The sequence below is a fragment of the Athene noctua genome, chromosome 7, assembly GCF_965140245.1.
Source record: "Athene noctua chromosome 7, bAthNoc1.hap1.1, whole genome shotgun sequence".
NCBI classification, from domain to species: Eukaryota; Metazoa; Chordata; class Aves; order Strigiformes; family Strigidae; genus Athene; species Athene noctua.
Window position 1 is genome coordinate 34,980,311 of NC_134043.1, and position 144,179 is coordinate 35,124,489.

Here is a 144,179-nt window from a genome sequence, read left to right on the forward strand (position 1 = left end):
TTATGCTCTTAAAGACAATCTGTAGAAACCTAGATTTAAAGTACTAGAAGATATTTTGCAGGAGGTTTTAGGATTGGGGAGATGAAGAGATGGTTTCTGTGTTTCTGCCTACCTGTTTACTGAGATGAGGCAAGATGTAGTTCACCCTACACTGAGGGATGGCTGTTCCAGGATTAATGAAGTCCACTAGAACAAAATCCCGGTGGTCTTGTCTTCCTACTTGCTCTTCAGCCCACAGTAGCTTCAGAATGTCTTCTAGAAGCACTGACTGTAATCCACACTGCTGCTTGTGATATCTCTTTCTGAGAAGCCTATAGGTCATCATCTTTTCCTTTTTTTGCCATAAATTGTACCTGGCAAAGCTATACTTACCCAAAATTTCTCTTCCAGAGGAGGTTCATGAGAAACTACATGATCTCCTTTCAGTACACCATTAGCCATGGACATTTCTGAATTAAAGGTCAAAACTTAAGTTTTGTTGCTGAATCCACATCCACTGAGAACGCAGACGTTAAAAGATCACTCTCGGAGGCACTTGAGATGTTACAATTTCAGTGGTGTTTTGTGAATGTTCCTATCATAACTCACATTTCAGTTTCGCTATCTTTGTTATAGTAACTCCAAAGTACCTGAAAAAGTCCACTCATTCCTCCTTTCAGTTTGGTAGCATCTGCAAAACAGAGCTTGAGATTTCTGTCAGGAAATGACTGAGTTTATATAGCAGCAGGAAATGCTTTTGACTTACTCTGATTTTTTTTTTTTATTTTTTTTTTAATTTTTTTTTTTTTTGGTAGAATCACACAACACATTCTTTGGAGGGCAGATGCTCTTAAATTACACAATTGCTCCTACAGTTGTCACAATCTTCTGTCAATGTTGTGTTTCTTTGTCACAGGGAAGACTGCTCCCTACCAAATATGTAAAAATATTTCACTGAAGTTTCTAGAATTGCAATAATATTATTTTGTTATGATTGGTTGGGTTTGTATCAGTTTTCACTCAGTTGACTAAGGCCAAAATGCTGTTCTGTGATGCTTTGTCAGATGTGGACTTGCATGGGTGTTTTTCTGCACAAACACTCCTAATTAAGGCTGTAGTCTTGCCTGGAGGATGGATAGTAATACCTCAATCGAGGAACTAATTTTGCAATAGAAACATCTGATAATGCACCTTTCTCTGATATTGAGAACACAACAGATCATAATGATTATGAAATATTATTTAGAAAAAACTTGACAGAGCTTATAGAAAGATGGCTTCTTACTCTAACGGCAGGGAAATAAAAATGTGCAATAAATTAATGTGGGGCATGGGGGAGAGAATTGGCTCTTCCAGCACCCTGCTCAAACTAGAGTGTGGCCTTATACTTTTAATACTTTTCCAGCCCTTCTCCCAGCAAATGATAGAACATACAAAGCTGATAGTACAATAGATACAGTAGCAATCAAGCTCTCTGAATTTTCTCTTATGTTGTGTAAATCTATAAACCATTTCACCTTTAGTCTGCCCTGTTTCTGATCTCTGCATTATGTCCTTTCTCCTTTGGCTTGTGGAAGAAGCAGATTTCTGTTACTATTCCTAAAGATATTGTCCAATAATCACATCACAGGAATGAGAAGCATCTTTGAAAGAAAGCTGGTCTTTTGTACCTGGTTTTCCCTTTGTGACCACACGTATGCTCTCTTGGGGAGGACAGGGTTTAATGCAGGTTGGTCTCAATTGTAATTCATCATATTCTTCATAATGGTTCCCACAATCAGTAGATACAGTAATGAGCATTACCTCTGACTTTAACGTGAACAAAATTTCCAAAGAGCATGACAGCAAGTAACATAGTTTGGCTAAAAACATTCTGCCTTTTAAGAAACTTTATCTCTCTAGTACCCATCTATCAATATTGCTGAAGAAGGCTCCTTTATGCAGCAGAATGAACTCTGTAGAACATGCCTGAAATCACATACTTCTACAAAATCTTTAAACACCTAGCAAGCAAACTGATCCATTTTACACAATAATGCAAAATCAAAATTATGTATTTTTTTCTGGCATAAACACAGTTTGACCAACTGCGTCTATGGGTCCACAGTTTCTTAGGCATTTTATTTCAGCTACTGAACTGATTTTGTCATCTTTACCTTGTTTTCTCTATGGTTTTTGCCTACTCGCAGATAATATTTTTTCTTCCATTAGCATTTCTACATTTCCATTTAGTTCTGCTTTTTTTGTTCTACTCTGCCTTCCTAGAATCCTATTCTTTTTATAAATATAGTATCAGCAAGATCAACTGCCTAGAAGGTATTAAACCTTCATTATAGTCTTCAATTCTTGAAAAAATAATTTTAAAAAATCCATAGATTATGAGATTACCAGTCCAATAACTATTTGCTCAGTCTCAGGCAGCTACAGGAGACAAAAGAAACTTAGGGGCTCTTACCCTACAGTAATAAGAAAAATAATGCTTTTTTGTTCTTAACCCACTTCTAGACTCTACTTGCCTCCATAGAGAAAATCTTCCTAACTCCTCTCTCTTTGCTTGCTATGCTTTGTAGACTTTTGTTATTTCTAGCTATAATACTGTGACATTTTTTCTTACATTTCTATGTTTCTTGATGCATTCTTTTACTGCATGTAGCACTCCTGGTACTCTACAGAATCTTTTTAGTATTACAAACTTAGAGCTAAGTATTTGTTAGCTACAAGGAAGCTAACAGATAAGAAAGGAGTTTGGAAGGGAGAGGACTCGAGATTTGAACTTATGCTTTCATTCACCCTGAGACAACAGGATAACCACTGAGCTAGAGGGGAGTACCAAATCAGAAGAGAAAGGAAAAGGTCTGTTAGGAAACACGGTGGATGAAGATGCATTTTAAGCTGCTCCACCAGCCTTTTAAAAGAGCAAACATTCAGCCAAAATGTGAACTCTTCTCCATAGTCACTCTAAAACTGAGGTGCATAAATCCAAGACTGATTTGAAAAAAACCCTCTTGTTCAGGGAGGACTTAAAACATCAATTCCTCGTTTGTGTTACATTTTAAGCACTCAGAACTTCTCACTATAAAGAGCTCTCTACAAGAAGGTTCTGATGCAGTTAGGGGGGGCTATGAGCACATTTGATATATGAATTCAGAGCTGGGCTCCTCTAGGAAATACAGAAGGATCAAGAACTCTTTTCTTTTTACTACATTAATATTACTTAATTATACAGTATATAAAGCAATATTAATACTGCCCAGTTGAACTACTGGCCATGTTAGCTGATGTATCCAATAAACTGTAGCACTCTGATCGGTTCTGTCCTTGGTGTCTCTTTCTGCTCAAAATAAGTTAAGTGAAAACGTCAAGCAGGAATAAGGAAAAAAAGCCTCAAGAAGGCATTATTGAACTCCTTACAAAATACAATAGGTATTTAAAATAAAGGTGAAAGATCACTAAAACTAGTCAACAGCAAAATAAGAATATGCTCAGCAACACTTGAATTTCAGTTCTTTGTTCACTGTGCTTGCAGATAAACAAACCTTTTCATTTCTGGGAACATTTATCATAACTTCCAAGGCCCACTGAGCATATATTTTCCTCCCTCAGCAACTTGAAAGAAATCTACAAGTAAAATACGCTGTAAAAATTGGTCATTGTTAGGAGACACTGCTTGAAAAGAAATCCAAAATGGATTCTACTGTGCCGCTGTATAAAATCTAAGCTGTGAAGGTGAAAATGGGGTGTTAAAAAAACTTCATAGCCCTATAGACCAAAGCTGCTGTTCTTCATACTTGGCTGCTTCTTGGTAAGGTATTAGAAAGGATAGGCTCCCATTCCACTCATAGTGCCCCTCGCACGAGGTAAGGTTTGCTTGCTCCCAAGTCTGTAATCAGCTGTGTAATTATATACAAAGACTGGTATTTTATATCTAGAGTTCAGTGGCACAGGGATGAAAGCATGACAGTGACGATACAAGCACCTTTAGAACAAACATTGCAAATCCAGATGAATTGGTTAAAATCAAATTATAAAAGAATCCACATCTTTCACTAAATGTTCAAGATAAACAGCTGCATTAACTCCACCACTGATGTAAACATAAATACCAAATCATGAGCAGTAACAGAATTTCACCTTCTATATGAGATTTTACTGAATAGTTGCCACATGACTCTTCTTTAACAACCTCAAAACATTTATACTAATCATGGATTATAATACCCTGCTGATGAAAATCAGAGAATACAAATAACATTTGGAGTATAGATGTATGTTTGAAAGTTATTTATTAAGTGCATCTGAATAAATGTCCTATAGAGGTAAGAGCACAGCCACTGGATATCTACCTTTGCATGAACACGTTGGAGCGAGCCATTACACCTCAGATTATTCAGTGAAATTTATGTTATCCGATCCTTGAGAAATTTTAGATGTGATAACTCCCAAATCAGGTATTTATAGAAATTATTTCTTACTAGTAAAAAAGAAATCATAGAGTTCCTGCTTGAGTCATAAAAGCAAACAGATAACATCAGTGTGACCTTGCCTGTTCCCAGTTCCTACCTACCCTCTATGGACATGCATATGGACAACCTGGAAAATTGCAAAGCTCCTACCCTTTTAGGAGGAGGAAAAGAACAGTCTTGCCTGCATTGCTACAATGCAACTTTATAGCTTGTCTGGAAACTTTCTAGCAGTGATATCCTACACTGACCTTGGAATTGGCTAAGTCACATTTTATTCAGTCTTGAATAAAAATTCTCTTCCTCTGGAGTCTCAAACAATACTAGTTAGGTAGCTTTAACAGGACTGATGGTGATTACTTCATACAAATTGACACTTGTCTTGTAAAAACTGGCACAGAGAGCTTTTTCAGAATACCTTTATATTCCTATGTATAAATACGTCAGGAAAATGCATTGCAAACGAGTTATTCAAATAGCAACAAAACAAAAATTAAATACTTCTATTTTTAATTTCCTGAAAATGAACTGATATGGAACACACTGGAAGGAGGCATTCTACAAAAAGGAAACCACTTACATAGCGAGAAGCATGTATTTAATTAAATGCTTTGCAGAGTTACATGAATAAAGCTATGTGCATGACTTTCTTTAGGGATGGCCCCAGCTGTTTATTTTTTTTTTTTAAAGGAACAAACAAAAAACGTGGAGAGCAGAGATGCAATAAAGAAACAAAAAAACTAAGTAAGTTTGTACCCACATACTTTACAAAATAAAGCATGTTAGTCGTACAAAACATTTTATATACTGTATGACCAACAAATAAATGCACTGTAACATTGTTCTCAAACACCATAAGCCTAACAGCTAAGCTCTGAAATGACACTGACAGTAGGCATCTTTATTTCATCAGCCTTCTAAAGAGTCATTTAGCACCATCACTTTTTTGTTGCTTTTGCCCCACCTATCTCCTTTCTCGAAATAACAACAGAAGCATAGCACCTTTTAATATCTAAAATGAAAACAGGAATATTAAATGCATCCCAGCTTCCAGAGATGAGGTAGCTCATGCTAAGAAATGATGGAACTTTCTTGCCTTGATATCTCAAGGCCAGTATGTCAAATTACTGGTGATGCATGTCTGGATGTCGGCTAAAACCAATGAATTTCTAAACTTTTTATTAGCAATTGGTCTGGTATACATGTGAATGATTTGCAACATACATAAATTGGCACCATATATAAGACATCTGTATAATTTGATATGTAATGGCTTCTTAGATGGGCAAGTATTGGAAAATCAACAAGTATTGGGTTTAAGACATATTTTGAAGATTAAGGACAATTTAATGGAATTTCACAGATACGTTCTGAGGAGTCAAGTCTGGCCTTAAAATTTAAGATATGGGAATCCCCTACTGAAAACTCATCTTTACCCCAGTAGTACTTTTAATTCATAAATTAATCATGGCTATGGAATACTTCTCTGAGCAGACTGTTACATAGGAAAGTGCAGAAAAGACAATGCCAAATTAAGATGATCTTGTCTAAAGAGATTTTTCTTCTACAAAAGACACAGATTTCTGTGAATGGCTATCATACTGGCAACCACAGGAAAACAAACTGGGGTAGAGGGAGTAGGTATGATTGAAATACAGCCAACGGTTCACAAAAGTGCTCTGCTTTTCTGATATTCAGTATGCATCCAAGCAAAAGAAATAATCCTTAGAGCTTTACATAGTCCCACATTAAAACTATTTTGAATACCTGTAAATTTCAAAATAATTTGAAACAAAAGCAAGGCAAAAGATTCATATTATTTTTAAAAGGTGGTCATCGATCCTCTTAAAATTGTACTATTGTACTAAAAAGTTGGTTTCAATCAAACAGAAGGTTTTTAAGTAAAATAAATATTCAAAAGGAGGCCGGGCATTTAAAAAGAACCGTATATACAATGCTGATCCAATATCAGCCATTACTTCAAGAGTCTCAGGATTAACTTCAATCAGTCTAAGTTCATGTGTTTAATTGCTGCTGTTGCTGGGTAGTGTGTTAATTTCCCCCCTTCCTCTTACACAAAGCAAACTGGCCCAATTTCAATTCCAAATTCCTGGTCAGTACTGCCAATGTCCACTGGCGCAATATCTATGATAGGTAAACGTGCCACATTCTGTGTTCTGTACTCAAAAACAGTCTTGCCCACGTTTCCATTACGTTTCTGGAGGAAAAAAAAAGAAAAAAGAAAAATAAAAACTTAGGCCAGAGATCATGTCAGAAACAGCCTGAATTCCATCTGGCACGTCAATTGTCTGATAGTTCAGAAGGATCTCACTAGATCTTTGCTGAGCAACACCCCCCACCTGTACTGCACCTTGGTTATTTTAAAATATATTTATCTTGCTTTTACAGTGATGAACAGATTGACACAGCAGGATTTCCCCATCAAGCTGAGTTGATTTTTCTTTGTTATGAAATGCTTCTCTATGACTTAATACATGCCTGAACACATAATCTTGGGCTACGTTACTTTAAAGTACAGACAGTACTCCAATTTATTCAAAGTGCAAAACTAATTTTAATATCTTGGGCTTGGATAAGAATGCTGTTGAACATGAGGATATTTACTACTTACTGGGTTTTATACCCACTAAGAATTTGGGCCAGGGGGGTGAGGGGGGGATGACACCATTTCCAACTCAGTCATAGTACCAACCAGCTGCCTCCTGTGTATTGCTGCAATAATCTTACCCATTTGGCAGACAAATGCTTGAGGTTATCTAACCAACTTGTGTAACTGAACACAGAGGTAAACAAATATTGGGAAATGCAAAATGGCAAGATACATATCTCACTATGCTCACCAACAAGTAGTAATTTGTAAATACCCTCTCAATAGTGCAGTCTTCTATTATGTGTAGCTAAAATAGCAAAATACCTATTTGATCAGTTACTTCTACAGTTCATCATAAAATTCTGCAGCATTTTAATGATTTCATTCTATGCATTTTTTCTTTACATTAAGGAAGAACTAAAAAAGGACAAAAGACCTTTTTCTCCACAACAAATGACAAAACCCCCAAACTTACAGAACAACTGTCATGAAGAACAGTGTATCTGAATCGGCTGTTTCCCTCTGCTTTGATCTCCAGGTCATTGGCCCCTTTCAGAATTACAGCTTTTTTCAGGTTCTTCGTCTGGTCATCCATGTAACCAACACTGTTTTTACAAAGGTAAGTGATATTCTGGGAAGCTTCCTTTGATAGGAGGCGCAGGAATGTCATCTGAGTGACAGCTGTATCTCCATATACAAACTGTGAAGATAGAGAAATAGATCATCATACACTACATGAAAAGTCATTAGGAGTTAGAAACATCTGTCATTATCATAATCCTTTCCAGACATGACTAGCAGGAGCACTATTACATAAAACCTAAGAATGGTTTCTTTTGTAATTTGCTGCCAGTTGAGGACAAATAAATGTAGGCATCCTGTAACAGGGATCATTTTGGAGAATTTTGACCACATAACTCTGCAGCTGAACAACTGAAAGGCAGTTGGGCCTCCACAGACATGCCAAGTTTTGGAATGAATTCTGCCTTGTTTCAAAAAGGGATTCAGTAGAGCTAAACCTTACATATGATATAGTGCATTAGAGCAACCTCAAAGTAAATAAAAAACATCAAGCACAGAAATCCTTTTGTAATGTACCTGCTATATTGCAACTTTAGTAACTTGTATTCTGTAGGCTTTGTACTGTATTTAGAAGCATCACAAACAGCCAAAGTTTGACTATATAAAAATAGCTATACATTTGCATATGGGCCTTAGCAACTAATTTAACTTGCACAGAAGTTTGACAAATGTTTTACAAAGTGATGTTGTTTTTATAAAAAACAAGCAATTTTTCTACCAATGACAAAAATTCTAAAATTCCTGAGATTTTTTTTCTCCTATCTCTGCAGGTTTCATTTTATTTAAGCTTTATGAAGCATTGCAACATAAAATCAGTCAAGAATGACTAAAAATATATACACTTCACTGAAACTGGTGAAGAAAGGAGAAAATCTTATCCATTGACACTTTTTCAAAATGCGTTATCTCTGTTTAGTAATCTCAGACATATTTATTTAGAATCCATAAGGAGTGCATATGACTATTGCAAAGATCGTACTATTAGTTAGCAAATCTGAGAATGTTTTCAAAAATGAAATATTCTTTTATTGTATTCCTCAAGAAAATTTCTTCCTCCAAAGAGCTTCTGACTTACAAAACCCCTATGTGTAGCTCTACAGACAGCTAAAAGTAACTGTGACATCTTGGGTCATGGCACGTTCTCCTGAATTTAATAATAAGAGAGAGCATCTCAAAAAAGCAATCAATATCACATCTGTTCTAAAATTGCTGACGTTCTGAACTGTTATCAGGAATCCAGATGATAACAGCATTATTTTTTACATACCAAACACTTATTTTAAAGATTTTTAATTACTCCCTGTGAAGTAACAATTGAAAATATTTTCTCTGCTTTCGATTTGATGTACTAGAAATAAAAATGGCAAAAGCTGATTAATTAATTATATACTTTGCATAGCATAAACTTCTGTTATTTGGCCGGATAATTAAGCTTACTTTCAGAAGTCACCACAGAGGGAAAACCCCACAAAAAGCTGAGTGGAATTTTTATCTGCCCGAAGACTGATGCATTCAGCATGGAGCATTCTGACACATAACAATCATACTTTCTTTAGAAATTAATTTATAATGTCTTGTATTTTTTACCAGTAAAAGGTTTTCTGAAATAAATAGTAGAATTCAACTAAAAAAGCAGTGATTTAAATCATATATTAGGGTAAAAGTACACTTTTTTAAGAACAAGGATAGTAAGTTACTGAAGGAGATTGCTAGAGAAAGCTGACATTTCTGGGGTCAAGAGAAATAAATCTCTTCCAGCAGAGGTCTACTTACAGCCAGTCTTGCCTCAGGTGCACTTGTATTCTTTCTCCCAGCTCCTTCTTATATTTACTGTATGATAATAACAACCAATTGACTGTAAGCCAGTCAATCAACAGTTATAATATTCTGGCTGTAGCAGAATCTGCTCAGAATAGCAGATGAAGTTCTAAATCAGAAGGGAAGGAAACAAGTTTCATAGATGTCAATTCCTGACATTAAATATTTTTAGTTACCTGTGATCCCCTGTTCATATCAAGGCCATACCAAATGGGCTTTAAGTCAGACAACCTGCTGGCCCACCATGTTTTACGTGGTATAGCAGATGGGTTTGCAGAAATACAGGTCTCTCCAGTTTCCATGTTGCAGTATACTTTTATAGCATCTTCAACACATCCTTGGTTAGGATCAATCCAATATTCACCTACAAAGAACATAAAATGTGATTCCATTATATTATAAAGATTCTTGAAATGACTGGGAAGATATAAACAGAAATATGTTGCAACAGTACAAAACACAAGGCAAAACAGGCATGTGTGTCATTGTTTTGCTGATCAGGGATACCAATCAACTCAGACACCAGAGTGAAAAGAGTGGGCATATTTACTCAAAATAACTAAATAATGTAACAGAATAATACAGAAAACATACAGTAAGAAAAGACAGAACTGCATGTTTAAACAAACAGAAAATACAGGGTAATGCATCAAATCATTACTACACGAGAGAGAGAATGGAGATTAAGAAAGATCCATCACCACCTGCATACTTTACCATCACCCAGCCCCGAAGTGGCTGGGCAGCCCCAGTTACAGCGAGGGTTTGCAGAGCCTGTCCCGGCAGGTGGGAAATCCTACGCGGTGCGTCCACCCATAGGTGAGGCTGCCAAAGTCGCTGTGAGAGGGTCCAGCCTTACATACCCAAAAATCAGCAAGCCAGAATAGCTGGCACCTTTGCTTTAAGCGGAAATACCTGGTTTCAATCTCACTTTAGGTTCCCCCTAGAGCCTGGTCAGGGCTCAAGGGAGAAACTAAGGGAGTTTCCCTGTTTATCTGATGGGATTATGTGCAAGGTCTCACATCAGGTCTCGGGGACAGACACCTGCTTCCACGACTGTGTTGTTCTATTCACATACAAAGGAAAGGAAAGATTCATTCAAGATAGCTCCATCCTCCATGCATATTTCATTAAGGATTACATTCCGAGTTAACAGTTTCGGTTCAGGGCCTGTTTCTCGGGCTTCAACACTTCCACCTTTCACATCAGGATAGGTGGTCTATTATAACTTAATATAATACCTGTTAGCACAATGGTTGTCAGCTATAAAATATACAGGATTCATCTATAGGTCAACTCTGGCTTGGGCCTATTGTCCAAGCCTTAGCGCTTCAGTCACGTATCAATCTGATGTGTGTTTGATGGGTGCTTCACGTATACAAGATACAAGCTGATCAGTATTTCAAATATTTCAGAATTGGGAAATTCAGACTTGAAAGCTGTTTGAGGTTAAAGCTGTTTGTTTATATCCATTGCAGAGCTCCTGAACACTCCAAATGCATAAAGAACAGAGTGGCTAGAAGACAGTTTTCTCTGCATATGAGAAAACAATGGCAGTACCTCCTAATATTGATGTTGGAAGCAAACTTTCAGGAAACACAGCAAAAGCTGGTAAGTCCTGCCACAAGCTATCTCTGCTTTCCAGTTTGTACTGATTTATCTGTTGATAATCCATATAAATTAGGGAAATTCCTAAATGGCATGTTAACACATTGCCACCTATGAACTGCCAGTATGGAGCAGCAGTACAGAATTCTGGATGGAAAGCACTCGCAGGTCATCAGCCCACAGGTAACATTTTGAGCTAATAACAATTAAGCAAATATTCACAAATGGCATATCAATCTAACTCTGTTGTCATGTAAGTGGTACTCAATGGTGATAACACTTTTAGAAGTAACATTTCATGAAAGTCTAAAATATTTCAGATTTTAAAATACATCTGAATAGATACTGAATGAATAAGTATGGGATACATCAGAATATATAATTTATTGGTAAGAAGAAACAAGTTTTTTGTGAGAAGTCTTCAAGATCCTAGTGTGAATGTCTATTTAGGCCATCAAAATCTGTATTACACGTTTTTTCCAGTGACCAAGTGTAAACGGGAAACAAGACAGCATCATATGGCACATGTGAGACAGTGTGTTTATACGCACCACTCTTCTTGGATGGGTGGCATAGCTTCAGATCATCACAAGTCCGTGCTGGGTGTTTTTTCGAACCATCTGGGCTGCGCATAGTCTCAATCTGGCTGCTCAGTGACTTCAGTGTGGCATGGACTCCTGGGTCTGTTTTATTATGGTCATCCCTGGCTGCTTCATCTTCAGTAAACTCTGGTAGTGGATCTGCCATAGCATCATCATAGTGTCCCATAATGTCACCAATGGCAGCAGTGAGATGGCCAGGAGGTCCTGGAGGGCCAGGAGGGCCAGGATCACCTGGTGGACCCTAAAGTTTAAATACAAAAAGGCAACAGAGGGACAGTGGAGTAAATACTATGCAAAATAATAGCAAAGACAGCCACTAAAAAAGCAAAATTTCAGGGTCAGTCACCCTAATGCACAGGGAATAGTCAGATTTTAAATATAAATAATTTACATTTCCAGGAACAGGGGTAAGATCAGAACTGCATGTCAGGTATTCTCTCTGCTTCATACCCTCTCTGCCTGTATTAATACCTTGCTCAACATTTTCTTACTCCTGATTTCAGATTTAACAGCTGGAAAAAGTCACCAAGAATGGCCACCTCATTCAATTTTTTTTAAGCCATCTGTCCCTCTCTTGTTCAAATCCCTCCCTAATAACTTTATTTCTTAAAATTCCCAAGAGCTGTAACTGATTTTTAAAGTAATATAAAATTCCCACTTTACCCTGAGTTGCCTCAAGCACATTTTCAATTAGTAAAGCCTAGATGGCAAATCTGGCACTAGAAACATCTTTATGTTTATCCTGCACAGTGCTGAGCTTCCTGCCCATAGGTATGAGAGACAGAATCTACATCATCCTCACTTGGCAGACCAAGTACCTTTTCCTCAATGACAGGTTGTGAGGTCCTTGTAAACCTGAATTGTGATACCTGGGGAGGTAACTGAGTCTTGAGACAGAATGTGTCTGTTAATAAATATATCTCCACCTGCAGGGTCTGCCAGCTATTCTTTGGCAGCAGAAAGTCTGTACATACCTTCACTGTAAGCTTGATGCTCTGGTACATCAGATGGTAAATCAGAACGTGGCATCTCCTTTGAGAATAATTACTTCAGAATTCACAACTAGTGCTCCAAATGTTTACTACAGAGCACACATCCAAACTAATACATGCTCCATCTGACAAATGAAATCTTAACTTTTATTTCTTGCTCTGTGGTTCCGATTTACAGTTGCAGCAAGTCACCATGGAAAGCAAAACTAAAGTTACTGGTATGCAATATTTCTTTTACTGTCTTATTACACAGATGAACTATCTGGATACACATTATATTCTTATGCTCTCTATTCATTCAAGTCTTGGTGCCTCAGCAGAAGTGGAGATATTGATAATTGGCAGAAATTCAAATGAAATAGGGTGAATATTAGTCCACAGTAAACATCATGTCTTACAAGACAAAAAAAAAAAAGCAGAAACTGCCTTGTCTGTCTTTCTTATTACTTTATTCCACCTTTCCCCCTTCTTCCCCAAAACAAGCAATCCCAGTCTTTTAATACTTCACATGATTATCCAGATCACCCTTTTCTCAAATCCCTCTAATTTTCTAACGTCTCTTCCTGGGGATAGCATAACTTCCGTTTTATGACTTAGGGTATCGTGAGCTTGTACACCTGGAATATGCCTGGGGGGGTTTAGCAAAGTTTAGGACTTTTTCCAAAATGGTCAAACTGTTTTTCATTAGTTGTGAATCAGCTCATGGTTGATGTCTATAAACCTCAGATCAGGATGAAGGTCAGCTGAGATGAGTGTTAGAGTTTCAGCTGTTCATTTGGATTTCCTTAACGCAAGGCATGATAGAGTATGCTGCTGGCAATCAGTAACATAGCTATGTTAATTCAGTACCACCTTTGTGGGACTACTGACTTTGAGCTACTGCTGGTTCTGAGGTTTTAGGATCCAACTTGCCAAACAGCCATGTTGAAATGCATATCTAACAGGATCCAGTGAACTAACTACAGAAGTAGCCCCAGGTTGGCCTGAGCAGAGCATAGGTAGATGAGATTGGGATCGTCAGAGGTCCAGAAGATGAAAATGAGTAAGAAATTAGCCCTTTTATTACACAGTTACCCTGGCTATTTGTTGGAAAAACTGTATCAAATGTTACTATTTTTCTTGAGCTCATGGATGTTGGAGAAGTGATGCAATGCACTGTAAGAAAATCTCATCATTTGAAGATAACCTTTTGCTTCCATATTCCCATCAACTTACCTCAGGTCCGGCTTCTCCTACACTCCCCCTAACACCAGGAGGCCCAATTGGCCCAAGTGGACCAGGACTTCCATCTTTGCCAGAAGGACCAACTGGACCTGGAGGACCCTAGAAAATATAAGAGAAAGAAGAAAAATGTTTTAGCGTTTCTAAGTTATACCAAACAGCCCCTCACAAACAGTATATTTTTAGTAAGCAATCTAATTATTTGTGTCTATTACCAAACTTTTAAGAATCACCCTTTCTCTTCTATTCTAAAAGTAAGAAGGAAACTTCAGTGCTGTTCTTCTGAAGTCAGTCACCTCAGCCAGCAGACTTTGGATCAGTTGTATATCTTTTACTAAACCATTTAAGTGGGTTTAGTTCCAGGTGCTACACAGACTGCAGTAGCTGCTGTACACCTACATGAACACAGACTCGGAGATACACCGTCACTTGGGAACATCCAAGGGAGTCATATTTACTTTTGGGGCAATGACATAGGGGTATGAAAGGCAGAGTAGCAATTAGCAAAGCTGCCACATATATGGCTTTGCATAAGCTGCAACAAAACTGTAAAAAAGAGACTGTAGCCCTGTAGTCATTATACTCTGAACCGACCTTTTTATCTAGCTATAAACTACACTTCTGTCAAAACTTCACTATATTGAACAAAGCAATGACTCTCAGCAAAAGACAGCAGGATAATCACTACATGATACTGAAGTCAATGAAAGACAGTGAAATAAAAGTGAAGCAGAAATAAAAATCTGATTGTGGAAAAAAACAAGCAAGAAAAACCTTAAACCTGAAACAATTATACTCACCCGAGGACCAAATGGGCCTGGAATGCCAGGACTGCCCTGTTCACCAATAGGACCCTAAACAGAAGAAATAATCGTATCATTCTGACATTTAAATTATAGTAATTTAGTTTTAAAGAATTACTGTGTGATATACACAATTCTATATGAGTAGGATTATAATATACATGAACAACAGGTACTACCTTTCCATCTTACAATTGGTTTTTGTTGTATTGCTCTTTTGTCACAAAGAGTAAAAACTGTAATCACAATTTGGATTAACAGAATTTACTGGTGCTTGTCTGTATATAAAGTAGTTTCTGCAGAAAAGCCTTGCTTTCATTACAATTAGAATCAGATTGGCTTACAGAAGTAAGTGCTGACAGTGCTATTATGAAGCGGCAAAATGCTTTGGGTGTGGAGGGTTTTTTATTGACTCTTTTCCTGCATGTGGAAACTTCCAGCTCTTGCATAGGATCAGTGAACAAATGTAGAAAAAGTAAGTTTTCCACAGCATTTCCATTCAATTGTCACCGAAATCATGAAGTTCTTGCAAATATTAGCAAGAGATACTATCACAATCCTCATGGGATTTTGCTTCCTCGATTGTAAAGAGTTCAATCACTGGCAAAAAGCATTTCACACTCTAACGTGTTTATGTTAACTTTTGTTATCATCTTATGCTGACAGGTCATATAGACTGTCAGTGATCAGTCACTGCAGGACCGGCACAAATGGAACAAGAGTAAAACACATTATCTTGCAAAGCATAGGTTTACCTCTTCATGCAACAGTACTGTTAAATTCCTTTAAAAATATTAGGAAGTATACACAGGCCACTCATAAACACCTTGTGGGAAAAAAAAAAAACTGCGCTTTTTTTCCATTTTTAATAACTACATTCCCAATACACTATTTAAATGTCAAGGAAATAAAATCATAGTAAAACCAGAACAACTTACAGGAGGACCAGGAAGACCTTGAAGTCCAGTGAAACCCCTGTGTCCTTTCTGGCCCCTATCGCCTCGATCTCCATTGTCACCTTTGTCACCACGAGGTCCTTGGGGACCCTGTAAATATCAGTGATGAAATGTATAATTCTGAACTGAAAAAAAAATAATCTCAAAATCCCTTCATTTGCTTTTAGATACTGCATTCAGACCTCCTTCACTTGTAAAGCTACAAAGAAAGTGATCATGAGGCAGCTCCAAAAGTCTCAACTTTTTACCAAAGAATAAGTAAGTAATTACAGAAAACTATGTTGTTCTTAATTACAGTTGTGGTAAATTTAGTCTATTTAGCTTTCTAATACAGTCAAAAAACCCCTGTAATAATGATATTAAATAATTTACATGATAAATTTTTTCAGATTGAGAAATTTCTTTGCCTTACTGGATATGGCAAATTATTTTCATAGATGAGATTGAAATATTGTGGATATCAATAGATAGATTCATAATGATAAAACATAGTTTCAATTTGAAATCCTGCATGTTGCATCTTTACTTCTCACAGATTCTTTCACCTTCACTATGACTCAAGTACAACTGAAGTTACATTCCCTAACTACAGACAACAACGTCAGGCTCCCCAGTAACAAACAGTTTGGTTCTATCACCATCATAATTTCATTCTTGGAATTTTTAATAGTTTCAAACTTTTCATTCTATCTCAAGAATCATTGGAAAATATGGCTTCTGCTTTCAATTCTGTATTTCTCAGCCCAAACTGCATGCTAAATTTCTCAATGCTAGCTTCCAAATAGTTTATCAATGGCATCATTATCACTAACTACTCAATAAACTTCCTGTCTCTTACATGACATCTGCTTAGGGACAGGACAACATTCTTTTGAATTTCCCAAGTTTGCAATTAATTTGTTTCAAGCTTGGATTGTAAAAGAGTTATGTAACACAAAAAGATGGCTTTTGTTTGTTTTTCTATTTGGACTGAAGTCAGAATCAGAATTCAGAAGAGTTGAATTAGGGCAGTTCAGGTGATTTTGTTATATTTCTCGCATTTTTATCTAAAAATCTGCCTTTTTGTTCAGCGTTCATTTATTTACCCCTTAGCTGAATTGTCAAACACAGACTCCAGCCATTTGCTAACTTATGTCCTACCATCATCTGGACAGCAACACACTTCAAATAAAGAGGCTTCCAAAGCATTTGTTTTTTCTCTGCAAAGTATTTTTAAAGAAAGTGTAGAAGTACTAGTGTATTCAAACAGACTTGTACAGCTTTGTACAACTTTGCAGCTCAGAAGGCTACCTGCATCCACTTGCAGTCAGAACACTAAAAGTTGTAAGCCCTGTTCAGCACTCTAATTTGGGTTCAGCCTCTAAAAGTAGAAATTATCTGAGATACTGTCTGTAAAAATTATCTCAGATAAAACCACAGTGACCAGGGAGAGAACTTACCGCTAAACCTCTTTTTCCTGCACGACCTGGTGGACCCATTGGACCTCGAGAACCCTACAAAGATTGCATACAAAACATATGTGAAGCAATGCACAAAAGTGTGCAGAATAGTTTTTTGTATAAATGAAGCACTAATGAAAAAAAAAAAAGAAAGAAGTCTCACTTACAGTTTCACCTCTTTGACCTGCATCTCCTGGTGGGCCAACAGGACCTGGAGTTCCTGGACCCCCTGGGGAACCTGGTAAGCCTGCAGGGCCAGGTTCACCACGATCACCCTGCAAAACATAATTTCAACATTATTTATCTAAAGAGGACATGATTAGACCAAAGCAAAAGGACTCTAGTGTTGCTAATCTATTTTCTAGCAGTTACAATCTACAAAGATATTCCTTCTGTAAGAAATCAAGTCTGAGTTTGTAGAGGCAAGCGTCCTTAGCCTTTAGCCAAGTGTCCTCAACTTTGAGAGTTACTACTTATTCAAAGCTGTGATACACTTTCAGAACAAGGTCTTTATTCAAGTTAACTGAGTGAAGAGAAAAATCTATAATAAGTCAATAATAAAATGGATATTTCCAGAAGTAACTTAAGAAAACAATACATTCTTACACGTTCTCCAACAGCTCCATCTCGCCCAGGAGTACCGTCATTACCAGCAGGTCCCTAGAGTTATGGGATAAAAATAGGGCTATTGATTAGATACTATAATCTTGCATTTCTATGAGAAGAGTTAGAAAGTTGTTCTCCACCTCTACCTTCAAGTTGAGGAGAATAACCACTAGACTGTCTTTTTTTCTGGCATGTTACAAGGCACTAATACTTACTTCTGGACCAGCTTCACCTACAGGTCCAGTGGCACCGGACTGGCCAATAGGTCCTGGGGGACCTTTATCACCAGGTGGCCCTGTGGGACCTTGTTTTCCTGGAGTACCCTAAAAAAGATGAGAAATATCATATCAGAATTTTAATCGCAAAGCAAAGAAAGCACAAAAAATCTACTGCCTGCAAAACACTACTCATTAATCCAGTCTGAAATACCATCCACATCTGTAACTTCCAAAGGGATAATTAAGGGAAGTGTTCTGATAGATTTTGAATATATATTTAATATAATGTGTATTTTTAAGCAGTTTAATTGCTTTTGAATAGACTTTTATTGATGTCTATAAGCTGCACTTGAAATTAGTCAATCTAGTAGCAACTTGAAGCACACACTCCCTTGATAGATCAATGTCTGATGGTGTTATCTGCAGTAGGTAAGGTCTTTTCTGACTCTGGAAAAATATAACGCAGTTTGAAATAAGTAACATGATTTTCTTTTTTTCTTTTTTTTTGTCTGTTTCAACAACAACAACTCTTGTTAGCCTGGAATAATTTCTCGCCAACTTTAACTATAAATTGAATATATGGATCCAGAGGTAATGGGAGATCCTCCATACCATCCCTTTTATTTATTTTCTATACAATTACTTGCTCTCCTGGATCATTAGGCTTTCCAATAAATATCTATGAATCCTACATGAAAGCAAAGAGAGCACAAACGGCAATTTTGAAGACTGTAGTTCACAATTTATAAAGTAGCAGTTACGGAGTATTTACACGTATTCAAGTGACCTTTGGGTACCTAAATGAAGAGTCAGGGGTTGGTTTTTTTCAAGGATTTAGTTTTAATCAATTAGGAACATTTTAGCCAGAAGTCTTAATGTTATTACCCTCCTTCTCTTAATTCAGGTTCAGATCTTCTATTATGGCAGAAACAAATTCTTCCACCTCATGCATTCGCATGAAACTTATTTACTATTCTCTCTGTATTTTCTCCTGCAATTGGAGTTTTCCAACTTTCTCCTTGAGTTACAGGGCACTATACTCTAATCCCACAAAGATGATGAGAAAGCCCAAGGCTGGCGGTATATTGACTTAATTGTTACTTACTGCAGGACCTGGCAGCCCTGGCATGCCTCTTTCCCCTCGCTGTCCTGGCATACCAACAATACCTCTTTGACCAGTAGTTCCTGCTGGACCAGGGGGGCCATCTGGGCCCTGAAATCCACAATGGATAAAACCAACGTTACGATAATTTCAGTAGCAATAAGAATTAGTAACAATGAGACCAAGCCTAGAGCTGGTCTGGGGAGAATTAATAACATCAACCAGGACATACTGGCTGCCCGTCTTCCCCTGCGTCACCCTTGTCTCCAGGACCACCAGGAGGACCGGCTGGCCCTCGATCTCCAACACGGCCATGAGAACCAGGGTCACCACGAAGACCTGGGGGACCTTCTTTTCCTGGCTCACCAATAGGCCCAGCAGGCCCTGGAGCTCCCTAAGAAGATTAAAACACTTTGTTATATTGGACCCTTTTCTGATCAGGACAACTGAATTCTAAAGACTGTGTTTCTATTAACTATAAATATGCATACTCTAATGAAGGCCCAAAGTGAATAAGCTAAGAGCTATTATAATCTAATTTATGATCAAATAAATGAAATGAAAGAAACATCTCATCAAATTCCATCCAAGCTTCACCCCCTGTTCAAAAATTTGCAATTTCAACTCCCTTCTTTAAATAAAACTTTGTTTTGTTCCCTTTTTTTTTTTTTTTTTCTTTTTTTATCTCAGGTGTACAACTACTGCTAGAAAACTCACCCTTGTCCATTCTTTCCAGTATTGTCAAGCTGAAGTCCATATTCAAATTTCTCATTCATGTAGTACAATTTAGTGTTTCATGGACATTTGTTCATTCCTCAAATACTTTTAAAAACTTCATATTTTTATTATGTTTTACGTAAACTTCACCTTTTAGTAAACTCACAATGACTGCAATTTATTTTTCTCATCAAAACATTAAAAGGCATATGAAGAGAGTGTCACAGTTCTCTGTGTGGTGTTGAATCCTCACATGTCGATTCACAGCTAATTATTTTGTTTTCTTAATGTTTCTGAAAATGTTTAGATATGATTTTGTGGTTTGGTTTTGGCTTTTAGTTTATTTTAATTTATCTAATGAGCAACTCCACCAATGAGACAGCCCGGCAGAGGCTTCTTCCTTTTCCAAAAGGACTCTCCAAAAAACTCTCCAAACTTCAGTCACCATTGAAGAGACAAAGTAAAAAGTACAGGAAGATACAGGTTGCTGTTTTGTTCTGGTAAGCAATTAAGTCATTAGAACAGCTTAACCAGTTCAAAGCCTACTTAACTCAGTGAAAAGGCTTGAACTAATTCTCACACACTGACACTGGATCAAGCCCAAGACTAATGAGTTTTATGTAATGAAGTCGGATGTAAGCATGCAGACACAGAAGTCAGTGCTGACAAGCTGTTCTCTCGTTAACACCAGGCCATGAACGCTGCTTCATCTTCCTGTTTTATTTAGTTTTCAGGTTTTCAACGACCAGTTTATAAAACACACATATTAGGAATATGACAACTGACTTACAGTAGGTCCTGGAGGCCCAACTCTTCCAGCAGATCCTGGGAATCCAGTAGCACCCTAAAAAACATTTTCATGCCAAGTTTATTGAAAGAAATACAGTACTGGTTACCTCAAATGTTCTCACCTGAATCAGTGAGCAAATGTTATAATTACAGACTGAAAAAGAAACTGAGATGAGGAACAATACACACATTACATAAAATTTCAGTATTAGATTATCTGCAGTCAGGTCCCAAAAATAAAATTTACTTACAGGTGGACCCTGAGTTCCTCTGCCACCTTTCAGACCAGGAACACCTGAAGGGCCCTAAGAGGAAAGGAGAAAGAGAGGGGTCATAGTGAACACCAGAATTTTTAAAATAAGCAAGATCAGCCTATTCCACTGGTTCTCTGACAATGTTATTTATACTTACTGGTGGACCAGGAGACCCAGCAAGACCCTGTGGTCCTGGGGATCCAGCATCTCCTTTCTGTCCAGGTTCTCCAGGTTCACCTTTCACACCTGGCTGACCATCAGGGCCCTACAAGAAATAATATTTAGAAGAGACATCAGGTCAGAGAATACCAAACCTTTCCAACCTAACAAAGTATTTTTGTAAGGAATTTCTAGATGGCAAATAATATCAGGAGAAGAAATCAGCCCAGAAAACAGTGCATTTGCTCAATGGTTCAGTTCAAGATAACTGTAACAGTTCAGCACAGTCTTCAGAAGACCCCAGATGGGATTTTCTGAAGTCTATGAAGTCAGAATTTCCATTTAAAGTATTTTCTCATTTAACCCACATTTTTCTTTCCATTAGATTTTCTATTTTCCTCAGCAGCTATTACATGCCTAAAAGCAAAAGGGACTAAATGTCTTTTCAAGTTTGTTGGTTTGTTGGGTTTTTTTTTTCCCCACAAATGGAAGCAGGTGCCTGACTCTTTGTGAAAGGTCTGAAACACAGTATTTAGACTGTGGGAAAGTTTGGGGTATTCACTGGAAAACTCACAAACCTTCCATTTGGACCATCAATTCATCCCAGCCTTCACTACTCATTTAGCAAATCTTTGCTACCTTCAGTAGATGACACTTTGTTACTTGCCTCATTTTAATCTCACAGGAACAACACAGCATATTCATGAAAATATGAAAGCTGGTGAACAATTATATAATCTTATCAACAAAAACACTTCTCAAGTGTCTGGGGTATTTACTGGCCCTTTTCTTTACTTGATACACTGATGGGAAAAAGAAACAGCTCTTTTTGCAACAAAAATGCAACTCACATTCCAGAGCACTGCAGTATTATTCATAATGAAGGAAACTAAGTATGTCAAAGCATGACTGAAGGAAACTCATTCGTGTTACAAAACACATACCGGAGGACCAGCAAAACCAACAGCACCAGTTGGGCCATTTTCTCCTCGGGAACCCTGATGAAAAAATTTAGAATAACTGTATTTAACATGAAAGACTTTCTATATACAGTATAACTTACAGTTAAATATACAAGAAAGGATGTTAACTATTTACTGTCATAAGTGTGATTATACTTTTGATCTAGTAATCAGAATCAAATGATCTTTTAAATCACAAAATAAATGGTTAACTACGATGTTAATATCTGCTTTATGTTCAAGACTATATGTAAACTTTCAGAATTTAGAGACAGAAGGCATGTGCAAGCACTAAAACCACAGTAGGAGAAATTCTGCTCAAAACCACTTCCAGTCATAGCAGGATTAGCTATGTTTAGTGAGTTTATGCAACCCACCATTCCAGTCGGATAGATGTGGAAAAAAAAGGAATAGTTCAAGGATCTACAAGGTCAGAACGGGCTATGAGCTGCTTCAACTGAGCTTTCCACACTAAGTTTGTTTGGAAAAGAAGGAGCTGAAGGCTGCCAAGCGCCAGCACTCCCCAGAGGGGTGGAAGCTATTCCAATTTACACTGGAAATGAGGCTGTTCTGATTTATGACAGAGACATTATCAATTCCAAGCAGTATGAAGAATCTAAAAGGGCTGAGCCTCTAACTCCCTAATCAAAGTCAATCCTTAAAATCTCAAATAGAACAAAGATGACAAGACTTAGCATAATTAGATAAAAAATTAAGATATACTTCTCTGCTTTGTCCATCTAAATAGTTGTAAGTGTACAGTAGTATCTGGTATGGGCACGCTTTTAAAAAGATTTAAACAATTACAAGCGGTGAGACATACTTTCAGGAGTGACATAAATGAGGATAACTCTATGTAAAGTGCTCTAAAACAAATATAGGACAGAGGAACAAAATCTGCCAATAGTTTTGCAAGTGCACAGCATCAAGACAGAACACCAGATTTTGGCTACAAAGAAAGGGGAAGAAAAATAGGAAAATATATCTGCAAATGAGACAAAACCTACAGTTTGGATCGTTGTTAGATATTGTTAACTTCTGCCAGGCAAAAGACGGACATGTTTACTCACAGGGTTTCCACGGGAGCCAGGAGGACCAACTAGACCTCGAGGACCTGGTTCACCCTTAAAATAAAAGTAAAGGTTACTTCCCAAGTAATTTATTAGACAAGTAGTAAAAATGCCAGTAAAATACTGTAACATTAAACTTCAGAACAGAATGGCACAAAAATCTGTTTACCTTTTCACCAGTAGGACCTGCTGGACCCATTGGGCCTATTGGACCAGGGAGACCCTTTTGAACAAATTAAGATAAAATGAAGTTAAAAAAGTGATGCTTCAAAACTGGTAGTTTAAAACTTCTCAGATGTTACTATTTCCATATGCTTTTTCATTCCTTTAAATTCTTCTCCTTTATCTCTGAAATATTGTTGGGTCTTTTTTAACAAAAAATTACTTGCATTTCCTCTCCTAGTGACCAAAATCCCACATCTCAAAAGCCCTGCTTTCATTCATTCTCTCTTTCTTTACTAACTTCATAATCTACTTTATGCAGTGTTTATGAATAAGGACAATGATAAAAAAAGTTCTGGCTTTATTTTGCTGTCTTAGGAAGAAATTATGTCCTTTTTTTCCCACTTGCACAGAACCTCTCTATTTGTTTTATGATAGCATTTCATTGCTTAAATTCATTTGAATGTGTCCATCATTACTTTTGAAGATTAATTTCTATCTTGAAAACTCCTCGAAAGTGTCCTTTTTCTCTTCATAGGGCACTTAGGCAAATAGGTTCCAATCTCTCCATCCAAACCCACCAACTGCAAGTAATGATCTTGCAGCATTATTCATATTACCTTCTTTGGTAATATTTTGATTACCAAAGACATTTAGATATCCCAATTATTATTCTCTTTCACTAGAAGCAGAGTACCACAAACTTGCACCAAGTTTATCTCAAACAAAATTTCCTCTCACTCAAAAATCTGCACTGTAACTTCGTTCAAACTAAAGAGAAATAATTAAAAAAAAAAAAAAAAAGTCAGCATTAACAAAGAATACTGCATCATCATCTATATTCTAGTGATCAATAGCAGAAATATCTGCAGATACCTAGCTTTAGAGGAGGGATGTATATTGTGTTCACTATTACTTTATCTGTTCATTAATTACTGTAAGTGGTGTTGCTTTACAATGACTAAGAACTGTTCTGTATCTTTGGATACTGTCTGACTCATAAAGTAATTCCAGCTCATAGTTGCTAGCTGTGAGTTAGTGCTTCTGTATGCTAGGGTTTCTCTAAAAACCTTCTCTTCTTTATCTAGAAATTTAGTCCAGTCAGAATCCTCCTCTTTCCTATGTATCACAGATTTCCAAATGCCTAGCAGTTAGTACTACAACTGGTTTGCAATACCCAAAAACCTCAGATAGACATGATTTATGTAAAATCTAACTCCAACAGCTTCTGGGAAGAAAATACAGTCAGTGCATATACAACAAACCCAGTACATTTGGGATTATTGGACAGTTGATCTATGCAGAAGTGTGCATGCAACGCATCTTGAACATACTAAATTTACTTCATGTGAGAAGACTAGCCATGTTATTTATGCATAGGAGATTCAAAGCTCTCCACAAGGGTCAGTGACTTACTGCCTATATGGGACTCAGTACATTTAGAGTAATTTTTGTCTGTGAAACTCAGGACAGACAGTGGGCAACTGAATCCAAACAAGAGGCATCTACCTTAGTCCAAGAGTCAGAACTGGCGGGTTTTCTTTTTGGCTATTGATCTCTGCCTGTTCCTTTTTTCATATTTTTACTATAGTCAGCTTATCTGAATCCCAAATGAACACACTACTTCTGGGAATCCTTTCCATTGACATCTTAAGTCCCATTATTGATTATACAAAACACAAACTTGGAACACAGACATCCCAAAACATTGTGTACAGCAGTCTTGAAAATCTTGAAGACCAAATTTGGAGGGTAGGGGGATGAGAATGATTCTCAAGGTGAGTAATGTTTATGAGCTGAGTATCTCTAGCACAATAAACAATGTGGCGTGTGGAGAGTAAATCTAAAAAGAGTAACAGATTTACTTACTCTTGCCCCATCATTACCAGCTGTACCTTCAGCACCTTTCTCACCTATGCCGCCCTATGGAAAATGTCAAGAAAGTATTATGACACTGAATGCTGAGTAGTTCATACCCTTGAACAACTACAGCATTAAGAGACAGGTGATTCTACTCAGCAACAACAGAAATGACCAGACTTACTCTGTCGCCCTTGGGGCCAGGCGTTCCAGCAATCCCTCTTTCTCCAGGCATACCTTGAAGACCCGGCGGGCCTGGATCACCAGGTGTCCCACTAGGGCCTGGGCTTCCCTGAAACAAATAGAGAACAAGTTGTTGTCTATTTATCTGAGAAATTTCTTTGTCTCTAGGCTGTAGAGCATGATGTGCCTGTGTTGAAGTCTCTGGGGTACAGTTTTAAGTAATAATTTTCTCTTAAATTTGGACTTTATTCATGTCCAAATACTTCTCTTTTCCCATTGTGTTACTCAGGAAGTTCAGCTGTAATACCGTAGTTCTTCCAAATACATTACTATTTACTCAGTGCATACTGGGGATAAGAATAGGCAAAAAAAGAAGGCTAAGCATCTTTCTGACTTGACCCTGATGGCCACATGGGTCTATTAAACAAACTAGCTACAGGTAGAAGTTGCCAGGGGCAGAGATGCCTTATTTATGCTTTGCCTCTCACAGCTCACGTCCATTACAGGTCCTGCATTACTAGAGGCATTCTGTACCTGTGGTGACCTTCCTAGGCCCAATTATATCAATTGCAGGTGAAAGAAACACATGCAGTTTTCAGTACTTTCTTTTAAACATTCAACCCTGGCAGGTGTCTTTGTGTAAACCGATGTGGTTCTTAAAGCACAGCGATTGCCAGAGGGTTTTCTGCAGTTCAGAAATGGCTTTGCCCTGTTCTACTGAGAAACACAAAAAACATTTTACACTTCAGACCTATATAAATTAATACAAAATGTGATTTCTCAACATCTTGCAAGTTATTAATATTGTTATACTGGAATAACTTTGTATGTACTCCTAGAAACCTTGTATAAACAAGATACCTTTTATGAAAATCTATCCCTTTTATTATAAAAATTATATCTCTTATGTTCATGTAAATGAGCAGAATTATACATTACATCACTGCAGCAACACAAATCTCCATGCAGCTTACCTTTGGACCATCAGGACCATGACCTCCAGCCATACCCTTTTCACCCTGGAGTCCTGATGATCCTGGTTCTCCCCTTTCCCCTGGATTGCCACGTTCTCCCTACAAAACAGAAGATTACTACTTATTTAGCAGTCAGGGTACAGTTCTGGTAGACAAAATCCTAAATACACCACTAATGCAGCGCTGCTATTTGAACAAAGAGCCTGTGAACAAATTCTAGGAGAACTGATCAAATAAAAAACAGCATTATGCTTTTATTGTTAAAGGTAGGCGAAATAGCATGTTGCCCAGCAAACTAAAACCTGTCATTTCACAGTAAACCAAATCACTTAGAAGCTAGTACTCAACGCTACTTCATGAGCTATGAAACCATTAAAGGTGGTAGGTTTTACAGAATCCATTTTAAAATGTATCCATGTTTACAACCACTTTACTGACAGGAAAAAAAGTCAAATATTCATGTTAGCTGTTAAAGTCCATATTATGTATCAACTTTCAACCTTGGAGAACTGTTATGAATATTTAAACTCTGAAAGAAAATACATACCCTAGGGCCCAATGGACCAACAGCTCCAGGATCTCCAGGAACACCCTAAGTAGAACAGAACTCACCATTAGGACGAAATCATTATTCACAGCCTAATAGTTATATAAATTAAGAGATAAACTTTTTCATTTCCAAAGTACTGTGAATGTAGATGGCTAGTTCTGAATGTTATCTGTCCATAACAAGAGGAGATAGTCCAACTCAGTCCAAGAAGATATTCAGATTCTAGTAATTATTTTATCCAAAAGCAGTTCTCAGACAGCTTGCAGACCGCATCAGTACAATTAAATTACAAAGAGAAAAAAAGGCAAAACCACTTTATAAAGTAAATTCTTGTTAAATCAGAAATTACCTGATCGCCTGGCTTTCCTCCCTCACCTGGTGGACCTGGTGGCCCAGGCAAGCCCTGTAAAAATGTAATTAAATGGTCACTAACATGATAGAAAGTTATGTAAATCCAGATTTAATTAAGATACCAAGAATACAAACGTAGTAGCATACTTAGTACAAGAGTATGCCCTCAGAGATCTGTAAGCAAAATAGTTTCATGAATATTTCACCAAGTGTTTTTCCCCCTCTAAATGAGACAGCGGGCCTTCTTTAACATTTGCAGGACACGTGTATCAGCCCTAAAAATAAAGTTCTCTATAAACAAGAGATTGAGTTGACCTAATTAATACTTCATTATCAAAACAATTCTTTTGCTCCGTATTTGGGACGTCTCTGGAAAATCTCCAAATTAAAACTGAAAACCAGCAAAGGTTTTCTCAAGGGATACAGAGCTGCTATGTAAGCCTTTGCCAGTTCAGTTTACTGCACAGCTGATGTGAAAGCCAAGTATAGCTAATTATTCTGAGCATCGTTGTCTTAGTTCTGAAGCTGCTTTTTGTTAATTTGGTTGAATTTCTCCAATTTAAGTTGATAAAGACAGGGCTATTTATTTTTTTCTTTAAAAAAATGAATGCACATACCTGAAACCCTGTAGGACCTGGAGGGCCTTGTTCTCCTCTTTCTCCTGCCAGACCCTACACAAAAGAAAGTACTAAGTATACAGTAGAGAAAAATAGACAGGCTCCACAATTTTTCTTCTTCTGAATATGTGTATTTTCAATTATGTATTTGTTTATTATTTATTTTTACTTACTGCAGGCCAAGATATACCCTATCTAAAGATGTAATAAGATGTATCTTATTTCTTTAAGATCCCCCTCCCCAAAATTCTGTGCTGACAGGAAAATACTCAAAGAATCATAAAATCACTTAGGTTGGAAAAGACCTTTAAGATCATTGAGTTCACATAGTTCCACTGAAACCAAGGAAGCTAGGAAGATGGACTGTGGGAAAATTTTGCTCACTTCACTGTTTTTTGTAAAGGTCAGTAAAAGGAATTAGCTTAGTAATGTATATATTTTTCAATACAAAGCTTCCCATTTTTCTAGGAATTTTTTTCTTTAAATGTTCTTGGGATTTTTATTTTTTTTTGGAATCGACAACTGGCATGAAGACAGATAAGAACAGAAGCAGAAAGAGGAATGAATGGATGGAGCGATGGGCAGGCAGAGTGGTAAAAGTTGACTTACTGGTGGACCAACAGGACCAGAAGGACCAACTTCTCCATCTTTACCAGGGGCTCCCTAAATTAAAATGACATAGGAAGAAGTCTTATATAGTGAACATATATAGCAGAAAAGCATCATTTTCTGTAATCACTGCAAATAACAGTCACACTCACTCTCTGCCCTGGGACACCTGCATTGCCTGCTTCTCCGGGTTTTCCAGGATCGCCCTAATTCGCAGAAATAAAAATTACTATATTTAGATACTGCTTTCATCCATTTAAATACATGCAAATGTTTAAAGTTAAGTAGATCTTGGGTATCAGTTTCCATACTCACACTACTACCCTTTGGCCCAGGAAGGCCCATGCTGCCGGGCTGGCCTCTGATTCCTATTGAACCTGCTGGACCTGGACGTCCATCTTCTCCAGGAGCACCCTAAAGAGAAAAAGAATTTTCCTCATTAAACTGGAAAATGGTTGTATATATAAAAAAATAACATTAATCTGGTCTGGTGCCCACAGTTACTAGTCAAAATGTCTTTAAAGCAGATATAGCTCTATGGATTTAAATCCATACTGCTGGATTTAATCAAATACAACATAATTACCATCATTAAGCCATTATGTGAAAATACTTTATTGTTTCTTTAGAGAGACATTTAAAAAAGATATTTAAAAACATTACAGCAGCTGCTAAACAACAGACACTGCTACACAAACAAAACTAAAGGAACATTATCTGCATTAATTTGGAGTAGGGAATCTAAACTGAACACTTAGAAGATGAATCTTCACAAATCAAGAAAACTCGAGTTAATAAAAGTAATTTCAGTGAGTTGGGACCTTTGAATTACTGTTTCCTCCCTGAAAGAACTAATTTTTGTGTTGCTTACCAAGGGGCCAAGTTTTCCTTCTGGTCCTTGAACACCTGGATTTCCTGTCAAACCCTAAAAGTGGGAGTAATATTGGTGTTAAGTTGTGCATATAGTCCTAGAACAATAGAGAAATGTAAATAAATCCAAAAGGTACACTCAGTCACTACCATGGTGCAAACACTAAGACATTCTTTACACAAGAGTATCTTCCCTGTATCAAAGGTCCTCATCCTCATCTTCACTTTACATCTTCATCCCCCACTGCCTTTGATCTTCTCTTTTTCTAGTCTTTCTTTTCGTACTTTTACACCTCTTGAGCTTCTCACGGGCTCATCCTTATTTCTGCGAACATTATACAGTGACCTAAATCGCATCTTATACTTGCTATTCCCCTTCTCTCCTTTTGTAATATTGCAAATTCTCCCAAAATATTCTTCCTGACAAAAATCTCTAGATGACATGCACCACTCAACTACATAAGTTATCAATCACCAACTTAATGAAGGTCTGGCCTTCAATTCATGTTATCTGTGGCAACTGTGTGCTTTACAAGCACACTTCCTTCAGTTGCATTAGCCACTCTCAAGCAGAACTATTTCTCCTTTTTTGAAGACAAGTGGAACCTGTGCTTCCCAACACCAGCAGGAAAAATGACAGGCATTTTGGCCTTCACCCTTTAAGTAGCCCCACTGAAACAAGTCTGCCCTTGTATAATAGCTTCTTAATTCTGCAAAGTTCATTGCTGCCTTCTGAAAATAATGTCATGGTTTATAGTGTACTGCTATTAGCTCCTTACCCTTGCACCCGGGAGGCCAGGTTCACCAGGACGCCCAGGATCTCCCTGACCTCCTTTAGGACCAGAAGAACCTGCTGGACCACGCTCCCCTTGGGCACCCTAGAAAGAAACCAGTTGACTAGTAATTAACAGGTAGGAACACTAAGAAAACAGCAACAGTAAGAGAAGGTTAAATAAAACAGGTATCTTGTATTAAGGACTTAGTTTTTGCAAACAGAGTTCCAAATCTTTAATACTTTCATTATTACTACTTTGTCCCCCCAAATTATTACTTAAAAAGTGTCTCTTCCATAAATTTATATAAGGATTTTAGAATTTTCCTGTATTTTTACCAAAAAGCTAAGAATTTATAGAAACACTAGACAAATACAGATGTGAGTCACTTCCCTGGAAGTGTTATAGCACTTAGGAAAGCCGAAGGGAGAAGTCTAGAAAAACTATGCCACGCACAAAGAAAAGGCAATTCTTCAAATAGTTACCTACTATAGAGTAATACATAAAATGATATAGCAGTAGAAACAGGTCAACATCTCTTATCTATTCACCTTTGAGCATGAGGGAGCATTAAGTGACAAGCAAGGAAACCTGAACATCACAGGAACTGAAAGTGACTTTTCACCAAAAAAAATGTAGTCTCAAAACATTCAGAGCCCATTTTGGCATTTGTCAATTCCTTCTGACCCTACTTCCAATGACTCTGAGGATGTACCAAGAAGCACATCTTCTTAATGGAACATTTTCTCTCTGTATGTCTGTATGTATGTAAATTTTAAAAATTACCCACATAAAAGACAGACACTTTAATTTCATTTACCTTTGGTCCAGGCAAGCCATCAGAACCTGGAAAACCACGATTACCAGGAGCACCCTGGGAAAAGGCCATAGATACAAGATTATCATCACAATTTTTATATAATTTTTTGCAAATAAAGTATTAGATTTATGGTTTTGGGGTTCATGGGTTTTTTCCTTACAACTTTTTGCAATACTTTAAACTTGGGGGGGGGGGGGGGGGGGTGGGGGGTGTTTAACCACTTGTAGTGGTAAAAAAATCAATGTTCCGTTCACCCATGCTGAACAGCTCCTATGTGAACAGTCTCATTGAAAAGAAGATGGCCATTTGTACAGGGGTTAAGTAAAAAATCTGCAGATTAGTTCATCGTATCTCCATCATTTCTGCTACCATACTATCCTGTGCACTGAAACCACAAATGAAAATATCCAGGGTAAAAATAATGCACAATATGACAGATTTCCCCAAAAATAATAAGCAGAAGTATGATCTATTCAGGATGCAAAAAAACATCATGCCATATTTTTATATCCTGATTCTCAGGGTATCATTTTCAAAAAGAATATATGACAGAAGACAGCATCCTAAAATCACTAATCTGAAATAGAACCAAGTTATAGACACAAATTAACGAGTTAGGAAAATAATGTTTGACTAAACCCCCAACAAAGCTGTAAGAAAATTCATGGTTAAGATGTTTCTTCGTTTAGCAGTGCATCTTTCAAGACATATTCCCTCGGACTGCTTACCCTCTCTCCAACAGGACCTGGTGGACCTACTGAACCTGGATCACCTCGAGGACCTCTCTTCCCTTCTTCACCTACAGGGCCAATGGGACCCTGGGGACCTTGAGGACCCTAGTGAAAGTAAAATGTTTTCCAAAAAAACAACTGTTAAGCTCACCACTTCTCAGGTATATTGAAACAGACTGTCTTCTAATCATTAAAAACATTTTTCCAAATCAAGGACAAAAAATCTAGTTAGGTTTTGAATCAGTTACAAAATGCAGCTTTTCACCATCAGCTTTTCTCTTTTACAGTGTTTATTAGCTATTATTTCAATAAGAAATGTATTATGAATAAAGTAATTCTGCAGTTTAGCTGTACAGTGCTTCTTATTATCACCTGTTTGATCAGATACAAAAGCTGCAAAGGATTCAAAATTCAGTGAGACTCGTAGAAGTTCTCAAAGAAAGGAGAAGACAGCCAATGGTAAGGAAACCGTAACTTCATCTGCATAGTTTTGTCAGTTATTATGTAACCATTTAACTAGTGAGAAAGAAAAAAATAAAGACTGGTTGACAAGTCAAACTGATTTGAACGCTGCAGAATCACTTTTCTTTCAAAATTCACATGGTTACAGCATGGAATTAGCCATGTTCTCAAATACTCTGTCACAAACATTAGCTGTGGGCCAAAGAGCTATGTATACCATGCATGTATAAATATTTATATTAATGTATAAATAAGATACAGTTAATATATACACAACTGCGTAAATATAGAATGTATTAAATGTAAGTTCAGGATTAAAAGGACTTCTTAATTATGATTGGCACACAGACCTGTGTGCTCTTAAATGTTCAGAAGCATATGGATCTCTTTCTCATGAGCTGAAGAAATTAGAATAAACTCATTATGCATGCTACAGTAGATGCACTAATTGGTTTCTCTGTCCTTGAGTCCTGTAAGGTCTATACTGGGTAGGTGATTTATAGCATCAAAGGACCTGCTTCACCATTCATTCTTAGTACTGTCTCGCCAGGTTTACTGTGGTTTGTCTTCCACAATAATTACTCAAAACCAAAAAGTAATCCGATGCTTGTAATCAAGAAGAGTGTTGAAAATTGTAAGAATCTATTCAAAATACTCATACAAGCCTTTGTGATTCCCATTCATCTTACAAAGCATATGAAGACTTACAGGTTCACCTTTGGGTCCTGCTTCTCCCTTGAAACCTGGGACACCAGGGTCTCCCTGAAAACAAACATTAATAACACCTATAAGGTTAAAACTCAGCATAAGTAATTCGACCATTCCGGATAATCCTATGAACCAGAAAAACATTCCCTATTGTAGTAACCAGCGGTAGTTAATATAAGAGGATGCTTATAGTTGTTCGTCTTTCCCTTTAGCGTGCTTATTTATTATGACATTATCAAGACAAAAATTTAAACGAGACAATTTCAGAAAATAATTGTTACTGTTTGTCCAAGTTTATATAGACATGCTTCTTTCTTAGGCCTCTAAAAAAGCAAAACCAGTATTTTGGACACATAGATCCAAATCTCAGCATATTCACTAGTATGTGATTAATTTATTTAAAGGAACCTCACTCTAATCACTGTTTCACAGCATGATACATTTGCTAGACATCTTAATTTCCACAGAGACAAAGCCATCCTTACCGGTTGACCTCGAATACCAGGTGGGCCAGTACTGCCTTGTGGTCCTGGGGAACCGGGTGGACCTGATAAACCAAGAGGGCCTCCAGTGCCTGGAGATCCCTGTAAACAGAAATAACAGCAAGCACAGTAAGGAAAAAATAATAAGGAAATAAAATAAATCCACTTACACAATTTTTTCAATGGGTGATATGATCACTTACAGTTGGGCCCTTGGCACCTGGGGAACCATCTGTCCCTTCAGTACCCTAAAAATAACGTACCAATCATTAGGAAGGTATCGATAACAAAAGCAGATGATGATTGTTATTTTATTCACTTTACAGGACCAGAAAACAAAGGCTATTAAATAAACACAGCAACGTAAAATCTACTTTTGGAAATGCTAATATGACTAACAAAGTGTGCAAATTAACGTGACTTTTAATCTTTAAGATCCTATGTTTAAACTTAAGCTTTAAATACTTGTAGGATTGAGACTCTATCAGGCTGTATAACTTCCAGTTTTCTAAGTCCCTTTAATTAAATAATGAAAAGTTGTTTTCAGTAAAATAAGCACCGAACAAATGAATGATAACTTTCCTATTCCGGTAAAGAAGTATTTTGAGCAAAACTCAGTGCCTATCAAGTGGGGTATTAAAATCCCCTATAAAAAGGCAACATGCAGAAGCTGAGCACTGAGGAACTAAATTCAACGTACTTACAGGAAGACCTTGTGATCCAGCTGGACCCTGTGGACCTGTTTCACCTCTTTGTCCTTGAGGACCTTCAGGACCACGAGGACCTGTTGGACCTGCTTCACCCTACGATTTCACATGAGAAAACAACTGGAGATTATCTTGCTCTAAAAAGTAACACTTCAAAGTAACTAAAGAGAAATGTTGAGTTCAGGTTTCAAAATAGTTTATTATCCTCAAAATATACTTTTGCTTACCTAATTCTGCTTCTACTACTTCTATGTGAATGTAAACTTTAAAAGTACAAAAAAAATTTTACTTCATCATATACAAGGACAAGGAAACTTTCTACAGAGAAGCTGCACTATATACAGTGGCCCATAGCAGATCAGATATTTTAGATAGACATCTCTCTCTAAAATCCCAGTATGTATGTAATTTGACAACCTTTTTTTTTTTAACTTTGTTAACAGCTAAAGCTTAAGATTTAGAAATGGTAACACATCTGGTGTTTTTTTGCACAGTACAGATTAACTCACTGTTGCAGCACTACATGAAATAGAAAATCCCTGTAAGGTTGAACTGGATGCTCCAATAAAAAATTTCCTCCTGGCATCTCCTTTTAATTTTATTATTATATAATTTGCCTTTTGGAACTGATGGCTTTTAATATCATGTCTTCGTAACTGAAATCCCCATCTTCATTGTGTAGTCTGCTCAGCTTTTATGAGTTCAAAACAGCTATTCCAATTTTACATCACCTCATGATCAAACTTGAAGGTAGCTCCTCCCTTTCAAAACCTTTCATTCTTTCATCATGTGACAGCTTCTCCAAACATTTATTTAGGTATTAAGTATTGCTTAGTCATACCAAAATATTTTGACATGCACTAAAAGGTCTATCATTTAATTGTATACATTATGCTAATAGTCTTATTAAAACTTTAAAAAAAATGTTTTGTGAATGTTGCCAGTTTCATAGCAACACAAAACATTTGCTGAACTTGGCTACCCGACTGAGAGTTTCTTCTTGTATAATTTTTTCCTACCATGTTTTAGGAGTATAAAGGAACAGAGGAGCAACTGGGTGGAGGGCAAGTATAAGAAAGCTGTTTGAGTTGTCTTTTCTATCTTTGCAGACATATTCTCAAATCTAGGAAAAAAACGTAAATAAATTGAACACTTTCTTGAAAAACAAGACAGGGAAGTCCCACAAAGACAGTGCTGCAGCCAGTGAAAGTTTTTCATTTCAGCCCAATCACACAGAGCCATAAAGGGGGTAATCGCCATTTGCTCTATTGTGATGAACTGCAGTACATCTCTGTTGGGGTTCAAGCCTTTTCCCTAGCAGTCTAGGTCATCTCAAGAAGTGTTCTTGGCTGAAACTGGAAGTTTCAGCACTAGAAGGTACTGCTTCCATCCATAGTCTTAGACTAGTCCTTGCAACTTAGCTTGTAATAATGCATCTTGTTACTCTTTGAGAATACTAGACAAGATTCCTGAGGCACAGCATGACAGTCATCTTATAACCACCCCTTAGCTCAAGCAAAAGTGAAAGCAAAGAGAGTATCCTAACTGTGGTGAATTGCAATTGCTTTATTTGACTTCTGATTTCTATCTTCTGTCTCAAGGTCTTGACTGATTTCACAGTAACTCAGGGACCTGTACACATTCCAGTCTGAACTCTATGTAGTCTATTACACATTTTTTAATTCTGTGTTGTTAGACATATTTCATTTTTTACCTTTACACCAGGAGCACCTGGAAACCCTGGAGAACCAGTTATGCCAAGTGGGCCCTATAAAAGACAGACATACAAAACTGTAATTCTGCAGTTTAGATCACACAGATCAGTATCTAATCACTGGGTAAATATGGTTCTGGGATTAAGTGTATTTTTTAGTCATAAAACATTTGTTCATGACAAAATCAAAGTAACTATAAATAATGTTTTTCTAACTGATACGCATACATTCTATGGAATTGTGGTGCAGTATTTATTTTAATCACGTATTTACGGACTCCAGCAAAGCAATAGCTCTTGATTCAGCTATAAGGCGTAAATTGCAATGTACACAACTGACAATTGCTATAGTTAATTGTTTTTCAATTTTAATTTTTTTTAAAAAATATATCCTCTTTTTATATCTATGTTACTGTGGTATGGTAAGGAAAATATCAGATACTTGTTAAGCTATCACAATTTCTCCTACAGAAGGTAGCAAAGGAGAGTTTCAAATCTTTTAAGCCTAAAATAGTAATCTAGAAAAAAGATAAATACAAGCCACATTCACACTGAAACAACTGGATTGCTAGACAAGATATTTGAGGTAAGCAGCATGACAAGTGAAGTATAATTAAAGGCTCTGCAACTACATGCCCTGCTTCCTACTCTTCTGCTCCATTGAGATTCCCAGATTCACAGCCAAATTAATTTGCAAGCTTTCAAACACAGATTTTGTATCACATTTTCAAGGCTATATAGACAAAGATGTACAGGAGAGACAGTTTACTGCTTGGATTTTTGTTCAGACAGGCAGGTGTTTATGGAAAAGGAAGTGGAGGAAAGGCTGGGTTATGGCACACCATGAAACACAACGCTGTGCAGAGGTACATCTTCAGCTCCCAAAACTAGTGTAGCTCTTCCCAAATAGCATTATATCTTGAGACAGTCAATGCTATTTCTAAGAAGGGCTGACAGCTTGAGCAGACCATAATATTGATATGGCTACACTCTTTCTGGTTCTAGAGCCAAATTCTTGGTACACTGCGCTGCAGTGTGTAGGAGCGCCTCACGTAGCTGCGAGGATGTGGAATTTGGGCAAGGATGCCCAACAGCTGGGACAGCATTACATGGCTGACTGTCCAAACTCAGTAAGAAAGCAAGCTTCAAGTGTATACACTTGAATATACCTGTATGGTATGATGCAGGCCTTGTTTTGCTAAACAGAAAGACTTCCAATTAAGGGGTTTAGAGTATATTTGTAAACTGTTTCCATTTTCATAATGCCTCTTGTGCTGAACAAGACATTCAACAGAAGACCTTTCTACTGTATTATAAACTCTCTGGATGGCGGCACACAGTGGTCATAAATATTCATTACAACACTGTTTCCAGATAATTCCTCTTTATCTTTGCCTGATTTTCTTTTTTTTTTGTAAACTATGATGCATAGTGTGAAAAAATGTTCTATGTAATAAAGCTCTGCTGACAATAAGAACAATCTGTCCCACTAAGCATTAATGACAGACATTTCTGCCATGACCTTGCACTAGATTTCTACAGAACTGATGTAACAGTCTAAGTACATTTTTGAAAACCTGTGTCCCAGTTTACTGGATCACAAATATATTTCTGCCAAATCTCTCTTGTTGCAGGAAGAATTCCAGAATTACAGTATACACTGCACTGACCCAAATAACAATGTATTTCATTAACACTTCCTCCAATGAAAACCAGATGCATTAAGTACCGGTATCTCCCCTGTGACAGTACATGGGATTTTACCAAAAATATTAGTCAACCAATTATCATGTCCAGTTTAGCTGAGCTCATATATTATGCCAAATAAAAATTTCAAGCTCCATTTAGAATTTCATAGCTTAGGACCCACCTTTTTTAAGCTTCCTAATCTGTTTTCAATACTGAAAAATTTCTTGATTCAGAGTTTCTTCTAACAAGTTACACTCCTTTCATGGTGCACTAAACAAATGAGGTTTGCATCTTTTAGACATGCTCATTTTTTTGAGCTTCTATTATAGTTCATTATTTCTTCATGAACTTTGCAATAAAACAGTCTGTTCATTAAGATGACATAGGCAAATGAATGTTTCTCAAGACATATCACTATTAAACAAAGAGCATGCACATTATGAAATTTTAATTGTGGGCAGGTGTGGTTTGCGGTTTTGAAGGAGGTTTTTTGGTGTGGTAGGCCTTGGGATTTTGTTGGTTTTCTGTTGTTTTTTAAAAAAAGTTGAATATCATAAAGTGGTAAAGGCTCATGTTGGCTGCATCAACAAGCAGAAATTGTTGACCACATCACAGAATTAATGCTTTCAAAAAAAGAACGCCACATTTTTAAGGTGGAAGCTGGCCTCACACAAATAGTACAAAATCGTCATAAGCTTTCGTTTGCAAAAGAAGAATTAAGTGTATGTATGTGAATAATCCCACTGGTTTCCTAAGACATTTGCTCATGTAAATTGACTCAAAGGCATTTTGCAAATGCGCTGTGAGACTAGATTCTAGGATTGAAACCACCACCCTTCAGTACACCAACATCCAGAGTTTAAACCACCACAGTCATCTTCAGCTCTGTTGCAATCATGTGAGAAGTACTACAGTCATGCATACGAGGCTTTCTCAGTTTGGCAGACATTCATGCATAGGGTTCTGTTCAGTGTGTGACTGTCCGTAATTAAAAAGCCATCTTATACACATTTAGTAATGGACAAATTGCAGGTAGCAAGTTCTGCTATCAGTGAGCGTGCTTCTAAGAGTCTTCTTGCTAAGAATAGGTGCAAACTCGTTTGTTAACTTCATATGCAAAGGAAGATAACACGCAAGTATAAACTGGTTTATATTGCAGTGCAGATCTTATCTCCCTACGATATGGACCCCACTTCATAAAAGCAGCAAAGCATCACCCCTCCAGGGAAGTGCTATGGCCTACTCTGCAAATTAAAACCTTTAGATGAAGCAAACTGCAGAGCATGATTTCTCAGAGGACAGCATTAAAGCTATGATGAGTAGAACTAGGAATCACTTACAGATACTTCCAGGTGCACTTACTGTTAACAGCAACTGCCAACAGCTTTTTGTGCTTCTTCTGGTAGTGTCAAAAGGCAAGTGGCAAACATAAGGTGAAAAAAATAGGTGATTAAGAAACAAACGTACCATTGGTCCTGGCTTCCCAGGCATACCATGCTGGCCACGTCCACCCTAAATACAAAAATGGACAAGACAGAATATTTCTAAGAACTGTAACTAATTTTTCTTTATTACTTGTTATTAGCATTTGTGATAACAGACAGATATACTAAAGTGATCAAAGAAATGCCATATTGTCTCCAAACACTGGCATGGAAAACTTCTGGAAGAAATTATGCTCCCCCTCAAGTAAATTGATTTCTCTATTTTCAGAGAGGCCAATATTTTGACAGTGTAATTGTATGGAGCACATAACATAAATGAAGTCATGGGGAGAAATGCCAGAAAAACAACACTTGATACTAGACGTCGAGCAACTAATTTCTACTCAAATATGATCTCATGTCAAGGCTAATCCCTCTTTTTGCTGAAAAGCAAAATAATTATTAAGAAGACAGATTTATTATAAGACTTACTTTAAATTAAATGTCTAAATTTTAATTTTAAACTATTTTCCAGACAAAATCAAGACATATTATTTCTAGTTCCATAATTTTTGAAGAAAAGAGCCTCTCACAGAAACAAAGAAGAAATTTTTGCATTTACTGAAAAAAAGTGTTGTGAGGGTACCTGGCCTCATAGGAAGTTCTGGTGTGAGAAATTACCACACAGCGAGCATTCTCCATTTAAAACTGGTTTTGACTTTTGAAAAATTACAGTAAAGGTCTCACCTCACAAAATTCTGCTCAGGCCCTAACTTTCCTAAGCTACAGCAGAACTCACCACAGAACTGACTAGCTGTCACATGAATAAACACTTCAGGCTCAGGGATTTAAACTTAAGTAAAAGAAGGGAAGAATTACAAGGAGAGAGAAGGAAGATCCTACTTACAGGGGCACCCTGTGGTCCAATTCGACCTCTTTCTCCTGGCATTCCTCTAGGACCCTTGAAGAGAGAACAAAAAGTGCATTATTTAGGAGCTCATCATGGCAGAGTAATAAAAAGGGTTACAGAATTCACTTGACTTTTCCCCCCACAGTGAATAGAACATACGCTACTCCCTCTTTTTTTTCTTTTTCTCATTTTTCTTTTCTTTTTACTTTTCCTTTGCTTCAAATAAATTTTGCACTGTATTGCTCTTCAGTGATTTTCTGCTCATTCTTCTTTATTTGCTTTTAACATGAACATGACTAGGTTCACTGAGACTACAAGCATGATAAGGACAGATGATGAGAACCAGAGTTCCAGAACCAAGGGGTTTTTTTTTACCTCCTGCAGGTGTAGCTTATATCTTGTCCTGTAGCAGGAAAGAAGTAGCAGCTTACATAAATCCTTTCAGCCTCACAGGCTTGCCCAGTGGAAATTTAATAGACTGTAATTTTTCTTTTCCTGTTCCAACAGTATTTCTAATTTTAAACACATTACAATAAATTCTGTATATACTCACCAAGGTCAACAATGCAATCTCACTTACTACAACTCATTCACAAACTAGGTTCCACTTCAGGGATATTACATTCTGCATGACACAAGATAGTGCTTTGCAGAGAGATGTCATTATCTGATATCAGAAAGGTGCTTTACATCCAGAAGCACTGCTGAGAGTTGATTTTTGGCATGTTACACTGCTCACAAGTATACAGTTGTCCAAAACCTCATCTGAATGAAAACTACTCTGACAAAAAGATTCTCGTTTTCATTTCCATGCTACACATGCTTATCCTCACCATAACCTCCAAAGTCCTTTGTACAGGGTTTTCTTAGCTAGTGCATTTCTGACCTAAATTATTCCATTTCTATCTCACAGCAACCGAATCCAGTTTTTCTAATATTGAAAACGCTCCATATGAAGCATCGACATGTTAAAAGAAAAGTAAATTTGTCACCCAACACTTACATGAGTAGCTAAACAATCACAAAACCTACATTCAAGTTTCTGTTGAGCCTTCTGATTTATCGTTATTGTCTATGTCGGTGAATTGTGAAGAATAACAGCCTTAGTGGACCAAATCTACTGTTAGTGTAATAGAAAACAAAGCCTTAATTAAAAGAAAGTTCAGCTTCATATCAAGTAAAGAAATCAAAACCTTAAAATCCCTATTGGCAATAGCTTTTACAATCTTAAAGCCATTTCTGTAATACCCAATGCACATGACACTCACTAGAGGACCCGTTGCACCCATGGCACCTGTTGGTCCGGATTCTCCCTAGAAATGGGAATAACACAATTAGAGGAAATGTGTTAGAAGAAAATGGAGTTACATGTTTCATCCCTGTCCTCATGTTAAACCGAAATGGTGTGTTCATAAGATCTACTATCTTTCATTATTTTGGCATTATAAAAACATGCTTAAGCATTTATTTCTTTAGGCCATGAAAATACCTTTGCTCCAGCTGCTCCAATTTCACCTTTTGGACCATCAAGTCCTTTCAATCCCTGTAAGAGTTATAAAAATATGGAGAAATTACGTTTATATATGCACACACATAGAACATTCCTACTATTATTGTTAAAATAACTTGATACTAAAGTGTTAAGAATGGATCTGAGGTGGCAAGACCAAGAAAGGAAAAAAATAAAGAAGAAAAAAAACAGATGGAATAAAGTTTTTAAACATTTCCTAAATGGAAACCATTTGTACAAGGTACATTTCCTTGGATGTGGTTTCCTTTTTAAAACAAGAATGTTTAAAAAAAATCCTAAAACAACATGAAGAAGGCTCTGAGCCATAGGAAACCTATTTATTCCTCCCCAAAGTAAAATTCTGGCCAGAAAACTTGGTAATTTGTAATTGCTCCATGTTGCAAACATATCCACCTCTCAAGTTCCCCACCCTAATGCAAGGCTTGCCAACAAAGCAAGAGAACTGTCAGGTTTGTGCCTCCTGAAGCTTGGCAGGGCTCATGTAAGCTCCTTCCAGATTCCCAGATCATTTGAAAATAGAGTGAAGAAAGCACTGGAGAATATAATACAGAGGTCAGCTTAAAGGGGAATACCACTGACTTTCTGCAAGGCCCTCTTTTTCTCAACTGCCAATGATTCTGCTGCAATTGGCAGGACTAAAAGTTTAGTCAAATTCACCACTAATACAAAAGAAGTGGAGTATCTTTATACTGAAACTGCCTGGAAACATCAACTATAAGGAGAGGGAAAATCTTGTTTCTTACCCTGTGACCCTTGAGACCTGGGAGACCAGGAGCACCAGGAAAGCCTCGAGGCCCCTAAGTAGGTAAAAGAAAAAACAAAATCCTTATTTTTGCAGATAAACCTAGAAATAATGATGCTATCAGGGAAGAAAGTAGCAAGATTAATACTAATACTCCTAAGACTCCTCCTCCTTGGTGACATAATACTGAGGCATAGTATTTCAGCAGGTCACAGATGATACAGCACAACATGCTATGCAGCTAGACAGTCTCACCACTATGTACATTTTCACTGATATTAAAAGATTTATTGTTTACATCCATGTATGATCGAACCTCAAATAGAAGTAATGACTAGTGGTCGATCAAGTTTTGAAGCCTAATATGAAGAAACCTTAATTAAACAGAGATCAAAACTCAGAGCTATCATTTAAAATAACATAGAGACCAAACTGCAAACTGCACACGTTCTTTGAGAACACATTAGTCAGTAGCTCGATAAACAACTGCTATTAAAAAACATTTAACAATTAAATCAAAGTTGCCTTGCACTTAGTTTCCTAACAAGTTTCCCAATTTCTCTTTCAGGAAAGACTAAATAATGGAAGGGAGCTAGGTGCCTCGTGTTAGAACACTGGTCATAGGAATTTGTAATGGAAATCACATTAACACCTTCATACTCTCAGATAATAACAATTCAGCAAACTGTTTAAACATATAATCACCTCTGAACCAAAGTTCTCAAAAACACTACATATCTTTCGGCATAGCAAAAAATCATGAAGATATATTATAGAAAATGCAGCATCATGAAGCAACACTGTTACTCAGAGGAGCAAAAAAGAGCATCTGAAATCTCAGCATTAGAGAGGAGAACTTCACATACAGACAAGCTGTTTGCTTGTTAGCATCAAGGAACATAAGAAAGGTATTCCCATCATCAATTATATGGATAATGTTTGATCATAAATTGCAGTGGGAAATTACTCCAGAGTTGGTCCACTCATAAAGGAAAATTTATGAAGGTGTGTAATTTCTGAAATTAATATATTAGGTGGCTTGAAATTATTAATCTCAGTGACTTTTTCAGTGAAGGATGATCTCTGTTGTCATATGAGGTCTTGCATGTAAATTTGAAACTGTACAAATTATGCTTGTTTAGACTGAATGTAGCCCATAAAAACTATTTATTTGGCCCCTGCTCAGTGGTACATGTACATCATTTTATACAATCAGGTCAATCAAACGATGAAGCGCACACATGCAATAAGTCACATACAAGGAGACAAATCACATACAAGGTGAAACAGCCATTGGGAATCTCCATAGCAGACTATATTGATCAAAACATGGCACACTTCTGTGATAAATGATCAGGGTATTCAATGGTGCGATGAGATTTGTGTGTGTGTGTACAGTTTAGTACTTCTTACCTTCATTAGAAAGTCTTCTAAAAGATGATTTTATTGAGCAAAACAGCTTGATCTGAACAGAATGATACTCCACAGACTATATTTGCTTCAAACGGCTTACAAAACATTGTCTTTTATTCATAAAACTTAGGAGGAAAGCTTAGGAAACCATACTGCCTTGTTAAAAAATAATTTCTCTCTCCAAGAGATCATATCTCCAGTTCCTAACAAAATCGCGAGGCAAGAACTGGATCCTTAAAAAGAAAGGGAGGCAACTTAAGAGATGATGTGTATCAGGTGGCTTCAGTTCTGGGATTTATCTGTCCCGTTTTCAACCACAGTATAGCTCCCTTCCGGGCACAAAAACTTGACTAATGAAGGTAGAGCTCTTAATATGGGCCCAAATTATATAAGATGATAAAATGATGACATTTTATCATCAGATATACCTTCTTTCCTTTATTTCTAGAGTAAAATAGGACAAGTAACCTCTGTAGTACAAGTACATATTATTTGGAAATCCTTTAACCACATTTACATAGATAAACATAAATGTTATGTCTATGATACAATCCCCTCTTCCCATGCTTCCAGACTGACTGTTATAAAGGTAAACAGTGCCACCCCAACCTGACATCATTTTACAGCCTCTGAGCACTTCCTGCACATGATTGCAAATGACCATGTGAAATACTAGGAAACAGAGTACCACTTGTACATACTGTTATCTGTTTTATTCACGTTTCATCTATGAAACAGTTGAAATCCATAAAATGACTCTCAGGATTAACTCAAGGACTTTTGAATCACCTGTCTGGTTCTGAGCTATCACATTGATCTGGATCATTAGAATAGCTAACACAAATACTTCAGAAATTGAATGGTAGACCTTTGCACTCATTATTAAAAGAGATAGTAGTGACATGATTATTTTGCTCAAATATAAATACTCATGCTCTTACTGGAGATCCTGGAAATCCAGGCTCACCGGATTGTCCTGGTCTACCAGGTTCACCCTAAGGAAAGAAAAAAAAAAAGGAGCACATGAAAATAGCAAATGTGAAAATTAACTTCTCTTGTCATTCTTCCATTCAAACAAATGAGGACATACACATCAGTATTATATATCCTCTCCTCACTGTAACTATTTCAGTGATATAAATCAACTGCACACATGATTAGCGATGTGCATTAGACATATTAACTTAAAAAAGGTTTTTAACAAATAATTTCGGGAACTGAAGACTGAGTCTAAAAGCATCTCAGCGTCACAAAATGGTGCTGCAATGTAGTTTTCCAGTGAATTAATGAGACAGCCTTTTGTCATCCTCACACACAGAGACAAATTAATTTTTCATAGGAACAGCGATCTAAAACTGCATTGTAGCTTGCTAGTTCTCCTGTTCAAACGTTTTAAAATGTGTATAATTTCATTCTAGGTCGGTGACTATTTTTTGTGTGATACAGTGGGAAAGAAAATACGGTAGAAAAAATTAGCTTATTTTGAAGATTATTCGAAGTTGTCCAGAGTCACAACCAAACATTCCTCTATATGCATCCATATGTTCAAATACCTCCAATACTCTGGGCTGCAGGAACATGAAAGGCTTCAAAAAAATAGTTTCTGGACAGAGAGAGGGTAAAGTGCTTCACAAATTTAATTGAAGAAATCCATACATACACTGGAAATGGTGGAAGTTCTTAGAGCAGTATCTATCAAGATTTAGCTTCACTGTACTGAAAGCTAACCATTTCCAAAGATTCTTATAACTCTTTGTATGGGTTAATTGCAAAGCAGCCATTACACAAGCTATGGTAATTTTTATACTGAAATATCCAGCATCCACAGTTTTCAGCTCACTTCCAAGCTATAGGTTACAATTCAGATGGATTTACTGTGCTTTGCAAAACAAATGATACACGTCTATTGGTAAATTCTTATGCTTTTGTTGTACAGTACATATATACTTATGCAATGTATAACACATACATCTTACATATATGTGTACATATATAGAGTCACAAAATCAGTTATTAATAAAATTAATGATTTTGAAATTTTAAAATACTGTAATTTTATTGTCCAGATGTAGGTGCATGTTATCATTACAGTTGTTCTAACTCATCATATGATCCCAGAGAGAAGATACCTCCAATTGCCCCCTCCTAACTGTGGTATATTATTATATTTGATTTCAAGAAAGATCTCAGTTGAAGAACTGGCTGAGGCAAGAAATCATAAAGAGCCAGTGTTTAAACAAGGGTTTTGAAAAGGGTTGCTAAGATTTATAGTTATGACACTGCACTTAATGAGGAGTACAATCACAAAGAAATGTAAATAGATAAAAGTAGTTACAACAGGCACATCTGCTGGTTAGTCACTGTCTCAAAGATGCCAATATTTGTTTTATTAAAAATAAAACAAGGTATGAAGAATAACAAACTTACATCTTCACCAGGTTTGCCTGGAGGTCCCTCTGGTCCACGAGAACCAACTGGACCCTAAGAAATAAATATAGTTGTTGAGAAGTCAATTTACCCATCACTAAAATATCTATTTGCTCTATTTCAAAGTCAGGTTTTATAAAAACTGTTCTACATCCTGTAGAAACAGGATGCCTAAGCACACTTGCTTGATTTTGTAGTGCTCTTTCTAACCACCCTGTCCCTAAGAAACCTGCATTATGTTACATAAAAACATAAGATGGATTCTTCAGGGAGAAAAAAATACATTAAAAATCACAGTTGCTGTTGTTCCAAATCTCTGACTCTTGCTTTTACTTTTGAATCATTTTTCACCTCAAAAAAAAAAAAAAAAGTTCTTATCATCCTCTGGGTAAATTACACTACCAGATCTGGCTTTACCAGTGCTTAACCATCCTCAAGTATGTGCTGGAGAAGTAATGATGATAGTTGTTGCATTTAAGGTAATAAAATAATTTAGTAAGAGATGAAACCTCTTGCATTCTAGCCGGTCCTCAGAGATTAGAGGGGCTAGGGGCAGTTGGACTTATCTCTTAATAGATATGTCAATTATGGCCATAACTACAGAGCTGACACCAGATGCATGAACAGCCCATATGCTGTAGGTCTGGTTGCATTCAAGAGAAGCAGTCATGTTCACGAATAGCATGATTTATTCTTATGCAACATCTAAAGATTCTTTGAGATTACCTACGACAAATGCACAAACTGTAGGTTGGCTATATAACACTACAGACAAAAAACCTGACTGCAATCACACACACTTAACTCCTGGGTAATCACTTGGTATAGCCGAGGGCCCAAACCTTACCAAAAGGTGTCCCTTGGCGGGGGGGGATGGAGGAGCACAAACCCATCGATCTGTGTATCCAATTTGGTGTCAGATTATCATCCCTCCGAGTTAGATATAAACTCAGGGTAGTATTTATCTAAGTATGTATGTGTGAGTGAGTGGGACTGTGGTCAAGACACTGTTTCTTGAGTAATGACACAGCACGTTCCTTGGTGCAAGGTGTGCGTTGTTTTTGTGGGGAAAGAGGAAGAATGAGAGATAAGGTCCACAGTGTACTGCAAACAGTCCTTGAGAGAAGGCAAAGAGCAGGAGATAAATCTGCACAGTCATGTCAAATGTTCCTTGAGAAAAGTGGAAGAACAGGACCACGCAGCCTCCTCCTCACTTTGCATTCCTCCTTGGTGCCAGAGTAACACAAATCACTGGATGTGCATCCCGTCCTGTGTTTGTCTGGACACCACGTTTTAAGGAAATGTGTGTTTTGAAGATTTTTTGCTGTTTTGCTTTTCCCACACTTCCAACAATAGTTTTTTCTATAATCATTATTATGCATGTTCAAAACAATTAAAATTCACTGATTCAGGACAACATGCTTTGAACATCATAACTCTTGACTGAAGTTACATAATAGCTTCTGCTGAGAACACACACCAAAAAAATCTGTTCTGAAATAAGGAGGTATAATATATTGTTTGCAATTTTATTGTAGAAATGTTTGTATTTATTGGTCTTACCATAGGCCCTGGATCCCCAGGTTCACCAGGTGGGCCTGTGGGCCCAGCACCACCCTAAAATTAACCAAAGATAATACAGTTACAAATTCCATAATGTAAAAATATAACAATATAATTTAAAATCCATGACCAGGAAAATCACAGCCCATGGGACAGGCTGGATTCTAATTCAGATCCGTCACTCATTGCAAAACAAGTGAAAGTTGGATACTAAAATCCCTCAAGCTTTCGGTAAGCCCCATGCCATACACAAATCCTGCTGGAAACAACACCATGCCAATACTGAAAGCAGAACAGTCACCATTTTCATGTTGTTCCCTCATTAAAAAATGTCTGGTAGGTTAAAACCTTGTTAAAGGTCTAATAAATTGTTCTTTTTGAGTTAATTTCTGTGTATAGAGTGCATCTGGAGCAGAGCTCTTGAGAGCAGCATGTTTAGATTCACCTCTAGATGAAGATGCATTCATCCATGCATCACTGAAAATGGACGTTGCACACACCAGTTACTATGTGCTTTGCCTTTATCTCTGACCAATTCTCTTAACTGACCTGAGTTGAAGTACTTACTTGTTTTCCTTGGAGTCCTTGAGGACCTCTTGGACCCACTGGACCCTATTGAAACACAACTTGTTACACACTGGAAAAACCCCTTCCCCCAGTAACATTCATACTACAAAGACAGCAAAACGGCCTGATAGTGACCTCCAAGATAACATTGCTATGGTTGAGCCCTCTGAAAGGCTTTTATTCAGGAGTCTGATGTTCTGAAATACAAAAGTACATAGAATGGAAATCTTCAGACTCAAAAAAACACACTGGTGTAAATTCAGAGGCAGCTGAAAATACAGCTCGCTCACTTTCTGGAACCTCACACTCTCTGGAATCAGTAAGAATAACCAGGTTGCCTGAATGGCCCCACTAAAAAAAAAAAAAAAAAAAAAAAGTAGTAACAGAACAGAATTGGAGCAAATAGTCTCCCCTTGAAGGGAATCTCATTACTCAGACTAATCTCATAATGGAATCAATGACAAAATAAATTCATGCTACTATTCTCAGCTATGAAGAGTAATAACCAGGAACGGAAGGATGTATTTTCACGAATCATACAAACCACCAAAACAGCTTCTGAACGGTTGTGGTTTGTTACAGAAAACTCACGATTTCCCCTTAAAAAGTTTCATGGAATTTTTAGAAAAAAATCTTGTGCTTAATTGTAACTTGTACCATGAAGTAGACATAATCTTGTCTGAAAGTAATTCTCTTGCAATAAAAAAATATCTACAGCAGACAATAACTTCCATTTTGGCAGAGGCTCAAGATTTATGTTTTTTACACACAATTCATTAATTTTTATAAAGCAAATGTAGAAGAGTTAGTAGTAGACCATTTAAAAATTCTAATCATTAAAAACAAAGAAAAAAAGTAATGGTTCAGCTGAATGACTCTCAGTTACTCAGTTTACAAGGAAAGGAAAAAAAGGATGTCAAAGAACCAATCCAAAGACAGTGAGTGCCAACTGACTTCAGTAGACTTTGTGTAAGGCCTTAGATATTGAAAAATACCTTAAAATAGATATTAATATTAAAACCAATCCTATTTGAGAATGACAAAAAAAGAGGCAGCACAAGAGATACAAAGTCTCGAGATAAATTAAGTGAAAAATTAAGCAAAACAATGGAGGGCAACAAAATAAGCAGGACAGACTTGGGGAACAAATTGTAGGTGCACACAGCAAATTCACTGAAGAGAGACATTCATAAAAAAATAAAGTTTTTTTTTAAGAAATCACTGCAAAATTTAAAGCACAACATCAGATTTTAGAACCTTTCAAACTATTGAAATTGAGTTAGAATGTTACTAGTGAGGACTTGGAGGGAGAAGATTCAGGTAAGCAAACTCATGAACAATCACTAAAGGATGGTTTCCTTAAGAATGAATGTTAAAAATAACAGCAAAGAGGGAAACAGTATTTTCAAGATTTCACAATGGGATAAATACATGTAGCAAAGAGAGATAATATTCAAAACCAACCCCAAGAGTTCTAGCAAAATCAGCTTAGGGTGGTGGAACAGCTTTCACAGATGGTGAAAAATTCCAGTGTTACCATTAAGTCCACGGTCTACTAAAAGTAAAGGGCACTATCTAAACAGTGAGAGATGCCAATGATAAAACTGGACCCACTGGAGAAATAGAATGTGTGCCTTAAAGTAATGAAGCACATCTTCCTGTTAACAGCTGGTTTCAGAAATAATTTTCTTACATTACTACCAAAAATAAATATCTTTGATGTCGCAATGTGAAAAGGAGCCTTCAAAGTTACCTATTTGCTTATTCTGCTTTGCATTATACCTGATGCTTCTCAGGTACTCTTCAGTGACACAAAATAAGAGAAAATTGGGAGATTTTTTTTCCCTATACCTTACTGTTAGTAGCTGCTATATTTAGAATGAGGGAAAGAAGACAAGAAGGCTAGAGGTGGAAAAAAGCAGCTTTCACTTTAACAGAAGAATATTTTTTTCCATTTTTTCCATATACCATGCAAAACTGCACTAGAACATACTGTACATCCAGGTTCTAGAGGCATAGGAAGTTGAAGAGGGTTAATTCCCATTTGGGTTTTTGCACATGCACCCCACTTCCACCCCATTCTACAGTACAGGGCTAATGTGGTCTTACCACTGCACCAGGCATCAGTCCCATCTGACTACCAAGTCCAGATTTCTCATCCAGTCCTGCCATCTGAGCTGAAAACGGCTGAAAAAAATAAGATGGGTGATTTCAGCTGTCAGTCATTTTGATGGTTCATAAAGCAAAAATCCATGCAAGAGAATCTTTCCATTGGCTTTGCAGCACCATGAACTAAATTCTTGTTTTAATCATTAAAACAAAAGTTGCCTTTCCTGTACATTTGAGGTGGTTTAAGGCTTCATAGACCAGTTGGATGCATCATATTGTCTGATTATTATTCTGACTCTACTCCCACTTGAATGTTAAACAAATGAGAAAATTACTTAAAAAGAGGAAAGCTTCCTGTGAAATTAATCAGATTTTTCACCACCTTCAAATTTAAGTCACACCTTAACTTGACCTACAATACTGCTTCATGTCTTCTAAGCCTTTCTTTTGTTTTTACTTTCTGTGCTTCACGTTCAGAAATATCTTAAGGTAAATGGAAATGTAGCTGATTTTATGATTTCAAATTAGAATTTTTCAGTGTGTTGCCCTTATACAGCAAAGCTGAAGGCCACTGCTGTTCATGCCAATTCAGAAAGACAAATCAGTTAGAGGGAAAACCTTCAGTGCTCTCTTTCTTCTGCAAGCACATAGTTGAAATCAACAGGTTTATTTTGCTTCATTCAGAGCCAGATACTCACAGCAGTGAGCAACAGCACAGATGTGCATTCAACTCTTCTAAGATTTACAGTTTGTTCCTCATCAGATTGGTACCCAAACACATTTGGGGAGTTGTGCAGAACACCTTGTCTGTATCTATGGCTAGTTAGCACTGCTTTTCACAAATATCTTAGTTAATCTTCTCAGTGTTAGTCTGAACAATTCCAGCAAGAAGTATACTTAAACACACTTTAAATTGTCTCATTAGTTATTCTGTTATTTATAATTCATCTTACTTTTTCTTTTCTGTATTCCCAATTTGGTACAACCCTGTACTATTGCCCAAATCCCTTGGGTTTAAGTCAGGTGGAAGGAATGGAACCCTACTGAGGGTTTTGGATTTGGACACGCTGGCTTTTCTAGATGCTAAAACCCACTGTGAAAGGTGTGTCCTTTCCAAGGTTTCTCACATTCAAACTGTCCCAACTTTTGGCAGAACTTGCACTGCTGCTATCTGCTGTCCCTCATGACTGGAAGACAGGATTGGTGGGCACTGCGTTCCACATTCACTGAAGCAAATAGAAATTACTTGTTGTATCATGTGGATCTGGCTCAACACTCACTTTCTACTAAAGCAAGCGTAAAACTTACCCTGCTTAGTCCGTCTGGTCCTGGGTGGGTAGGATGCCCTGGAGGACCAGGGTCACCAGGCTGGCCAGGGATACCAGGTTCACCATCAATCCCTTGAGGACCACGAGGACCCTAGAAAGAAAATCAGAAATGCCAACAGTGTGCAAAGGTATTCATTAAAATAATTGTACCTGGCAAACAACTGCCTCGTTTCTGATAAATCTGTATTTCTACAGAAAGATCTTCAAACAAACAACATTCCTCAAGACCTGTTCCTACCTTCAGATCACAAGCACTGGCTAAAATTAGTCACAAATCCAACATGCAAGTAAACTGCAGTAATTTCTCTCACGGGGTTTGGGGTTTTTTTTAGAAACTCAGGCTTCCTATCATTCCATACTAGAGTATACTATTCCTGAAAAACTATTTGGCTTTGCACACAATATAGAATATCACAAAATTATTTCTAAAATACATCTAGCTCAGATTAGTATACATATCTACACATGCTTAGGAAACTCCAGTATAAGGATGGATTTTTACAGGCTCCTGACACCATGAATGGTTTAGCCAGCTCACACTATTGCTGAATTCTCAACAGAGTTACACTGCCAAAAATGCAGAGTAAGTCCTCTGGTGTCAATGTTATCTCTAGCTAGTATTTGTGGAATAGGCTAGGAGGCCGTCCCATTGCTCCCATTTTGATCACCCACTTTTGATTCCTAAACTGCATTCAGCTTATCTTCTGCCAGAACTAAAATTATATACTAACGCAGCTAATAAAACATTAGCAGAAGCAAATCAGTAGCAACAGAGCCAACAAAGATATACTTCAGCCATAAATACAGACTCTAAAGTGCTTATCATTACTGCTCCCTTCATTAGAATAAAATGCTTGACTATGCCAAGGAAAAAACTTATACTGTATAATGAGCTCTTCTATTTTAAGGATCCTTAAACACAAAACTTTGGAAACCTGGCTCAGTGAGTCATCCTTACAAACACTATTATAATCAGACAGATTGCTTGTATTGCCATGAGATGAGGACTCTGTCTCCTTGCAGTCCGTGACACATTTCAATGCAATTTATGTCTGAACTAGTATAATTTGAACTAGTATGTTTCAGATGTTAAAGAAAATGCATTCCCTTGGGAAAGGGCTACGCTGGGATAGCATTGACAATAGGATTCCTGGAAACTCCCAGGGAAGGAGACAATTCTCTTAACTCTCAATCTATCTTTATGGTCTGAAACTCCTATAAGCCTAACGATCAGGGGAAAATCTCTTTCTTATCAGACAGACAGATACACACACACCCCCATGCTCGCAGAATGAGTTGTGAATAGATGGTGTTCTGAAACAAATTAGAGATTTGTGCATGTTGGATAGGAACAAAAGGTTCTAGAAGAAAACTTTATTCTTTAATATTTCTACTATAAACAGAAGTACACACTGGCAAACATAATGGACAAAGAACGAAAATAATGGGTTATCTTCTTTCATTTGCTTGCAAAATAAAAAGAAAATAGAGCTAAGAACTAGAGAAAAAATACAGTAGCCTATAAAGAATTAAGCAAGCTTCTACACAACTACTGCGTCCAAACCAAGACACCTTAACAAAATCTGACATAGAAAAATATTTTTTCGTTTCTTTTTACAACAGGACCCAGTTTTTAGTCACCAAAAATCAACCCACTTCAAGAGAAACACTGCAACCCCACACCTTAAAACCCAAAAAGTCCCTGAAAAGCATGTTTGCATTTGTAGGTGGCAACTAACCAATGGTATATAACCAATATTTGGGGGTTTTTCTAATAAAATCTTGATTATATTTTTATTTATTTTAGTTATTTTTTAAGTTATTTATTTTATTAATATTTAATGTCTAATTTTTATATCAAATATTTTTATATTTGTTTATATTCTATTAATTTATATTTATATATATATAAAAAAGTTCTTTCATTTTCTTTCACCTGTGCACAAGGTCAGTGAGGTTTTAAAAAAAAGGAGAAAAATTCTCCCATAGGCCACGAGGTGGCACCGTTTAAACACACAATTTACTCAGTCTGGCCCATTGCTGCTGCTGTGCAGGAAACTACATTTTTTGCCTGTAATGGAATAAAAGGAAATGCAGATCATAGCAGAACACTCTCAAACTACTATTTTAACTGCTACTGAAATTATAATTGAGTGTAAATCCAAAACAAAACACATCAATGGTTTTGAGGAGCTCGAGCTTACTTCCCGACTTCAAAGGCCATTTGTAAACACCTAAAATTTTACCATGGCCCAAAACTCTCCCTCCCTAGTTGCATTTTGAAAACACAAACATTCTATTCCCTAACTGTTTTTCTCATTGTTACACTAACAAAGAATGTGAAGTAAAAAATGTGCTAATACTCCTGATTTCATTTTATGTCTAAGTGCTTTTGTAAAAAAGGCAGAGATTCATAGCAAGGTTGAGTTCCTTCTGCTCACTATTCAGTAAGAGTCCATTTAAAGCACAAAAAAAATTAAAAAAAAAAATGCAAAGAATCAAATAAATGGCTTGGAAATGTGCATAGTGGTTCTGTAATATCACAGTCAGTAACGTATTTACCCAGATTAATTTTAGAAAGGGTGTCTGGTACAATGTTACCTGCTTCATGAGGTACTTTAAACAAACTGCAAATGATGTAGAGAGGTTTTCATAATATAAAATTCAAGTATGAGCTAACATTTTCTTTCCACAAGCATAAATTAAAAAATCCTGCATTAGCACTCATTCTGTATCTAAAAGCAGTGCTCTTTGGTCTCAGACCTCCACTCTGACATACACACAGCTCACCAGAACCTTTGACATAACATGTTCAAAGGAGCTGACTAGTTCCTAATCCCTCAACAGTCCCTGAAAGCAGCATAATAACCTGTGTCAAAGGAACTCAACACTATTTACAGCCTTTTTGTATTTCATGTGATTCGAGCCACCACTCCGTAGACATACAAGGGATGCCTGGCACAGAATCAGAAATTATTTAGCATCTCATTGGTAACACTGCACATTAGGAAAGCACTTCAGACATCTCCATAAACACAGTCAAGATTCCTCTGTGCACCACAAGATTTCACAATTACTCCCAGAATTCTTTTCAGCATCCTGATACTCATTCATCAGGCCAACATCTTATGGTGATCTAGAGAGCAGCAGTGGCTTGGCATCCATCTCAAAGAGGCTACACACTTACTCCACTGCTTTAGAAGTGTCATTACCATCTACGGACAACAGGCACATGCTGGGGGAACAGTACAAAGGAGTCTGTTTTAGGCCTATGCCTAAAGTCAGTATTGGCTTGCTCTCTCCTGAGGGATGAGAAAATATCCACATAGAAATTACAATGATACAACTCTTTAAAATCTGCTTTTTGCAGCTTCTGCTCTTTGACCTAGCTTTTTCAACCAGAACGTGTCATCTTTGGTATTTTCAGCACTCCCTTTTGGCCTTTCTGTGGTTCTCCACATACAGACACTGAAATTCCCTTATGAAGTTTTTATTTCCACTAAACGATCGTGATTATATTATTCACCAGCATACCAACATATGTAGTCACATATTAACTCCTGCTAATGTCCTGAGCTTTGCCTTTTCTGAAATACTCTGAGACACACAGCTCACACTGTTTCTGATGTACAGCACTAAGCAGCAAAAAGTCAGTGAGTTCTTAAACAGGCAAACGTGATGTTCTAGTTTTGTTTTCTTTTTTTTTTAATACTGAAGAAAGCTGTACTCTCAGACACTACTTTGGGAAAGTTTGTTAAAGAAGTTGGCTTTTAGTGGAAACACTGCTAAGCCTCTGTCAATTATCTTTAAACATTCAGGTTTCAGTCCATCCAGAAAATGGTGAGACATAAACATTTTTCTGTTTGTCACCTGATTCTTGGAAAATATGTGAAAGTTCTGGTAACTCTAGGAGACGCGGAGACAGTTTAAAGCGATCTAACCTTTTGAGGTTAGTCCAGTACTTGATTTCTGAGATGTTTAATAACTTACAGGTCTTCCCTTTGGTCCTCGTTCTCCTCGTGGTCCTTGTGAGCCTGGAGGTCCCTGAAAGAAAGATTCGAAATATTACGTATCTTTTAAACTAGCTAACTATTAATAAATCTCTGAAAGTATAAAATTTAATGCTTATCTGAAAATTAATTTGTGGGGGGTTTTTTCCATATCATCATAAAGAAAACAGCTACAATAACCAAGTATTCAATATTTCCTCTCAACTCTACATTGCCTGAAGGGAGTAGAACCAGGATGCAGAGATCTACAAAATGGTTTCATCTCTTGTGTGCTCCACAGGTTAATTTAGCAAAGTTTATTCTGAATGCTGGAGGCTCTTAATGCCCAGATGTACAGGTTTGAGACACTCTTCCTGCTAGTCCAGAACTGCTCTCTGCTTAGCCACAGACAGGGAGCAATACTACACCTCCTTCTGCTCCTGTTACAAAAGCATTCCCCAGGATCAACCCCGCAGAAAGGTCCTCAGACATGCACTCACTACAAAGCATACATCCATTCACTTAGGGCATGGGCTGACCTGAGATTAGCAAAAAAAATCCCATAATCATGTTGCCTCCTCAAATCCAGCAGCTCTACAGACAATACCCCCTACAGGCATGGAAGAGTTCTCCTTCACATCATCCTCACAATAAAAACAGAAACGGCAGAAAGTGGGAAAAGACACAGAAAGAGAAGATCAAAAAATACTTACAGCTGGTCCAGGGCGGCCTCGTATTCCTGAAACCTGAAGAAAGCAATAAAAATTAAAGTTACCATACAACATTATGGCTATATTTGTCATGGTTACCCTACAGAAAATCAGTTTTTGAAAAGTAAATAGCAAGAGAGAAAACTAAAGTACCAGGCAAGTTGTAAGGCCATTTGGGAACAAAATTAATATATAAATTCCACGGATTATTTCTTTCCAGTTTGGAGTCATCTTATAAACAATATGAGTAAAATCTTGGAAATAATATTGTTACTCTAAAAAAAATATTAAATAAGTGAAATACAGTGATTTAGTCTCAACTTATCTATTTTTTAGATTTGTTTGTCTTCATGCTAGAAAGGGATAATAAAAATAGAAAGTGACAATTTATCTCACCCACTTTATCACGTGTCTCTACACTTTCCAAATACTAATGTACCATTATACTTCCACAAAATTCTAACTATAAAAATAAAGATTATGACAGATTTACCTCAGTAAGATTCTTTTTCAAAATGCAATCAACAGGAATTTCTAATGTTACACATGTGAAACAGCATAATTAATTCCATTCCTTTCACTCCTAGGCTGTACATTTTTGTTGTGTTTCCTTTATTATGTCCATTCTGCTTTAAAGCTCTAAAATGTATACTTCTAGGGTGTGCTGATAAATGAAGAAAAATATGGACTTACAGGTGGCACTATTCCAGGTTCTCCTTTTTGTCCCTGTAGGAAAAAGATACAAAAACATCAGATGGCAGAAAACAAGTGAAAGTACAGATAACAGCACCAATTTCACCAATACCATCCCTGTGACCGTTGCAAATGATAAAACCTCTAAGGATACAACCGAGACTAAATTAATGTACCAGCAATAGCTAATCCATACTATTTTTAATGACTACAGACACTGATTAAATGAAGGCTATAAATTAACAGACTCTCTAACTGCGTAACAAACTGTCTGAAAGAAGAGTCAACCTAAAAAATTACCACGATATAAAGTACTAGAAAACATGTTGTAGCTCTGTTACTGGATTATTTGATTCACATGACATGTAGAGCCCAGAGCAGCATTCAGATTCCATTTCTTCAAGGTACTAAATTAAATTCATTTAATTAAATCTGTGGATATAAAAACCCTGTATGTCCATCTGTAGCATAGGGACAGAATACAAAAAGGTATCTCACAGCTCCAGAGTGAAGGACACAGCATTTGCCAATTGACTTTTCTTTGAGCGGAATGTCTTGACAATGATTACATGTTACATAAAATAACAGGGTTTATTGGTGGTAACTGTTTTATTAAGGAAAAAAAAAAAAAAAAAGATGACTTTGTAAAGATAAAGAATATTCTGCCTTGTTTATCAAGTAATAATAAACTGGTTACTGTCCATTTACTTCCATAAACTACCTCTGCATAGACAGCTATTCAGTTTATTTGGTGTATATACTTGATCACCTAAAAATTTTTAAATTATTTCTTGTAGCTCATTTATCAGAATGTATTTTAATTTCTTCTGCAAGAATAGACCTTCTCTTTGTTTAATTGCATACTATGAGAGATACTGCCCACAGAACCGCAGCTCTGTGCAAGAAGGCATCATCCCAGGACTACCTACTGCACTCTGGACAGCTAAATCTCAGCAAAAAACAAGCTGCAAATTTTAATAATCTGGCTTCCAATGACCTAGTGGTCCCTTCCCTCATTTTGTACCACTGCTAGAGATGAAACAACCAAACGACCCAAATGAATTCCTTTGATGTAGACAGCAGGGATTTTCACCCAGGGGGATTCTCTATATTAAGACCAGGATTTTTCCATGCATCCCAGCATTTTTTCCATGCGGACTGCAATCTCCCTAGCTACTGAGAAAGGCCAAGAGGAAAGAATTAAGTGTTTTTAACAGAGATTATATTTAATTTCTGTGAAACACTCCAAGAAGATGTAAGGTATTCTTTTAAGTTACAATACATTAAAAAAAAAAAAAAAAAAAAAAAAGGAAATCTTACCTTTCTTCCTCTACCTATTAAAAAGAACAAAAGAAGAAAAGAGAAAAAATTAATGTTTTTACTCTGAGAGACAGGACACAGTAAGAGTTGAGAGAAACTGTTGCAGCTAGAGCTGTCCCTGATGCTGGATGCACAGAAGATGGTGTATTGCCTCCAGGGAGCTGAAGAAGTTTGCAAGGACATGCATACTCCCTTGTTCGGGTGTGAGGAATCAGAAGGGTTTCCAGTGATGTCCCCTGATTCTCAGCCTTTGTCATTATTGCACAGAAAAAGAAAAAACACTTTAGGAAAGCAGAATATATTGTGGGGAATTGTCAGAAGCTGGCCTAATGACTGACAGTGAAGTCAAAGGAAGCTTTATTACTGACTTCAATACAAGCAATGTTGATGGATCCACAACATATTACATGATGTTTTTCAAAAGATAGAGCTGACTGAAGGATTTTTGACCTTTTCTCGTTTGAAAAGCACCTGCAATATCATGTGTCTGTATTCAGAGCCATACAGCCACACTCACATCCACAAAAATCCTTCAGAGGAATATTTTATTAATACCTTGAAAAACAGTAAGGAATTCTGGAATGTATCCATACTGCTTTTACATTTGCTGGGTGTACCTTGTTGGCGTTGGCCTAATGCCTCCCAAAACACAGCAGGATGCACCATCTATTTATTGATGCTTTTCACATCTTGTTCCTTTGCTCAATTACACAAGTCCCTACTGCATGCTTTTTATCACTACTTTGCTAAGCTAATCAACAGTAATTATATCTCCTGAAGAAATTGCTTTAATTATTATATACAGAATGTAGTTCAAATTCCTCAATGCACAGCACTAATGAGCATTAATTGCAAAGTTAAGATATTTTCTTTTAGGAAAGAGGGGGGATTGCTTCATCCAAGTCTCTCCAGGAAGAAGAAACGGACTGGAAAAGACATAATATTTAAGGTATATAACATTTAAGGTATATAACAGAGTATGCAAATAGGGAGTTTAATAATGCTAATTTTTTTTCTTGTGTCTCACAAAAGGATCACATGTCCATGTCTTCACTTTGGAGAAACACTTTATACTGTTTACATTTTGCTGTTTACATATAATGCTTACATTTATTCATCTATTGGAGAAGCCTCGAATTGAGCATTTTATTAAAGCATGCACTTATTTTATTATCTACATTTATGTAAGAAATATATATTTATCTTCATATGTTTACTATATATATTTATCTTAATATATTTATCTTTCAGTTCCAGATGAACCCCCACAAGAAGCCAGAATTGAACTCCCTCGAAATAGCAAGATGGAATTCAGATCCACCTTTTAGTTACTAATCCATTTTGGTTTATAGCAGATTCATAGTCAGAAGAAAAAGAAGAAAACTGTTTCAAGAGCCAGCTCAGGTGCAACCCAAGATGGAAGATAACTGCCAAGTATCTACTATTTTCAGAATACTATTAGAAATTTCAACATCATGAGGTTGCTAGTTCTTTGGGCTGTCTCTCATTTCAGAGAAGCAAAGTGCAAAGCAATCTTACCAATGGTGGTGTCAAAATCACGTGTTGTATGGGGACATACAGGACAGCACTCTCCTGGGGGCACCTGTGGATTCTCACACTCCAGCACATCTTGACACTGGATTTCATCGCAAAGAATAGCTCCGTTGTCACAGACACAAATCTGGCATGGTGAGGGCTTCCAAATATCCCTGTTCAGGTACATCTGGCCATTTTGAGTGCAGGCTATTTCTTCAACATCTTCTCCTGGAGTAGAAAAGAGAATATACAACACATTTTCCAACCATGAAACCAAAGGAGGAGTAGGTCTGGGCAAGGAAAGAGCACATCTGGAGATGAGAAAGAGCATTACACACACAAAGAAAACAGTCCACCAGCACAGCTGAAGCTGATATTAAGGACTTTTAAATATCAGTCATCTTAAATGTTTTTCTTATTTTACCTTCTTATTTCCTGATCAGAAAGAAGTAAATCAGAGTCATCACAGAGTGCACAAACCCACCACAGTATCAAATGAACATTGCCTTGAGAGTCTCTAGATGTCATTCTGCTCAGTGGGTACGAACTCTGCATCGAGGAACTCCTGCCATGCACCTGCTCTTTGCTGTGCAGACGCCTGACTGGGGATAAGGACCCGAGAGACATCTGTACAAAAGGGAATAAACTACCTGTTCCCAGCTGCAGGCAGCTTACACAGCCAGACTTATGACAACGTTTGAACAGACATGACAGTGTCTGTTGAAAAGAAAAACCCTCATATATTGGCGTCTTGGTGTAAGGTAATATCAACACAGAGAATCAAATCTTCCAGTCACTGTCCAGGGGCAATAGCAGTCTCCGTTGCAAGGGTACTTGCAGCAGTGTCTCCAGCTGAGTGAAGAGAGGCTCCTCAAACTACTTATTTTGCTCAGTTTTTATAATCCAGCTGGTCATGGCCCTACATGATAACCCCAGCACATGCATGAAGTATTGCTATGGATATATATTAACTACATACACAATACCTCTTAAATATTTTAACTATATATGAAAGACTATCCTATGTTGCCATTTATATAGGAACAGCATTGACTGATTCCATGCATATATCCTTTCTATCTACATACTCACATATGTAGACAGAGATTGGTATGGAGGTCATTCTATTTTACTGAAGTTGCATGTCATTTTTAACCTAATCCACTTCATCTACACGTTTACTTACTTTCTTTTCTTAATACTATCCCCTTTCTTTTTCTTGAATTCCAACTTAGAATTACTTTCTTCCTAATTATATAGAAATCCATTCAGTATAGTTTTTGCTCTCTCCTCACCAACTAATCTGCCGTCACCAAGGAGGAACAACAACTCTTGTTGAAATTATAAAAATTTTTAAAAATCTCCCCATTTGACTGACAGCAGCGTTTAAGGGGACATAACCATCTGTTTAGGTACTGTTCTATCCATACTTAGGTTTATGCCTTTGTTTTCTTCCTACACTGTAGGCAAATACTCCAAACACCTGGATGATTTTTTTTAGCATGAGGTGAGTATATCTCAGTATCTTCCCCTAAAAATAAACTATGTCTGACAAAGAATTCAAAAATCAAATAAAGTGGAAACGTTTCTTTTGGTATGCAACATTTTACATTTGCAACATTTTACAAAATGCCCTATCAGAAAAAAAAAAACACAAAAAAAACCAACCAACCAAACAAACAAACAAAACAAACAAAAAACCAGCTTGTTTGCTTTGGTCCAATGAGTATTTCATGCTCTAAAGGAACAGAAGAGCCTGCAAAAGCAATGAACTGACCCCAGGCTGCCCCTAGACAATGGGTCACAGACCTGCAAACACCAAGAACCCCAATACCAAGACACCATCTGAGTCACAGCAAAGCTGTCACACACAGACCAAAATGATTCTCCTGGCCCCTGGGATACTGCAGACGGGATTAATCTTACCAGGGTGGGAGCTCCCTCTGACCACAGAAACCTTTCCTATCAAAAATGTCTCTGAAACTGGACAATCCAGTTACAACCATTATCTGAAAATTCCAAAAGAGCCCTAATTTCTAACTGATGTAAGACTGGGAATAGGGGCAATTTTATAGGTATTTATATTTTTAAAATGTATATATATATATATAGGATACATCCCACTTGTCATAGATCAAGGCTGTTATTTTTTAAAAAAACATGTTATTAGAGTAAAAATTAACAGTTCTAAGCACCAGGACAATTTCACTGTTCTATGCATTTCTGTCCTAAATTAAACCAGATGTAAACAGAAAAATCACAAAGTAATAAATAAGAACAGATTGGAATTTCAGCTTCATGCCTTAAGTCCAGTTACTCCATCAATGTCAAAGCTCAGAGAAACGGAGCAGATGTGTAATTAACTGTTGCCTGCCATCACTAACTTTTGCAGCTTTCTAACAGAAACTGAAATCCAAACTTATGCCAGGTCAGCTCCTCTCTTCAATCAGTTTATCACACCAAACTGACAAAATTACTCGAAAGGGTGTTGCAGAAGCTCAGGAGGAAATGTTTTCAGTGTGAAGTAAAGACATCAACGAAGTGTGCTGTACAGTCCATTTATGACACTGTGAGAATTATTTTCCAAACTGTAGATCGTATTTTGGAAAGCGCTCTTCTCGCTTCTCCCTTGTGTGCATGACATAATGCACTGTCTGACATATTTAGCCTTTTCCCCCCAGATGTCTGGCATATGGTCTATGTCTTCCTTAACGTATCACCCGCAGAACTTGTGCTGCTCAGAAGAGCAGCAGTTTGCATAAATGAAATTTCTAAGTTACTGAGCCCAAAGTCAGCATTCTGTCATAACTTCAAATAAACCACATAGCAACTGCTTTGGCAAATCAGAACTGAGCCAGATGGTGACTAGCTTCTGCCTGGGTCCCACTCAGCAGCTGAGAAAGAGGCACACAAAGGCGGGGGAAGAAAAGCACATACCAACTTCTGGAAGCATACTGAGAAGTCAGTTTTCCTATCAGATTGCAGATATGCTCATAATAAAAAAAAAAAAAAAAACAAACAAAACAAAACAACAAAAAAAACAACAACAACAACAAAAAAAACACCCAAACAAAAAAACCACCCCACAATACTGCCAGAAAACACATTTTCAATTTTAAATCTTTTGATTATGTTTGGTGCTTCTAGTTTTCCCTTCTGCTGTGACTGCATTACACTGAGAGAGTAACTGAAAAGAACAGCTATTTCAAAGCCAACTCATCCCACAAGCACATTGTGACATTTTATTCTCAGGCCTGAACTGCAGGCATGTTATCCATCTACACCCAGACCGGGAAAGGCAGCAAAGGAAATTGTTCCACCATTTCCTCCCTCATTTGGAAATCTACAAGTTTTTTTAATTACAGAGACCAAGTCACAAACTCTATGTCGCCTGTTCTTTCTACCTCTGCAGTTATAACACAAGGTGGTGCATGGCTTGAGAAGCAGCTCTGGAAATTCTCAATGTGGCAAAAGGATCTGCTAGCCCATTAACCGATTCCTTTCTTCCCAACAAAAAGTACAACTCTAAGTAGTATAGCACCTGAGTAAATCTACAGGGTTGCAAATCCACTGAAATCAGTGAAAATGTGTTTCAAAGCAGCCTGAAAATACAAAACACAAGGTAGAAGAAACACCCTATGATGCATTTAAGGACTCATTCATTCATGAGCTTGCATAAATGACCTTCGTGAAATAAGATTTGAATTAAAAGCACGGTAAGTACAATGGAATTATTTTTCTGCTATATATTGATCTGTTGGAGTATCAGGTTTGCTTTAAAGAACTATTTGATCAGAAGTCAAACTGTTACAGCTAATACAATAAATCATCAGACTCAGAGACTGCATCAACGGTCTGCAAGTAAAAATCACATCATGCACTGACATCCCCAGGCCCACTTTTGTGACAACACTGAAATTGTACCAATTACGGGAGGTGGGGGGAACTCCATCCCAGCCACTAGATGGCTGTCAAAGCCCATCCGTCATCACCAGCAACTTGTCAAAGAAGTTTCTGCATGGTAAAGGAGTGCAAGGCACACTCTCCTTTGGGCATTTTATGCTGAGCTTGTTTTCCTTTCAAGCCCATTTGTCTCAAGGTTAATTCCACTCCTCAACAAGCCAAGAACAGGACAAGTGTTTTAAAAGACAGCACATGAAACCATTTCGATCTTGCACCACCAGACATACATCACTTTGAAAGTAACACCTGGAAATCCACTGCTGCTTGGTCTCCTGTTTAAAATTACTCCTCACTGTTGTACTTGTATTGCTCTCATTGACTTCTAGTTCACATCCTGCACGTGAACAAGGAAAGTGAGGCCTGGGCATGGAACCAGATGGAACACAAAGAAAGAAAGATGGAAAATAATAAAAACATAAAATTAAGGGGGGGGGGGGGGGGACACGACACGACAGAACAAACGGACACAACACAGTGTCTTAATAAAAATGTTCTAAAATAAAAGGGTAAGAAGGGGTAGAAAAGGAGGACTATTCCACACGTGCAAACAGGGAGGCTTGGTGAAGCTGTCATTCTCAGGTCATTTTTCCTTGCAGAAACATCCCCAAAGCCCCGAACTAAACTCTCCTGTTCCCAGTCTCTGCTTACAGACAACCTAATACAGAAGCAATCAATCACCATCACCTCAGCTGAAGAGATGGCATGTATACGATGGAAGGGAATACATCTCTCAATGCCCTACTTAGGGAAGAAAAATGGCCGAGCAAAATCTGCCGATATATAGATTTTCTGCAGAGATTAGTAATTTTGAATCATCGATGAAACGGTAAGGGAAAGAAAAGCATCTGACAGCAAAGCAGCTCCATTTCATTGCATTTTCACTAGTCCTACCAACATGATAATTAAAGGAGCCTAATGGCTGATAGACCTACAGCAGTAGAGAACATAGTCTAACAAAGGCAGAAAAGATGATGACTGGTATTTAAAGCACAGTCTGCCAGTTTATGCTTTCTTCTGCCAAGAGGGACTTCTTGATGGATACTGTAACCAAACCCCAATGCTTTTACATTGCTTAACATAAAAAGACTAGAACAGAAGAGGTATGGTTATTTAATGAAAAAGGGTTGGAAACAAAACAGCTTGTGCAGGTAGCTTCTCAACCTCTTTGTCATCCTGCTGTTAGTTTGTGAAAAGTTTAGGGTTGCATAGATACAGGGGGTTTTAGGTTTAAAAAAACCTTCTAGAATATGAAAAGCTGAGTTTCAAGTTATGAATTACAAAATTTAATCCTGGTGACTCACAAAGCAGAGGTGCAGAATTAAATCAAAGTGAAAGATGATACCTGCTAGCAACCATTTTGCAGATGTACTTTTGTGTATGTGTACAGACTGTCAAAAGAGGGACAAGAGGGAGCTTGGTGTTAATTATCTTTGACTGTCAGCCTGCTGCAACAATAATGTAGGGTTTGATCCAGTTCCCATTAAATCAATAGAAAAAAATCTCTCATTTGCTCCAGTAAGAATCAGTCCACCTGTTTTGTTCATCTTTTGGTAACTTTTTGACTGGTAATAAATAAAGTATTATGCAAATTACTATGTAATGCAAATTATAATGTAAAGACATATTATTTTGAAAATCAGATACTTTTCAAAATTGCTGATAAATACAAAACCTATTTTGCATTGGCTGCACAGAAACATTTCTCATTAATAATGATTAACATAAACAGTTTACATAAGTAATTTACAGTTAGGATGAACCTGGAATCCCTTACCAATAAAAGACTGAACTGATTTACAATTCACTTAAATGAAATAGTTGATTGTCAAAATGAAATTAGATTTGAATTCAGACATTTCCATTCAAGATACATCGTACATCCCAGTGAACTTTAGATAACAGCTACAAGGACAACAATGCACTTGAATCCAAGTAACTCAACATTCTCTTGGAAGCACTGACAGCTAACAAGGTCTGTAACAGAGTGATAATTCACTACAGGTTACAGAAGATGAATGTTCTCTCCGTGGCTTCAAATTCAGTGTAAGTCTCCCTGCACAACCAAGAGATTAAGCAACAAATGACACACACAGGTTCATCAAGATTATCATGTGGAGGATGTATTCATTACAGGACTGTCTAGGAGAATAACTAGCACAGACTTTCACTGACCTAAAATAAGATGACTTTCTAAAAGTCTGTGGCTCTGTGTTGTCTTATGCCAGCTGAAGGTCGAGATGAACATGTCATTTTGCATTCCCCCTATGGTTTGCTAAGGAAATGAGGTTTATGTGATCCCACTGGCTGCATTGAGACATATGTGTCCCCAAGCCCATTTTATTCCAGTGGCTGATTTCAGCCAAGTTTGACAGAGACATTGTGAGAGAACATGTCACTAACGTAATTGTGCTCCTGCAAATTTTGTGAACATGCACAGTTAGGGAGAAAAGAGAGTTCCAAGTTAGTGCCACATCGAGCCCCCCTTATAAAACAAGTGGATAATAACAAATCCCTTTCATTATACTTTTGGGAATGCACACAGGCACACAGTTTAAAACACAAAACCTGTAGGAAAACAGATTTCATCAGAACTGTTTCTTAGGAAGAGGTGGGGGGGGTTAATCCATCATCTTTAAAATAAACCCTAGAGGATAATTTGCAAAGTTGACAATAAATGTTTTTAAAAGCATTCCACAGATTAAAAGACATTGAATGGTCTTAATTCCCAGTAAGTTTTCAATGTGATTGATTGACAGGGTTAACCCACTAGGCAAGAAGCTGCAACGCTTTGTGCCTTGTTTCAGAGGCAGAAAAGTCCCAGGATGCTCTCCTAAATGATGTAGATAATTTTAGAACATGTATTTTAGGACTGGAAAAATTACAGATGCAACTGTTTTTCCTGCAGAGTCCTCAAATAACGTTAAGTATGAATAAATACTGCTAAGTATCAAGGTACAAGTCTGAGACTTAATTGCTATAGCAGTTAACCAAAGCCCTACTAAAGACAGACATAGACTATGCAGCTGTCCAGTCACTTCTGGTTGGCACTAAGGGAAGGGACTTCACCCTCCCAGATTCATCAACCAAGAAAATCCAACCTCCAAGCTCTAAACAACAGTCCAGACGCAGAAAGCAACAGGAAAACAATACAGCCTGACTCAGGAGAAGAGCTAAGCTCCCAGATAAAGGGCGCTCTGAGTGTGATTTGGCAACTGGGTTTTTTCTCTTCCCGAAAATTGTGCCAAAATAAGTAATTCTCTTTTTCACTCAGCACTGGAATTCCAGATTTGGCCAAACAGGGAAAACTTAAAAGTAAAAACTACGCTATTCATTAGACTCCTCTGAATGAATTTTAAATTAACATCCAAAGTATACAACTGTTTGTCCACTGTTTCCTTAACTGGATGGAAACAACACTACTTAGTAGTCCTTATTTCCCCAACTCACAGGTTCATGTATTTACATCCCTATCAGTGCGAATAAGAGTTTTGCTTGCCTTTTTATGGATAAAGTTTATTACAAGGTTCAACACATGCTGGATACAAAGGCAGAATATACTGGGATCCCTTCCAGCAAAAAGGATTTCTCTAGCTGGTCCAGCACTATTCAACATTTATTATACTGTTCAATTCCCCAAGAGCATGTGACGATGTTGTATCTGCATATTAATGTCACTGTTCCTGAGCTACTGAACAAGACTCAACCCTTCTAAACACCTCGTCTTATGCTACGGACAGGGCAGGGAATTGCAGCAGCAACACTTTGCCAAAAGGTTGGTCAGGCTGGTCCTTTTCTTTTAGTTACTCCACAGTCTGCACACTTTGAAAGCAATTGGTTAAACTTACTCACTAGAGTTAACCCATGAATGAGGTTAGATGGTTTTAGTTTGTTTTTCTGTTTTTACTTTGGTTCACAGGTACGATGGCTGGACGCGTTGCTTGGTGCCTGCAGGAGAATAAGGTGAAGGGGGGAGTTTGAAAAGCCTGATCTGCCAGCAGTGCTTATACAAGTACTCTCAGATGACAGCAATCAAGCCTCAGGCATACAGAGGGAAATAAAATTACTTCCAAATGTCTAAGGCTGTGCAAAGATTGTAATGGGGAGGCTTTCAGGGCATGCCTGAGAAAACACTGTCGCAGATTTCAGGAGCTGGAGCAAATCAGTCAAAAGCTGAAGTCGGTAGCGGGGTGCCTGGTGTCTGCCGGAGCCCACACAGCCACAAATGCCCTGCTTGGACTCTGTCACAGAAGGTAATTATAGGGAAGTCAGTTCAGCTATAGCTACCTGTACCACAGTTTTCTTTTTCAGTGGGGGCAGAAAAAGCCTAAAAGGGGCTCATCATGGCCAAGTATTGTTTTATTATTTCAAAAGAGTCTTGAGGCAACAGAGATCATTTGTTTTTCTAAGCAAAGTGTTGGAGCACATTCTTGACTCTGAGATGTGACATTTTTAAGCAGAATCACTTTCATTTGCATGAAACACAGGCTGGTCCCACAAAAACAGCAGATATTTCTGGCAGGGAGCTTAGGAAAAGACCATACAGCCAGAGCACTTCAGTCAGTGGAGGCAGACCAGGGCCAGGGCTCAGCACTGCTGAACACTCATCAGTTTGGCCATACAGGCATTGTCTTTAAAATTAAAGGAGAATTAAAACTGCAATTAGCACACCTCCTAAAATGTGAGAGGCTTCATTCTGGAAGCAAGCACGCCCCGATGGTACAAATTCTGCCCAACCTGCTGCTACTGCAAATTAAAGCAAATCTTGTCAGGACATAAGGAACTGTGCATAATGTATTTAAACCTAAGTCTAAACCAGCAAGATTACCATGAAAATGTAATATTCTTCTACTGTCTACTTTGGCTCACTGTTCTGGAATCCACACACGTTTGATTTTGGTCTTTCCAAAATCCAGACTTGGACTGCTGTGCATCAGTAAAAAGTAATGCATTTTGGCTGTGAAGAAAATTCTCTCAGCTGCTTCCTGTGCCAGTATCAGCGAGACATGTTTTCCACACACAGTACGTTTGGATTCCTATAGTAAATCTATCTGTGATCCACAAGAAGCCATCTTGTTCGGCCAACCAGCCAGAAACTGATTGCCCAAGCAGCAAGCCGTGCAGGGTAATACTGCACTGTGTCAGCCAGGCTCTGAAATAATCATTTCTTGATGGTCCCAGCACTGATCCTTGAGGAATGTCACCATTATCTAGCCATCAGATGGACTTTGAACTGCCAACCGTTACTCTCTGAACTTGATAACCCCACCAGGTTTTCATTCGCCTTGTTGTCCACCCATTCAGTCCCATACTGAATATGGGCCTGAATACTGCCCCAATTTGCCTGTGGATGCTACTGGAGATGGCATCAAAAGCCATGCTAAACTAAAGGTAAACAGTATCCACCGCTCTTCCTTTGTGCACCAAGCCAGTTAGCTCATTGTAAAAGCCAATCAGACTTACCATATTCAATGGCAAAGGGAAAATTTATTAAATAGATAACCTCTACCTGCAGTCTGATCTCCTCTTCTCTGCACCCATCTATCCAAACTCTTGCAAGCTCCACTGTTCTAGTTTCACATGCACTATAATACTCAAAAATGCACTGCAAAAGAACTGGTTTGCCTTCTTTGTTTTATAGGATTTAGCTCCTTTGAAGTCAGACAAAATGCGTATGGATGTCTGTTCTTATTGCACGTAAGAGAAACACACTCGCTACTGCCAAAACATCTTCATTCTTTGAAGCTATACACATCAAAGTTCAATAGAAACCTATCATTACACGTTGCCTTTTCCACAAAGCTTTTCTACATTGTGGTTTGCAAAGTGGACTCATGTAATCCCCTAAATGCATCCTTGCTGGCTAATATCACCCTCTTTTTCAACTAAAAATAAAGATTTGTAATTAGTAAGAAAATTCAATTCCATAATTAAAAATCCTTGCATTCCAACAGGCTCAGCAGTTCAAACTGAAGAAAAAACTACCCAGTGCTTGGGTGGAGCAGGAAGGTATTGCTGGAAAGCTATACTCATAATATGCTGTTTGTACAGCAAAGCTATTCATTTGCTAAAACTCTGGGCCTCAGAAATTAAAGAATGGTAAGCAAGAAAGTCTGCAAAAATTCCAGGAACGAAGCCTCTGTTTCTTTTCTGCTACCATCACTTTTACCACGCTTCAAACAACTCAGTCAGCAACTTCTGGTTTCAAGATGACATGGAACAGGCTTTGGCAGCCCTCCGGGCACCCTAGCTGTTTTCTGCACAGCACCAGGTTATAAAGGTTTCTAGCTTTAAGTGTAATTTAAAGTGAATCACACACATGCGCATGAGGACAAGACAGTGATTTAGGTGTGTCTCATGCCCCAGAGCCTAACTTCTACACAAGTTAAACTTATAGATAGGAGCAATAAGCAGTTTCCTTCTTTCAGTGCATAAAAGTAACAATGTTAGTAAGTAACAAGTGACTAGAGCTCAGCTCATTTCAGTGAGGATTAAGGATGAGAAAAATCCTTGAGACTGAATATAAAAGCAAGACAATTAGCACTGGTCAGGAATTTTTCTACTTTTTCTGTGCGTGTGTGTGAAAGCACCGAATTACCGAAAAATGAAGGACGGTGCTTTTATTAGACAGATCCACTTGAAAACCTTTCCCTTCATTTTCAGGCTGTTTGAAATCACCTATTTCAGTAAAAAAAACACCCTTTGGGGTTTGCTAGAGGGAACTTTATACCCAAAACCCCTTGTATAAAACATCCAAGTCAAGCTGAGGAAAAATGTTTTCATTGACCTGACCCAATTCTAACTTTTTCATCATTACTAAGTCATGAGACCTCATCAAGGTTGCCTCAATTCATCCAGACTAGCTAGGGAAAACCCAGATATTTATAAGCAGCTTCCTCTCTAGCACAGGCTTTTGGTTGTATACTGCAACTTCCAGGATGTCTTCAGGTAGACTCTCACATTTACAGACCAACATACTTTAATTTCATTACTACTAGAAGAAGAGTAGAGCTAGGTCAGGGAAAGAATATCCTTACTCTATTTTCAGAGTGTTGCATAACTTCATTAAATTTAAGAAGGAAGTTTAAACAAGACTCAGTTTCTTATTTTGCCTTTTTGCAACAGTAGGAAATGGTAACATTAACCTCGTTAACGTTAATAAGGCATTAATGTTAATAAGGCATTTTAAGAAATATCCAGTGTGAAAGAAGAATTAGATGTATCTTTGCCTATCTGCAGACCCTGTTCCTGCATTATGCATTTGAATAAAGTTACATATTTTTATTTCCTTTTTAACTTGGCTTTAGCACTGTCCCAATTCTTGATCCATACATATTAAAAATGAGCATTAAAAACTCCACCAAATGTTAAAAAAAAAAAAAAAAAAAAAAAAAAGGTCAGCAAAGAAGAAATCCTATCCACCCTGTCATTTAGATGCATAACGTTGATAAATGTTCTTTAAAAAGATACATACCAGCCATTACTTTGTTCTCCTGTAGGATTATGGTTTCTGGGACAGAGGAAATGAAAGGCTTTCCTGCAGGCTCTCCTGCTTTTAGTCGTTGGATATCCTTCCATACTTCAGGGATGAAGCATTATGAACTTTTGTGAGGCAAATAGTCCATACTAAAAAGGCTTTAAATGAATTAAAATTCAAGTAGAGATGTGTACTTTAAAACAAACCAGCCATCATCACCTCCAGCTACTGTTTGCTTTGAACTTAGTCTACTTTCTATTTCCCTTAGTTCCTCCTTTCAAAACTATTTTATCATTTTTCAGATCTTTTTAAAATTATCCTACTATTGTTTCTCTGATATGAGCTTTTAAAAGCCCAAGAAGGCAGCATCCAAGTTACAAGAACATTTTTTTCCAAGACAAAGCTCTACGAATACTGACATCTTTTTGCACCAGTTAACTCTCACAGCAGTTAGGAGCAGCAATCAGGGGCACGTAAATGCATAAAATACAGAAACACTGTTTATTTTCCATTTTGTAAAAGAATAAAAATCTGTGTCGGGTTGAGAGAAGCATCTATGCTTAAGGGATGCAATTTAAGATATTAGATGAGGTAACTTTTAGAGAACAACTCAGGTTATGTGGGCACTCTGGTGTGACTATGCCCCATTGCTGGTACAAATACTCACGTCTTTCAGCACACTCAGAAATCTGTATGAAAACAACATAGGGAACACTGACTTACAACTGAGCTCTTACGTGAGTAAACCTGGTTTGGTCTTTGAAGTGGAAATCACCAGCTGGAAGCCAGGAATCCTGTGCATCACCTCCGACTCAATTTAACAGTGACAATATGTGTCCTAGTTTACCCATCTCCAAAATTACATGATACTAGCACATAACCAGTTGAAAAAAAAAAAAAAAAAACAAAACCAAAAAGCTACCTTGTTTATTACTTAGTCTTCAGTGCTACTACATGATAAGCCTTTAGAGACAGAGCCACTAGCATCAATCAAAAGACATCCATTAATGTCAGTGGGCTTTAATCCCATGCAAAATATTATTGTGGTACATTTAGAGGCACTGAAATTTCATGATGCATGGCATCACTTCAGCTCCTGATAAACACCCTTCAGTATATTTTTCTTCTCTCTAATGCAGTAGATTGTTAGAAGTGAGTATTTGTGGTACATGAAATGCATCACCAATCACATCTTTTACATGGTATTTAAGACTGCAATACAAGCAACAAATAAGAAAAGCCCAATTACTTCTTTCAACCTTACAGTTTAGGACTTTTCATAAAGGACCTAAAGGTCCTCTTTGGGGTCCTGTGGGCTCTATTTGAATCGGGAATAATGACAGGTTTTGCATTTTAAAAATATTCCGTGGTTGAAGAAGCAGCCTGGCATACAAACATGATAAATGTCTATTCTCCAGCTCTCGTTGATATTTTTCAAGTGACTCCCTGGAGGAGCTCAAATAATGTTTTGCTTGGTTCAGATAAAGTCCAGCTTATCACAGGCTCACCTGAGCCTTTCAAGGTCTTACTTTTCCTCAAAGAGCACCTTCATTTCCTACCTCTTTATGTTCTTATGTAATTTCATTTTCTGAACCACTTCATCTTCTTCCTCCAAACCCAAAATTCCTCCTCTGAAACTCTTTCCCTAAGAAAAACACATATCTTTCCTTTACTTCACCACCTTACATATCTTTGAGTGTTACATCAGGAAGATTTCCCATTCAATTTCTCATTCAAGAGCTGCTCAATCAAATTTTGTGAGCATCAGTAACTCTACAGTGAGAAGTAATCCACAATACCTCATACAGTTAGGAAAAAAAAAAATCATTGCCACTCAACAATTTGGGAATAGATAATCATTTGCCATTTTTTTACCATCAGTTTAGAAATAGGAATCCACTTCAGCAAAGTACTAAATACATTGGAACATGCTCTTGGTAACAACAGTAAAGGCCGAAGCTCGCTATGATCCAAAGGACATAAGTGAGATCATTATCTTGGCTCTTCAAAGCCTGTAAGATATTTATGTTCAAGCCCTTTAAGAGCTGGCTTTATCACCTGAGTCACTGCTTGAATTTCTGTGTAAAGCAAGACTGGAACATCTATGTTTTGTTTTCTACCCACCTACTGAAATTGTTAATCAATTAGGTATATTATACTTCATACTTAACATAGCTTTTGAGTGAACTCTGATCTTTTAGCTCTTTCAAAATATTACAATCAAGAGCATCACCAAAGGTACTCCTGTTTCTTACACTTGAAGAAAAAGGCTGGAAATACAGTGTTGCTCTCTCAGCTGATTCAGAGTCAGAGCTCCCGAAAATCAGTAGCTATCAGTAGACTGTATCTTCTCCAAGTTTATGCCAGCTGAAGATTTTAACTTTCAGTACCTCAGTCAGCATGTTTTTTACACAGATATCAATCACTCTGTTCTAAGTTCCCAGAAGATTAGAAATAGCTGGCATCTATCCACAACGTGCACTAGATATTTGTGATAATTTCCAGAACACAGTGTCCTATTGCTAAATTTATTCACACTAGTGAAGAAATGTAATATTGCCAGTGTCCTACCTCACTGACTACTTCTCCACCAGTGGTCTGTGCTAATGTAGCCTCATGCAGCTACTCCAAACAATCTGTTAGGCAAGTAAGGCCATCAGTATGTTATTTTAAAAATATGATTAATCCTACCAGGTTAGTAGGCTCATACCTGGAATCAAATTAATTTAAAGGGTTGTTAAAATGAAATAATTTTTCTAAAATAAAATGCCCCACAGGAAATAAGGAGTGGCTATTTCAGTCATTAAAGATTTAAGACAGACAGAGCGATCTCAGGGATGAGTGTCCCATAGTGGACCTACAAGGCATGAGCTGTACGACTGAGCTGCACATACACAGGGGCAAGGTAGGAACAACGACACAGACTGTGTCGTATGTGCAGAGAGACCAAGCGCTGTATCTCAAGTCAGGCACGATTGTCATGCAGGTGTGTCGTGCCCAGACGTTCAAACACTCGATGAATGGCCAGTACTCAAGAGCAGCTTTCTAACTGTCTTGCAGTATAACGTAACTTCTGCCTTAAAGGAAACAGTGATTTAAAAGTGAACTGTTAACACACCAATGCACATCTCCTTGGTAGAGTGCTTTGCTGCCTGGCTCTTTTCAAAAATCCGTATGAGTTCAGAATTTCAGCAATGTTGCAACATATACTAGATGTATGTAATAAAATAAATTTATTTGATACTCCTAGATCACCCACAAGACTTCTTGCAAGCCTTCAGCACGGAGTTGGCAATGTTGTATGAATTAATTCTTCTTTACTTTTAATCACCAGAGACTTATTCAAAGTTTAAAGCAAAATCCTTCAAGGCTTGTGGTTTCCTAACATCTACCTGTTGTCGTGACTATTACACGTGACAAAGACAACAGACAGAATTTCATTAAATGACCAAAAGAGAAAAACAGACAAATTTTCACAGACTAAATGCACAGAACCTCACCTTCAGTTTGTGTGAACAGGTACGGCCACACTGAAGTTAACGGATCAACGTCATCACCGACAGACTTTCCCACTGTTTACAATCGCTCTTCAGCGCCATCATCTGCTGCACCATTTTTTAAACAAGTAGATATGTGGCAATTTAAAGAGCTACAGCATAAGATGCATGTCTAAGTGTGGTCCTCTGTGTTGTATCCCAGAAGAACTACCAAAACTGATGAACTGGGAGAATATAAAAAGGAATATAGCTTTTTGCCTCTGGCAATGAAATATGCATAAATTGATATCTTAACTACATGGTATCAAAAGGGAAAAATATCCTTCACAAAGCTCATTCTTATCATGTCTGTAACTGAACTCCTGTATGTTACAGACACTGAAGAAGAGAGCAAAATATTTCTGTAGCACTAAGTTTGACAAGAAAAGATAATAACCACCTTATTGGAAACAGATGGTTTACACTGTTATGCTATAGATAAAATTGTGTCAGCATTTCCATAAAAGGCCCCCGTGTCTCCAGCAGTTTTCAAGCTGGCAGGCAACATTTCTACATCAACTAAAAAGATACAATCCCAGGAGTAACCTGGAAAAATTGGAGGAAAAGTCATTCTTGAGCTAACATTGAAAAAGAGAGAAGGGAGATGTTTGTGGGGGCAGATTGACAGAGAGAGGGATAATATCCCAGCAGTTCACTGATTACTACCAGAAACAACTCGCTAGGCAAGGTCATATCTCCATCTGCTTCTGTGGATGTTCAGGGCATAACTGCAGTGAATTCAGTGGTGCAGAATCATAACTCACGTCATCTATTGTCATGTATGTGCAAATACTGTCATATATGTACAAGTATGCATATACAATATATATTTTTATTAATATTGTAAACCAAGGAGACCTGTTAGAAACTGAAAAATAACACAGACAAAATAGCTATTTGTGATAAATGAAAAAGGTTAGGTCCTAAAGAAAAATACTTTGTCTAACGGATGAGATGACACAGATTTCATTACTGCTGAAACAACCTCCAAATTAACAAACAATATTCAGATACATTTCAGAAAACACGAGTTCGCCTTTGTCCTTCCCAAAAGCATTTCGCTGCTTTGATCTAGAACTGATGATTATCTAGGATAATTTAATGCATGTACACTACTAACCATATCTGTTGAAAATGAACAATTTTTTTAAGACTTATGTAGAAACAGCAATGCTTGTCTTACCACTCAGTTCTGGATCCAACCCAGAATTTAACATTATAGTTTAGACCTCTCTGATTAAACAATCACAAAAAAATTTTTTAACTTCATTAAATTTGTATCAGGCTTGCCTTTGTATGCTTACACAATTCACTTCACATTCACTAGCTCTCTGTTCTACTTGTGCTAGTAACTTTGGGGTATTCAAATTTCCTCCTATATTTGGACCACAAATCCTTTCTTGACAAGGAAGTTGCTCACTGCTTGACAGGGGACTTTTTGACAGGGTTTAATTGTGGTTGGTGGGGTGGTTTTGGTTTTTTTTAGTGTTGTGGAAGGCACTGAAAATGAATAATAAATTAACCACTGTCAACATGACAGATTAAATTTGTATCAGATGCTGTGAGCTACTGCAGTTACTCTTATATATAAAACATGAGAATGTACAAAGTGCAACAAAGGTTACACCAACCCAAAGCTAGCTATTGGCTTTTTTAATATATACAAAATATATATATTGAATTAGATATTATGTAAATTTTATATATATATATATATATATATATATATATACACGAGATCAATTAAGTGTTTGAGAAATCCCCTGAAGAGGCACTTCAGTGAATGAATAATCAAGCTGAGCACTGAGTTCTATGGCATTTTGGCAGGGGTGTAGCCTCCTGTACAATTCTGTACTAGGAAGTATTAACACAAGAAACCAACACAAATTTGTGTTTACTTTGGGGCACAGGGTGAATCTTCCCTCTTGATATATTGTAGGACAAACAGGGAGAAGTTTACTTCCAAGATGAGATGCACCCCACTGTGCACAGCTGATAAACTACTATATTACATAGAAATCGTTATGATTTGATTTTAATACAATACTCATCAATTTAGATATCCAGTAATTTAAAACTACTATGGCATATATTTTGCAGTTTTTCTGATTTAATTCTCTTCTACAAGGAGCAAATATATGAGGTGAAAATGTGCCTTTCTTCAACATCAGGAGCAAGTCTGATCTAGTGCTAAAAATGTTACGCCAAATCAGAGACTATTCCTTGGGCACTACAAAGTACACCTTCGTTTTCTCAAACTCTCTGGTCATATTTTAGAACTGATTCGATAGACATGTATCAACAAGCTTTGGGGAGGCAAAATAACCTTTCAATGTATAAGAAGAACAATGTAAGTTACACAGTTTCAAGGCTGACCCACATAGTACGGTTCTGCATGTTTGGCTGCACCATTTTAACAAATAAAGATATAAATAACTGTGTGTTCAGAGGCAAACTTCACTTTGAGGCATTCCTTGGATATCAACACTTGAAGAATATAAACAGCCTTGTTGTTTCAGGGCCCTTTACAGTCTTGATATTAAGCAGAGCAGCATAGTTTACACTCAATACAGTTTGAAATTCAAATATAACTTACAAAGCACATAGCTCAGAGATTGCTTGTTGTACTTTACAGAACCTTTCCAACAAATCAGAAAGGTGACAACTGAGTGAGATACAGTTATGCCATTAAAAAAGGAGTAATAATAAATAAGAAAAGTCAATTCTAAAAAATAATCTTGCATTGCTACCGAGTATCTGGCCACTGAAACTGGTTAAAAATCTTAACATTCTTCAATTTTTAATACAGAAACCAGAAATACTTTCACTTGTTAGTTTCTATTTGTTCATCAGGAAAATACACAATTTCTAAATATAAAAGAAGATATTATTTCGTGGAACTGGTTGCAAATGATCAAACTGAAATTATTACACTGTAAAATCATTCTTGAACAGTGGCATTTATTGATTCTACTATACTACCTGCCACATGGATAAAAACCTTCAGTTTGGTGTATGTCAGCTCTGTACACTATTAGAAATATCCATAGAAACCATGTTCTCCACGATGACTACGCAACATTTTGTAATTACATTTCAAGATCTGATTCAAACAATATTTCAGTTAATGCCGCTAAGTGAAATATTTTTTAATTATTATGTTAGTAGCCCATGCATTACTCATTTTTAAAGAATCAATATTAAATACGTAATTAAAACTAACTGTACTGATTGGATTCTGAACATATTAAATTATTTGTCTCAAAATAATTTCAATCCTCTGTAATTTCTTAGTTGGTTTGCTTATTAAACTTAAGTAAATACTTTTGTGTATTGCATCAAAAATTTAATGTAATTTACTTGAGATGTGGAACTCCTACAAATCTGCCTGAGAACTTGTTTGCCCCACTAGAAGTTATCTTCATTACATGCATTTTGAGTGAAGAAAGAAGTTACAAAAATTATAGAAGGCAGGAGCAGAGGAAGCTCACTGGAGGCAGATCTCTTGTGCGAGACCTGCACATCCGTGCCTCATCACACTTGGTTTAACTGCGGTTCCAGTTCTTATCAGACAAAGAAAGTGATTTGTAATAGAGCTGATCTGAGTACATGAAAGAAAAAAAAAAAAAAAAAAAAAAAAAACTAAAAAAAACCCAGTCTGACCACCATTACAGATACAGCCCTTTTCCCAGACCTAGCTGAATATCACTGAAGGACATCCACTAAATGTCACTGAAATTAATTGGAATCCTCTCATCCACTGTAAGAGGCATTGCAACCTACTGAGTTGTAATGGGGTCAGGTCCAGGTCCCTGGCCACTATTATGTAATAACCACGTTATAGTCAGGCCTTAAAAAAAAAAAAAAAAAAAAAAAATCACCACACAACACTAGGACAAGATTTCTAGTAGATATGAATATTAATGTAATGTAACAATTTTCAAAATTTAAGTAACAGAAATCATTGTTGATCTTTAACGCTTTCACTGAGGCATGAAAGAATAATAAAGGTTATGTCATGTTAGGAATGGAACAGTGGATAACAGAGATGATACCTTTCAGTATACATGTCTGTGCATACTCAGCAAATGCTGAGGTTCCAAGACTTCCAGCAACATGTAAGCAGACAAGACATTAGACCCCACAAGACATACTTAGGCCCCACTGACATTATCAAGAAACTCAGATGAGACACAAATGTCCACAAAAACCTCACCTGTTAGATAGGTGAGGGACCATCAAAAAACTAAAACGTACCTTAACACTCTTGAGAAACTAGAAGAATGAGGCACACTAAATTTTTAAAGAATGATGTAATCAATAAAAACATAGCTTGGTCAAACACAGAATACTGGACACAAGGGTGAGAATGAAGTATGATATACAAAGGACCAAAGAATAGATAGTGTAACAGTCACTTTCATCTCCAAATACAAGAATCCAGTGAAGAATCTTTCACAAACTTAAGAAGGTGCTACAGAAATTTTTATTTTATATATATATCTCCATATTTACATTTGGACAACATGTTTGATTTATTTTTATTCCAAACTGTATCATTTTATAGGGACCTGTATTGGTGCTATGAAATAAGTAGTTCATTAAAATACTTCAGAAGAATTATTCTTTAAATACTGGAGAAAAGTTCTGGGGTGAAATCCATGGCTTGCAGATGACCACACTGCCTTCATCACAGTGATGTAATTCCCTCTTCAAGATGGACCAACCATTTAGGTTTAAAAGGTACTCTCAATTTACAAGGACTTCCAAACTTTTGCATTCAGTGTATATGCCCTATATATTTATTATTATATATAGAGCTGAGCAGGGTTTATTCAATGTTTGCCTTCTGAAGCCCCTGCTTCGTCCTGAACTCTCTCTATATAGCACAGTCTTTGATATTAAGCACTTCAATAGCGTGAGATTCAGCCTTAACACATTCGTGTTGTAATCCTCCCTTCCACATGTGGGAACTTTCCAGTCTCCAGAAAAGGGGAAATTATTTTAACTCGGCACCAGAGATTCCACCTCAGATAGTAACAGAGGGAAGCAAAACTTTCCTAAATCACAGCAGACTGTGAAAACACATCCTCCAAGATTTAAAATTGAAGGAAGGTTACCTCGATTTGAGATCGAGGACATTACAGGATGTTGAAAAATGCCACTAATGCCACTCCTATGCCTTTTCATAATTTGTCATTTCTATGAATTTCTTGGCAGAGAGGACACCATGGGATACCTAACTTGAACCTAATTCACAGTGGCTAGCAAAGCAGTCCTAAACCATAAATTCTCATCTCCTGATGAGTCAATGGAGAGCAGCAGAGGAGGGCATTTTAAGACTGTAGAAGAAGCTTCTGTCTGCTGAGGCAGATGGAATTTCTCCATCGACATCTTCAAACACACCTGCACTGTGGTTGCAGGGTGAGCCCCTGAGCCCAGGGGCAGCTCAAGCACGGGCCCTGTGGCAAGGCCAGAAGGGTACAGGGCCTGCAGGATGCCGAGCCGCACACTAGAACAAGGCGCCAGCAGCTGCTCCGGGAACTGCCAGGATGCCTGCACCCTCAGAGTAACTTGAATAGTCAGCTCAACAAGCTTTATAAATTAACTAGTATTTAATGACCACTTTAGACTTATTACTTTTTTTTTTTTTTCCTCCCTATTACAGATGCTTATTGCTACTGTGGTATGTCAAAGCTTCGTTATATGCAAACTGGTTATTTTCAAGAAAAGTTACATTTATTAGACTATCCATCACCATATGCTTTGCAGGATATCTTCATCTCAAAAGCATGAGTTAATGAAACTGTAAAACACAGAGGTACACAGATATCTGTTTTCAAAAAATCCAGAAACCAAAACATTGTCCTGTGGTTATTAAGACCCGTCGGAAGCTTCAGATCTCACAAAGCACTCCAAAAGAAACTTGACAAGAATGAGACACAGATAACTAATGACTTTTCCAATACAAAACAAAGCCACGTATTGTCCTCTAAATTGCTCTACTGCTGCCCATGCTGAACTAACAGATGAGCCCATTTCCAAACCAAAACCTAAAATCTGGCTTAATAATTCTTCAGCGATTCTCTCATGCTTCATGAAGAGCTGTTCTGAAAGCTTTAACACTAAAATTGAATCCTGTAACAAAGTCTTTCTAAGAGGTAACTAAGCTTTGTTTAAAATAGCATAACTGTGTTTGATTAAGGTAAGATTAGCTCAATTTACAGCATGATTTGACTTCCATGAATTATTGCAGATGTCTTTTTTGGCTCCCAAATCTCCACTGGTTATAAAGCCACTGTACAGCTATTGTTTCATTTTCCTTTACTGAATCACTAGTAAACCTCTGATCAATACCTCCAACAAACTTTCACAGGAATTTCCATCCTCACAGAAAGCTTGCCAATCTCAAGAGACAAAAGAGCTTCTATGCCACATTTTATATCTATTTTTATATCATAGGAGCTCATTTTTCTAGGCTGTAAGTGGTCGTTTCCTGCCAGATCCACCCACTCATACTGCAGCTTCTCATGGTGAACACTTCAAAACACCATGAGGAAGAATTACGGTTTAACAAATATTAAAGCTCTCTACCCAAGAAAACTACTGATCTAAGTCTGCAACCAGAAGTTCTAGGACACAATCCATTTTCTGCTTCTACATCACCTGTTCATATGAACACACGTAAAAGTACACCTCTGCGGACCATTACTACTGCTCAGTCTTGGATCTTCTCTTTTTAAAAAAAAGACTTCCTTCTAACAGGATATTGACAGTACCTGACAGCTAAGAAACCAAACTATTAATACCATTTTTATCCTCCATTTTCTTTGCTCTGTCTATAGGTTTAGATTGCATCAGGTACGTCATCACTAAGTGTAATAAATATATCTAGCAAAACTCCGCCCCACTACCAAAATATTTAGAGTAAAATTTTAAAAGTTGACTATAGCAACTATAGCAAGTGACACTTTTTTTTTTATTATTAAGGAGCTTAAAATATCACTTTGAAAAACACCCTGAGACCTAAGCAACCTCTGTGTAATAGGAATGTTCCCTCAGAAGTAATGCATGAGTTACAGTCAGAAAGTAAGCAGCATCTATCTGACTTCTGTACTGCAAACAGGTGGCGAGTACTCAAAATTTACATGCATTCCTCTAATTTACACGGCTACAGCACATAGCAAAATTTTAAATGTTTTATTTCAATTTAATTGCAATCTTCATGCCTGTCAGAAAGCATAATGAATACATGCTGAGATATCTAACAACAACAAACCAAATCATCACTTCCCAGCAAAACTTCAAAGCTCTTAGACGCATAGCAAAAATCAAAACGATGCTGTGGAAATTTATCTTCCAGCCTCTTCTATTTACAGCTTACTAGCAGCACTGCCATTTAAGTGTTATCTCTCATATAGTGAGTAGAAATACTTCCTGATGTTATTTACTATCTTCTGGTACTAGCTGCTAATCACAGCCAGACTACAGATCCTGTCATTTCATCCCTAGGACTCAGGCCAGCCCCAAGGGACGGTGACAATCCTACTTCAGGGAACTGGACACTTGACCCTGTTGCACTCCTTTCAGTTGCTGAATGGTTTTGAAACCTGAAGCAGCTGAATGAGACACACACTTGCACTTAACAAGCATACTGCTCAAGATCTATTATCTCTTAGGAAGCTTTCTCTCAACTGCTTTTTAGAAGTCATTTTAGTACTTTAGACACAGGTCTTTAAGAGCAAACACCATCGAGTAACATGAGATTTCTTCTTCTCTTCCTATTCTAAACTAAACAAAGTTTACAAAGAAAATCAGAAAATAGAGGTATGAGCCTAAAACAGAATTTTTGAATAACCCGAAATAATAACTTCTGTTGGCATGACAAACACTGATACATCTAAATTACTGACATAGTATATTATTTAACTGTTTACCTAAAGATATAAACATGGACAGATTATAAAAAGCTTCAGAATCTCTTCCAGTAACTTACTTGCTTGGAATAGCACTTTATCACCACATTACGACAAACATTGCTGTTCCAACTGTCCTTGGGTGAGGATTCAGTTTCTTTGCAAGTTCAGGAGTCTTTGACTTCAAGGAATGTGAATCACGGTTTGAAATGCTATTTTCCATTTTTCTTTCCAGTAATTAAAATCCCCCACAAAATTTTAGTTTATGACTTACACATTACATTATTTTATAATATCCTGCTCTGTGCTGGACAGCATATATAATAAATGGAAAACAGACACAATCACTTCGTGATTTCATTCATTCCAAATTTTTTATAAATTTATATGCATGGAATTTCTTTCTGTCTTTCAAATAGTCCAGTCTGGAAATGTACCAGGTTCAACATACTATACTTAACAGACATTTAGTATATGTTATTACCACTTTAAAAAATGGACATTGTAACAAAGTAGCAAGCCAGTACTAGCTTAGGACGGTAGGTTTATTTTTTAAAAAAATTCAAACTCATTTGAGACCAGACATAAAAATATTTGTATTAGAAGTATACAATATTATTGTTAATCATTCTTCTGTCCTCTATTTTATTTATAAAAGTGTAGTGACACAAACATAATTGAGACTGCTGTATGAGGAAAAAAATCTGGGAAACATTGTGATCAATGTATAGCAGACTGGAAACTTCCCTCTAAGAAAGAGAAAAATAAGCAGGTTGGGGGGATTCTTGGAAAATACTTGGTTTTCCTGTATTTGGATGGTGTTGCTATCATGGCCACCAATTTCCAGCAATACTCAGTTTAAACACATTTCTTAATTTAATCATACAAATTAGTTGAATCAGTTTTCCACTGTAACCTTTAGAGCCATTACAGATGTGTCTACCAAACTTGAATTCACAAAATCATCCATATAGCACTGCAAGCTATAAGCAAATAAATTAATTTTATATCAAACACAGTACATATTAAATATATACAATAAATTACATATAAATCAATATGAAGAAATTTAAACCCAAATTATTACATAGTTCCTCAAATGTCTTTCCAAATGGATTTCATGTAATCAGTGCTAATGTACTGAGCACAGAAATAATACACAGCTGCTCACAGTAACATTACTAAATTACACAGTAATCACAGAGTATCTCTGTATGAGTAGTAACGGTAAATAATATCTTATAAAAGTCTCCATTTCTACTGTGCCTCAGTATCGATTTTCTCAGCTAGGTAGCTCCAGCTTATAAGTACCAGATACATTTTGAACTATTACCCTTATGCCAGGAGGTATCCATCCATACTTCTGAAACATGGGCAAATACCTGGTTTTATTTTCTCAATGAGGCAAGAAGTACAATGGTCTAATGCTCAAAATGGGGTGTTCCCTTGAGCTATCTGCAGTTAACCAGGCACCTACATAAGAGCTCAGCAATGAATAGCTTGTGAGGATGCCAGAAATAATATGAAAAATTTATTCTACATAGAAGAGTATGCACCCTGCCCAAACTTAGATTTTAATAGTTCAGTATATTTTCAGCCAGTCTCCTCCAATATTTGCCTTTCTCTGCATATTAATCTCTTTCAGAGATGAATAGTTTATAGGCTTTCTCGCAGTTTATTTGGCAGAGATATTGGCAATTCTCTCAAAACAGCAGCCTTGGTACAGCCCAGTAAAGTGGTTTTGAACTGTTGGTCTCTGAGTTGGGGAAAAAAAAAAAAAAAATAAAGAAAGGCCCATGAAGATAACTATGTATGAGGTGCATAAAGTGCACATGCAGCACTGCATCCTGGCAATTTGGTGTAGCGATCATCCAGACCAGAGCTCTGACCAAGGGGCATCAGAGTCCCCTTCTAAGCCATTCCCCAGCACTTCTTGATAAAAACCAGAGCACAAAAGGAACAGGCAAGCCAGGATTGTGGAAATTGGCCTTTTGCTCCTGACATGGAACTGGGATGTAGTTAGGACACAAACCTCAGCCTCTCGGTTTAAAGAAAGCCAGAGGAAAAGCGAGTATGTTGTTAGTAGATTCATATTGCTCTACAGTTCTTTGCACCCCCACCATTTTTAAGAGCCCACATATTAAAAAATGCTGAAAAAATATTATCTCAGGGACCAGCTGCTCTTAGCAAATCTCTCTGGGTTTCCTCTCTGGCAGTCACTGCACCCCTGCCCCCTTGTAGTTCCCATATATTTCTAACCCAAAGAACTAGATAAATATAATGAGAAACTGATAAGGCAGAATTCCTAACAGTGATAGTTACTAAACCAAGCATGAAAAAAAAAAAAAAAACAACCAAAATATGCATTGGGTGTGTCTTTAAAATTGATTACATCATACCATAGTACAAAAGAACAAAACCACATTTTCCAGTATTTTAAAACATATGGGAACCTGAGGCATAGCCAAGGAAGGCTATTTTATACGGAAATAGATTCAGTCTTCCAGGGTTCAGAAAACTATTGAATTTCTTTAAAAATATCTCCCAAATCCCAAAGGCAGATTAAATCCAAAAAATGTTGAATAAAAATCAGTCTGAAGGCCCTGGTTAGCACAAAGCTCAATGAGATTCATTTTCAGTCTTTGGCAAGAGTTTATTTTCCTTCCCATTTACACTCAACAAATCACTGCTTCTGCATATTCTTTCTATTTCATGTTATTACCCTGACTTACTCAAAATAAAAAGTCATCCAGATCTAGGCTATGGCACCTGAAATGGTGCTGTTCATCACAAGAGAAAGCATAATCCAGCAGTGACATATCATTCAGCTCAGCAATACTGAAGCTGCTTGCTTGGCACTGTTCTTTTTTAATCTCAAATACATCACCAAAGTAGAGTTTATGGGGAGCAGAGTTTATGGCTAGCAAGCACTACCAAACAGGTGGTGAGAGAACACCATTTTCATAGGCACGAAGGGCAGTAACTGACACCTAACTTGTTAAACAAATTAAATGTTCATCACAGGAAAATGCACAGAAATGCCAGATATCTGTAGAAAGTCATGCTGGAGTATAAACATCCCACCAGCTGGTTCTGCAGGAAGGAGCTCCAAAGAGCCTTTAATCAGGTATGTTTAGTGTTTCCTAAATGCGGTGTCTGCATGCTCACTGTGAAGCATGTTTGGAAAACGAAAAGCAGCCACACGTGGAGCATTTTCTTTTCAGTAAAACAATGCCCCCCAGTTTGTTGCCTGTTAAATTTCAGCTGCATCAGGTTTTAACTTTTTAAAAATGTTTAGGACTTGATCTTTACACACTGAGTCTTCCAGTGTCACTAATCACTACAGGCCATATGTAAAACGCTCACAAGTTTATTGACACATATGGCACTTATTGACACAAAATCATACAAGTTACTAGTCACAAAGATTACTTAAGACAGTGGATCATGGGTGGCAAAATTCCCCCAAAACGGTACTTTGCAAATGGGCTGGATGTTTCTGAAGAGCATTTTGCTATACAAGTAATTCTTTCCACTGGAGCTGAAACAGCACAGCTAATGATCACATCGGCTCCCTCCCCTTCTTTCAGTTTATAACAATAAAACGTATTAGATTTGGAGCAAGGAACAAACAACTTACAATTTGCACCTAGCTTGCATTAAAGCACAACTCAATGTACTGGTAACAATGATAATATCTAAAAGGGAATGGATTCACACAGTTCAAATAGCTGTGTGTCCTTACGCTGGTTGAGAGACCATTACAGAGATTTTTCCTGTGAAAACAGCGAACCAGAAGTGTCCAAGAAGCCCAGCACAAGCAGCCACAGCGTTCAGCCCATGAGCTGAAAACTTCTAAGCTCATTGGGGCAAATCAGTATTAATCCCCTATTCACCTGTGGACTTCATACATAAAGGATGGCGTATTTTGTAAAATACTATCAGAAATCGTTCCCGTGCTTCCTGTTCTATCCCTTCCTGTCTGTATTAGCTTTACATAGAAGGAAACATCATCTCATATTGCTCATCTCTGTACCACCAACCAGTGTTCCAAGACCTGATGGCAGCTTTCAGAAATCACCATGTCACCAAAAAGAAAAAGGCAGCCAAATTGTTTTGGATAGAGTGGTCTGGGCACATAAGCAAGAAACTGCTTAGAGAATAGCTCTTTGATCTATCTGATCTGTGAGCATAGTTAGGAAGAGCAAACAAGCTTACTTCTTAAATAGAAGCCACAGACTTGAGAATTGTTTCCTAGAATTTACTATTTTTCTTAAAACTATAGATTCTGGGTCATATAATTTATGGGGATTTAAGCTGTAATGAAAAGAAAGAGATAATTCTATTCTATTCTAAGTTTGCAGAAGAAAGCTTTAAAATAGAAACTAAAAAAAAATGAGGGGAGGGAGAGCCTAAAAACCTAAACAAATGCTTAAGGCAACTAAAAAACTAAATTTAGGATTTTTTTTTTTAATATGATTCGTGGTTTTATAAGGTTTTGGATTGGAAATACTGATACGTTTCTGTTCCAGTAATTCCTTTAGAAGCATGTATTCAGGACTGCCTACCCTTTCTTACCAAATCTTACAACATTCCTCTGTCTCTTGAATTTCAGTCCCGTTTATTCCCTAAAATACTCCTTCACCGTTCCCTAAAATTCTCTATTGTCCTTTCAGAAAGGAAAGAATCACCTCAAGCCCTCCTACTCTCTCCCTCTCTATGTAGGCTACCAGGTTTCAAACTAGTCCGACTCTATTCGTCTTCCTTACCTGATATAATTGTGGTTGATTGGAAAAGAATATAGATTGAGAGATAATTCTTACTAAAAGAAAAAAAAAAATCTATAGCAATACAAATTTCATTTCTTTGATTAGCAGCAGGACAGTTATTTTTAGTTTTTGTTTTGGTGTGGTTTTTTTGTTTTGTATAGTGGGAAAGCTAACATTAGAAAACACTGCAAAATCCCAATGGAGACAAGATCAACCATCACTGTAGTAACACTATCTCACACAGTTACTTTACAGTAAAATCCAGGCTGGTCTTCTCCACTGGCATGAGTAAGTGCATATTAATTATCTAGTGGTGAAAACACATCTTCTTGGCACCGAAGACAAGCCATCTCTTTGTTCACTTTGGCACAGAATCAGTTTCCAAATTGATTTCAACTCATATTATTGCAACAGCTCATAGATTCATTTAGAACACTCAAACTTTCATTTTGGTGGCTGATAATAATCCAAAAGCACCTTTGGTGTTTATTACTTAATTGGTGCTTAATTATTTAATTATCAATACACCTGCTAACCGTTAAAGCACTGCAATTTCAAGCAGCTGAAACTAGACAAAGGACTTTTATAAAATAGCCTCACTACCATTCTATACAGGTTTATTTATTAATTTCCTGTTGTAGAACTTCATTTTATGCCAAAGACTGAATCAGAGAAGAATATCAATCTAGAAATTAAAGGAAAGAAGTTCACAGACAAGCATGCATTTAATGCCTTTTACCATAAACCCAATGGGTTTCCACCCAAATCTGAACTCCAGAAAAAGGTCATCTCAATTTTAAAACTTTTAGGCTATAGAAAAGTTCTGCCAAAGTTGAAGGAATCTATCAAGGTGCTCCTGAATTATATGTTGTCCCTTGCTAGAAGCACGTCCTTAATTATGTATTTCCTCATTTCCTAACATTCATGAAGACTCTGCTTTAGTTTATTTTCTGACCTTCAAAAAAAGAGACCTTTTCTACATTCCCACCACTGCAGTCCAACACACCTTCTGTGAAAGAAAAAAATGCGTGAGGCCAAGTGTAACCAATATATTCCATACCTTATTACTACAGTAAAAGACAACAAGTACCCAGAACTTGGGCAGTAACACTGCAGTTACCTGACTGCATGTGCTTTCAAGCCATAAGGAAGACCAAATATTCTGGCCTGCTGCCATCACAGCGGCAGCTGTGTGGAGCAGAAGAACGAAGCATGAGATAGAAGTTTTAAAACTCTGAATTCCTCCTCCTTATCTTCACATGAGCCCTCCCTGTATGAGAGGCTTGTTTACTCTACCTACCTTAAACCTTCCTTGCTTCCTTTTAAATCCCGGAACTTTTAAGGTGGTGGCTGGATCACACCTCCCAGCAAGGTCTGAGTCACAACAGAGCATGAGACATCTGAAAAAGGCAGGATGCGGCCGGACACCCTGTCTCAGTAGATCCAGGCCCCTTCCATACCTCACAGGGGATGAAAAGGCAGATCACCAACACTCCAGCAAGCTCCCATTGAGCTTCATTTGCTGAAATGTGTGATGAAACTGCTCCTACACCATTTCATTTGCGACTCTAGTGAGTACAGGATGACTCCAGTGACAGGATTTCACAGTCTCTATAGAAATGACAGCTGCTACAGCCTTCCTGCAAGCATTTCTCATGGAGCACCTAGTAAATCTTAAATGTCCCCCTAAATCTTTAAAACAAAACCAATAAAAACCAAGTGGAGGCACCACAAACTATTATAGCTTCCTACTTCAAACATAACTGGTACAGCTAAATCCTCACAGATTTTGAGCACTATGCCATTTTCAGCATACTGGGAAATCCCAGCTACTCAGCTCCGCATGTGTAAACAAGGCCTTGCAGAACAGTTTTTCATACGGGCTTGTAGATTTTTCCTCTGTAAAGCTGCATACACAACCCCTTTGGGCATGCAGGCTCGGGCATTCAAAGAGGACTGAATACATATAAACCATGGAGCTGAGGGAAGGTCTCAGCTGTGTGCTCAAAAGCAGATTTCGCACAGGGAAGCAAACGGTCAATGCAACAGCTGCACACGTGTGTTTATAAACCAGTCTGCTCATCTCCCCTGCACATAAACAGAATACATCCTCCCACATTTTGGCTGCTAACTAACAATAGTTAATCTATTGTTTCTGAGAGATTACAGTCTTCTACATATAAAATATGGGCTTAATAGCAGTCATCTTTGGCAACAAGTGTCCCATTCAGTCATGTTTTAGATTGGTAACAGCTAACTTTTCATAAAATTAAAGATCTTCCTGAGCAACACAGCATTAACTGTATTTCAGTTTCATGATATTAACCACATCTACTATTATCAGCATCAGATTGTTCTTTTTTGTGTCCAGTTCTGTTTTTCCATTACAGAATGCTTTATTAGTAACCAAGCTTTAATTAATTGCATGTGCATTTCCCCAGTTTCCAAGAAAAGTAACATCAGCATTATATGTATCAGAAGCATGTAAACATTTTCCAAATCCTATCTTTGCTCCTACATCCTCCTCCCACAAAACATCTCCATACCCACACAAAACAACATAAAAGCACACCATAGCTAATAAATTCCTATTCACTCAACTTCAGGACTACCAAGCATTCATCATATTCATGGATCCAAAAACATCAAAAGGGACACTCCTTTTTTGTATTATCAAGCAGTTTGAACTTAGTTTACCTTCCCCACCTTATAGAAAACAACTCAATTATAAATAAAAGGGAGCTCAGGTGTTTTCCTGTAAAATCCTTTCCAGGTCATGAGAACAGAGACAGCTCAATGATGAGTCCTGGCCTGCCACCAAGTCTGGCCTGTTCACTGTCAGGTTCTGGCAGGGCTACACTACTCACACTCAATTTTCCTCAAACTGAAATCCTGACACATCAGATACTCTCTTTATATAAGGGAAGGACATTCGTTTTACTTTCTGCTTGATCTACATCCTGGTACAGCTGAACTCTGGATTTCCGAGCCCTTGTTCCAGCTCCTGCTCTGGCCTCTTGCTGCCCTGCTCTAGATGTCTGTCTCGTAACCTGGACTCCTCTCGGTCCTTTGGACTGAGTGTTCCCTGGCTTCTGCAATGGCTGACATTCACCCTCAGAAACCACGGTGCCTTGCTCTGGGCTGCATTTCTCATGACATGTTATACAACCTGTAGGTTCACTATTATCCTCTCAATACTAATTAAGCATATGCAAGTATTAATGTGATTGTTGGTTTTACTCTGTAGTCACACCACTGTTACTGGTTATCTAATTTTCTAATTAACCTTAACCTAAATTTCCTTAACCAAAATTTCAGGTAAAATACATGTTTCAGTCAAGGAATTTCTTGGCATTTTATTAGATTCAAAATATTGCACTAAATGCATTAGTAATTTAAATGAGTCTGTGAATTACCCTTCAAAAAACAATTGCAGGATTGCACATGGCAAAGTCTAAATACTACTTCAAGTGCAAGGCAGCCACAAAAACATGTACAGACAGTGCAGAAGAAAAACTTAGAGCAGGCACACATTCATCAATATATTGAGCTTGATTCAGTCGCTTAAATATAGGTCATCAAGTGACATTTCAGAGGACAAAGTGTGCAAGACCTCTAAGGAAGCCTAGCAGATACAACACAGGACATACAGGAGGACCCATGCTCTTCCAGACTAGCAGCTGAAGACAAAGCAGGACATATTACAACTTCTCAAATGGCCCTAGATGCCTATGTTTAGACAACTGTTATGTCCCAGATTCAACATTGCATGTCAGCATGACCCTGAAGTAAGCCATATACTTGAACGGAATAAAAATAAATAGTTGTACTGACTGGGAAAATCAATTCAGTGTTCCTGTGATGGAGTCCATACAGAATTTATCTCAGTGCCCATTGTCTATAAGTGATATATCCATATCTAAAGTGGATAACAGCCCCATTTAATCTTACATACATTTAATTGCCCCAGCTTGCCAGCTCACATTTGTTTTCTGCATCCTCAATATAATTAAAGTGAGATAAACCCACTATAAATAGATAAGATTATACTGCTTGCATACCTACTTTGACTAAGATAAGAGTAGCAGGAATTCACTTGTGGCTGTATTTATTGATCTTCAATTTATTTACAATATTCAGGGTTCTGTACTGACTTACTGAAAATGCCTCTTCTAAGGAGTGCAAATGCCTGTCTGCATCCAACAGGCCATCACATGGTTTCACTAGCAGGTTCGGTCACGCTCTTGTGTTCAGGATCGCAGCTGGCACCAGTTTGCAAGCTTCATGCTACTTTTGAATAACCTATGCACAGGGCTGGGAGTTTTTTAGTATTTGTAGAATAGCTTGTGTTTTAGTTTGACTCAACTCCAGTTTCAGCTTGCACATGTCTGGCTTTGCAAAAACCTGATGTCTGAATTGAAATCGAATTATTAAGTAATCTTCTGGTTGTAAAATTATTTACAGCCTTAAGCCATGCTTTGTCTTTTGTTGTATTAGGAACATGAAAACCATTTACCAGGTATTTAGTTTGCACAATTAACATAAACCATTTGCTGCAGATTTTAATGAAGTTGGAAGTATTTTGCTGATACATAGTGCCTTCAGGAGAAAGAGCAGAGTTTTTTAGCTAATTCTAATACTTAAAACCTCTGATGTAGCATCACACATAATGGAACCAGGTCCACAATTTGCAGATACCATGCCTAAAATTTACTAATACTAATAAACCTTAGATACATCTTTTGAAATTTATTTTTTCCTGCTGATCTTTTTTTCTGTTCATTGGATGAATTCAAAGAAGCCAGACTCTGCCAAGTTTGATGTACTATCTCTTCCTAAGGAGATTAGGATGCTTACCTTTGCATTACATAAATTCTCTATTATATGTGTATTATGAATATATTCTAAAGTATTTCAAATGTGTAAATATAGTTTGAGCATGGTATATTTTATAGTTAGGATTAACACCCTCCCATAAAATTATTTGTGAAATTCATAATTTAAGGAGATATTTTTCCATTGTACCATGAAATGGCAGTATTTTAAGATGTCATTTAATTTACATAAAATATTTTAAAGACATCATTAATTCCATCAAAGGATATTCAGTGCTCTGAAGTTTCAAAAGAACCCTAGGTTATATAATATTACTTTGTTCCTATTCTGCAGTTGAGGAATGTGTGATATTTCAAAGTTGTCCCTTGTTTCTGGTTGTTCAGCTGGAAAGATTTCTTTTATTGTTGTTTTCTAATGAAATGATGTACAACTACCACTCAACCTGAAGTAAAAAGGGCAAATAAATTGCTCCTTTCAAATTCAGGCCTAAAAGTCTCCCAATTTAGAACACGGAAATCTTTACCTCTCTGAAATAGTAGGCCTATTCATCTTGAGATACTTTGAGGACAATTACTCACCAAGTACATTCCTTCTTTTTTTTTTTTTTTAGCTGGCCAACTAGAGGTCACTGCAGAAATTTGACCTTAGACTGCACTAAATTGGAAAGACAAAATCACCTCTTTTTTTTTCCTTTTTTAAGCTAGATTCCAGTTAACACCTAATTTGCATAAATTAATAGCTTTTGGAAAGCATTTTCAGTGTCAAACTGCAGTTTACTCATTTCTTAATAGCAATACTGAATTTGGTGTTAAGATTAACATGTTAACATGGGAGTTGGACTCAACAATCCATATGGGTCCCCTTCCAACTCAAGATATTCTATGACTCTGATTATTTCAACATTGCTTGCCTAATCATGTATTGTGAGAAGTCATGCAGTTCTGTTCCATGAAAAAAAATTTGTTCACAGAATTTGCCAAGGGTGCAACTGTATTTCATCTGACTCTGGCCATGTCTTAAAAACATCTGAGGGAACTGGACTTATTTTCCTCTGAATTTGAAGTAAGATGAGTCCATATAAGACAGCAAGCTCAACAGCGTGCACTCCTACATGCCTCAGACCCTCCACTGAAGATGAAGTAAGCAAAGCAAGAGCACTGCAAATAATATCACCAGAAGACCAAGTTTACGTCTTAGGTTTACATCATGTGGCCGCTTTATAATGACACGTTTTAGTTCCAGTTTATATCTTTGAAAAATCTGAATTCATGTCACTTTTATTTAAAAAATTAAAAATTATAAAAAATTAAATGGACTATAAAAAGATTAATTATACTGCAAGAATGAACAGCAGCAAGTTAAATTTTCTGAGTACATTTTGCTAAGCATTTTTAAAGGCATTTTAGAGATTTTTAAGTGAGACATCTATTACTTACAAATACAGCTACATCACATGCAATGTTAACAACACTAGTACTGAAAGAATGCACCCAACTACCTACCATTTTCATCCACTGGAAAAAAAAAAAATCCATTAGTTCTTTTCTAAGACACTCCACAAGTATTTGAGGGTTTTTTTTCAGTTTTACCATAAGGTAACCAATCCACGCTCTTCATAGCCAAAAGTCTCTAATACACTGAATGTCACATTTTGTCACATTCAATGAACTAAATCTGAGACTGCCAGAAGACAACAGCTGAGAAAATGCACTAATTCAGTCTAATTTCTTCTCATGAACTAGCAATGCCATTATCAAGTCCAAATAAAGATGTCCGGTCCCCACGGTTTTCGTACTTTTGTATCTTGTCTTTTCTTCAAAGCAGTTCTTTTGCAAGGACGTTTCATCCTTTGGCATGTTTGTTTCAGTTGAAAAAAATGGCTTTTTGTTGCCTCAAAGCTGCTTGGTTTTAGTCTAGGTGGAAACCACTGTTTTTGTACTTACATCTAAAAATCCACAGGGGGTTTTTAGACTTGCTGTGCACACTTGAACAGATTTTACTTTTAAACACTACATAGTAAGTTTTGCTTATTTCTTCTACTCTATAAAATTTTGTCTGATTATCATTAGTTCCCTCCGTGTCTCTAAGAAAAATGTGATTTCTCTGCAGTAAAGCTTTGTCAGCATAGTCACAAAAAGTGAATCAACTCCTACACACACAGTTACTTACACTGCCTTGATCACAACCAAAGAAGATCACTTAGAATGGGAAAGCACAAATTTATTATTTTTTTTAATTAAACATTTATCATGACTCTCCAGCAATACAAGCCAGAACCTGTGGTCTTTTTCTTACACTGTAGTAACAAACATACCTAAATTCAGAAACGTTTCTAAATGAAGAGCTACACTCCTTACATCCAGCTTTAGAACTCCCAAGTTCTAATGCTTCTAGTACTGGAGTCAAAGAATGTCCTAATTAGCTATAATAATAAATAAGCAAATAAATGAAATGTTGTACTTTGAATTAATTTATAAATATACAGAAAGTAAAAGGCAGCTTTTTTTTTTTTTTTAATTGAAAGGGACTTGCCACCATTATACCCACAGAAGAGATACTCATGAACACAGTGCAACAGTCCCATTTCCTCAGGTAACTGATAGTGTGGTATCTGGTTCACTGGAAAAGAAAAAGTAGCAGTGTAATACATGAAAGAAACTGATGTGATGCCAAGCTATTAAGTCTTATCAAATAGATGTCTTCTCAGCTTCAACATACCAACTATATGAGACTGCTTTAATCCATAGCTATAAAAATAAACACCACAGACCACAAAGATTAACACCATTTCCTGCCTCTCCATACTGGCTACAAAATATTTTGATTGCACTTGAGTCCAGATCTAATGCAACTAAAGAAAACACTTGTCAGAATGGAATTTTAGAAAGCTGATGTCAGTATCATACTTCCTACTTCCATTTTCTCAAACTACTCTGGCCTTTTTCAGTTATACTTATCAACTGGGAAAAAAAGAAAAAAAATACCTGAAGAGAATTATTTAGAGAAAAAAAAAGAAACCATATCTCATTGTGATAATCCATTAACTGCAAAAGTAGGTCATACCATTAATTCACTTTGTTTATATACATTTCCATTATGTTATTTTGTTTTCTGGAACACAAGGTGTATTATTAACTAATACATAAGATTAAATAACTTACATCCAACCACATTACTTAGCCAATTCTAAAAAACACTAAATAGCACAGAAATTTGAGATCTTAAAAACAAAACAAAAACTCCCTAAGCTTTAATGGAAATGCATGCTGATTTAGAGCAAGGCTGAAAGAAAGGTATAATTCCCTTTTCCTACTTTTTTTTAAATTCAATCACACACCACCTCCACTTCACTACTGACCCATGATCCTGCAAAGCAAGGAACCAGCAAAACAAGTATCTCCTCCTAACATGGGACTTGACTCTTCTCCCACTTCAGATTCATTGCTTTGTGAATTCTTTGACCCTGTGTCCATTTTCTCCCGTCTACATTAATTTCAAATCAAAACAGCAATACTGGAAACATCCATGGTAGTGCTTTAGCAAAAACAATGATCTTCCTGGCTTTGGGGGACAGCAGTTACAGTTTGTGGCATAGTTGGGGGTTGTTTATCTCAATGCTTTGAGGAATACTTAGACATGGAAACCAGTTAATAAATTTCCCAGTGGTAAAAAGCCTAATATCTAAGTACACTTTTTTCTAGTAAATAAAGTTCATTGAAGTGAAAAGCTTAATTTTTCAAAACAAGTTAAACTCATTTTATAATATTTTCTGCCTCTTGTTTGAAAATACAGCAATTTGACCACAAGAGAAAGAATTTTTAAATCATGAATTATTCCTAAGTTTTCCCACAAAAGTTGGAAAAGAAAAGAAATAATACCTCACTATGCCAACATTAACAAATGCCTTGTTTTTCTTTTTAAATGATACACACTAATATTCATTCATCAACATAATAAATATTTTTTACTTTTGTCCCACATATGCATACACAGATTCCTTCAGATGCGATTTATAGCTTCCCCCACTCTAATCTCTTGAGAAGTGCCACATAGCAATCAGGGAATTTCTATATTTCCAGGAGATTACATGATCTCAAGAAGTTCAAATTAATACAATTATCTTCTCTGGATGTTAATCTTATCAGCTGCTTTTCAGCCTGACACACAATATGGGAAAGAATGGCACGGTTATTCATGGACATAAATCATTCACTTCATTTTATTCATTTTACTGGACCATAAACTTGATGATATCCCAATGCTTTATTTAAATAATATTTCAGTCAGGAGGAGACAAACCAGTCTCCTATGGCTAATTTTAAGTAGTATTATTAGTAGCTTTATTAGTATAATCAGAATCTATTTTATAGCAACACTTGGAACAAGGATTTAGCCAACTCCTGAGGGTTCAGGCAAAATTATCTGGTCCTCTCAGAAAGTTTACAGTGGTGTCAGTGGAAATACTAAGTAATCTGCTACAGATTGGGAATTAATACACTGAAAATTGCCTGTTTCATTGCCCGTAGTCTTTATCTCTGACATGAGCTTCATAGGGGTCTAAACCCAGACATTTGCATGCATAACATTAAAAGACAGCTGAAACAGCATCAACTGACCACTCACACGGGTGGACCATATGAGGTCAAAACTGGGCCCAGCTTCTCATCCAGGAGTGGAGAAAAGGTCTCTCACATTCTCCAATTTGGACATAAAGAAGTGTGAAAGCGCTCAGTAACAACACCCCAAACACTGGACAGGGCCCTAATCCAAGCCTTAATTCAGGCATTTCAGGCTACGTTGGATGAGGGCCCAAAAAGTAGCAATCGAGTTGTTACATTTCCATTTGTTGTTTTTCCAGTTTAAAAGTGTGTGCATTACGGGAGTTTCTCCTGTCCCCAAATTACAGCCTGGGGGTTAGGGAATATTCACAAATTTATGGATGCGCTTTATATGTAAGGTAAGCATTAATAGGAATAATATTTTCATCGCATGATTGCTGACAATGATTACCATTTGCTAGACACACCACAATGAACAAATCAGCATCACACTAGAAACCCTCCCATCATTAGTACATACATTATGATTTTACAGACAATGGGGGAAAAACCCATGTGGCACACCTGGTCTCTGGATAATGTTGCACATATCTGGCTTGCCTAAATTATTCCACTTAAGTAATGGAACCACTGTAATTTACACCAGATGAAGATCCGTTCCAAGAACTGCCTCTTCCAAACAGAGATGTCATGACAATCAGTCAAATTATCTGACTTGACAGTGCTTTTTTTTATGCATTAGTTACCCAAGTGTGACATTGCAATCAAAGGAAAAATATACTGCAGAATTAGTCAGTGTTGAAAAATGACCCAAAGGATTCACTAAAGATGTGACCAGTTTCACTACTGCTCAACTAACACTTTCACAAAAGTGCTGAGTGGGAGTTGGCTTCAAACACAGCATCTAGAAAATCAGAAAAAACAGTTCAGTGTTGGGTTTTATTCAGGGGATGGAAGGGTGGGGGTGTTGGGTTTTTAGTGTGGGGTTTCAGGGTTGGGGTTTTTTTAAAGCAATAAGGTCAGGAGACAACTCCTCTCCACTGGAAGCATCTTGTTCCAATCTCCCTGATTAATGTGCACCGAGAGTCCCATTTTTATATCTCCATCTACCCTAGCATGTCAGTAGCCAACAATCCTCATGTTAATCTGGTGCCAAGAATAACATTACTGTATTTTCTCCTAGCAAAGTCAGAAGAGTAGTAGTCTAGAAAGAACCAGGGAGACAGAACCATGACTGAAATGGGGTATTACACCATTCTCCCCCCTAAATTAATAACCTACCAACCATCCCAATTACATTAGAATTTTGTATTATCACAATTCATATATAACCTTTGACAGAAGTTTATTTACTGCAAAATTTCTACCAAGGAACAGTGGCTAATAACATTAATTTTAAAGCAGTTTTTCTAAGTAAACCGAGCTAATCCTAAACTGCCGGTTATATCCTGATCTCAGAAGGTTAAATGTAGCCTGTTCCCTTGTCCATTGCCCAGATGCATGAAAGCAGACCCCCTCCATTAACGGGGTTTTAATCCTAGCTATTCCAGAAGAACGTTTTGCACTTGAGGTCTGAGACTCAGAGCACACAGGGAAATCTCTGCAGCGTGCATCAATGACCTTTTGCAACTGAGTTCTGGTTTAGAAACAGGACTTTTCAAATGTCCCAGCATGTGCAGTTCTGGGGGTTTGGTCCAGATCCAAAACTCTGGGCTTGTTTAATAAGAAGATTCCAGGCAGTCCACAGCTGACCCCGGCCAGTTGCACTGGAGCTCCAGATTGCTGACGTGGAGGAGCAATACTGCGCAGGGACTGAGTAGGTCCAGATGCTTCTTCTCTCTTTAGAAAGGAAATTATAGTCTATGGAAGAGCAGTTTAGCACAGCCAGATTTCTATTCACATTTCAATTTCATGATCTGTTGGAATATATTAACATGTACATTTTTAACTCCAGCAGAGACATAGCTTGTTTCTGGAACAAATGTTTGATAGAAGCTGAGTTGCAGGGCCTAAGGGAATGCGAGGGGCTGGATGATTTCATTTCCCCTCAGCTAAGGCAACTGGCAAACATGGGTATGGTTTGCTGCTTTTTTGCTTTTATTGTTATGAATTGTGAGAATAATTGATGGCAGGTTGCCTAGAGCCTGGGATAGGCCTCCTTCATGAAAGCTGAAGCAAATAAATGGTGGATTGCCTTTATTTCACTGGTTCTATGCTGATTTCAGAAATAACAAAGATCTACTTAGTGTGTGAAGGTACCAGCCTAAAAGAACGGAGCAGGTTCGCTGCACACAGTGGCAGCCTTGATATCACCCTTGGATCAGTAACTGCTCCTGGGTCTCAGCACTGACTCCAGGCACAACCTCTTCAGGTGAAAGGGATTTTGATTTCCAAGCAATTTTCCTCAGACCATTCCCAAGCTTGGAACTTACATTACATACTGCAGACTAGAGGAAAAAAAACCAAAAAACAACATGTGAACCTCTTGAGAGCTGTGTTAAAAAAGAAAAGAAAAAGAAAAATAGCATGTTTCAGTCCTGATTTTCTCCACCAAAACTTTTCTTGTGCAAATAAACCTGTTAACATTGCATTCAAATAAAGTGTTTATCATCTCAATTATACACAAAATCTGCACGGGTGTCTCTCCCTCAATGTTATTTCAATTCCTACTGCATTAAAAATATTTCCACTACATGTAAAATATCTAAGGTTGCTAGTTCAGTGTTAGGTTGTACAGGAATCAAACATAGTCGAGTTTCCACTTCACAATCAGCTTAGTTATTGGAATAAGTTTCCACTGTTTGAAACATTCGTTTGAAATTAATCACTTTGTTTACTTTCATGCTAATCTATCAAGGATAACGAGAAAAATGGACATTTTTATTCAACTTTTGCAATATAGAAATCAAGTCATTATCATTATTAGGACCATCGATCAATCATCAGGTTTCTAACTGTTTGTTTCACAAGTGGGAATTCCTATATATTAAATAAATCAATTCTCCCTTTTTACCCACAAAGCAATTCACCTATAGTGAAAAGAATTTTGGAGCAAATGAGAAGTGAAGGATTCAGGAGTCCCCAGTTTGAATGAGTGCTGGAAGGTGACCACCAGAGACATTGCTGAGGCCAAGTGGGGTGCAAGGAAGGAGCAGGGCCACAATTGTTGCTGTTCATCTTGCTTAGAGCAAGGAAAACTGGCATGTGAAATGAAGAAATTTAATGTCTTAGTCAAATAAAAGTGAATTCCCTGCCTAAAACATGTTTTTCACACTAAGAAGGGGGCAGCTCATCAGCTCGACTGTCCAGTCAAACTAAACACAAATCTAGCTCCACTGCCCTAAGTAAATGACACATTGCCAGAGTGAAGTTCCCCCCATCATCCTACTCATACTTGGAAGTGAAACTACATCTTCTGAAGTCTCCTAATGCCCTGCCATAACTGAGGGCTGAGTAACAGGCTCATGATCAAGCCTGGAGCAGGCAGGAGATACTTATAAATTCAGAGCAATTAATTCCTTGATTGACTGAACTAAAAATACAAAAAGAGTTACATACAGCAATTCCTATTGTTCACTAATAGTGTTTCCAGACAAAATATGGAAACAGTCAACCTCACAGCAGTGTTGATACAGATGATGTTTCTTTCATGGTGTAGATTTGAGGGGAGGTGCAGCAGAGGGCATAACTAACCATATATTTCCTGTAAATAGCTATGTAATTTCAATTTAACTGCAGTGTAAGGTCTATAAACTCCCTCTGAAATATATTTTCTATGTTCACCTCACAGTTATCGTTGGCTGGATTTAGGTAATTATGTGTAGTTTGAGGTCAGTATAGAAAACAGGCCTCAGTCATTACTGGCAGGCTCTCTCGAAAAAGAATATACTCAGAGGAGCCCAGTGATCAGGCACCAAGGCAAAAGAGCCAACAGGTAAGGTACAAAACCCGGGATTGCTTCGTTCAGAACATAATTACTCTTCAGAATATCTCAAGGGCAATAAATTAAATTCCAGATGCACATCTGGTAATAAACAATGAAATAATAGAATAGCATCCATGTAAATCATCTCTCTGGTAACAGAAACATTTCTTCCAAATAGGACAGCATACAAAAATGTTTAACAGCCTTTTGCAAGACATCCTCCTGCAACTGAGCTACAGAATTTAACATTCCTGATGTAAAACAGGTGTCTAGAGCTCACTGTGAAGCACCCTTGTCCAGAAGATGGTCACTGTGTGACTAAATCTGTAGGGAGAGCCTTCACTACTGCATGCTCCCCATCAGTAACCAAAGGGAATATGCAGAATCAGCAGACAGCTGGAAATAGATGTCTCATCACTCTGTTTCCCTTCTCCTACCTATGAGCGGTGCAACATCCTTAATGCATGAAGAACTTAGGCATAATGCATTGGTATGTAGACTGTTTTGGAAAGGAATGACATTTTACTATGATGTAGCAATATGATACTTTCAAAATAATCCAGAAATAAAATCCATTTCAAAGTCCACATAATAAAGGAATATTAAAATATGATTGAGGCACTTTAATAGATCTTGAGAAAAATTTCTCTTCAAGTTTCTATTTCCCGTTTTAAAACTCTCTCAGTGCTTGAAGAACAAAACCATTATTGCTGCCTTGAAATTTTAGCACCAAGTTGCACAGATCTGAAGAGTTTGTAATACTGACACAAGAGGTGCATTGCACAGGAGCTAGACTATGCTTCACACAGGCTCCAAAACTTGCTTTAGAAACTTATTCCCTCTGAATCAAACCTCAAGCACCTGAACACCTGGTACTATCTTTTTTAATATTAATTTCTTATCAATGTAAGTAACATGTTAAACTGAGTGGAAAAAATTCCTACACAATCAACAACTGATTAATTTTAGGTAAGTGCTGGACTATTCACTTTATACAAATAGAGAATTCAAATGTACAATGACTCAGAGAGAACACTCCTTAATCAAACATGCAAAGTCAGTTTGGATCAAAGGGAGTTGTAATATGTTTAAGTTTTTTCTACTCTCTGTTCTGTTTTTCTTAATATTCTTATGCAGCCTGAGTAACATATGTATCGACCTGTTCAAGACTTCATCAAATCTTTCCTTCTTACTAGATAAGGGATATTCATGCCCAGACCAAACAGTACCCATTAGGATACATATTAGTGACCTTTCTTTCCGCAGAGTTTCTCTGAGTACATACCATCTAAAGCACTGGTGCAACATATGACTTGAACTTTAATCTCATATGACAAACCAGAAATTTCACAGGCTACAAAAACCTGAATTTTGCAAGCATGTCAGACTCTTCATAATACAGCAGTAAGTGTACTAACACAGGTGCTGGAGAACTCATTATCCATCTACTTGGACTGAAAGAAAAACATTGCCCTTCAGGCACTTGGCGTGAAGACAATTCCATTTCCAAAACCAGAGCTGTCTGGTAACAGGCTCCTGCATGTTTTCTACAGGATGGGAAGGAAAAAAAAAAAAACAAAAACAACAAAAAAAAACACAACCCAAGAAAACTAACATAAGCTAGAACAGAGAGAGAAATCATTTTGATGAAATACTTTGTGTTCTTTGGTAGAACATCTATCAGTAGCATTAATGGCTAAATCTTCAAGTTCTCCCAGACCCAAATCTACTACTGGGCTACAAAAATGTATAGCAGAGCTATACATGAAGGATGACACATGCTTTCATCATCCTTAGGAACAAAGGATATGTTTAGTTCATTAAGACTTGAAACATTTCAGATGCCTGAAGAGATTGTGCAGCATTGCACAAAAAATATGATTCTTATAATTGTATACCATCTGTAATGACCTATGAGTTACACAGCAGTTGCTTTCTCCTTTTAATATCTGTATTCCTGAAAAATTGACTTTGCTATTCTTAAGGAAACTGAAGTTATTAGTTAAGTTTTTCAGTGTAACAGAGGCTGTCAGCCAGAACCACATGCAATCTATTTTATTAAACGTGACTTAATCACAGTTGTATGATACCATTTGTTGCTGTCTTCTCAGAGCACGGCCAGCAGTACTAGAAGCATCGCTTTTATGGGACACACGAAGGGACAAGGGAAGCTTCTACTGCATTAGCTCCAAAATCATTTGCCAAATCCCCATCTTATACTAGATAACTCCAGGGGAAGGAAAGAAAAAAACAAAACAAAAACCCACCCAAACCCCAACAAAACCACCACCACCCCAGGAAAAAATCTCACCTTCTACCTACTGAGACAAGTACTAAGAGAACAGGGCCTCAGCAAGTTCTAGCCTTGAACTTCACAGTTTGTTAGATATCAAAAGGGCTCATAATAATTACCTATTTGTCTTGCTTGACTATGACAAAATGCCTGAAAGCTAGCTCTGCCAGTTTAATAAACAGTTATAAGTCAATGCTATCTGCAAAAATAGGAGCATCAGTGTCCTAGTATTTACATTTCGTTGTGAACTGCATTACGTTATATAAACAAATTACTTAGAAATTTCTAAGTCTTGCAGACTTCAAGGAGGTATTTCAGTCTTTCAGCCACCACAAGGGAGGAGATTTTTGAAAAAAAAAAGAAAAAAGAAAAAAAGAGAGAGCAAGCACACACACACACACATATGCAAGAGTAAGATGAAGAGTTAATGTAGCCATATTATAAAGAAATAAAATTCAATTCAGGAAAAAGTCATTCTGATTTTTATGTTTTTGTGATCATAAGTATAAACTGGTAATTCTAACAAACAAACACTGGAAACTAGTTTTAGTGAAGTGAATCCTTTTGCTAAACCAGCCCCAAATCTATGGTTTAAAGTCAGAAGATGAACCATCCCCTTAATCCTAACCAGATTCAGTTTTACTGGATTATACTTGGAAATAATAGGGATCCATTAAAACCATACCTTTTTTTTTCTTCTGTGAGGGTGGAAACAAAAGGACAAACTGAAGAATGAACTTTAAACATGGGCTCAAGACAGCCTATACTTATTCTGTAATTCATTATAATAACTGCTGTGCAGTGCCTCACAGCTCTCTTCAAGAGTAAAGCCCTGAAGTAACTATTTGCTGAAGCTATACACTCCTGCATCTTGATACTCGCTAGCTAATTTGAGTATTGGTGGCTAGGAAATCTGGGTAACATGCAATTCAACAGTGCATGCTTTCAACTCATGGGTTTTCAGCTTTATCTCAAAAGCAGGGATGTATTTTCAGACTCATGTTGTTCAGAAGTTTAAACATTTAACCTATGGGATAAGCAGGCTTAAAAGGAGGAAAAAAAAAAAAAAAAAAAAAAGGCAGCACAAAGCAGAATGTCTTACTCCTTCTCTCAAGAGAACTCTACTCGCCAAGCAGTCCCAATGAAGCAATAGGGGCTTTGAAAGCAGGAACATTTGATGCAGACATGAAGAAAAACAGTAGGATCTTGTCCTCTTATGTGGCATTTTGAAATTTTGTGCCCTGAATTGATCAGTTGTGATTCCTGTCCCAGTAAAGACTGGTAGGGAACTATCACATCAGAAGGTTTCTTCTCATGGCATTGAGTCAACACTAACTGACATTTATAGGAGAGTAAGCCACAGCTGTGTTCTGTTAGTAAAGAGGACTGTAGGAGCCTCCCCTTTCCAGGGCCAGTCACGTTGCCTCCTAGTACCACCCCTCCAGCCTAGGGCTCCTGAAAATTCTCCCACACAGAGCTACACACATCAAATGTTAAGTCACTATCTGGTTTAGGCATGCTTGATTCTACCCCAAAGTTAAGCCTTGTAGCCTGACATAAAATTTACCAAGAGTTTGTCTATCATACTAAGCTCCTCGATCAACTTTAGAACCCCAAAAGCCTTAATTGCTTGTTCTTCAACACCAAGGTCCTGCAATGAGCTTTTCTGCATCAGATTTGAGCACAGAGCAAACTCAAATCAAAGCCACTGAGATTCTCCTGGTTCACCCTGAAACCAGCAACTGGGCTGTGTTTGTGGGTTGATGTTTACTCATGACTGGAAGCAATCATCAGTCACAATCATGTAAATTTGGGCAGAAAGATAGCAAAATTCAGCATGGTAGTTGATTACAAAAAGTTTGCATGCCTCTAATACTCCAGTGATAATAGATGTAAAAAACACTGCTCATATGAAAACAAGCTCTATGTGCACTTAATTCCTTTCAGTATAACTGATGAAAGATTTCTAAAATTACTTTATTACAAGTATCTTACTGCTACATAATTCTTCCCAATTAATTCTTACTGCAGATGAATAGATCCCGATGTTGCCCTCTTTCAAATAAAAAACTGAAATAATTAAAGTCTTCATTCATTAAGGTAGTTAGGCAAACATAACCAGGTACCAGTCATCTCATTACAAGGAATAAGGCTATTCATTTGCTTCAAGTTAGATTCTAAAGTACTCTCCTGAATGGGAGATTTAAATCACCAAATATTTACTTTCTGTATTCATTACATTCAAACACAAACAAAATAAACTGTCTATCTTGCACAGTGCCTGTAAAATAGACAAATTCCATCCTGCAGAGGTTTCCTAGGAAACCAGGGAAGTCTCAAAGAAACAGAGAACAGCTGGAAAAAGGAAAAAAAACCAAACCACACACACACAACCCAAAGAACTAAGTGCTCCATATCCTCAATTTTAAAATCATTAGAAAGATATTACTAATAAAAATTATAGCAGTGCAATTCACACTGGCATTCTTCATAAGGGCAAACATGCACAGCCTGAAGAGATGAAGATTTAACTCTTCTCTCCCCATCATCCCACCCTGCCCCCCAAAAAACTACCAAAAAACCCTAAGAGGTGTGAATATTTTGATATAGTGTGATAACTCTGCAGAGCTTTGGTCTATACATTAAAAGGATGGCAAACCCCTCAGAGAGGTGTGCTTACTGAAACCTGACCAGCAAACAACAGTTAATGTGATTTAGCGTCTGGAGATTTCTTTGCTGAGGAGCCAGATTCCACTTCTGAAACGAGTCAGCTATTCAACATGAGAATCCGTGCAATTCAAGAAAATATATTATTAGCGCAATGACTCAGTATTGTATATTGCAGTAGTACCCTGAGGCTTCATTTGAGATCAAGGAGCTTTGTGCTCAGCACTGCACAAATTCATGGGAAGGTCCTTCACTTTACTGTAACAACATAAAATAAAAGCATGCCCAAGATACTCGGTATCCAAGTTTTGATAAAATTTTCTACCACTACAGCTAACATTTCAACCAGAAAAAAAAAGAAAAAGAAAGAAAAAAACTAACCTCAGTCCTAATTTTTGAAGTAGGCTTCCGGCACTCTGCCAGTCTTCCAATATTCAGTGCTGTCACAGCAGCCATGCTGTCATGTTGGCTCTTCCTTCCCTACATGGCTCCATTTTCCATGTTCTGCTTTCTCTTGTCGCCAGGCTTAATGTCTCTTACATCAGGTTCTTCCCTTCCTTCACTGCCAATGCATGTTCCAGTATTTTCTGACTCTTGCCAAAGCAAGCATTTAAACATCTGGAAATCATCCTCCATTACTTTCACCAGCAAGATGCGTCTGTCTTGCAATGTAGTTCCCATACAGTTGGAATGTCTGATACCTTAAGACATCACACTTTTTATATATATATATATATATTTATATATATATATATATATATAAATTACACTACATATATCTAACACACTATATATTACACTACTCTTAAAATTTAACATGCAGCAACTTATAAACACACATGAATTTATTTTCTAAATGTAAGCATATATACTGGTAGCTTTACAGCCCAAAACATTCCTGATTTGAGAGAGTTCTAGATTACAGATATTTAATTTAAAATAAACATGGAGCAATACATTACAAATCAGAATTGTGTTCTTTTTCTAGTGTATGAAATTTGAAATATCTTTTCAGTAAGACTTCCTAAAAAAAAAAAAAAAGCCTTTAATGAACAAAATGAGATTTCAAATGTAAAACTGGGACTCTTTTGTATGATCCACCCATGACGACATCGAGTGCTATAATTTGAATACTAGGGCTATAAAAGTCTTAACTATGTCTTCAAAAGTTGTTGCCATGTGCATTCCCCTTCACTACTCAGACAACTGAAGCATTTTTTAAAGGTTGTTTTATAAGATACAGGATGGCTAATGCAACAATTCTGTCTTCTAAACCCTTTCTCAAAAACATATTTTTAATGCCTCACAGGCCTAAAGAAGCACTATCAAGGCTGTTATATAGCATGTGAAAAGCTCTTGCATGTTCTGCATGAATTAAAGAAAATACACCTTCAACACCGGAGGTTCTTTAACTGCATCATGAAGCTAAGAAGCTGATTACCTTTTCTTTTAGAAACTAATAGTTTTTCAATGTCTGCATTAGGGTGCATTGGTTTGAGGTTTTTTGTAATAAAAGAAGCCCTTCCTTCAATGGAAAATTAATACAGAGGAAAAGAGATACTACTTTCTGTCTACACCTCTGAAGGAGTGGAAAATGCAAACTATTTCCACTCCTCTTCCATGGCCTGAAGTAGGGCAACAATGCCTCAGCCGCAGAGAGCCACAGGCCCCTTGAGCGGTATGAGTACCACAACTCACACTCAGTGCCTCTCTGCAAGGTCCTGCCTCTCTTGCTTCCCTCCTGTCCTGGTTCAGGTCGGATAGGGTTAAGTTTCCCCAGCAGTGTGGAGGGAGCTCCAGCCGGGTTATTCGATACCATGCTGACATCAGGTCCGGGCGCCCAAGCGCAGGAAGAGCGAGGGGCGGCTTTGTTCCGCGTCGGTATCCTTCACTGCTGTATCCGGGCGGTACAGCTCTGCGAATCTCTTGTTCTGTTCATTGTTATTACTGTTTATTGTTATTGTTGTTGTTCAGTTTGTTATTTGTTCTACTGTTGTATTAAATTTTCCCTTATCTCAACCTCGGGGTTTGTATCTCACTCCCTGCCCCGTCCGGTCCGAGGGTGGGGGAGGGACAGCGGCAATGTGGTCTTGGATCCCAACGGTCTAAACCACCACACCTTCATCTTCTTTCTCAGAGCTTTGGACACACTGAAGATGACTCAGTCTGGCAGGTGTGCACACAGCAAAAGTATTGAGTAAGAGATTCAGCCCTCAGAACAGCTGTCCTATTCAAGTCTGGGTCCCCTAAATTTCCATTTTACCATCTTTATTCTCCATAAATTACCGCTTAAGATGACACTGGACTTGATTACTGAAGGATGAACAAAAGCCTCTCATCCTTTTCCTCATGCTTTTTTGCCTAATGGATCATGAAAACTATATTTTTCTTTACCAAATCCTACTATGCAACAAATAAGAGCATCATTAGTTTTAGCCCCCTCCAATCACAGGGCACAACACAAACTCTGTTATCATCACTTCAGCTTACACTTCTCCAAGATAATTCTTTTTTTTTTATTTCTTAGCCATATTTTTGCACAGATGGCAAGCATCCTCATTATCACCAGTGAATTTCATTAACATCCTGATTCTTTCCTGATCTAGATTACAGAAGATTGACTGTGAAACCATGAGATTTCATCCACAATGAAGATACATTACTCTTAATCATGTACCTTTATTTAATCTTCCCACCACTCACAACATCAACACTCATGCTGATACTAACTTCAACATTTCATAAGACAGTGAACCAAATGCTTTACGAGCAGTCAAATGCTTTTACATAAAACCAGCATAAAGCCATCAAGTAACAGCCTTTTAAAATTATTGGTGAGGCAACTCCAGAACCATGTATTTCCAGAATTTACCAGAACTATAATAAATTACCTTTCCTTGATAGAAATAATACATGACAGCTAAAGACACCTTCAGCCAGATCAGTACCAGCAGCCATGACGTTAGGAAAAGTTAAGTCAGGAAGACCCCAGAACCACAACATGCTCTGCTAGCTGCCTCAGTGGTTAATCTCCATTTTAGTTGATTTAGTTGGCAGGTTTCTATGGGCCTGGTCACAGCTACCACAGTGAATGCTCTCCCCTTTTTTGACCTTAACCTCTTGTGCAAAGCATTACTACCATTGGGACTGGAACACATGCAAAGATAAGTGACATTAAAGTATATTCTCATTTTCTGATGGGAAGAGGAATTTCAGGAAACCTCCAGGAGTGAGACGACCTGGCTGCTCAATGGTGTCTTTCTTATCAAGAGGCTCATCATTAAAGTTAAGAGAGAAAGCCAAAGATATATCATACTTTATTTAAAAAACAACAACAAAAATACCCCAAATAACACGTGCTTATTGAACATATTACTTGTTAATGATAATTATAATTCATAAATCAGGTCAACTGAGTGTTTATAATCCAGGGTAACTTGATTTCCATAAAATAGCACTGGCTAAACCATACTTGTGCCCAATAAACCTAATCATACATCCTAGGCTAAAGGAAGTTCCACTTGCCAGTAAGATTTCAATTATTTATCTCAACACTGCACTATGGGTGCTGCTATCCAATCACTGAACATGTGAGGAATTTGGAAAACTTAAGGACTGCAGCTGAGGGGAAAAAAAACACTTTAAGATAGACAGGAAACAAGACAAAAAATAGTTATCATAGGATAGCAATCACTGTGACATTACATCATGTTTTAATTAGATCAAAAGATTTGTTAGAACCCTGTAAAGAAAATATTTTTGAAAAATTGAGTGGAAAACAGGCGATCAAGCAAACACAGCTTCTGTTCACTGCTTCTGCTTTAGTTTTTTCTTTAAATATTTTATCTTGACCTACTGGGATATTTCACAGGACAGGAGACTAGAAAGTGATTAAGGTCTTCTATGTTTTTTGGAAGTGAGATGACTGCTTTAAACAAAACCCTCAGCATAACCTCTGAGGTTACGTGTAGTAATACAGCTATCCATGTACAGGTGACAGTTCTTAAACAAGGAACAGTTTCATCCTGGCTTTTAGCCTGTATTTTCATTACCATTTTAACATGAAGTATTAACCTTGGAGCAACTCATGATGACACCTTTTACCTCCCTTAATCTCTTCCTGCACTACACTGTCACTGTGTCTTTAATCCTTCACTTCGGATGGTCAGCTTGCTGAAGGATGCTGGCAAGCGTTTCATGGCCGAAGAGTGTTTGGAGAAGATACTGTATGGACCTTCTCAGGCAGACATCTACTGCACAGCAGGGAACAGGCTTCAGTGAGACAGTTTACTCTTCTATTCCTACTCTAAATGAGTTCATGTCCAAAACTCTGAATTCCTGCCAGCAGTACCAGAGTCACTGCTTGTGTTTCTATTCAGCCACATTATCCAAAGAACAGGGGGACAGAGATTCAAATTAATTCTTTAGTTCTCCCATGCTACCATTACATAGTCCAAAGGCTATAAATGAAAACCAGTGAAGACACAAAACACCATGGAAGTTTTTCAGTATAAAAACAACCCCATTATATCATTCTCCCAACTGTACTATTTACACAAAGCTGCAGAAAAATACAAATTCTCCAAAACTCCAATCAAGTTTCAGCTGGCAGCAGCATAGTCAAAGAACAACCGTAGACCAGCTCTCCAAAGACAAGACCTATCTTCAGCAGCTAATAAAAGCGGAATCCCAAGGGTCTGGCTGAATAGAGGTTCCCTGTGCAGAGAATATCCTACCACTGGCCCTCTGACAGTCACTCTTAAGTCTTCATGCTTATATAACACATGACCTTTCTGCAGCAAACACGGGTAGGATAGTAGAATAATGGAATTGTTTCTCACTACAAGAATAAAAGACAGCACAGCAGGCTATGAAAAATGTATGTTGCTTACTCAGAAAAGATAATTGTAAGTAACGGTTTGGATATTTTAATTACCACAGCACCAAGGGCTTATGAGCATCCAAAGCTTCCTACATGCTGTTGTTCTTATAACCGTAAATCAACCTATAAAACAAGAATTTATACAAACAAATTATGCCACTTCCTCTAGTCAGTATCACTGTTTAAAAGAAGAATTTATACAAACAAATTGTGCCACTTCCTATAGACAGTGTCACTGTTTTATCCTCTCCAGTAGTTCAGCAATAGCACTAACTTCAAATTTCTCAGAATTTAAATCAGGAAAAGCATACATCATAGAACATAATCTGTGACAAAAAACTGTGGAGAAAAGGTATCATTTGTACACACACAATGTATTGATTACATTAAAGAGGTAAACAGTACATGATGTGACCTCTGAAGTACCTTTCATCCTCAGAGTGTTAGGTGATTGACAAGCCATCTTTCTTCACATTGAAAGTACCTGATTTCTTAAATAGTGGAAGAACACTTATACTACTGAAAGAAACACATTTTCCTCACTCCCTTCTCATTATGCCTTGAATTAATACATAAGACATTCCAGTTTAAATCACACCTGACCTTCTGCATGAGAGCCTCACCAGAGCTTTCGAAGGGCAGTTTAACAAAGTGGGTCTGTTGCAATTTGAGATTTCAAGCAGTGAGCGCAACAAACTTTGCTTGGGTTCTGGAAGTTCAAACTCCAAGAAGCCTTTGTCAAAAACTGAAATTCTAAGTTAATATGATTAATTTAATCATTTTACGCTAAATGATACTTGGTTTTGCTCTGCACATTAGATTAATAGGTTCCTTTGCCTACAAAATAAGTGCAAACCCAGTCTCTCTTCCCTGGTCCAACTGAGAATCCACTGGATTAACACTTTATTCTTTCTAAGAAGGATTTCTGAGAAAAAAATTTATATCATCAGGACTTTACACGCAAAAATGTGCTGGGTCACAAAGACAAACATGGGTAGAACAATCAGTGTACATATAAGGATAGATCACATGCCTCCAGCTGGAATTTCGACTATTTTTTATTATTTCTCTATTATTTTTTGGCACTGAGTTCGTTGCCTTTTTCTGTATATGGAAAAATAGTTGTACACAGGCCATGAACATCTGCTCAGCTTTTTTAAAGGATCAGTGTTGCATGAAGGTCTCCCTTCTGAGTTTCTGCTTCCCCACACGTATGCAAGAATCTGTGTTTCTTTTCTCACAAAACACAAAAACAAGTAATGTGGTGAGTTGACCCATTCTAATTCTAACCACAGAAAAATCATATAAATTCCAGTTAACCCAGACAGAAATAGTAAATAGTACTTAAACACCAAGTGCTGTTCCTATGAAGGGTTTCCTAGCTAAATTTATAATAAATTGACATTTTTGGTGGACATTTATTTTCTCTGAAAACTGCTAAAGAGTTAAGAAATGTTAAAAGGCTTATTTTTACGTTAATATACGCTACTGTTAAACAGGACCAATCCTGCAATGTCTTACATGAACAAATCATCCCAACAGAACTTTATCATACTAAAACAAATTACAAAGATGAAAGGACTTCACCAAGAAATGAAGTGTGAGCATGCCAAAATGTGAATGAGAGCATGAAGTGACCATTTGGTTGCTATGGCAATAATCTATATTTGTAAATATTGTGGCAAAAAAATGCTTGCACTAACAACCACAACATGCAAATATTCTTCAATTGCAAAGTATCTTCTAAAAAAAAAGACAAAACAAAACCAACAAGCTAATGGGGATAGCTTAACCTGACCCTCAATTTTACGTGTTCCATAATTCTGAGTAAGTTTGTCCAGTCTGAGCAGGAGAAATCTTCTTGAGGACTCTTCCTGTGGAAATTTCTGTGCAGAGCCTCCTTCCCACACTTTTATAGGCAGGGAAGCCAACCACAGATATTCAGAAGTCATGAGTCAGTCCCCAAAGAACTGTGACTTCTTTTTATCCTAAATAATGGATTCTCATTTTCTGCTTGTTTGGAGCTATAATCACTTCTATTTTCGAGTTATTTGCTATGATTAGACACACAAACAATGATACCTACGCACATTCACACACAGATGCACACTTTCTCCCTAAGTAGAGGTACACATATAAGTGAATGACCTTGGGATCTGGAACTTTGGGGAAAAAGAGGGCCCAGTCAGCATGGGTTTATGAGAGGCAGCTCCTGCTTGACTAACCTGATCTCCTTCTATGTCAAGCTAATTCGCTTAGTGGATGAGTGAAATGTTGTGGATGCTGTCTACCTAGAATTCAGCAAAGCCTTTGACATGGTTTCCCACAGCATTCACAGGGAGGAACAGGCTGCTCATGGTTTTGATGGGTATATTCTTCGCTGGGTAAAAAACTGGCTGGATGGCCAGGCCCAAAGTGGTGCTGAATGGAGTTAAATCCAGTTGGCAGTCACTCTGAAGTGGTGTTCCCCCAGGCTCAGTATTGGGGCAAGCTCTGTTAAATCTTTTTATTTAGTGATCTGGACAAGGGGATCGAGCTCACCCTCAGTAAGTTAGCAGATGACACCAAGTTGTGCAGGAGTGTTGATCTGCTCAAGGGTAGGGAGGCTCTGCAGAGGGATCTGGACAGGCTGGATCAATGGCCTAAGGCCAGCTGTACAAGGTTCAACAAGGCTCAGTGCTGGGTCCTGCAACTGGGTCACAACTACCCCACGCAATACTACAGGCTTAGGGGAGAGCAGCTGGAAAGCTGCCTGGCAGAAAAGGACTTGGGGGTGTTGGTTCACATCTGGTTGAATACAAGCCAGCAGTGTGCTCAGGTGGCCAAGGCCAACAGCACCCTAGCTTGTGTCAGAAATAGCGTGGCCAGCAAGACTAGGGAAGCGATCGTCCCCCTGTACTCAGCACTGGTGAAGTTGCACCCCAAATACTATGTTCAGTTTCGAGCCCCTCACTATGGGAGACACTGAGGTGCTGAAGCACATCCAGGGAAGCACAACGAGGCTGGCGAAAGGTCTAGAGCACAAGTCTTGTGAGGAGCAGCTTAGGGAACTGGAGTTCTTTAGCCTGGAGAAAAGGAGGCTCAGGGGAGACCTTATTGCTCTCTACAACTACACAAAAGGAGGCTATAGGTGAGGTGGGTGTTGATATCTTCTCACAAGTAACAAGTTATAGGACAAGAGGAAATGGTCTCAAGTTGCACTGGGGAAGTTTAGATTGAATATTAGGAAAAATTTCTTCACCAAGAGGGTTGTCAAGCACTGGAACAGGCTGCCCAGGGAAGTGGCTGTTGCCATCCCTGGAGGTATTTAAAAGATGTGAAGACATGATGCTTAGGGACATGGTTTAGTGGTAGACTTGGCAGTGCTAGGTTAACAGTTGGAGTCAATGATCTTAAAGGTCTTTTCCAACCTAAATGATTCTGTGATCCTCAATATAAGACCCTTGCTAGAATTATAAGAATTAGTAAGGCTTTTCTTCCCCCCCCCATATCATTCTCTTTAGGAGCTTTGAGGAGTCTTTACAAAGATGAAAGATCCATAAAAACCATCTGGTATTAATGCCTAATAATTCTTTTACCTCCTCATAGCTACAGCAGACTTTCCCTCACCATCATATTCCCAACACTTGCACTAGTGAGGAGATTGTGCAACATAGTAACCTCTTTTCTCCCTAAAGATAAGGTCTGTAATATCAGTCAGGGGACAATGGATATATTTAATAGCCCCCAAACAGCTGATGTGCTCCTGTCTCCATTAAGGCCAGTCCATTCTCTTTCTCCTTTACATGGTTTCCAAAGTGAAAGACCTTGAAAACTCGAAGAGGATCATGAATTCACATTGGATTTTCTTGCTTACACTGTCAAACAAGACAAATTAGATTTAAATTAATACCAGGGCTCACACTGATCTCAGCTGAAGTAGGGCTGACACACAAGAATGGGATGAGGAAGGATAAATTGCTACAAAATTCACAGACAAGGGTGTGTTGCAGAAACTGATGAGAACCTAAAGACAAACAGGGGATTGCAGTGAGAAATATGGGAGATGGTGGCAAAAGACCATCACTGCCATGTCCACGTGGAATTTGCGCTCACAAATCCTCTTGAAGGAGGTGATTCCCACAATTTCAGCTCTGGTTCAAGTTGACTGGGAAGTCTTCCACTGAAGGTGTGTTTCTACTTTTCTTAAATAACTTTTTTGAAGAAAGCAATCACATTTACACTCACTAGTGAATGGGAAAGATCCCAGAAGCATACACTGCTTCTGCTGTTTCTTCTATCCTGAGTCCTAAGGAAATAGGAAAGATAATACAGTGTGTGGAAATCCCTACACCAAAAAATTTTGGTGCTTCCAAACATTCAGTGCTTAAACAGCATGTAATTTCAGCCATCTCCTGGGCACTTTTTGGCCTTACTGCATTTCTGAACTCATCTGGGCACCTACACAGAAATTAAAATCCTTTCAGTCTCACCAGGATTTTCCAGTGCTGACTTTATACCTAAATAACTTTTAAATAGGCACATTTAAAACAGCTATTCTCAGGATGACCAATTTTGTTTTGTAAGTTTGAAAATGTCTGTTTTCCATGGTTTTATGTGCATTTTAAGTGTGTATACTATATAGCACTACCAGCCAAGTGTTTTTGAGCAAAACAAATCAATCTGCGGTGGTTCCAAACGGAAAAAATGAATATATAAACTGGTATTACTTAAAAACACAGCAGTGGCTAAGTGCCAAAAAAAATAAAGTGCTAAGCAGTATGTTTGGTTTAAAGAAGTATTACAATTATTTCATTAAAATTTTTAAGCCATTTTACCTGCTTTATTCTATTCAACTTTAGTTATCAATCTCACTCACCCTTATCAGGATAAAGTCTGTAACATACTTCTGCAAAAGCTATTTCTTTCTTCCACTGTGGTTGAGGTTGACAACCTGTATTTAATCCTTCTCATTTTTTCTAGGACTGGCCTGAAAAATGACTGGTAAAACACCATTTCACATACTTTCTGAAAGTCTGATAGTTTTTTCTAACCTAAGCTTCCTGAGGCACCTTCTTTTGCTTCCCCAGATACCTCCAATATTTGTTTACCACAGCACCTATATTCAAATGACACATATGACCATCTGAATGGGGAGAAGCGAAACAGCTGTATAGACAAAATCACCAGCAGTACAATACACTGTACACCGATGTTAGACCTCTGCATAAGTACTAAAACCAAGACAAACCAAGGGTAAAACACTGCCCATTCTGCAGCATTACTGGGCTTCAACCAGGAACTAAATAAAACCTCTTGTTTATGCAATTAAACCAGATCAGTCTGTAGGATGTACCCCCCCTTCTTCCTCACTGTGCACCATCCCTTACAACACACTCAAACAGCTTTGAGGTTTTTTTCTAATATGATAAACACTGGAGAAGGAGCCTCCTCGTATGTATGGTAGACAAAAGCTATTACATTTTCAAACAGGAAGATGAGTAAGTGCAAACAGATGTCACTAATTTATTACAATGGATTTTGCTCTCTTACTTACCACGTAACTCTCAGTTTCCTCAGACATCAGCATATGGGAAGTACATCCCAGAAGGTGTTGCTACACTACTAGCTCATCCCATAATTTCCATAATAGCAACAAACTAGTGAATGACACTTAACTCCACAGAAACCTCACATAAGATTTGCCTTTAAAAAAAAAAAAAAAAAAAAAAAAACAGCAAAAAAGCTATCATTTTTACTAAATGGATACCAAAAAATGAAGTCAATGTTTTCACAACTGTTTTCTTTAGTATTATGTGTAACTGGAAAACGGACAATATATCCCTCCCTTTATGGCAAATCCATGAATTATACACCCAAGATTATATGAAGTGCCCCCTCTATGGGACTCCTTACACAGCTGTGTGTAGTCAGGTCTCATTTTGCTTTGCAGAACAAAAGTTTCAGAATTATTGCACTGTTTTATTCATCGGGCTTTGACTCCTCCTCACTCGTGCAATGCAGCATATTAGCAGAGAAGTTCAGTTACAAAAAAAAAAAAATTAAACTCTTGAAAATGCGTGATAAAGTAACTGCAAACGGTATTGTAGGGTAACGTACTAGTAGTCCCTTTGTTGGGCGCTACTTGGAAAGCCAGCGTTACACGCAAGAAGCCTAGGAAGTATGTGCAGTACAACAGCTCCGGGCTGTCCCACAACCCGCGTTCTCCCATTTCAGGCAAGCGCCCCGCAGCGCCCCGCAGCCCCGAGCGAGGGATGCGGGCAGGCACCGAGCGAGGGATGCGGGCAGGCACCGCGCGTCCTCCGCGCCGCCGCGCTCGCGCTCTCCGCCATCCACACCATGTGAAGCAAAAACGAATGTAAAGCAGCCTAAACAAGATCAGCTTACGCGGGGCAGGTAGGCAGCTCGCCAGCCCACCGGGGTGGCTACCGAGGGCCGCTGCCGCGGGAAGCCAGCCCCCGGGCCGGGAGGGGCCACCGCCGCCTGCCCCCGGGCTCAGCAGCGAGCGGCTGGGTGGCGGGGGGGGGGGGCAGATGGAGAAGAGGAGAGAAAGAAGAGGACAGGGGGGAAATCCACGTTTCTGTACTTCTCTAAAACAAAGAATGTAGGAAAGCAGATGTAGACGACTCCGCCCTGCAAGGCTTCAGTGTTTACTTCAGCCGCTCGCCCCCCCGCCCGGCCCAGGGCTCAGCCCCGCGCTCCCCCGGCTGCTCCTGTCCTTGGGCCGTGCGTCCCGCTCCGCACCCGCAGCGACCCCGCAAAGCCGAAGCCCGGCTTCCAGAGCTTCCCTCTCGCCCCTGCTCAGGCGCCCGAGCGCAAACCCCGCTGCCCCCTTCGCTGTATATAAAAGGGAGAGTCTCGTTACTCTTGTATCCCAGAGGGTATAACGAGTGGGAGATTATTGAATTGGTTTTAGTGGGAGAAAGAGAGAAACTCACCACCGTCATATTCTTCCTCTTCTTGCGCTTTTATGGTTGCAAATCGCCCTAATAAAGCAGCAAGGATGAAAAAAGTTCTCGTTTGTACCCAGATTGCCATCATGCCTAGATATTAGGCATGTATCCTCCCGGGCAGCAAAAAGCGCAGAAGCATAAGGTTATTTTAGCACCATGAAGCCAGCTGGGGAGTGTCTCTGCCTTTCAGCATCAGTTCCAGGACAAAAGTCTGCGAGCCCTCTTTTTCAGCACCAGCTCCAGCGCAGTCTGCAAACACTCCTTTCAGGGGATGCAGCTTTAAATAGGAAGAATGCTGCCTCCACTTCTCTTCCTGCCCCTTTTCAGCTCGTTCAGGCTCCTAATCATCCACTCCCTGCCAAGCAACAGTCTGATTGATGGTAAATAACCGAATCAGAGCTGGCTTCACTCTTCCTTGAACTTTTCTCTTTACGAGCACACTTGCAGGATATTTTCCTGCTGCTGTGCGGTGCATGTGCTGTGTGAGGACCATTTATTAAGCCAGCAAAGCATAGTTCCGTGAGAAGCTGTTAGGAAGAGAAAGCTCTGCTTTTCGCACACTCGCTTCCTGGGAATGGAGGGTGTAGCCCCCTTTGGGGCCGATTCCCTTATTAGGAACTTGATCCCTTCCAGCTTGCCGAGAGGAGGATTTCCTCCTCTCCCCTGATAACAGTCCCCTGCCTTGCTGTAGCTGCATTATCAGACGCGACTCCGGTCCCTTGAGAGGGGCCACAGCTTGTTTCAGGAACCTGTAAATAACCGCCTTTCCCCCCCAAAGGGGAATAATCTTTCTCATGTGAATTCTTTTCTGAGTAATCTTTCCTCAGATGCTTAGTGTGCTCTGTATTTACTGCCCTACCAATTGGAAAGGCTATCACAAATCTCTGGAAGATGCTATACACTTCTCACACCAGAATGACAACCCAAACTGTCCAATTATTTGCTTTTTCTCCCAAGCTCTCCACCTCTATTCCCTGACAACTGAAAACCTACCTAAGCCCCAGCCTAGTATTTACCCCTTAACAATGCACCTTAATTAGCATTCTAGCATGGGCACTAAGTAAATCTCTCGTTTGTGGGTCACTTGTAACTGGGAGTAGGATGCTCGATTTTTTTTCTTCCCACAGTGTTTGCTGTCTGTGGAGCTCCATCACTAATCTAATCATTTGCTAAGAATGGGGTTGCCTATACCTGCTGCGGGGAAACACAGATTCATCTCTCGGAAGGTTTTCTACCTTGCCATTTCAGTTTGAGAACAATCCCATTTGAAGTGGATGCTGTGAGAAGTAAACCTCTTCACCTGGGTTTGTGCAGGTTGGCAACACTAGCCCACTCTGGTTATCATGGCTTGATTTAGCACTTCTCAGTGATGCAGCATCCTAAAGCCTGTGAAGTTCTCTTCTGTCTCTTCAAAAGATCAGCCTGCCCTGAAGAGGAAAGGTAATCCAGAAAATGGTATAGCACTGCAGTGCTACATCACACCTACTCTAGTAGCAAACCCAGCGATTAACATAAAATATGCTGAAAGATAACAAAATCAAAATTCCCTGCTCTCTTGCACCAAGCAGTCTTGACACAGCAGTCTGAAACCCATACAGGGTTTCACTTCAGGAGCATAATATCCCACAGTCCCTGTCACTCAAGAGTGGTAGCTATGAGAAAAAATAGATATATTGAAGCTGTGAAAGCCACTGCAATTTTATTCTGAAAAGCAATCATAATCATTGGTATCAGCTGAGAAACTCAGAACTGGAAAAACAAAAAGTTAACAATTGTTAACCCACCCAGTTGTAGGTGAAATTCTATTTTGACAGGTTCGTGAGTACTCGCTCTGGTCTGCTGGTCTCAGAAGTCATATTTCATATGTCCTACTTCAGCAGAACTCCAGGAAATCTCCCTTGGAAAGCTGATGTTATGTGGATGCTGGCTAGAAACATCAAGTGCTTTAGGTCATATATCTAGTTTAGAACCAGATCTGATCTTTGACCTGTTCTATATGCACATTAGTTATGGGAGAGTAGCAAAAAAGAAAGATTACAGCCATAACCCAGCACTCTGCCATTGCCAAATCATCACATGATATTAAACAATGCAAAATCACTATATACATTAGAAAAGGAAAATAACAAATTTTAAAAACCACACAAGGTTTCCCACAGTTGGGGGTAACCTGTCATTTACAGTTTTAAGTACAGAAATATTAATAATTTAAGAGAAAGGCTGAGAATATGAACAGTATTTTGAAAAGTCTTCTGTGCTTGTTAATGAAAAACCATTACAACAGACATGTAGGTGTTTCTGAACTATATGCTACTAAATGGAGAAGATTTATGTGAAATTTCATATAATAAAGCTGACAACTGCTCAAAGAACTCACAGCTGAAAGTGCTCCACGCAGCCTGGGGAAAGCTACAATGAAACCACAGGTCATTCAGAGTCTACCACAGAATCACAGAAATGGCCACACACTGGTAAAACGTGTCTTTATAGTTGCTAACTTAGATAAATTAGATAAATTCTCAAAATTAGATAAGTTTTCACACTTATTTCCCCAAGTCTTAAGTTTGCAACAGGTTGGTAAATTCCTAGTGTGTTCACAGCAAGAATGAGCCTTACTGTCATTATCTCTTACAGCCTCTGAAAAAAACACCAGAACATGAACAGATTTGAATTATGGTGACATTTCTTTAATCCAGATAGCTCATTAAAAAACAAAACCAAAAAAACAAACCACAAAATCAGAATGTCCTCTTTTACTATTTCCAATGGAACATTTTTCTGAGGAGTCCAAGAGATTTTCAAAGATACTTTCTGCCATTTCAGGTCTAGTCTCTCCTTTGGAGAGATTCCTACAGCAATATCTAACTGTTGCCCTTGAAATCTATTTCTATCTTGGTCTCACCAACAAATTATGCCACATAACCAAAACAGACAAACAACAGAGAATACAAAAGGATGTAAATTGCTTAGAGAATTAAACCCCTTATGCCTCCTTATAAATACTCCCTTTTACCACGGATGTGCCTTTAAAGAGTTTTTCAGTCTTATCACAGGCATTGTAACTGGCTATTAAGTGTATCATTTTTCATTTAAACAAATTCACTTCTAGGCCTAAGCTATTTCATAGCATCACATTAGATACAAGTGAGAGAAATTACTTACTTAGAACCACAGACTAAGCAATTAAGAGTGGGCAGATAAATAATTCCAAGTATGCTCAGTGTCACCTCCCCCTCCTCAATAGGGGAGAAACCAGCATTGCATAGAATAATGCTGTATATTTATGCACAACTGCTTTCCAACCATTTTTCACTTTTTCCATCATTTTTAGGATTCTGTAAGAACAGAGGAATGTGAAATTTAGCAAACTAGCCTAAGGTCATACATTCAGTAGAAGTACAGCCAGATACAGACTTTTTGGAGCTCATTTCCATTCTGTGCCAAGGAAAACTTATATGGGATGAAGATTCCTTGGGAGGAGAATCCAGGGCCCCAACTCCTGGAACCAATTCCCTTCCAATACACCTTCACTCTACTCATTATTATACATTAAGCTTACAGCATGTAACAAACCCAAATTTAGTAGAAAAGAGCCACTGCAGGAGTGGTAGGACTGAATACTCTCCCCTCTTTCTCTAGTCTATCCCAGTAGAGCAATAGAGCTGGAAACACAGGACACAAAAACAGTCTCTTTCTACTAGCAGGAGATTCTTTGAAATTGGAACCATCTCAGCTACCAATTTGTGGCTGACTTCTGACTCCCAAGAGATGAAAAAGTGATATGACATGATTAAAAGACCAATTTCTAATGCTTCATGCTTCACACTAGAGCAACCAGGTGCTTTTAAGATTGAAGGATCTTTATATCAACTGAAAGGAAACAACAAAACAAGAGCAAAATCTTCACACAAAAGCAGTGCGTGCTTCTTTATGATAGGCTCTAAAAAGTCTTCATGAAACAACAGCTGTCCCCAAAGCTAGGACAATTCTAGAAATGTCAAGATCCAGCACTCAAAAAAAATATAACGAAATACTCCCTTATATCCAGTCTATTGATATCCATTCCTTTATTTTAGCCAATAAGCAGGGACTGTATGGTATCTGACCTAAAAATCATATCTGATGTTCAAAGTCATTCAAAATTCAAAGAGCATTTTCAGTGACAAATGAATCTAGGGAATACTATTAAGAAATCGAGAGGACTCAGAAGTATATTAAAAGGTAATTCACAGGCTTATACCTTTCAAAAATCTCCAAGTCAGGCCAGAAAAAACAAACTATTATTAGCTTAGGATGCTTCAGAGCATGCATATGTATGAGTACTTAAAATTCCAATATCCATGAGGGTCTCTCTTCAAGAGAGTTTAATGACCCTTCACACTGTTACATACAATGGGACAGCACTTCTGTTTTAAATTAATTTGTACCAAACTGACAAAAAAATACCTTCATACATATGACCAAACTATCTGCTACAAATAAGATGCTGGACCAGTCTTTTAGCAGTAATAGGAAATCATTGGAATCATGGAAGTTTATAAGAAGCTGTACTTGAATGTATAAAAGTATCTGTTTAAAAACGAGCAAAATGTTCAAAACTAGTGCAGTTTCACCAAAGTCAATCTGAGAGTTACTATCAAATTTTATGAAGGCAGTTAAATCTGTGGTAAGTGCTGTTTGAAATTTCCACCTTGTATAACTTCTTCAATCACATGCTTATTTTAAAAAAAGAGGCAAAGTGACATACCGCATTTTTAACTCAAAAGAATATAGTCAACATAAAATGTCTTGACTATTTCTTAGAATTAACCATAAAATGAACACGACTGAAATATATGAGAGAAAAATAGTTCTTTTCCTTTGAAGTGTGTTCAGTTTGCACTTTTAAGACCTTTACTGCGTAAGGGATAAGTTTTCTTGTTTTATACAGGGGTTTTTCCCATAAGGACAGAAAATTCCATTATTTAAAATAAAAAAAATGTAATAGGAAACTACAGAAACTGGCAAGAATATAAACAGAGGAACATGATACTACTTTTAAATCGGATCTTTAAATGGACTGCATTCCCAACTGCATTGCCTCAAAATCCTAATCTTCCTGCTAAAAAATCCACCAAAGCACTAGTATCAGCTAGAAATTTAAACAATGCTGTATCAGTAATGTTACTGCCCATTTGTAGGAGAATTTTCCCATCAACTTTGGGATAGAAAGGTTTAATAAATGAAAGTCCTTATAGAGAAGAGGGAGGAAATATATCTTTCTTGGTCACATTCAAACTTTTGTAATGTTTCAGTTAGTTTTAAATGGGGAAGAAGGATGTAACTTTGCTTTTAAACTGCCAGCGTGGGGTCTTCAATTATATCTGTTCCTGTGAATCTGCTTTTGATATGCCAATTCCAAACGCTATAAACTCAGTACGTTTATTAGCACTGGCAGCCTTTTCTTCAGAATGCCTCAATTAAATGAAACTCAACAGTAGTCTAAGCAAAAAATCAAGAATTAGAGAAAGTCTTACATGAAGTCCTTCTGTAAATTATACTTATTATTTACCTAGAACAGGAAAAACAGTGCCATTATTTCATTGTTTATTACAAATTCACTATCAAGCTAGTTTTTGTCTGCCTAAGAACTTAAACTGATTAAGTGAAAACATAAAAGGGTCACAGCAAAGTACCCTCTTAAATAGCAACAGCAAATGTTATTCTGTAATTCAAATAGGCCCCAACTGATGATAGGCCTCCACTTTTATTTTAATATGAAATTCATTTACCTTGTGACCCTAAATTTACTTTGTACTTCTTCATTGATTGAAGGTCCATTCAAAGGTATAGTTTAAGCCCTATGTAACAAGCATATTCATATCTCTAATCATTTTTCTGACCCAGGGAATCAGTGAAACCAATTGGACTGTAAACAGAAAATTTAGCTCAAAGTTCAACTGTCATCTCTTTTAGGAATAGGCTTGTTATAAGATGTGTTGAGGCTCAGGGTTACTTATTCACAGCTTTATCCACGGTTTTAAAAGAATATACAGTGTTTGTTTCATACTCATTTTACTGGCATTCCTTTATTTTAAAATCTGTGTCTAAGACTATGTAGTACTATTTCATTTTACTGTCACAGATATCAGACAATTGAACTGTGCTTTAATATGCTCTGTGCAGCCCCAAGCTGGGAGCCCTTTAGTAGCTTGTCATCATGTCCTACTATCAAGTCTTTAAGAAACAAAATACTGTATCTGTCATTTAGAGTTTAAATTATATTAACTAAGAGAATTATTAAAATCTCATGTATTTATTTTATCCAACACAGACCAACTGCTTTATTTTCCCTACGATCACACTTTTTTTTTTTTTTTTTTTTTAAAAAAGCATTGCTCTTCAGCCTTATAGTTAATTCTGTGGAATATCCAAAGCTGACAGTCATTTACTTGAGACAGGCCTGGGGAGTAGAGTATTTAAGTCTATAGAACAATTCTTACCAATCATAACAAGAGTAAGAAGTTCAGGATGCAGTTTTACATACCACATTGCTCCCAAGTTACATCTTATTTCCTGGCAAAATAAAAATGCTGAAAAAACCCCCTGTACACTATGTGCCAGTTTACAAAGTTGGCCTACAGATTTGAATTAAGAATGGCTAAAGCAGCAGCAGCAGCACTCCAGGAGGGACTTTAGAATCAACAGGCTACTCACAGTAAATGTACGTTAAAATTAATCAATTAATATTAGAGGGAAAGATATATATAATGTTCCAAGGAAAACTAGTTACCACTCAAGCTCTACAAACTAAGTTGCTAAATAAGATGAACCCCAAGGTAACCAAACGTACTGGAATTTGTCTGTTAGCTCTGTTCAGCAGTTGCTCTCAGCCTCAGGCTTCTGGCTGCCAGAGCGCTAAGGGGGAACCAGGCTGGGTGGTCTGCAGAAGGGAGTATCTGGAGCAGAAGGGGCTCTGTGCAAGCCAAAAGTGGAGATGGGTCCAAGGAGAATTTCCCCTCTCAGGAGGGACACACTGAGGGAAATGGCCACTGAATTAAAGAGTATTTCCCCCCCTGCAAAACCATATTTGTTACTACATCCATGTGAGACCAAGTGCCTGTGACTTTACACACACTATAAAGTAGGACTGAAGGGATCCATTTACACAGGATATTGTTATCCATGTAAAAAAAAAAAAAAAAAAAAAAAAGAAAACTCAGCAGATGTGTAGTGAATGTTTGATATAATGTCATCTACTAAATTTACATTTGCCAGAAAATCTCCATGTTTGTTCATACTGGTTTTGTCCTGGATAGTCAAAGAGCGTTTGTTTTTACTTACCCTCTAGAACTGTGAAAGGTTTCCGCTCCATTGACAGAAGGAACTTGCTTGCTCATAGCATCTTACTGGAACTACTCAGCTTTTTACAAGGTAATCTTAAAATACATTATTTATTGTCTTAATTAATATAATAGAACAAGAAAGAAGAAATATCTAATAATTTTGGGGCAGGTATCCTCAACACCATATCAAAGCAGTAGATACTGTGGTGAAATATTAGCCCTGTTAAAGTTAGCACCAATAGTTCAGCTACTCAATTCATGTCTTCTCTCAGGATGGACGTTTCTACACCTTTCTAACAATCTTGCATTCACACTGTTTAATTAACTCAGAACGTTAATACATAAACAGGCATCCCTACTTGGACCACTGAGCATGACACCATTCTGACAAGTGCTAATAGCAGCAGCAGCAGTAGTTCCATCCAATTTGTTGTTTCTAAAATAAACTATGTTTCAAACCCTCAGCACAAGCACACATTCATACGATCTTGGTGTCCCTTTTACTGTACCATTCTGTCCCTCTTGAGCACTCAAAAGAATGAGAACGTAGAATCATGTAAAATTTTTGAGGTGAGGAAAAAAAGCAGACCAATAAACAGAAGGTAAACATACACCTCATTGGTATATCAGTAGCCCTAGCAAGCCAAGTCACAGCTACTTCAGCTACTTGTAAGCCTTTCTCTTCCATGTGCATCTTGATTTCTTTTGCATGAAGTGTGGTCTTCATCCGCACACGCAGAACCTGGAGCACTTCCCTTGGCACACCAGACCAGCTGCACAAGGCCAGAGCAACAAATGGTGATGGGCAGCTTGCACTTGCCCCACCGTGAGAGGTCTAAAAGTAAAACTCAGATAAACACCTGCCAGAAATAATATTGATAGGGATTATCCTGCTTTAAAAGATGGGAATAGTCTACAATGATCTTTTTAGATTCTTTCCAGTGAAAAAGTGATACATATATACTGACTGTATTCCTTCTCAAAAGTGAGTTCTGTTCTGGAAAACAAGATCCACTTCTATAAAACAATAAGGTCAAATAAATGGAAAAGCAGGGAATGAATAAAACCCAATTTGAAAGCATTTTTTTAAAAATCATGAAAAAGGCAAACTTTTCATATTTTTAGTATTTCCCATGTTGACATCAACATTCCACTTCTCTTTCGTGGAAGCAGCAAGGAAAAAAACTGTGTCAACATTGACCAAATTATGGATGATTAATAGAAGAAAGGGGAAGAGCAAGAGCAGAAGAAAGTAATAGAGAAAAAGAATCAAGAAAGGAGTCAGCATTTGTGTAAGTCAAGGATATGACTTGAATTTATGCATCACACTCACACAAAGCTAAAACAAGAAAAATTTTGTCTAAGAGAGCAATAACTCTAGCACTGTGGGTGTTGGTGTCACTGTTAGAACTATAAGCCCAGGACAACATTAGATAAATATCAGTACAGTTGCCTGGTTACTGATGCTAGATTCAAATACAGAATGCAAAACAGATTTATTAAGGAAAGGTTCATTCTGCCTCCTTTACTTTTCCATTTCCTTTCCATGCTGCTGTCTTTCCAATATTTTATAGCTTTTATGAGCTTTATTGCACTATGATTTGAATACATCTGTGGAGCACATTTCCCACTCCTTTAAAGATTAAGTGCTAATTGAAAACATGGCTTACTCAGAAACAATCCATCAAGTTTACATTTAATTTTGCTGTGAAAAAACGTGTTAACTGAGCCTTTTTAAAAATTTTATTTCAGAACTCGTCATGAGGTAGGCTTATTTTCAAAGGTGCGGCCCGTCAGCAAGTGGATATTCATCTGGTTAATGGGCTGAAACAGATTCTTCAGGGGAATACCTAGCCTCTATATTCACTGGTATGTTTTATTTTGCCACAACTGATTGCTTTCATGTGGTATTTCAGGAAACCAGCCTCTCACCCTTTTTAAAGAGTGATAGCTTAGATGAGCCTCAGATGTTTTGTGAAATAGTTATTAGTGCTTAAAGATCATTTTACATTTCCTCAGTAACATAACTTATTTGTTTCTCAGAGATCCCTATACCTTCAAATTCCCATGGTAGGTAAAAAACTTATAAACAGTCTCCTTGTATCTCCTGTTAGTTGTGTCATAATATTTAAACATATTGGCACTACAGCACACGAACAGAATCTCACCTTGTAAGCCTTGATGCAGTAATGGGTTGGCTTAAAACACGATCAGAGATAAGTAATAGCCACAGTGGGTGACTGGACTTCTTCCCCGCAGCTGTTGATACCTGGGAAAGATTTAGAGTTCTTGTTAGAAAGCAAGGGTTTCTATAAAGGATTTATATTCAGGTACTTTGAAAGTACCATACCATGTCACATACACTCTCCTTCAAATCTCCCAGGACATTCATTTACATCCACATTAGTTCAGCATACAAATCAAGTCTGAACACCACTACACAGAGCAAAGCTCACACAGATTTAGCTATGTATAAAAAAGCCCCAGACAAAATGTGGGCAAAACACATTTCTCTCTTACTGCGCCTATTTCCATCACCTAACACATTGTCCATGTGGGCTCCCTGACCAAACCTCCAGTCATGGAAAGTTACCCACCAGCACCGTGACCCACAGCAAACTGGTGAGCAGACTCCATCCACCCAGGCCTCCCACAGCTCAGCAAGTGGCACAGCCCTGGCCCTACAGCCTGCTTTGCCCCTGCGTGACAGAAGTTCCTATTTTTAACACTTTCTGTTCCCACTTCATTCCATGTCCACTACTTTGTAGTTCTAATTGTCACATATATTCAAACTGTACTGGACTAAGCTTTTATTCACTTAATCCAAGATGAAGCACATCCACCAAAACTAAGTATAGGTATGAGTTGCCACATGCATTTCTTGTAATTGTGCTGTTGGTTAGAGGTGTCTGATATTGTGTTATAGTTTCGATCATGGTATTTCTAACCATCTTTCAGGTTACTTTCAAAAGGAATATTCGGCTTTGTTTATTTAATGTGACCTCACATGATATTGTCTCTTAAATACATTCCCAAACACCTATTTATTAAGAGGTCTAAATAGAAAGTACTTAGTGTTCCACAGATTTTAGGATAGCAGGAATCAAATGTTTGAATGCAATTGACTATTTTATGCTTATCTTTAAACATCTCATCCACAGGGTGGAAAACACGGATGAAAATGCTATTTCAACTTCTTCCGTATACTTCCAATATTCAACACTGCAGTAATTCTCCTATGAAGAGCAAAGTTTAAATTGCATGAATGATATTTTCAAGCAGAATGAAACAGATGCTTTTGCTACTATTAATAAAAACTTATCTTTTGCAACTGGAATACAAGCTTTAAATAACATTATTATTATTTCATATACACTTATAAAACTTGCAATAGAAAATGTGGCAATTCATATACCCTTTTTGTGAAGGTGGAAGAATTTTCCAGATTTTTTACCCGCTTCTGGAAACTATTTTTAGAATTATACCTAAGAGACTGGCATGAAATCCTAGCCCTATTCTACTGGGAATGAAGGAAAATTTTTAACATAAAATCTTGACCTCATTTATTTGCATTCAAGAAGCCTGTGACAATGTCCCTTCTGAAGAGAAAGCAAACACTTACCTGTCAGAGGTAAAGTCCTGTCATGAACTAGACATTGATCCCAGCCTTATCTTGCAACACTCTTCAGAATAGTTGTCAAAACTGTCACAAGCCCCACTAAAGTCGGTAGGGCTCCATGCAGATGTTGACTCAAGGACATAGCAAAGTCTTTAAAAGTCACCAGCATTTAGTCAAATACCCCAGGGCTTGGACATTCTCCAGGCCTTGCTTAGTTTACTTAATATATTTTCTTTTTTTACTTTTTTAGCCTTTTCAAGATTTTATAGTCAGGCTGGTACACAGACTCTTCTGAATAATCTTGTAAGAGTACTCTAATATATAGAAAATATAGAGGAAAGGGGAAAAAATGCCCCTCCTAACCTCTCCTCAGTGCCATGGACTTTTAAGAACATTATTTATACCCTTGTAAGCAAATTTTTAGGCCCCTGAAAAATCACCTCTCAAACCGTGTAAAGCTGTTTCCAATGAGGGTGGAACCTACAGATCACAGAGGGCTTGTTGCACCATGGCTTCTACATCGGTACTAGAAGAAGCTCGGTCCACTGACCTGCTAAAGCATGTCCTTGAAAAGGACCTCCACCATGGTAGAAAGCAAACAGCCTGTGTGTAACAATGAAATAAAGAAATACAGATTCTGGGGACAAAAACTAAGGCAGATAGAGCCTTTTGCATTCTCCATAACCACAAACTGAGGTTACGAGACCACAATACACTGTTGTTATGTCTTATAATGTCTATTTAAACATTCGCTGCTTAAACCTAAAAGAATTTTAAAAGCCCACTGTCTTACATATAGGCTACAACAGACCATCAGAAGACCAAGCTGAACTTAACATGCACATAGAGTAGAGGAAGTACTTAGGGTGGCACACAGATGAGTATTTTCTTTGGCAGAGACCAAGTCTGTATAAACAGGAACACAGCTGAATCTTGCACTTCTTACAGGATCTTAAGTATCTGAACTCCATAAAAAGACACTACTCCAAGTTATACTACACAGGAAAGAAAAGAAAAGAACAAATATATAATTTAGAATGATTCATTTATTTTCAAGAAGTTGGATCACTTTCAACTTTTTCAATAGCATACTCCTACAGTGCTTATTGTAATGGTTTTGAAATTCTAGATTTGTGTTGCACCCAAAGGACCATTAGTTTCTACAAGGGGGAATGTTTCAGTAAAATCCCTCAGTCCATCTGAAGACTGTTTCCAATTGTTTATTTCCAAGCTTCATTTAGTGTCACATTTTCATAGTCAGATTCAAGCCAGCACTAAGTGCCCTTTCTGAATGCAAAGGCTGGCGAATGTCAGAAAATCCAAAGACAAATGTTGCTTTTCTAATGATGGTGAGAAATTATTCAAAGAATCTTGCAGAAACTTTAAGTGATATTGAAACTTAAGTCTCTGATACTTACCTGCCTTCATGGAAATAAGTCTCCACTGTCTCTAAGAAGGATATTCCAAAAATAGTTCCATCTTTTGTTCACTCATCTTTATGCAGGGGCCACTGGAAGGCTTTAATCCTATGACTTGGCTACAGTATTACTCCCTAAACATACAGGTGCCCAATGTTCACCTTGACAAGTAAGCTTTAAATGGTTTTTTCTATTTCTATTTGAAAGTGAATTTATCCATATTATTGAGGAAGACATAACTAAAGTTTAATCTTCTTCCGCTTCTTTAGCAAGCATTCATGATCTACACCAGGCCTATGAAACTTAGTCCTTCTGCAAGTTATCTCTGTTGGTCCTGGAATTCTTAAAATTAACCTATTTTCTCCATCTCTGAAAGCAAAATTTATGCCTAAGGCACTTCAGTAATTTGTCATTTAGCAATCTAACTCCAAGGTCCAGTGAATACTTTTTCATATCCTTGTAGTACTGTCACAGCATGCCTTTAAAAGCAAATATACTTTTAAAGTAAGAGCTAGCAAAGGATTCATGCAAATATTACTTTTTCACATTTAAACTGATGAACTATGAACTTCTGTGAAATGGCTCAGCATTATAATTATGTGTATACTCAGGAACTTAAGGACCAGTTACAGAACTTGTTTGTGTAAATCAAGTCAAATCGGTGCAATTCATCTGTGCAATCCTCTGCTCCCATTGTGGAAATGAGGAAAGGTTTAGTTACCTAGAGATATATATTTTTGTAAGAAAACCAGCTAGGTGCCACACTTGGAAAAGTCTCAAACTTAATAGACATTACACACATTTGTGGAGGGCAAAACACACTCTTCTACAACTGCAGCTCTTCTTGAATAACTGCTCATTTTCATGGCTTTTTATGACTATAGGCCAGATTACATTTTAAAATGGCAAAAACTGTAGTATGTTTCAGCAGACTAATCAACTTTTTTGGCTTTGGGCTTGTGTTAGCTTGAGGCTTAGCTCTGGGTATGAGATACAGAGTTGCAGACATCTGCGTCTCACAGCATCACAGCTCTACACGCTGCCGGGGGGACAGCCAGGCACTCGGGGTGGTAGTTTAACATGTGCCAATTCAAAGGAGGGTGCGGCTGAGCAGCTGAGCCTGTTGCTCTCTGGGCTTTCCCACTTGTTCAGAAAGAGGAGATCTGGGCATGAGCATAGCTGCTCTCTTGTCTGCACCCAGTGATGAAATCCAGGAGGGGCTCATGCAGCAGCAGAAGGGGTTGGACACAATTGATCCCTTTGGCAGATGTTCCTTAGGACTCATTTTTACCTCTTGCTAGGGTTTCAAATGCATCACTTTAAATTGCTAGAAAAGCTGCTAGGGCTTTCATAGCCTGTCAGGGCTAGGACAGAGCCAAGCAGAGAATGAGGGAAACCATGACTAGTTCCTCTGTGCAGCCCTGGGAATCAGCCTGGTCACAGGCTGCTCTCAGACACAGCAAGGCATCACTCCCACAAGGATGAGGAGGGAACGACCAAGGAATCAATAGCCCGTCTCCTCCCAGTCCACCCTGCTCTACTGCCCTGCCCAACTGCACTTCATACATTACAAATTCAGCCATAATACTGCTGTTCACGTTCCTTTACCACCTGTCCCATCTCGCAGTATTTGAACATTTGCCAAAAGTGAGCTATATCATTATTTTGTAAAGGAAATAGGTGCTGAGTGTGTGGTATTGCTTTTTGATACCATTTATTAACAATATGGTGAAGTTACTTAATATAATCCCAGGTCACATTAAGTCATGCCTAAATTTTCTCTCACAGTGAAATGTGTTGACAAAGATAATTTTTGTGAATGAGAAATGTGTTCCATTTTATGAATTGGGAAGCTGACAGGATCTGCAGGGGTTAGGAGAGTGTATGGACAGCTTAGTAACTTTAATGAATAGCAATTAACATTTGTCTTTTCTCTGATAAGCAATGTTGTATCATGTGATAATATTTTGAAAATAATCACTTGAATAGAAAATTCAATTTCAGAACTTTGTGCTAATTCGTTATTTGTGCAAATGAATAAATTGAACCCCAAGACATTTTGTTTAACAACATATGACATGCCAGCAAGGAGACGGTGTGTATCCATAAAGTACCTGCAGTCCGTATTTGCCTTACACATACCTTGTTTTCCACTCTGTACCTCCCTTTCACCCTCCACTCTCCTTCCACCCCTTTCCAGCTGTATCAGCGTTCTGGCTCGCAGCAGTGGTGGCAGCTAACAAGAGAGGCAGAAACGTGTCACGATTTCTGGCTAGTCAGGCACTAAAGAGTACTGTGGTTGCTAGAGGCTGTGGCACAGAAACACAGCTTCCCAGCCTTGCTGGGGGGATTCCTAAACTGCGTTTTTTATTTCTACAACTTTTGTTGTGCAAATGACTTCAACTCGTACTCTGTGCCAGAGGGAGGTGCGTGGTAAGAGACCAGGGAAATAGCAGGACACAGGTTAATGTCCTGGCTAAGGAGGATACTGGATCTGAGAATAAGGCACATATAAGTGAACAAGTAAGATTCCACGCTGGAGGCTGCAGGAGAAGGACTAAGGAAAAGGGAGAATAGTGTCATGTGCCTCCCTTCTGAGTGCAGCTGGGCCAGCACAGATCCAAGGCTTACTGCTCCCAGGACAGTTCTCCTGTACAGGCTAAGCACAAATACCCAGCTTAGGACATTCAAAGGTCTGCAAATTCCAAGGAAGACAATTCTGGTCAGGTTAGGAGAGGAAAGAAACATGAAATAAACCATCCCACTTTAGCATCCCATCTTCTTCAAGCAACAGAGAAGCCTGAGGTTTCCCCTGTTCATCAGAAGGCCAAGCACTCTCATTTCCTTCCTCCAGGCCACCCCGCAGCAGCCTGCTGTCTCCTTTACATAGTCCTAGTTCAATAAGTCCCTAACCAAATGCATGAATCGCTTCACAGTGGCATCCCAAAAGCTGGTTTTATTTCACAGCTTTGTAATTCTCTCTCAGATGTTCATCTATTTGCTCCTCCTTCCTTCTCCTCCCTTTTTCCCATAAGAAGTTAAAAGTCTGTTTTCCAAGGAAGGCTAAAAATATAATAAAGTGAGCAAAGAGATTGTGAGCTAAGGCATTGTGGAACCAAAGAAATTGTAGCTTTTCAAAAATTAACTTCCTGTGTGTTTCTTAAGCAATGCAACATTAAAAAATTTTTGCCGTCTCTTAACCAAGTTCCCCAGAAAATACAGAGGGGGGTTGAAACTCCAGCATTATGCTAAGCAGAATCTCACTTTGCCCTAAACAATGAGGCTACTACAGCTGTACAGTCATATACTAGGAATCCCTCTTGAGGAGGCATAAAAGATTCTGTTTCATTTGAAAATTCGCCACTGAATTTGTAAATTCTAATACAAGGTTCATGTGGCATGCAGGAGTGCAGGACTGATTTGGGGAGTGCTCAGATATACTTAATAATAGGAGGACTGAAAGAAAGCAATTCCTATGAAAAAACTTTTAAGAGTATTGAGATTTGATTTAGTTGAATAGAAACATAATATCATCTTAAACTAGTTTTAACTGTTCCCAGGTTTTGGCTATAGAAAGTGAAATTACATCAGCAAACCAATCCCTGACAAGTAAGATGAGTCATATTTCAGTCTGTTTTCCCTTAATTAGAAATTTTTTTACATTTATGGGGTTTAGAAAAAACAACACAGACAACCATCACAACTGGAAAATTATTAAAAGGAGAAATGTGAAGAGGTTCTGACTCATTGACTGGGTATTCCTGACTTCAAGAAAGCTCTGAGGAAATAATGGTATCTTTTGTAATTTGCAGAAAAGATGACACAAGCCTTGTGAAATGACATCCAATATATTTCTCAAATTTAATGTATGGTCTACTCCTTGCCCAGGAAAGGAATTATTCTTTTTAATTAACCCAACAGATATATGTTATGTGAAGATAAAAATGAGAAACAGTGGAAAAATCAGAGAAAAGGCAAACAGTCTGCTTTCCATTTTTGCAGTTGTTTCTTAATATTCAGTGAAAACATGGTTTCAGAGTAAAGCAACATGATTTAAAACACAAGGTATTAATAATGGCTAAAAATGAGACTTCAACATTTTTCATCTTTGAAGGACATGCAAAAAACAATATAAAAATTGTATTTTTTGAAAGCAACTCAAGCTACAAACCTGTTGCCTTGATCATTTTCCTTTAAAACATAAAGGTAAACTTATTTTAAAAACTCTTCAACTGCATCAGATGAACGTGTCACTCAGATGCATCGCGTCACCTTGAAGACTATGACACAGTGGCTGTTGCTAAACCGAGAGGTTTCCACAGGTATTTCAAGCAAACAAAGACAACCAAAGCGACTTGGCACAAAGATTAAGTTGCTTAAGTACAGGATTATGTACAACTGCAAAAGCTGAAAGAAAACACAATTTATGTGGACAACCCTTGGGCACACTCCTTTAAATATGTGTTTCCATCCAAGTTTAGGAGTGTTGAGCAGGTTTGGAGAGATAAAATAATACTGTGTTTGGGGCACAGTACATTCTTACCTACCCAAAAAGATGTTTGAAAATATTTGCATACCTGGGCCAATTGTATAACTTGTTTTATTATATAATACCATGCAATGGTATTCATTACCTAATCACTTTATCCTCTAATTTTCATGCTGTGTCTTGGGTCTAGGATAGAAATATTTCAGCTTCTCCCAACACACGTACACACAGGCGTACGTCAGTAGAACAACCTGGAAAATGGTCAAGGATTTTTGTTTTCTGCCCACAGCTGATAGGCTGATGCAAATTAAAAACTCCAGCTTTCCAAGCCCAACACATTTTCTTGATACTTTTTATCCTTCCTAAAGGCCTCAGCATCATGCAGTGAACTGATATTCATACAGCAGTTCACCACATACCCACACGCTGAAACAACTACAGTTAAACAAGTTCATCAGGACACAGGCAGGGGAAAGGGACCAAAAGATAGCAGAATCTTACCTTGTTTTAGGCAAGAAAAGAAGTTACTGAAGAAGGAAAACCCTAACCAAAACTGAAATCAATAGTAATGGCTTTGTCATGCCAATGGTTTCACTTAATATTACAGCATATACTCACAAAAAGAGCATACAAACATTTAGCCTCCTAACAAGGATTTCAAATCTACATGTTTTTTATTTCTATGCTGTATTCTTTTAATCTACTCTTACCTCCCAACTGAAATTTCTGTCTCCAAAGAGAACCCTCTAAAGTGACTTTGGTCACAATTTCCAAAGAAAAGTGAGACTGTGGGGAGAGAGGGCCACACTTCACTACAGATAGCATGGTGAATGCACAGTGAGCTTCAAACTTTGCTACAAGTGATTTTTTTTTTTTAATTTCAAGAAGGGAATGGAGGGGAGGAGGGAAAAAAAAGAGACAACTCAGAAGTGCCTGTCTTGCATCTCCTTTCTCGGTACTGCTCTCCTGGAAGGAAAGTATCGTATCAGTAGAAAAAAAACACTGAACAAATATACTGATATGAATAACACTTCACTCCTTTCATTTCTATCATGCCCAGAACTAGTCACTTTACTCCTTTGTGGGACAACTTCCACACAAAGGCTTTGTCCCAGAAATTTCATGACCTTGAAATCATCCATGTCTGAAAATCCCGAGAACAATACTGTGGTGTTATCCACAGTCAACCACCTACTTTACAGTAAACTCAGACACACATTAGCAAAGATATGTTTCTTTCCCCTTGATCTTGATTCAGTTTTGTTAATACGGTTCAGTATTACAAGAAGCCTAATTGAGCCCATGGTCTATACTTGATGCTCAGTGACAGCTTCCTTTCAGTCTCCTCTTTGTATCCAAGTTCTTAATTATCACCCCCATTACCATATAAATTAAGTCAGCTACTACTATAATCTCAATTATTTCTAGTAAAACTGAGCCACAAGACACATAAAGATGAAGATTTCTGTTCAAAAGCCAAAGTTTCTTTGGAATGAATAGCTTTTTAAGAAATAAACAGATTTACAATCCACTTAATCAATATCCACAATAAAGTTTGACTTAGATGGAGTCAGAAATTCTCAGGGTATTGCCAGTGATGTTCATAACAATCCTCAACCTTTTAAAATTATTTTAGTTACAGTATGAAGATAGCTTCTAGCATAACAGAACATACAGAAATCTAGTATTAACTGATTAGCAATTAACTGAAGGGAAACCAAGAAATAACTAACAACTGCATATAAAAAGTTGCAGATGATATGTTGGAAACCAGTGGAAAATCCACATTATGGGATCTCATAGCAGATCACAACAATCCAGATGGAATATCAACAATACCTTGACTTAAGCTTGCTAATGTCAACAGATAGATAAGAGTTTCATCAGTTTGCCTGTGTAGAAAATGTCAAATACTTAAATTACATAATAAATGAAGTTGATAGTCCAGAAATTGTCAAACCATTACATAAAAACCCCCAAACAAACAAAAAAACCCAGGCAAAGCTTAAAAGAACAGCCCAGCAGTAGCCAAAAATCAGAGCCAAGACCATTCATTACATTAGGTACCCTATCATTCCTGAATGTCAATTCAAAATGTGTAAAAACATTTTTGGATGACTAGCACTATGGGTTACATGAATTGAAAAAGAAAAGAAAGCCCACACGCTCTCCTCTATTCAAAAGTACTCCTGTCCTAAATACTGCTCGGGGCTTCTATTTTAATTACTTTTATAATGTAGAAGCAATTCACTTTTATTTGAGCTAGTGATGAAAGAGGAGGGACTGGAGCCAGGAAATTCAGCACCCTAACACTATTCCTTGGTAATCAGATGATGGCCATAGGCACTAAGGGAGACATCCTGAGTCAGATATAAGTAAAAGAATAAGCAGGAAAGTGCAAAATAAGAACAAGAAGGAAAGAAGAGACAAGAAAAAAAAAAAAAATGCCTGCCTAAAAGCTTCCATGTGACCATGTAATATTCATACTCACAGAGCAGGAAGAAATGACCAGACTCTCCTGGAGCACATCAGTCCACAGGGGAAAAATGCTATGATTTGCCAGTTGTGTGGGACACCCACAAATTACAGCCTCCAAGAAGGCTGAAGCAGAAAGTAATCTGTTTAGTTCCTTCTGTGAGCCAGTGTTTTAGCTGTGGAGTGGCAAAGCTATTACCCAAGAATATGTCCAAGTCCTGCCAGCTCTGTGATACAAAACCGAACAATGTGAGCAGGTAAGTGGGAGCTAATAAGGGCACAAGTCTTGAATTAAATGAGACTCCTTGAATAAACTTCTTGGGCATCATGCACTTCATCAAACTATCTGGGAACACCTGATGGTGAAATACCTCTCCAGCCCTGACAGGAACATGCTGCACCCCTGCTCGCAACTAACGCAGGAGTGGGTAAGTGCAGCTGCCATACAGGGATGTACGTAGGCAACACGCTGGCTCCCAGAGCTCCACACTGCTATTGCTCCTCTCCTGCTCCAAGGGCCCATGCACCAGGTCCAGCTAGCAAACAACGTCAAGAATCAGAGAGCAGCTACGGTGCCAGGAGCACACAGGCTCCTGGCAGAAAAGTAGGAGGACAGCAGTCAAGTTTTGACTATCTTATCACAAATAACTTAGCTTCCCGTAGTGAATTTACTGACCATGTAGTAATGATGTATGCACAATTGCCAAGTTGCTGTGGATGCTCTCAGGTGAGCAGGGAATACACACGGGTTAAGGGACTGTATAAAACAAGCAACTTCCTTTTACTTTGAAAGTCTTTCCACATTCACTTTCCTGCTATTTTAATGGTTTTCCGTCACTGCAAGTCTAATTGATAGTAAACAAATATGTTTCTGGCAGTCCTCAGTTTTACCTCATTATACTCGGTATCCTACTGCAGAAGGAGAAATGCAATTTAATCTTATCCTTGCTCTTCAAAAATGGTGATGAAAAATGCTTCTGCCCTGCCACCATGTTATAGAGGATTAACATGGACTGCTCTTGCATCAGCAAGCCCAACTTACATGCAAGATTTCCCTTGTGGACACTCCTTTTACGCTTTTCTACTTGATAGACATGTTACCTCAATGGCACATACAGAGGAAGCAATTATATTAACAGCATTTCCAGGCAGAGAAATCTGTCTGTCATGTAAATACAAAACATAACAATTGTGCAATGCTGTTTTCTACACTGTCATTTCATTCAATTTGTGTCCTGCTGTATGGCTGCTACAGCAAATCAATGTTAAAACAGACATAATTTCTCTTTCTTGACAAATATGTAATGGATTTTTTATATATATTGCTTATATTTACTTATATATTACTAGCATTATTTTACAAACATTTTTGAACACATCATCTTCTTGTTCCCCAATATTACTATTAATTGTGTTAAATATCACTTGATATGCTTTATTTTTAACCTGGAAAGCCAATTTGGTTTTTCTACAGCTCTGAGGGTCTGATCTTAAAATGAGCATTATTTATACCCATCACTGACTGATTATGTCATGAAACTATGCTTCTAAGGGAAACTTGGTCTAAGATATACAGCTTGAAGAAATTTGATCATCTGATGGAATTTCTTACCACCTACGCTTGCAGAAGAGATGCATTTTCACATTTGCAGCCACACATAATAAAAGTAAACAGCAGTGTGCCACCTAAAAGGAGATTCTAAATGATCAAATATTTTGCTTCCACAGCAGACAGCAGGTCGATCCTCAGACTGTAGTGGAGCAGTTGACAAGCATTCATGTGACTTAAACCATGTCATTTAAGACATTGCTTGGTGCCAGTGCAAACTTGCCTGCTTTCATCCTCAGGAGTGTCAGCTGTATTCTCACTTCACGGAAAGAAGAAACAACCTATTACACTTGCTGGTAGATAGATTGCCAAAAATTTGATCATACATAGTAAGAGCTGGAACACCACAAGACTAAGGAGAACCGGATAATTAAATGAATCACGAATGACTCACTTTTCTCACTCCTTGTGAAGTATTGAAGAATTCTTTAACCTTAAGCTGTGCATACAAATGCTGCATAGTCAGCATTGTACTTTAGCAAAGCTGGGGGAAGAGGGACTGTGGTACATTTGTTACGACTGTTCTCACAGACTGAGGAATGGCCATATTAGTTTAATTAAAGATGAATATCTCACATATCATATCAGGACACCAAGAAGGATGAAGTTCAAAAGATGAAAACCATCTGTAGTTCTTGCAACTTTCTCCCAGGAACTAGCTATGAACATTTGATCCAAGTCAATAAAAGTAGTAAATAAATGGGCACTAAAGAAATTAAGATTAAAAAATTAATTTCTGTTAGTTCAGTTATTGGTACAGTTACAGTGCAAGCATCTCTACATAATCACAGTACAAGGAACAGAGCACTATTCAGTATTAGAACACCAAGATTTTATTTTAGGTTGTCCTGTGGGTTCACTACACTTGGGCAAATCAGTAACTTTATGTCTTAGTTTGCACATTATTAAGAAAAAAATGATGGCACATTTTAAAAATCATTGAGTAGATCTTTTGAAGAGTGCTTCTTTTTAAATTTTTAAAGTTATTTATATAGATTCCCCAAGAAGACTGAGAAACAAGTGCTGGTATCTCTCTGAAATACAGTGCACCAGGGCTTCTTGTTCCCTGCTAACTCTGAATTTGTGAGCCACATTTTTCAAGTTAACACTCTGCAGACAGAAGAGAGTAAATTTTCACCCTTCCTCATTAATTCAGTTGCTTCCAAGCCACAACCTGAACTGATCAATCTCATCTTGTCGATTTTTTAAGAAGCATCTAAATTTATGTGCTTCTTTCAACTTGGAGATGTCTGTTCGGCCCTAGTAGTTAACATTTAAAGCTCAGACACAAACTAGTTTAAAAGAGCAGCTTTTTTCGCACAGTCTGGAACAATAAATCAAAAAGAAAGTAACCTCCACTGATCTAAATTTCTATTCAGACAGAAAGTTGAATTCCTTCTAACCTTAGGCAAAGTAAAAATTAGAAGTTCCAGATGTCCTACCAAAAAAATACCCCAAACCCCCAAATTTCTGAAAATTTATTTTGCAAAAAAAGTGAAGACACTTATTTCAAATCTTTGTACATGTTTCTGGAGTTCATGAAGCTATCTGAATAGCCTCTCAGGCTGGCAAGAGGTCCAGTGTCCTTAAACAACAGTAGTATAAATTGTTGGTAGTTATATGCTAGAATAGTTTAAAGACATCCTTATGCTGTTTCCCAAAGCTGATAGTTGTATTTAAAGACACAAAAAAATCATCCAAAGAAAACACAAGAATGATTAATTTAACCATCAAGCTTTCTACATGAAACAGGGTATTTGGAAAGGGGGGTGGTGGTGGTGTTGCTTTTAAATGTAAATAACTAGTCTAATGCCAGCTTGAGCTATGTTTTCTCTCCTACCACTTAAAAGTTTTTCCAATATTCAAGTTACCACTGTCATATGTCTGCTTTGCAAAAGGAAGAAAAGGAACGTTATATACTCGGACACTGGTAAGGCAGTAAAAAGAAAAAAAGATGTAAAACCTGAAAGCTTAAAATACCATCCAAGGTATTTTGTAATTGCAAAAGAAAGGCAACTGTATAAAAACAGATTTGCAAAGCAATAGACCTATTTAGGTGTTAGACTTGCACTCTTACAGTCTTACTTCCTTACTTATCTCTCCGAGTTCAGCAAAGCAAATGTGAATGGAGGAAATTAAACTGGCTTTCCCCTTATTTAGTTTTCAAATAATTTTACAAATGTGCCATTTAACAAAGTAAAATTCAAAAAGGGTATTTTGAAAATTCCACTATATATTAATAGTCTAATAATAAACATTCTCTATTTAGTCCAGTATTGAAGTAGTATCAAATGAGGGTTTGAAACAGAGAGGGAAAAAAAAAAAAAAAGCAGCTAGAAACTACCGTGTGCCAAGTACAGAATCTGAGACACGTCATATGGAATTTCACAGTAATTCACCATCATCTCAATATTCCTTTTTTAAGAAAACAGTAGTTCTACATAGCAACTGGGGAGTGGAAACCAGCACAGCCACTTATATGCCCAAAATTCCCCTTAAATCAAGATACTTCCTCTGGTGCAGAAACAAAAATTGCTGAATAGCTACAGATCACTTAAGGATGCTTCTTTGTTTGCATTTCAGAAAGTTAGACCAAACTAGTTCATCTGGGTCACACAGATTTTCCTTCCACCTCAGGAAACATTTTTTCTAATTGCAACCCTACTTAAGACGTGAAATCGACTTCACAGTTCAGATTTAGGTGCCCTATTTATGGGGTACCACAGTCTCCTGGTAAGTGATTGCCCTGAGTTCTTAACATTGAGCTCAAAGACAATCACTAGTGAACAATTAGACATATTCATTTCATTGTACAAAAAAGCCATTACTGAGTTTCAGGTGCTTTTACAGTGACACAGATTAGCAGTTTTCATTCCCCAAAATAGTTGCTTCTGTCATCATTTATGTTCCTACCAAAGTAGTCTGGTATTTCAGAGTGGTTATGCTTCTCCACAACTATGTCCAAGTGAAGAAAATGAAGAAGAAACAGATGAGGGATGAAGAACTGTATTCTGAATATTTCAAAGTGGCTCCAATTATAAAGGCACGAAGCTTTCTAAAAAACAGCCTTTTACCCAGTTTCCTGGGGAAGAAAACTTGTTCATTTTGTCTTAAGTTTTCAAGAATCAATGCAATCAGTGCTTTTTGAAATCTGCTTTCCATCTTAGAAATATCAATTTCCAAGATTTATAAAATCTGGTTTATAACTTAATATAACCATAGAAGAATAAACTGGAATAGGTACTTTTGCATGCTACTTGACTTAAAAAGCGTAGACAAAATTTTAAACTAGGTGTGGCAGTCATATTTCATAGCCTAATTAATAAAATACCTTGGCTAAGCAAACATGGGCAAAAGGCAAATCTCACACACATCTTTAAAAAGCAAATTACATGAACATTCAAAGCTATCACAGGCAATTATTGCATTTATGCACCAGATATAGGCTTATTTGTAATTGAGTAAATATTTTTAACCCGGAAACAAATCAAATCGGGGGCAGGGGGGGGGGAAGGAAGTATTTATTCTGCATTCCAGTCTTTTTATTTGCCTTTAAGTTCCTTTTCTTAGGCTCCTCTAGAAACCTAAAACTTATTTCAGGCTTTTCTATAATTACTATGAGATGTTAATGGATATTTCATCTATTGGCTTATTTCTCCTCACTTTACTCCTTTCAACAAGGTTTATAACTAAATTTCATCAGTGTGACAATAAAAATTAGCCTGCTGGAAGAAGCATGTACTAATTTCACACTTCAACAGTGGGCCTATATTTTCTGCTCCACAGCAAAATACTATTAGGTGTTTCTTCCTTCTGCCTTTATCATACTCCATAGGATTTCTTTGCATCACTGGTAGAAACTAAACTATGTATCCAAAGTCTCAACACTGTTGGTAAAATAATTATAGAAATGGATATAAAAGTCATTCAAGTGACTGAAATCTGAGCCCCAAGGGAAAGGGTACACTATGACTAGAAAGGAAGGTTTGGAACAAATGTCTGAGCACAGCCCAAGTCTCTGGTGAAGCTGGAGAGCATTCTCCTGAAGCAAGAAGGGAAGCAGAGCAGGGTCACCTCCTGCCTTGTCAGCTGCCACACACTGGGCTCTCTCTGCTGAATGGTTCTCCTGCTCGTACTTCTGGAGCAGACTCTTCCAAGAGATTAATAATTTTGCTAAAATAAGGGAGCATCCCTCCACCATCAAGGCATCTCACATCACATTTCTGAAACCACACATCTCACTGCCATCTTTGTAGGTCTACGTTTATCAGGATGGATCTACCATAAACAATTCACTTCAGAGACTACTGCAGCATTAACATTTCCCATTTTTAATTCTCCATTTGAACATGTGTTACAATGTTCCCTCATTACTTTCTTGGCTATTAACAACATTGTACTCCATGTAATAAAAAGTGATTTGAAATCTCAAGGCAGTCATGAAACCATTCAGGAGTTTAACTAGAAGTCATCCTGCAAAGCAACATTTCAGTCTGGTTAATGACAAAAATTGTTAGCTCCGTCTTGTTCAAAAAAGTGTTTGCAGAATAATATGCACAGACACAAAAATATATATATTTTAATTTTATTTATGTCTCAGACTCCTACAGAACCTCACAGAGACTGTTGTGACTAATTATCAATGCCAAAAAAATAAAATGACACTATAATTATTTGTTCTGAGCTCGCTTTTGATAACAGCCTCCTATATTCATGCACTAATGAATTCATACTGTCTTGCCCAGCTATCATAAAAAGCTTAGTGCAGAAATTATGGGTGTCTTTGTCTAGATTAGACAATGAAAAACTATTGTTTTTTCCCAAAACACGTTGTTACTGCAGTTGGAAGACTGCATTTCACATTCTATGATCACAGCTTTGCTCTCCAATATGAAATACCACTAGTGCCACTGAAATAAGTGGAGTTACCAATCTGCAAAATCAGCACAAGCAATAAAATGAGGTCTGTTAGGGCCAAATGTTTCACATTAAACATACAATTGCTGGCATAAAACCTAATGTGTCTCATGTTCATTTCCCTTAAGAAAGGGGCAGGATGTGACTCAACAGAATGCATAAATCATTTAACAGTGCTTCGAAGCACTTTTTATTTCTAGTTTGAGTCTAAAAAGCATTTGAGGAGCAGACTAAGAATAGATCTTAATTAAGGTATTAATAGTACCTCCCTGGAAGTATAATCAGTGGCATTAAAGTGTTTAAATTTGCTCTACTACAAAGGCTCTCCATTGCTTAACAAAATATATGCTGTTCTTCCACAGTACTCACAGACTTGCGGCCATTTTATGGTACTAAGAATGAAACCTCCATTCAGCAAATGCCGAATTCTGCACAAACCTGTTTCAAGGCCCAATCCTGCTGCAATCCCTGCCTTTCGACAGAGATAAGTATGCCAAGAAAGTTTGAGCAATGCTGTTCTCAAAACCATCGCACTTCCTAAATATAGATCATTCTAACCTTAGCACATTGTGAACATGTCCAAAACTGTAACTCACAGTTAATTATGCAGCAATATAGTACATAATAGTAAAATTATATGGCAACTATGACACAGCATGTCCTCAGAAAAAAAAACTTACACGTGAAGGCACAACCCTGTCTACTTCAAATAGCAAAGAACCCATCATTCCATGATAATTTTTGAAGATCTGTGTTCAAAGAGCCCTAAATGTGGAGACCTCCATCCTTTCTTCTGATGCAGTTCAGCAACAGTGGCACAGAAAGATAGATTTGGGAGTCTGGGAGGGCAGATGCCCTGTTTTCTATCCCACAGTTGGGACTGGCTGCAAGGGCAGGGCAAGATGCTGAGGGAGACCAGCCTGGACACAGAACAGCCTCAGGAACCCACAGAGGCTGCAGATTCCCTGCTGCCATCGCCCCAGCTCTAAGCAAGGAAAGGGCTCAATCAGCAGAACGCTCTTCACATCAGCCTAGTTCTCACAAATATTAAATATTCTCAGGATTCCCAGTATTAAAAGAAG

General features: G+C 37.7%; 1 protein-coding gene across 2 annotated transcripts; it reads right to left on the reverse strand.

Annotated features, from left to right (window-relative positions):
- Positions 1-4,216: 4,216 nt before the first annotated feature.
- COL5A2 (collagen type V alpha 2 chain) lies at positions 4,217-117,509 on the reverse strand. 2 transcript variants are annotated; one of them, XM_074910584.1, is made up of 54 exons: positions 117,231-117,509; positions 59,476-59,700; positions 57,937-57,950; positions 56,617-56,649; positions 55,927-55,959; positions 55,215-55,268; positions 51,205-51,315; positions 49,897-49,974; positions 47,788-47,832; positions 47,221-47,274; positions 45,658-45,711; positions 44,172-44,225; positions 41,819-41,872; positions 41,034-41,087; positions 40,813-40,857; positions 39,542-39,595; positions 38,678-38,722; positions 35,522-35,575; positions 33,805-33,903; positions 33,304-33,348; positions 33,104-33,202; positions 32,619-32,672; positions 31,446-31,553; positions 30,718-30,771; positions 29,904-30,002; positions 29,126-29,179; positions 28,570-28,668; positions 28,407-28,460; positions 28,255-28,308; positions 27,646-27,699; positions 27,027-27,080; positions 26,675-26,719; positions 26,128-26,226; positions 25,155-25,262; positions 24,980-25,033; positions 23,118-23,171; positions 22,949-23,002; positions 21,861-21,914; positions 20,915-21,022; positions 20,755-20,808; positions 20,505-20,558; positions 19,230-19,391; positions 19,001-19,108; positions 17,893-18,000; positions 17,678-17,731; positions 17,239-17,346; positions 17,072-17,125; positions 15,615-15,722; positions 14,674-14,727; positions 13,868-13,975; positions 11,610-11,901; positions 9,627-9,814; positions 7,526-7,750; positions 4,217-6,657 (listed from the first exon to the last, which is right to left on the reverse strand). In XM_074910584.1, the coding sequence occupies exons 1-54, from the start codon at positions 117,331-117,333 to the stop codon at positions 6,511-6,513; spliced, it is 4,491 nt and encodes a 1,496-aa protein (XP_074766685.1). In that variant the 5' UTR covers positions 117,334-117,509; the 3' UTR covers positions 4,217-6,510. The 2 variants fall into 2 exon arrangements, with proteins under 2 accessions (XP_074766685.1, XP_074766686.1); XM_074910585.1 differs by lacking the exon at positions 117,231-117,509 and adding an exon at positions 59,897-59,952.
- Positions 117,510-144,179: the final 26,670 nt, after the last annotated feature.

Excerpts from the sequence above, each read along its gene's own strand:
- COL5A2 (XM_074910584.1), bottom strand. The coding sequence starts at position 117,333 with ATGATGGCAATCTGGGTACAAACGAGAACTTTTTTCATCCTTGCTGCT. Across the intron at positions 47,833-49,896 it reads GACTGATGCCTGGTGCAGTG|GGTCCAGTGGGTCCAAGAGG; the intron begins GTAAGACCACAT and ends GTGTTTCAATAG. Across the intron at positions 25,034-25,154 it reads CTGGCCCCAAGGGCGACAGA|GGCGGCATAGGTGAGAAAGG; the intron begins GTAAGTCTGGTC and ends CATTTTCCATAG.